Source organism: Haliotis cracherodii, unplaced genomic scaffold (genome assembly GCF_022045235.1).
Source record: "Haliotis cracherodii isolate W230 unplaced genomic scaffold, xgHalCrac1.p SCAF_14, whole genome shotgun sequence".
NCBI classification, from domain to species: domain Eukaryota; kingdom Metazoa; phylum Mollusca; class Gastropoda; order Lepetellida; family Haliotidae; genus Haliotis; species Haliotis cracherodii.
Window position 1 is genome coordinate 31,954,752 of NW_027266269.1, and position 106,009 is coordinate 32,060,760.

General features: G+C 42.3%; 4 protein-coding genes across 4 annotated transcripts; 1 reads left to right on the top strand and 3 right to left on the bottom strand.

Moving 5' to 3' along the window:
• Positions 1–4,620: 4,620 nt before the first annotated feature.
• On the bottom strand, positions 4,621–27,478 carry LOC139460725 (scavenger receptor cysteine-rich domain-containing protein DMBT1-like). Its single transcript, XM_071242202.1, has 16 exons — positions 27,435–27,478; positions 26,335–26,440; positions 25,325–25,481; positions 24,071–24,252; positions 23,666–23,810; positions 22,251–22,429; positions 21,532–21,682; positions 20,480–20,652; positions 19,763–19,907; positions 18,291–18,454; positions 17,141–17,310; positions 15,719–15,860; positions 14,430–14,632; positions 12,881–13,003; positions 5,469–5,728; positions 4,621–4,914 (listed from the first exon to the last, which is right to left on the bottom strand). The coding sequence occupies exons 1-16, from the start codon at positions 27,459–27,461 to the stop codon at positions 4,668–4,670; spliced, it is 2,574 nt and encodes an 857-aa protein (XP_071098303.1). The 5' UTR covers positions 27,462–27,478; the 3' UTR covers positions 4,621–4,667.
• Positions 27,479–30,318: 2,840 nt separating this feature from the next.
• On the bottom strand, positions 30,319–44,527 carry LOC139461195 (MAM and LDL-receptor class A domain-containing protein 1-like). Its single transcript, XM_071242789.1, has 15 exons — positions 44,304–44,527; positions 42,380–42,475; positions 42,226–42,277; positions 41,963–41,998; positions 39,508–39,906; positions 38,239–38,502; positions 36,734–36,862; positions 36,469–36,626; positions 35,423–35,618; positions 34,835–34,975; positions 33,931–34,088; positions 32,414–32,609; positions 31,678–31,818; positions 30,942–31,096; positions 30,319–30,565 (listed from the first exon to the last, which is right to left on the bottom strand). Exons 1-15 carry the CDS (start codon positions 44,496–44,498, stop codon positions 30,374–30,376), a joined length of 2,508 nt encoding a protein of 835 aa, XP_071098890.1. The 5' UTR covers positions 44,499–44,527; the 3' UTR covers positions 30,319–30,373.
• Positions 44,528–50,472: 5,945 nt separating this feature from the next.
• LOC139460726 (methyltransferase-like protein 25B) lies at positions 50,473–65,420 on the bottom strand. Its single transcript, XM_071242203.1, has 11 exons — positions 65,385–65,420; positions 64,637–64,756; positions 63,408–63,479; positions 62,939–63,160; positions 60,500–60,605; positions 58,306–58,908; positions 56,578–56,704; positions 55,046–55,137; positions 52,848–52,937; positions 51,452–51,546; positions 50,473–50,628 (listed from the first exon to the last, which is right to left on the bottom strand). Exons 1-11 carry the CDS (start codon positions 65,418–65,420, stop codon positions 50,473–50,475), a joined length of 1,719 nt encoding a protein of 572 aa, XP_071098304.1.
• Positions 65,421–65,614: 194 nt separating this feature from the next.
• LOC139461197 (dipeptidyl peptidase 9-like) lies at positions 65,615–92,336 on the top strand. The gene is made up of 20 exons (XM_071242790.1): positions 65,615–65,688; positions 69,324–69,860; positions 71,969–72,149; positions 72,709–72,825; positions 73,198–73,320; positions 73,660–73,721; positions 75,823–75,926; positions 76,695–76,863; positions 77,177–77,342; positions 78,510–78,580; positions 80,169–80,239; positions 81,047–81,128; positions 83,769–83,904; positions 84,911–85,088; positions 85,838–85,949; positions 86,749–86,851; positions 88,674–88,723; positions 89,457–89,599; positions 90,282–90,393; positions 91,737–92,336. The coding sequence occupies exons 2-20, from the start codon at positions 69,381–69,383 to the stop codon at positions 91,827–91,829; spliced, it is 2,553 nt and encodes an 850-aa protein (XP_071098891.1). The 5' UTR covers positions 65,615–65,688; positions 69,324–69,380; the 3' UTR covers positions 91,830–92,336.
• The last annotated feature ends 13,673 nt before the right edge of the window (positions 92,337–106,009 follow it).

The following is a 106,009-nucleotide window of genomic DNA, read 5'->3' on the forward strand; positions in this document are numbered from 1 at the left end:
AACATCAAGATTTCGGTATTGGACGGTGCCGTTTTAGCCTTCAGCCGATGGCACGTCATGACATTTCAGCTTCCATTCGCAGAAGAGAGTCACGAGTCACATGGTTGACAGGGCTCCGACAACTTTCTTCGTTTCATGCATAACGAACTGATGAAAGGAACACCAAGTGCCACGACAGAGTTGGGAGTATCTCCTGATATTGAATATGGCCGCAGTGGGAGTATATTCATTTACTGAAAGACAGATTGCCACGAACAGAAACTTTCAGATGGATACAGATTAATGTGGGATGTCAGTTGGTACAACATTTTGTTGTTACCAAGCATGAAGTTTTGTGATTCAAATCTTGGTGGATACGTGTAATAGTGAAGGTTGACCAGATTCCCCCAGCATGCTTTTCAAAGGATTTCTACCGGCTTTTGAGGAATTGTGTTATAATATGTGTACTCATACGGACGGATGAATTTCATGGAAATTCAGTGTTTCGCAGGAAGGAAGTTTTACCACCGCAAGACACCGCACCACAGTACATGGGTAAGTGTTACATTTCTTCAACCGAAATCGGAAATAGTATTTATTAGTCATACCTGGATCCAGAGCGGGGAGCACCGTCGCACCCCTCCCTTTCTTTTATGGAACATTCTATTCATGTTTACCCATAACAGGTTTTGGTGTGGTTTGTTTGTTGTTTAACGCCGCACTCAGCAATAAACAACAAACAAACCAAACCAAAACCTGTTATGGGTAAACATGAATAGAATGTTCCACAAAGAAAGGGAGGGGTGCAACGGTAACCCATAACAGGACTAATACCTAAATCAGTTGGTGACATATTTTCAACAAGGTTAACAAGGTAAATGGTTCCACGAATGATTTGCAATCACGTGGCATTATGCTTTGCACTCTTACTATTTATTTATTTTTTTACAAACACTACCCTTGTTTCGAAAAAACCGCTGTATCCGCTGTAGAAATAGTTAATAACCTTCTCAAATATTTTAACTGCAACATGAACATCTTTTCGGTTTGTAAAGCCAGTTAGGCCTGTTGAATTCCAGTTGGCATAGTTAACATTGTTGCAGAATGTTGGTAAGTGCGACCCAGTTTAGGCTTGATATCCCTCATGAGGTCGAGCCAGAATCTTGTCATCAACCTGTTACTGCAGTAGTTTCGTCAGTTCTTGGAAACATTCCATATATGGAAGTGTTTACTATGCTGGATCACTGCATATGAGCATGACAGAAAGTCGATTTTCATGCTCAATCGAAATTCAGAGTATTGTGTACATATAGTTAGCATCTTGGGGCTTATTTTAGGCCAAAAGGCCTATATGTCACAAATATAATTTATGTTTCGTTGTTTGAAATTGTGTACTGTACGAGTGCTTCACTTGCATTTCCTGGAAACTGCGGTCTTGTGGCTGACCTCACATCAATTCCCTGAATTGGCGATCGTTTTGCCCTTTGCAATCTGTCCAGGTACGACAATTACAAACAGTGACAGGTATCGGTAAGGCCTAACAAAACTAGATTTGTGATTTCGATTACCCTACCGACCCTATAAAATACTTCCAACCCTAATGCTTTTTCACAAAAATAGTAACTTAAATGACATTTGCTCCACATTTTTACTTATAAATGCAAACACTGCAAGTATTGAGGGTATTATAACTGCATTTAACTTACCCTCCTTGTAAATATCATATACTTGCTTTCACATGACGTTCTGTACTAAATGCGGTCACGAATGGAAATTTGCAAAGTGTGAACATATAACATCAAATGTGACACAGTTTCCGAAAATATTCCAAACCCTGGAAATTGCACTGGTCACATACAGCTGTCATTAAGGATATAATTGTGTATTTCGTAAGACTTGAGTGATGTTATGTGGAATGGGTGTACGGACATCTCGTATGGACAGAAGGGACAACATACCTAATATCATGGCAGCGCGTCAAAACTCTTGAAATAAGCTTGAAAGTCCAGAAAAAAAATAGCCTAACAAAAGCCATACATTTGGTGACTTACGCAAAACATATTTAAAAGTCAATCTCAATCAATCACACCCACACGCCCTCCTGTTTACACACAACTTCACATCATTAATTGTGTAATATGATTAATTAATGTAAGTAAAATCTGAAGTTTGTAGTAAGCAGAAGAAATTACCCTATTTTCATGCATGAAATCATTATTTCCCATTAAAAGTCAAGATTAAATTTTTTTCAAAAGTACATTTTCGCAAATAAATCAAAGTATTATGAATGTGTGTTATTATGTATGTCTTCTTCATGCAAGTATATGCTTCTTTTAATGACCAATGGGATAAAATGTGTAAAAATAGGCCTAATTGAATTCCTACACAGAGTTATGGAAATTGAAAAGCCGCATAAACAAGAGGTGACACTGACTGGTAATATTAATCACACGCCATCAAATAACATAATTTGCACATGTTTAAAAAGCAAGAAATACCATAGAAGCTCGAAAACTGAGTACAATGATTGGTGACATAGATTAGACAATGTTCAGTTTAGTATACTGTGGATGGTGATGTTATTTCATGTGGAATCAGTACATAGCCACTGAACAATCGAATCTGCTGAGTTGTGGTAACACATATACTCAATAGGAACACATCAATAATACCGTATCAAATTAAAAAAATCTTGTTTGTTTACTTTCTCAATGGTAAGACAATCCTTCTTCTACACATTCCCTTCCAATCATCTTGTTCGGACAACCTTTCATGGCTTCATGTTGTATTATAGGTCGTGCACACAGGCCCCTGAAGCAGGATATACAAAAATCTCCGCGCTCAATGGCCTCGTGCGCTCTGATTGGTAAATATCCCCATGTGCGTTTGTTATGGTTGGAGCGCGGACCAATCAGAGCGCTCGAGGCCATTGAGCGCGGATATTTTTGTATACTTCCGTGACCCACAGCCGCGACTGAGCCAATATGTCGATAAAATCGCCCGATATAGGTAATAAATTGCCAAAAATAAAGTTTTGTCGCATGCAGGTCGTATTTGGAGGGAGGTGTGGAGGTATTGTGAACATGACATGCACACATTTCCATTTAATTTAAACGATTTCAACTTCGGCCAAGATGGCGAGTGACGTACCTTGTCTATTTATATATATGGGTCCAGTGTTTCAGTTATATCACTATCCTGCTTCAGGGGCCTGTGGTCGTGCACACTCCATCCGACAACATGTTACCAGTCCCGACACAAACACGTGCTTGGATACATGTCTGGCGTTAACGTCCGTTAGGTCAAGGGGACATAACTCTTAGTGTCTTGTGTCCTATTACCTATTACTCAATGTACATTTCCATCATGTTTGTTTATGAGTTCGAACCCCTTTCAAAACATATACAACACATACTTTTTTGTCTGGGATACTAAACATGTCATTGACTTATCACGCGCCCACGTTCTACACGACAGCGTTCATCTAATCTTGTCGAACACTGCCGCGTGAAGTAACTACACAAAGATTGTTTCTCTTGTTTTAGCAGTGACCTGTCTGTGTATGTTTGTTAATCTGTGTTGTGTCATTACTAACCCTACGTTCTTGTAGTATCATCACAATTCCGTGCGATAAACAACCTGGTTTATCCCTATAATGTCGAGCTCCAGGTAGGATAACATCTTTTAGAGTACTTGGTATGACACGGCCGGGTATCAAACCACCTACCTGCCTCTCTCCGGTCAGACGCACTGTCCACTAGACCACGGAGGCTGCCCCGTAGTAATGTATGTGCATTTCATGTAACTGCAGTCGCATTAAACCTCAAACATGAAAGGTAGTTATTGAGTGCTCATTTCAAACGCTGCTTAATCCGAAACGTCATACCAAAAGACGTTTACAAAACAAATGACACTTGTCGTTTCCTGTTTGGCGCTCGGCATTAAGCGGCTAGAACAAGAACTGGTCGGCTCGGAGTCAGTATACTGTGTCCCAGTGGAGTACCCACGTTAATCGGCAGCATGGTATCACAACGTGTCAGTTTAATGTTGGAGGAAAGCCCGAAGTGATGCAGGTCTCAGACGTTTACCAATTTGACAAAACACTGAGCACGGGTGTGGTGCTGACAAACATAGAAACATAATTGGGATTAGTTATCTAAACTATGAGTCAAGACTCTCCAGGACCTTACCCCTGCAGACGAGAGGGGGGGGGGGGGGGGGGGGGGAACCGTCAGCACCAGATCCGTGTCCGTGTGTATCACCAAACGTCAGTACAAATTCCCCGAAATGAAAAATAAAAAAGTCCCAATTTATTTGACTTATTTTATGGTGTCGCTTGTCAGTGGTGATTTTTAATTTGCTGATAACAGGACCAATAATGTGGGTGAGTGAGTGGTTTCTACGTTGCTTTTTGCAGCATTCCAACAATATCCAATCCGGTGACACCAGGAATTGGTTTCACACATTGTTCCCACTGGGAAATCGAACCCGGACCTCATGCGTGACTAGCAAATGCTTTAAACACTAGGCTCATGTAAGTTTCATGTCCCGGGTACTTATTTTGGAATTGTAAATATATCCCGTATTGAACTTTCAAACGTGCACCAGAAAAAAGCTGAAACATTTTTGACTACGGGATAACTTTCATGCTATCTTTATTTCATATGTTGACATAATGACAGCTAACTTCATACAATCTGAAGACGTTTTGTTACAGTGTAGTCTGTACCCCTCAGGTTGGAGATGTGGCGTTTCCCGAGCAGAGTGTTGCACTTCCAGTTGCACGCGGTCGTGGCGTCACCTGGAGTACAGAACTTGACGTCACAGGAGAGATAGACCGTGCTGTACCCTGCGTAGAACTCGAATGCCTTGAAGTGGAACAGTGTGGTGGTAGGGTTCTCGTACACTACGTGGGTTTCCTTGTCAGACGAGCACCTGCAATGTTCAACAACTAGTAGCGTTATGTCTGGCAGATTCAGCCTTCAGGTGGCAGGCAGAGTTGCGTCCCTTGGGCACGCCAGAAACCTATGATTGTGGGTTCGAATCCCGGTTCGCCCCGATTATGTTTCTAGGTTTGTCAGCACCATACCCGTGCTGGTGGGTTTCACCGAAGTGGTAAACGTCTGAAACCTGCATCACTTCTGGCTTTCCTCCCACATTAAGCTGACACGCCGCGATATGTCTGGAATACTGTTAAAAGCGGCGTTAAACCCAACTCACTCACTCACTCACTCACTCAGATGGCAGGGTTTGTTAAGGGAACTTTTAGAACAGAATATGAATCACTTAAGAAATCATTTTAACCTTACAGATCATAATCAAAATAAACGGACGTGTTCATGATAACACTAAACGTACAGTTAAGGCTAAAATGTTTCAAAAAAGCTGATTGTAGAGCTTTCAGGTATTCTACCGAGTTTACTTTCGACATATCTGACCAAATATTAGGTCTTCAACGTCAAAAATAGGGTAAATATTATCCAACTTACCCGTTTCGCACCAAGGCGTAGGATATGGTGGAGTTGGGATCTGGCTTGCCAACACAGCTCTGTATCCTCATCGAGACGTTCCAGTTGCCCTTTAGGTTGACCTTGACATAAAGGTCATCTCCGAGCTTTGCTCTGATTGGATCAAAGCTCATCTCGTTGCGAAGCGTGGAGTCGTTGTACAGGTGGATTTCGGCTGAGTAGTCGGATGACAGATTCCGGAAGTAGTTGAACTCGTTTTTGACACTGTACTGCTGGTTTATCTGAAGAAATGGGAGAGAAGGGAGCACTTTGAGAAGTCAATACTACAGCTCTTCGTGTCAAAGTCGCATTTCATTGAGACAAGTATCCAGTTCTTGTGAGAATCCGTCAGCCGGATAATGATCTCGACAGCCTCTACTATTGTTAGGGGCAGTCGGGTAGCCTAGTGGTTTAAGCGTTCACTCGTCACGCCGAAGACCCGGGTTCGATTCCAGACATGGGTACAATGTGTGAAGCCCATTTCTGGTGTCCCCCGCCGTGATATTGCTTGGATATTGCTAAAAGCGGCGTTAAACCATACTCACTCACTCTACTATTGTTAAAACAGTGCATATCCTCCAAGTCATGCGTAGATTCTTTTATTTGCATGTTATTGCGTCACGCACATTTTTTAAGGCACGACTGTGTTTGGCAGAAATCGTAGAGTTCCGTACGTAATGTACTAAATCCCGAGTAAGGTATGTGCCGACATAGCGCCTACGTCACAGCGTCAGACATTGTATTCAGAGCGCAAGGACAGGGGATTCGTTGAGGATTTTGTGACATTAATGTGTTGGAAGAAACATCGTAAGGATCACGTGGATCATATTGAGGAACGGGGAAGGCCTCGACATTGCCAGTGACTCCCCGAATGATAGTCGACTTTTCAAGTTTTTAAAATTTAGTGCTTTGAAAAGAGAAACATAAGAAATTCAATATATTTTCACAAACATGTTTATGTTATAAAAAACACCAACACACACACACACACACACACACACACACACATAAACACGCACATACTCATATATATATATATATATATATATACACACACACACACACACACACAAACATATACACACTTACATATACACAAACACATTTATACACACATATACACATACACACACAGACCACCGGCACTCGTGAAGAGCAACCTCCTCGTGGTGAGTGCTGGGTAGCGCTAATAGCTCTTCCTCCGTGTGGACTCGGGGTAGAATTTGTCCACAGCACCCCATTGCTGGTCGTAAAAGGCGACCAAATTGGGCAACCTGTTTGCCGTGGGTTGCGCCCCTGTGTCGGCGGAGGAAGGGAGTCTGGTGGTTGAGGGCATTGGAGCCAGGAACCGGTGTTCCTTTTGCCCAACACACCACTTCGACCCTTACTTCGCCTAGACGGGTGGTAGAATAGGCCCGATTCTATCAATCGGCTGGTCACGCCATGCCCTGTGTATGCAACACGTTCAAATTATAATTTTTCGATTGATATGAATGTTGGGTGTGAATATTATACATATAAATTCTTTGTTATCAACTTGCCTAGAGTCCCATGCCAGAAGGCGGTGGCTCATGGGCCAATCTGGTACTTTCGACCTCTGAGTTCTGTATGTCTTCAATTTCTTGTCATGGGCCGAACCAGCCTGGCAATTTATTTGATAGACAAATACAGCTATTCATGTTGTTCTTACTGGAGTATACCACCTCTGTATCCCTGATGTTTGCATGTTGGAGATCCGGTGCAATAAAACATCGCTCTTTATAGCACTCCATGGTGGGTGGGGAGCAGGGGTGCTGAATAAATTCCTTTCATCATGGCTCACAATCACTCTGGTTCGAACCGTAATGACAAGAAGGGGCGTTTGGAAGCTGAGATTTTCTCATCTGATGATGATGTTTCGACTCCACAAAATTCAAATTCTTGGGCACGTTTTATAGTAGTTGAATCACAAAATCAACTACCGTTGAAAATTAATCCTTTCGCCATATGTAAAGCCATTGAAGGTATATGTGGTGAAGTGAAGAATGTTTCCCGGCTCCGGGGCGGCTCTCTTTTGGTAGAGTGTGCACGGAGACAGCAAGCTATCAATCTTTTAAACTGTACCACCTTTGCAAACACTGAAGTTGCTGTCTCCGAACACAGGACATTAAACTCGAGTAGGGGGATCATTCGCGACAGAGCACGTTGTCTTGCAGAAATGTCTGAAGAAGACATTCTTGAAGAATTGAGAGGACAATGCGTCACGTCGGTGAAACGTTTCACCAGGAAAGATGGTGAGAATATTGTGCCAACAAATACCTATTTGTTCACCTTCTCTCTCTCAACCATTCTCAATCTATTAAGGCAGGTTATTTTAACATCGGAGTGGAGGTGTATGTCCCCAATCCACTCCGGTGTTACAAATGTCAGAAGTTTGGACACGGCTCCAAAACATGCAATCGTCCGATTATTTGTCACCGTTGTGGTTGCAACCATGACGGTTCAGACTGCACAGCAGACCTCAAATGTGCGAATTGTATGGGCCAACATCCGGCGTCGTCCAAGTCCTGTCCTTTTTGGCAACGTGAAAAGGATATTTTGACCATCAAATGTCAAAGTAACATTTCCTACTTGGATGCGAAAAAACTCTTTGACAGCCGGACACCTTCAACAAAACATTCCTATGCTGCTGCTGTTTCTCGCCCTAATCCCTCTAGATCTGTTGAATGTCTGACTGACCTGACATGGACACACACTGACCACCCGCTGCCTCTGACTACAACATCTGACAGTCAGACAAATCATTCAGACAATCCTTGTGCAATGTCTTCAACTACTGAAACTGTGACTAAGACTCAGGACCACTCTAAACCTACTTCTGCAATACCAGCTACTGTCACTCCACCAACAGAAAAAAAACAAAAACAAAAGAAAAAACAAAACAGGAAAATTACAACACAGATCCCCACTCTTACTGAAACATCTGTTCATAACTCCTTTGGTCCTTTAGAGATGGATGTTACCCCATCTTCACATCACGACAACAGTTGTGATTCCTCTTCACGATCACGTGAGCGATCTCCCGTAGAACCACCATGAACCACTCTAATATACTTCAATGGAATTGCAGAGGGCTTAGACACAATTTTAATGAACTACAGTTATTAACATCAGATTTTGTTCCATCAGCAATTTGTTTACAAGAGACATTCCTAAAAAATACAGATAAATTTGATTTAAGGCAGTATAGTTCCTATCACTCCTTCTCTCCTCCGGGAGATAAAGCTACTGGAGGTGCTTCTATTTTGGTGCGGCGGGGCGTTGTTCACAGTCCTGTTCCGCTTGACACGAATCTGCAGGCTGTTGCAGTTAGACTTACACTGCATATTGCCTTTACACTTTGCTCCTTATATCTCCCTCCTTCCTCGAGTCTTCAGCGGAATGACCTTCAAAAACTATATGACCAACTCCCAAAGCCCTGTATCATCATGGGTGATCTAAATGGGCATAATCCTCTATGGGGAAGTTCAACCATTAATCAAAAGGGACAAGTGATCGAGGATTTTGTTTCCGACAACGATCTTTGCATTTTTAATGATGACTCCGACACTTACTTACACCCTGCTACTGGTACCTATTCATCTTTAGATCTGTCTTTGACGGATTCAGTTTTGTTAAATGAATTCTCATGGTCCGTCCATGATGACCTATGTGGGAGTGACCACTTCCCCACGGTGCTTAAGCCCATTAATCCCGTTGCTGATCCTCCTTCACCTCGATGGAATTTTTTGAAGGCTGATTGGCCTTTATTTCAATCTTTATGCAAAGATAAATTAAAACCTACGTCTTTTCAGAAAGTTACTGACCCGATTCAGTTGTTTTCAGATCAACTGAATGAAATTGCTAATGAATCAATACCTAAGTCCTCTGTCAACCCACGTGTTCGTAAACCATGGTTTGATGCTAATTGCAAACAAGCTAGGAAATGTCGTAAGAAGGCGGAGAAGTACTTCCGTAAACATCCCACTGTCCATAATTTAAATACTGTTAAAATTTCAAATGCCAAGGCAAGACGTCTATTTAAGCAAAATAAACGTCAATCCTGGCAGACTTATGTCTCCAAAATTAACTCTCGTACCCCTATGTCCAAGGTATGGAAAATGATCAAAAAGATCAAAGGCAAGGGATCAAATTCTACAGTTAACCATCTGAAGGATGGCGATACTTTGTTAACTGATAAATCTGCTATTGCCAATAACATTGGTAAAACTTTATCTCATCATTCTTCTTCATCTAATTACGCTCCTGAATTTCAAAAATATCAGCTCCAACAAGAAAAGAAAAAAGTAAATTTTACATCTGATAATGGTGAAGATTACAATGAGGTATTTTCACTACATGAGCTATATACTGCCTTAGGGCAAGCTCATGATACAGCAGCAGGCGCTGATAATATTCATTATCAGCTGCTGAAACACTTGCCCGAATCATGCCTTGAAACTATGTTAACTATATTCGATGATATTTGGACATCTGGGATGTTTCCAGCTTCATGGCATAATGCCATTGTTATCCCCATTCCCAAACCTGGGCGGGATCATTCTGATCCATCAAATTACCGACCTATATCTCTCACTAGCTGCGTTTGTAAAACTATGGAACGCATGGTAAATAATCGATTAGTGTGGTACTTGGAAACGAATAATCTTCTTACCAATATACAATGTGGTTTCCGTAAAAACAGAAGTACTATCGATCATTTAGTGCGTTTAGAATCGTTTATTAAAAATTCCATTGTAAATAGACAACATGCTGTATCGATCTTTTTCGATTTAGAAAAAGCATACGATACAACCTGGAAACATGGTATTTTAAAAGATCTTCATGATTTTGGATTAAGAGGCCGTTTGCCTCATTTTATATCACAGTTTTTAACAGACAGGCAATTTCAAGTCCGAGTGGGTACAACCCTGTCTGATCATTATAATCAGGATCAGGGTGTCCCACAGGGCAGTATTTTGTCTGTCACTTTATTCAGTATCAAACTTAACAGTTTGTCAAAAGTTTTAAATGATTCAGTTGATGGATCACTTTTTGTGGATGATTTTAATCTATCTTGCCGGGGTAAAAATATGCATACAATTGAAAGGCAATTACAATTATGTCTTAATAAAATTAACAAGTGGTGTCTAGAAAACGGGTTTAAATTTTCCAAATCAAAAACTAATTGCATACATTTCTGCCGAAAATATCAACCGCATAAGGACCCTGAACTATTTCTGAATGGCACCCCTATCAAAGTTGTTAAGGAAGCCAAGTTCTTGGGACTTATTTTTGATCATCACTTAACTTTCCTCCCGCATATTAAATACCTAAAAGCTAAATGCCTGAAGGCACTCGATCTATTGAAAGTAGTTTCTAATTCAAAGTGGGGAGGGGATCAAATAACCCTCTTACACTTATACAGGTCACTCATCCGTTCAAAACTTGATTATGGCTCCATCGTCTATGGTGGAGCCTGCAAAAGTAATTTACAAAAACTAGATACCATCCATCATCAGGGTCTGAGGCTTTGCCTTGGAGCCTTCAGAACGTCTCCCATTCACAGTCTCTATATAGAAGCAGATGAGCCTTCTCTTAAACAACGCCGTTTAAAATTATCTTTACAATATGTCACTAAATTATATTCTAATCAGTCCAATCCAGCTTTTAATTGCGTCTTTAATCCTCTTTACCAAGATATTTACAATAAAAAGTCATCTCTTGTTCCACCACTCGGAATCAGAATCCAGTCTGCCATGTTTGCTACCAATATTAAACTGCAAGATATAGCTCCCACTCAACTGTTTTCAACACCTCCTTGGCAAATGGTACGGCCAGAGGTAGACCTTACATTAACAAAATTAAAGAAATCTGATACTAACCAATTAATTTACCAACAAGAATACCATCAACTAAGAAACAATTATGACACTTATAAATCTATCTTTACAGATGGATCCAAGGATGGTGGTGCAGTTGCTAGTGCCACCGTCATTGGATCAAGAACAATATCTTCCCGTTTACCTGATAACAGTTCCATATTCACTGCAGAAGCAAACGCTATTTTTACAGCACTTAAATATATCAGTAATCAAGCTAAACATAAACAATTCATACTGTTTTCAGATTCTCTTTCATGCCTTCAGGCGATTAAAAATATGTCACCTAAACATCCACTTTTAATCGAAATTCTCGAATTATTTAATGATCTTGCTACTGGCCAATATGACATCGTCTTTTGTTGGTTACCAAGCCATGTTGGTATCATTGGTAACACAATGGCCGATGCTGCTGCAAAAGCAGCCCTCAACAAATCTGTGACACCACTTCTGATCCCATACACTGATTTTAAACCCTTGATTCGATCTTACATCCGAGATCTTATGCAACAGAAGTGGGACTCCCAAGTAGGTATCAATAAATTACATGAAATTAAACCAAATATCGGATATACCTTCTTGGGATGTCAGTCCAGATTTGAAGAGGTCATTATGCGACGATGTCGTATTGGCCACAGCAGATACACAAATGAATATTTATTAAAAGGTGAGGATCCTCCATTTTGTATCCCTTGTGATGAAAGAATCACAGTCAAGCATGTCCTGCTTGACTGTATTGATTTTTCCATCACAAGGGATAAATATTTCAGTGTCAAAACAGTTAAGGACCTTTTTAATGATGTAAATTCTCATTTAATATTAAGTTTTTTAAAAGAAATAGAACTTGTCCATAAATTTTGATGTGCTTAATGTATTATTTTATAAATTGGTAGTGCTAATAAATAACTTAGATTGTGAGTGGCTGTACCCTCGAGGGGGGTTGAAGTAGCGTAAAATTATTGTCCCCCTAAGAGGGTATGTAAGTCCCACACCATTCGTAGTATTTTTCTGCATACCAGACTTTTAAATCGTAGTATCTTTGTTAGTTTTATTCCATGGCTAAACTTGCATATAATCGCCAGCGACTGAAGGGGTGGTGTAAATCCTGCCGGGGTCCATGCAGGAAGCAAAGGTACTGTAAGTCCCCATGGTCCCTGGTGTGGTGATCTCCCTTTAGTTACTGACGATCTCTAGCCCATTTTTATATTGTGTTGTTCCTTAATACTTAATGCTTTTAAATGTTCCGCAACTAGTTTTAAATCTTTTCTGTGATATTCTAGTTCTCATAATGTCCTTCGATGACAGATTTTTATAAAGTTTAAATATATGTATATTTCATGTCTAATTTCTCGTCACGATATGGCTGAAATATTGCCGATGTGACGTAAAGCATTACCTCACTCACTCACTCACAGACCACCAACACACACACACACACACACACACACACACACACACACACACACACACACCACAAGACTGTACGACACTGACCTTCCTCTCCCTGATAAAGGCACACTCCATATCCACCCTCCAGCGGTGCTCCCTGACGATTGGACCGCTACCAATTTCCTTGTAGATCAGGGCGTTGCGGTACGTCACGTACGTCGGGTCGATCTGCAGAAATACTCATGCTCATCTACGTCTCATATCTTATTCACTTTCTGATCTCAAGTGTTCAGCGAAATATAAACGCTGCGTGAAGTCAAATGGCCAGACATAAACACATTTTAATGCTTACAGACAGCAGAGAGACGGGTGACGGACAACGCGCAAGCATAATCATATTTGAATTCACCCAGTTGAGCCCAGACACGTGTCTTTATCTCATTGGTCAACGTACAGCGGAGGCATACGTGGAGCTTATTCTCACTTTGCTGAGCGTACTTGCTGGACGCTGCAGCTTTCATTGCCGTTAAAACACATCTGTGACGTCATTCTATTGTTTGAACGCTCCATTATTTTTAAGGAATGGAGAGTTGCTTGTCAACTGTACATTATCTTGAAGCAGCATTTGAATTTTTCAGATATTTTCAACTACAGAATATGTTGTCAAAGTGTAAAAGTAGGGATGAGTTTTAAGTAGGGGAATATCCTCGTAACTCTCCATTCCTTAAAAATAAGGGGCCTCTGCTCCATTATTTTTAAGGAATGGAGAGTTACTCGGACATTCCCCTCTACGTAATATGACCGTTGTCTATATATGGCATTGCACCTTTCTCTGTAAGATTACCTCTAATGGGAGAAAAACCGCGTGTTATAACTTGAATATATTTACACATGTGCATTTTAGCGATTCTCATTGTTCAAACGTGACTGATCATTTGAACCCATATGACGTCACATTCCTTCATTGTTGCGATGAATATGATACTACATGATCCATTGTTCATGACGTCACGTATTGATAACATTTCATCATTTAAACAACAGGTTGACGCCAATGACGTTTCTCTGCAGGGATTATAGTCTGAACGGTTTTCTTCGTTTTTTTTTCTTGAAAAGAGTGAGTGAGTGAGTGAGTTGGGTTTAACGCCGCTTTTAACAGTATTCCAGTCATATCACGGCGTGTCAGCTTAATGTGGGAGGAAAGCCCGAAGTGATGCAGGTCTCAGACGTTTACCACTTTGGTGAAACCCACGAGCACGTGTATGGTGCTGACAAACCTAGAAACATAATCAGGGCGAACCGGGATTCGAACCCACAATCATAGGTTTCTTTCGAGTCCAAGGGACGCAACTCTGCACAGCGAATCGCGGCGCCTAAGACGACTGGGCCACCCGTGCCCCCTTTTCTTGAAAAGACGAGGGGCAATATACAGAATAGCCTACTCTATACACTGAAATTAGGATTATCTCTCCCTCGTGAATGATTGATGAATGATGATTACGCCCCTTGCCTTGGGTGTCCCCATTCCCTCTTTTTTACGACAGATTCTTTGTAATTGCTCATAGCTCGTTGATTATTCTGTAAATAGTTTTGCATGAACATTGCTAAAAAAGTATCTAACATTTCAAACAAGTTTAACTAATTCACCACTTACCGCCCTGTTAGTGTAGCACTGAGAGTGGGGGTTATTGATGCTCCACGTGTCTCCAGCATAAGATCCCGTGCAACCCTCGTTAACCAGCGAGATGTAGGCGGGATTTGTGTCCGGGTACAGCCATCTTAGCTGCGTGATGTTGACCTTGATGTCCATGGCGGCGTCGGTGCAGGTCAAGGACACCGTACTCTCTATGGTGACAGCTGCAGTAGCCAGTGGATCAAATGGCTTGGGTTATTATTATTTTTTTATTTTTTTTATTATTATTATTGTTATTATTATTATTATTATTATTATTATTAGCTATGGTGCCTTTGTCCCCTCCACACCTTTGCCTCTCCCCACGCAGCCCAGACAGTAAACGAACTTGTCGAACCCACTAAGAACTGTCCTAAAGATACGTAGATTACCTAACACTGCATCCTCCTGTATTGCCTGTATTGTCAGAAAGTCTGTATTCTCAGTGGAAAGCCGGTCATTCTCCCGATCTGTGCTTACTTATGATTGACTCTCCAACACCCCAGCCTCCTGCACTACCCAGAATGTCAGAAGGTTTGTATTCCTGATGGCAAACCCAGGTTCTCTTCCAATGTCAGTCAACAGATTGGGAGGCGCCAAACCTAAGGCACCGAGACCAATGGGGAGAAGGACAACTTGGTACTTGGGATGCAAGCGTGACATTTCGATAGCGAGGTCCGCATATTTGCCATGTTTTTCCTGAATCTTGTCAATCACATTTGTGTCAATGACTCTTCCCCCAAGTAAACTGATTGATCTTCTACCTTGCCACATTTCAGATGAAGAATGTTGCATTTTTCGAGTCCAAAGGACATGCCGATAAGGACTCGACAAGAAGAATTTTCTTTTTAAGCGTGTCGGCAATAAATTCAAGTTCATCTATATAAAGGAGGTGAGTAAGGAGTGTTTGGGATAAGTCCTGAGGAGATCCAGGATCATAACCTCCCTCCTTGCAAAGGAAAATGCTTAAAGGATTTAGTGACAAACAGAAAAGCAAAGGACTGAATGAATCGCCCTGAAATATTCCTCTACTAATAACAATGGGTACCAAAGTCACCGCCTGCTCCCGCGAATACATCACAAGTTGAGTTGACCAGCAATTCGTTAAAGACTTGAGTGAAACGAGTAGTCACTCGGGGAGGTCAATACATTGCAGTGACTTCAAAATCCATTCATAAGATACTAAGTCACATCGGCAGTATTTCAGCCATATCGTGACTACATCTCAGACGTGCACGATGATCCTCGAGAACACAAAGATTTACCATTACCTTCCCATCTTACGTAAAACATCCTTGAGCCACAACACTGCGATCTGAACCTAATGTAAACGTCCTTGTTGAAGAGGTGTTCTCCTGGCGTGGCGCCGCCTTTGTAGACGGCAAGAGGCGCTGACAGTGGGTCCTCCTTGATCTGAGGAACATGAAAACAGTATTACTATTGTAGAATCTAGCTAGAAACGGGACCCGTGAACATCCGGGGAAGGAAAGGTCTTCAGGAACCCATTCTTGCGGTAAAGGGCTTCTATGCTTGTCGTAAGAGGCGACTAACGGGATCGGGTGGCCAGGCTCACTGACTTGGTTGATGCAACTGCGTGGATCGATGCTCATGATGTCCATCACTGGATTGTCTGGTCCAGACTCAATTATGTACAGGCCGCCGTCATATTGCTGGAATATTGTTGAATTATACCTTGGCAGAGACATGTTATGTTAGTACTGTTATACCTTGGCAGAGACGTGTTATATCACTACTGTTATACCTTGGCAGAGACGTGTTATGTTACCACTGTTATACCTTTGCAGAGACGTGTTATTGTGTTTGTTTATTTCTTAAAGCTGCACTCGGCAATATCCAGCTATTTTGTTGTTTGTTTATTGCTTGAAGCCACACTCAGCAATACCCCAGCTAGTGTTTTGTTTGTTTGTTGCTGAAAGCCACACTCAGCAATATTCCAACTATTTGTTTGTTAGCCTGCCTGCTGCTTGACGCCACACTTAGCAATATTCCAACTATATGTTTGTTTGCTTGCTGCTTAAAGCCGCACTCAGCAATATTCCAACTATATGTTTGTTTGCTTGCTGCTTAAAGCCGCACTCAGCAATATTCCAACTATTTGTTTGTTTGCTTCCTGCTTAAAGCCACACTCAGCAATATTCCAACCATATGTTTGTTTGCTTTCTGCTTAAAGCCACACTCAGCAATATTCCAACTATTTGTTTGTTCGCGTGTTGCTTAAAGCCGCACTCAGCAATATTGCAGCCATTTGTTTGTTTGCTTGCTTGCTGCTTAAAGCCACACTCAGCAATATTCCAGCAATTTGTTTTTTTCCTAGTTGCGTTAAGCCGCACTCAGCAATATTCCTCATGACATCATGAACATCGATCTACGCAATTGTAATTTATAGGCGGACTGTTCCAGGGGACCGACTATTTGATCTTTGGGGGTATGTGGATGGGTGGGTGGGTGTGTTTAATGGGCTATACTATTGTGTCAAGAATATATTCTTTTATTTAAAACTATGATCTCTTATTTATAGAAAAACAACTTGCAACAATATAATTTTTGTCAGTATGAAGCATAATCATTTTTTTTCAAGAATTACTTTTTGCGTTAATCGTGTAATAGTGCTGAGTGCTGCGTTAAACAACAAACAATGTCCACCTGGAGCATCTAGGTCGTCTGTACTGTACCTCAACCAGGTCATTAGCCGACAGTCTGAAATTAGTAAACCACAGCTTGTAGCGCTTGGCGGAACCCTGTGGGCTGATGTGGTACAGACAGTCAATGTTGTTAGAGGCGCTGCCTGGGTACTCGGGAGAGGGAATGCTGCCGGAGTCCGATGTGTAGGTGTCGCCACAAGCTGGGGAGAAAAGACCACAGTATAATCAATATTGATATGAGTGTGTGGGGTGGATGTACGTGGCTACATACGTGAGACCGGTGCATCACTCAGCACCAGTGAAGATCCGGGTTGGAATAGGTCTTCAGCAACCCATGCTTGCCGTTAGAAGAGACTATGCTTGTCGTAAGAGGCGACTTACGAGATCGGATGGTCAGCCAATAAGTCATTTCTTACAAGACTAATTGTAAGCTGACATGATGACATATGCGGGTTACTATCTTGACCTCATGTGCTATCACCTTTGGAGATAACGGGAATCTAACGGGACCCCAGTACCAAACAGAATTGGGCTAAAGAGAAGCACGGGTTTTAGACGTTTCCCTCTTTGGGGATACCTGTGAACGCACTTAGAAACATAATCGGTGTGGTTGTTGGATTCGAACCCGAGATTATAGGTTTCTGGTACGCATTATGGCGTAGTTCTACACAACGAAGTAAGGGTGCCTAAGAGGGCTGAGCCAACCATGCAATCTAAGCATCAGTACAAGCACATAACACAGTTGGGGCATGGGTCGCCTAGTCGTCTAAAGCACCGCGAGTTGCGTCCCTTGGGCACACCAGAAACCTATGATTGTGGGTTCGAATCCCGGTTCGCCCCGATTATGTTTCTAGGTTTGGCAGCACCATGCCGAAGTGGTAAACGTCTGAGACCTGCATCACTTCGGACTTTCCTCCCACATTAAGCTGACACGCTGCGATATAACTGGAATAATGTTAAAAGCGGCGTTAAACCCAACTCATTAACACATAACGCAGTGAGGTAGCGAGTAAGGTTTTACTCCGCTTTTAGCAATATTCCAGCAGTATCACGGCGGTATCACACATTGTAACCATGTGGGGAACCGAACCCGGGTCTAAGGTGTGACGAGAAACGCTTTAACCACTCGGCTGCCCTACCTCCACACACAACACGGTCTCCTAAAACCATAGCGACTCACTGAAACATCGGATAGCAGCATGAATGGACTTAGTGTTGACGACCGGGGCAGAGATGGTGCACTGGGATATGTGTTGCCTGGCACCCGAGCACACTAAAGTCGAGATGGTACTGTTGGTGCCCCTCCCGAACGTATTGCCAGGTAACACCTGCGGCCTGGTGTTCCTGACAAAATATCATTCACAGCACATGGTTATCTTGTCTTTGATAAGAATCTATCATGTATTTGTTTCAAGTAGGATATCTATGAACCCCCCAGGGCTGAAAATGAAACGTTCCATGTTTGATTCCTGCAATGGTTCTCTTAAAGATGACCGACCGCCTCCGTGGTCTAATGGTAGAGCGTCCGCCCGGTGAGCGGAAGGTCCGAAGTTCGATCCCCGACCGCGTCTTACCAAAAGACGTTAAAAGGTGGTACTTGTTGTTACCCTGCCTGGCGCTCGTCATTAAGGGGCTAAAACAAGGACTGGTCGGCTCGGAGTCAGTATACTGTGTCTGAGTTGGGTATTCATGTTAAACTGTGGCATGGTATCTCAGTGAGCTAGCACTATAAATCGGCATCAGTCTGGACTAGTACAAGCACACACACACACACACACACACACACACACTCACACGTGCATGCACGTCGCTATATAAGTGCAATAATCTTGGACGCGACGTTAAACCCCATTTCACCTCACCTAAAGATGACCGTGGAATTCGTTTGATTTCTGTCCATTACACGAATAAAATAATATGACTATTTTTTAGATAAGTAAACTGTTTTAAAATGTCAAAGCTTACTTTTACATATTCTGGGCTGGGCTGTTTTTCTAGAAAAAAAATAATATTGTTCCAAAAAATTTTTTTATTTTATTATCGGTTGACTGAACGTGCTGGCGGTACCAAAGAAGGGTGTTGCAAGGCAGGACATGCTTACTCATGTCAACACCTGTTGTCATCACGTATTTTCATTGATCTATTAATTTAATTTTCAGCACCATTTGGCCTTTAAGCCCAGTGGAATATGTTTCGGTAGATAATCGAGACTGATTATTCTCTGGCGTTGAGGGGGCACGGGTGGCCCAGTCGTCTAAGGCGCCGCGATTCGCTGTGCAGAGTTGCGTCCCCTGGACATGCCAGAAACCTATGATTGTGGGTTCGAATCCCGGTTCACCCCGATTATGTTTCTAGGTCTGTCAGCACCATACCCGTGCTCGTGGGTTTCACCGAAGTGGTAAACGTCCGAGACCTGCATTACTTCGGGCTTTCCTCCCACATTAAGCTGACACGCCGCGATATAACTGGAATAATGTTAAAAGCGGCGTTAAACCCAACTCACTCACTCACTCACTCTGGCGTTGAATTTTACATTTGTGAAAAATAGTGTTCTGCTCCTGCTTGAAGAGAGAAAAATGAATGTCGGTAATAAGTTATCGAAATACTATTGTTTCTAAAGAAATTGCCGATCCCCCAATGATGTGTCCTCACTGATATCCAACAGAAGCACAGAGGGCCGAGGCTTCTTCAGTCTGCACGGTCTTGTTGTCAACAGTCGCCCAGGTTCCAGACTGAAGGACCTCCACAAGACCCTCCAGAGGCTTCGTGCCACCAGTCAGCTGGACTTTGATGCCTCCTGGAACCAACACAGAAATGCATGGATGGATGGATAGTTGACGACGAATACATGCAGTAAGCAATGAGGTTCCATGCAGGAACTAAATGTACTGTGCCTATTGCCAGTATCCTGGGCCTATGGCCTACACCCTTGAAGAAGAAGACTTTATAAATAAGCTGCGTACATCGATTTAATGCCTACTAGTTCTATTTACTAATACTTGAGGGGCGTTCGTCATTATCAGTGTATTAAACGCACAGCTTTATGGATAACAACTTCTGGTATATAACGACGTATCAGGGAGCCAAGCAAACCAGTTGTCGATAGCGTGATCACCACTGATTGAACACCATTATGTTTCGACTAAAAGTGACAAAAAATTGCCATTTAGTTGAATAAAAGTGACAAAAGTCGACGATTTTAGGCAACTCTTGCGATCTATATGAGACGCTGAGTATGTCTTCCTATATTAAGAGACTTAATCTCACTTTCTAGGACTGATTATCCTAGTTCCTCTGCAGGGTTAAAGTGAGCTGAACTTTCATTAGCTAACAAGGCCTAAATGTACTGTTGGCGGGTATCCTGGTTACCTGAGCAGTCTAGAGCAGCAGTGGTGGGAGGGAACACGCCACAGTCATAACTGTGTCTCATCCAGTACCCCAGGCACTGGGCCAGGTTCGTCTCGTTGCCGTGACACGTCAGGCGGTTCAAGAGAACACGTGTACTTCTCTCGGGCATCGCACTCATCACCGCGCCGCCGTACCTGACACATGGGAACATACTCATGGGAAGAAATTACGGAACATCAGACCAGACACGTCTACCTCCCTTGGGCATCGCTCTCATCACCACTCCGCCGTACCTGACACATGGGAACATACTCATGGGAAGAAATAACGGAACATCGGACCAGACACGTGTACCTCCCTCGGGCATCGCTCTCATCACCACTCCGCCGTACCTGACACATGGGAACATACTCATGGGAAGAAATAACGGAACATCGGACCAGACACGTCTACCTCCCTCGGGCACCGCTCTCATCACCACTCCGCCAAAAACATTATGTTTTGTTTGTTTGTTGTTTTAACGCCGCAATGGTCCAGCTCTTTGGCTACCAGACAATCTGATGATTAATATTACGAGCAATGACGCACGCTAGCAGAGATAATAACACCAATCGACCAAGTCGTCCATCCGATCGATCTGATCGACTAGTCGCCTTGTGCAATGAGCGCATGTTGTCGGGGATCTATTCTATCCATGAATCCCCACTTGAGTAAAAGAGCTGATGAGGATGAACGTGATAATGTTAACAATATGCACAACTCCCGACTATATTCTGTGACATGTATACACCGAAACCCTTCTACCCCGACCGGCCTCTAGAACGTCAGAACTATGCTCTTGTAGTTACAACATCTCGCGACCGTATGGAAATTCCGAGTGTGGACTTTTCCAAAGCCAGCTAATACTTGTCGTGAGAGGCGAAATTGATGGATCGGGTTTTAGGCTCTCTCGGGGTGTCATCGTACCCCAGCGTTGACAGTTGCTCATAACATCAATCACTGGAGTGTCTGGTTCCGACTCGAGGCCGCCGGAAATTGCTAAGAATGGCGTTAAACAATGCAATTTGACGTACTTGTATCCAAGGTTGGTACATGTGACTTTCGAGTTGGTGGTTGTCCAGCTGTTGCTGCAGACCGGGGTCCAGGCCTGACGGAAGACACTGTACAGCTCCACCCGTCCCTGCCATGGCTGTACCCCGTCCGTCAGACGCACGTACCCGGCAGCTATACAAGTTACAACAAACTATTTTCAACGTTAGACTTTCCAAAGTCATGTCGTTCAAGGTAGATCACAAATATAATGAATAACTGAAACTTGAACCTTGTTTGCAAAGTACCATATGATTGGCATCAACTGGGTTTCAGATGTCGGGATTGGGTAAGCTAGTGGGTTAAGCGTTCACACGAGTTCGATTCCCCGCATGGGAATAATGTGTGAATCCAAAAGTACTCACTCACTCACTCACTCACTCACACTCACAGCAGTTACAGCTGCTCATTTCTTTTGCAGTGTTTATCATTTATTTTGTATATGTCAATACCTGGGGCATTTATTTGACCTTTAAGAAAGGTCTGCCAATGTGATTTTCTGCCCAGATCTTCTCGGGATCTTCCCATAAGAGCCGACTAATAGGATTGTGATGTTGCTCATTATATCGACCACCGGTTTGTCAGGTCCCGATTCGATATTTAACAACAGCCGATAGAAAGATGGAATACTGCTCATAATACGAACGGCTGGTTTTCCTCGAGTAGTTACAGACAGCTGACTGCGGCGCAAAACAACACTCACGCAACAGTGCGGGCTGACAGCTGATGGCGACGTCTGTTGTGTGGTTGCAGGTCGTGTCGTCGTCAAAGGAGCAGAACGCCAGGTCCGGCTCAGTCCCCCTGCACGTCACGTTCTCCATGTGTACTGGTCCTGTCCCCGTCCCATACGACGCTGCCGATGACACAACAGCACCGGAATGCCTTTAAACAGACAGAAGCCCTACAATATGGTGTATTTTATAACGGACATCAATCCCGTCCAACGATATTTTGGTGTAAATTATTCCTATTCCTAACTGGTCCCAATTATTTCCTAAAAAAAATTATTATTTGTTAAAAAAATACAAAACAAGCTAAACCTGTTGAACTGTAAAGACACGACTGACATTATATTAGTGGTAAAGTGGATTATTTATACAGTAAACTACGGTTATATCGAACACGCTTATAACGAACTGACGGATATAACGAACCTATTTTTTTGGTCCAGACTATTTGCTGTAGTTATGCCGTATATATGCTTATAACGAACTGACGGATATAACGAACTAAAATTAGTAGTCCCTTTGAGTTCGTTATAACCGTACTTTACTGTATTCTGAAACACTTTTGTGAACGCAATCTCAACAACAAACCCTCTGCAAGAAGTAAAAATGAAATTTACCTGGCTTTGAATTTTCTGTGGCCTATTGTTATAGTGAAATGTTTTCAGCGAAGCATGCTGTGTGTTGTATTGATCACGGAACACCGTATTAACTCAAGCGACACTATCAAAAAATTTCGAACAAAAAGATGGTTATCGAAAGCATAAACGTTTTGAACACTTTGGGGTGTCGATAAAACGTAGACAATAACTCGCTGTTTGTTTATTTGCTTGTTTGTTGTTTAACGCTGCTTTCGGGAATATTTCAGCTGCATTCCAGCTGCAAAAATCGAGTCTGTGCGAGACAAGCCAGTGACTGACGTCATGCGATTCGATCTATGCAACCATCAACTAAGTCAGCGAATAAACAGTGTATTATATCTCGATCCTGTTATGCTTACTCATGACAGTGACGTCAAGAACTTACATTTATATTTTAATTTCTTATTCTGTAATAAATTATAAACATTTTTACATCAGCGAAAAAATGTTGCTTCTTTTTTTAAAACAACAGCGGATAGCAAGTATGAGGTATATATACCTGAACATATTGAACAACCAAGTATTTAATTGACTCGATTCATCATTTCCTTCATCCACATCTAGGCCCACCGGACATATGTGGCGCCGGAATTCTCTGTGCGAATATCAGATTCTCTCTGATTGTGTTTCTATACTTGTCAGCACAAGACCTGCATCACTCTGGGCTTTCCTCCCACATCAACCCTTGATATAGCTGAGCTATGCCTCAATCCGGCGCCACACCCAACTCACTCACTCACTCACTCACTCACCAGTATCCCAGCTTGTCACAAACGACTCGCGCATCCTGACTGGTGAAGCCGACATTACACACGGAGCCCCACGTGGAGTTGGAGAACACCTCAAGTCTCCCCGCGTAGATTGAGGTGCCACCCGTCAGCCGCATGGGGGTGTTGGCTGGGTAATATCAGAAACAAGTCAAAACTATTCACTCTAAATAAGACATTACTGATAAAGGTTCAAGCATCACTTATAAAAATGGTGTAATAAAAAGATTAGCTGAATAATTAAAAGTTTATTGTTAACAAACGTGATATTTTTTTCACTTTTTGGTGGTTGTTAAAGTGTGTTCACAAATTGAAGTGGGGCCCTCTTTTTCGAGCTGAATTTGCTTTTGGTTAAGATTTACGGAAACTGTGACCTTGACCTCTACTGACCTTGGCAGTTTACGGCAGCCTGCCCCCGGACGCAGACAGATTTATCAACCCAGGTGATAACACCCCCTGGACATTGCAGGATGTCAGTCTCGGTACCATAGCAACGGGGAGAGTTAGCCATGACGTTATTTTCTAAATTCCCACCAAAAGCCGTCACTGGGCTGCTGTAACCCTTGACTTCCCTGAAGACAGATTACACATTGCATAGAGACAGAATGAAACTATTTTCAGATATATTGTGTTAATTTGTATGAGATAGAAAGGAGCTTGTACAATCTGTTCATATTCAAAATGAAGAAATATAGACTTACTAAACTACCGTAGACTTGCTTGGGAATCTCGGGTGATATTGTTTCAAGGTCTGTATGAAAGACTTGTGAACCATGAACCTCTCGGTCTAGTCATGCATTTATAATCAACTTGATTTCGTGTAGCTTAAACCATGCGGTAAACAACTGAAACTTGAAATCTAGATTTGCTAATGTGCTGTAGAGGTGCTTGGGGCTATCGGATAGTTTTATTTCAGGATCTGTTGCTGGACTACGACATATCTGCATAGTGTTGCCAATGCATTGTTCTTTCACTTTAAGTATTGCTGGTACAGAGAGACGCAAGGTGAGGTTTAATGGGGTTGAACGTCACGTCCAAGATTATTGCACTTATGTAGCGTCGTGCATGGACGTGTGTTGTGGCTGCTTTTACTAGTCGGGACCGATATATAGTCCTAGCCCACTGAGATTCCATGCCACAGTTTAACATGAATACCACACTCAGAGACATAATCCTGACTCCGAGCCGACCAGTCTTTGTTTTATCCCCCTAATGCCGAGCGCCATGCAGGGTAACAACAAGTACCATTTTTTCACATCTTTTGGTATGACGCTGCCGGGGGCCATTATGTTTATAGTCAAAACTCACTCATTGTATTCAATTTTAATCGTAATGAAGCCCTTGTGTTCACAGTCAACACTCACTGATTGTATTCAATTCTAATCATGATGAAGCCCTTGTGTTCAGAGTCAACACTCACTGATTGTATTCAGTTCTAATCACGATGAAGCCCTTGTGTTCACAGTCAACACTCACTGATTGTATTCAATTCTAATCACGATGAAGCCCTTGTGTTCACAGTCAACACTCACTGATTGCATTCAATTTTAATCACGATGAAGCCCTTATGTTCACAGTCAACACTTATACATTTTATTCAATTTTAGTCACGATAAAGCCATAATGTTCACAGTCAACACTCACTCATTAGGAAAGATGCTCCTGCAGACCACGTCGAGATCCTTTGAGGTGACGTAAGAACTGCACAGGGCGCCATATCTACCACTGGGACCCCTGATGAAAACCCGACCTTCCCAAGGGTAGGAACCGCTCACCAGCTCAGCTGACGGGCCTGACGGGCCTGACGGGCCTGACGGAAGGGTACACATGACACACATTATTATCATTATCATTTACAGATTAAAATATAAAATGCAGCAAAGAGGGTTTGGCGATCCTGGCACAGTCAGGCTGGTTAGGCTCATCAGCAGCTCAGGGCCCTTGCCCCCTCTACACGCTGCCCAGACAGCGAATTGGACTTCTCCCAGGAAGCGCTGCCTTGTCAAACCCACCCATACCTTTTTCGGAGAATATGAAGACTCCCCAACACTGCAGCCTTCTGCATTACCCAGATTGTCAGAAGGGCTGAATTCCTGGTAGCAAACCCGGGTACTCTCCCGATGTCAGTCAACAGATCGGGAGGTACCAAACCTAAGGCACCGAGAACAATGGGGAGTGGAACAACTTGGTACTTTTGTATATAATTAGTAGTAGTAGTAGTAGTAGTAGTAGTAGTAGTAGTAGTAGTAATAGTAGTAGTAGTAGTGGAAGTAGAAATAGTAGTATTGTTGTTGCTGCTGTTACTGTTATAATTATTCAACAAAATCTAAATATTCCATCAAATGCGCATGTTCCATATGAAACCATGACAGCTTGTTAGTTGTTGCATCTTTTCCTACCGGGTACCCATACACTGCTGAATTATCTGGAACATATTCCCCGTCTCAGTGGCCCATTTTGCTCCACCTGACGCTATGGAATTTAAATAACAATTGTATCTTTAACCTCTCTGTGATGCTATTAACACGCCTGGAAAGAACTAGAGAGGGCAGCCCAGGACCGAGGACTATGTTTCGGGAGGAGCGATGGGCATAACTGAACTGACTGATGCTATGAACTGTAACACTGTACATTTGTTACCAAAAAGCTCTTACTTCCAAGTACAGCACCTGTCTGTCTTGAGGCTCTATTGAGGCTCTGTTCCCTGCTCTGCCGTACTGCCAGAAACACAAGCAGGCTGCCTGCCCAGAGACATCCCACCTGGAGTGAGTGAGTGAGTTTGATGAAACGCCGTTTTATTTTGTTTGTTTGTTGTTTAACGCCGCACTCAGCAATATTCCTGCTATATGACGGCGGTCTGTAAATAATCGAGTCTGGACCAGACAATCCAGTGAATAATATCATGAGCATCGATACACGCAATTGGGATCAATGACATGCATCAACCAAGTCAGCGAGCCTGACCACCCGATCCCGTTAGTCGCCTTTTACGACTAGGAGAGTCGCCTTTTACGGCAAGCATGGGTTGCTGAAGACCTTTTCTACCCCGGAATCTTCACGGGTCTAAACGCCGTTTTAAAAAATATTCTAGTTACATCACGGCATATCAGCTTCATGAGGGAGTAAAGCCCGAAGTGATGAAGGTCTGATACGTTTCCGACCTTTGGATGAAACATATGAGGCACGTAAGGTGCTGACAAACTCACCGACAAACACAGGTACTGAGCCGACCATCGCAATAAAGCTGAAATAATTCCGATACGACGTTAAATTTTAAATTTTAACCCATTACTGGGCCGACCGTCGCGATATGGCTGAAATAATTCCGATACGACGTCAAATTATAAATTTTAACCCACTACTGGGTCGACCAACCTAGAATCATTATCAAGGCGAGTCTGGGGCTAACATCCATGGTTATAGGTTTCTGGCACACCTAAGGGACGCAACTCTGCAAAGTGAATTCCGGCGGCTCAGACGGATATATGTAAATAAATATACGTCAAGGCCAGAGAACAGCCAATCCGGAAGCAGAAGGCAAAACAACGGTGACAATTATATGAACGAATCATTGAATATCAGTCCATGTTTAGGAACAAGGATCGCATGGAAATAGGTGCTATGCATCTGACACTGACCATATATGGTAATGGTCCCTGAAATAATTAAACGACTTGTCGTGGTTATACGACAGTAGCAGTACCGAATATGCTTTTCGTTTCAAAATAAAGTGTTACTAGTTGAAAACACTCACCAAACCGAGGCAAAACTTTCGAATCATTATTAAATTGTCCTTATAATCTTTATCATTATCGCCTAGGAAGGTTTAGTCTTATCTATGGTTTTGTTCGCGAAAAGTGCCATCGACGTCAACAGTCATAATAAGACAGCAGGACGTTTAATATACACAACTAGGGCTTTGTACAGACTATGGACCCATGTACGGCAGAGTTTGAGGGATCCTGGGGAAATAACCAGTCGATCTCATTAACATCAGATGTTATAGTCTGATACCTCAAACACACACTCCACAGTTCTAATCAATCAGGGGGCGGTCGGGTAGCTTAGTGATTAAAACGTTCGCTCGTCACGCCAAAGACCCGGGTTCGAATCTCGACATGGGTACAATGTGTGAAGCCCATTTCTGGTGTCCCCCGCCGTGATATTGATGGAATATTGCTAAAAGCGGCGTAAAACCAAACTCACTCACTCTAATCAACCAGTCAGCTTCTAAAGTCTCGGTACCAGGGAGTGATGAATTCGTGGGAGCATATCTAATATGTACATTGAAACCGTAAACAGGCAGTTCCAAATGCAATTAATAAAGGATTCGCTGTCACAGTGTTGTGGATATGTCCTTTTAAGCGCCATGGCATGAACACAAACTATCGGTTTACAATTCTGTCATCCGATCATCCCACCAAACCTTTATTTAGAGTTGTTGTCTACCCAGGGTTCACCCTGTCCCTTAGAGGGTTTGTCAGATTTCACGCATTTATAAGAAACAAACTATTATATTTATCTGGAGTATGTGACATCGTTGGGAGATCTGCCATCTGTGGCCACCAGATAAGGCGGCGAGCCTACACCAAGATCATTCTGATCATACCGGCAACTGTGGCGTGCTTTTGTTGCCACAGATGCAGTCAAATGTTCTCAGTGTTCACATTTACTTTCGAATGTTTTGGACCAGCAAACTCATAACTTGGAATTAGTCGTAAGGAAAAAAGGCTTTATCATTTCCGACTCAGATAAAGGCACCTTCTGCCATCGCCCAGGAGCTTTATACAGCTGTTGAAATGCTTCACTTTCCTGCAAATGATGTTTGTGTGTATTTTTGAACAAAAAGTTGAGATAATAGCAAAGCTCACTTTTTGCAGTCAGGGTAAAAGTCACTCAATCATATTAAATTCATCGGACCCGTGAAGATCCGGGGTGTAATAGGTCTTCAGCAACCCATGCTTGACCCGTGAAGATCCGGGGTATAATAGGTCTTCAGCAACCCATGCTTGACCCGTGAAGATCCGGGGTATAATAGGTCTTCAGCAACCCATGCTTGACGTTAAAGAAGACTATGCTTGTCGGGTGGTCAGGCACGCTGACTTGGTTAAAGCATGTCATCGATCCCAATTGCGTGGATCGATGCTCATGATATTAATCACTGGATTGTCTAGCCAATACACGATTATTTACAGACCTCCGTCATATAGCTGGAATATTTCTGAGAGCGGCGTTAAACAACAAACCAACCAACCAACCAATCATGTGCGTGTATTTAATATGTCTTGCGTACTTGGCCTTGTTCTGAATAGTGTGTAGTGGTTATGTGTGTAATGTGTGTCTCAGGAGTACTTGGCCTTGTTCTGAATAGTGTGTAGTGGTTATGTGTGTAATGTGTGTCTCGGGAGTACTTGGTCTTGTTCTGAATAGCGTGTGGAGGTTGTGAGTGTAATGTGTGTCTCGGGAGTACTTGGCCTTGTTCTGAATAGTGTGTAGTGGTTATGTGTGTAATGTGTGTCTCGGGAGTACTTGGCCTTGTTCTGAATAGCGTCTGGAGGTTGTGTGTGTAATGTGTGTCTCGGGAGTACTTGGTCTTGTTCTGAATAGCGTGTGGAGGTTGTGTGTGTAATGTGTGTCTCGGGAGTACTTGGCCTTGTTCTGAATTGTGTGTAGTGGTTATGTGTGTAATGTGTGTCTCGGGAGTACTTGGTCTTGTTCTGAATAGTGTAAAGTGGTTGTGTGTGTAATGTGTGTCTCGGGAGTACTTGGCCTTGTTCTGAATAGTGTGTAGTGGTTATCTGTGTTATGTGTGTCTCGGGAGTACTTGGCCTTGTTCTGAATAGCGTGTGGAGGTTATGTGTGTTATGTGTGTCTCGGGAGTACTTGGCCTTGTTCTGAATAGCGTGTGGAGGTTATGTGTGTTATGTGTGTCTCGGGAGTACTTGGCCTTGTTCTGAATAGCGTGTGGAGGTTGTGTGTGTAATGTGTGTCTCGGGAGTACTTGGTCTTGTTCTGAATAGCGTGTGGAGGTTGTGTGTGTAATGTGTGTCTCGGGAGTACTTGGCCTTGTTCTGAATAGTGTGTAGTGGTTATGTGTGTCTCGGGAGTACTTGGCCTTGTTCTGAATAGTGTGTAGTGGTTATGTGTGTAATGTGTGTCTCGGGAGTACTTGGCCTTGTTCTGAATAGCGTGTGGAGGTTGTGTGTGTAATGTGTGTCTCGGGAGGACTTGGTCTTGTTCTGAATAGTGTGTAGTGGTTATGTGTGTAATGTGTGTCTCGGGAGTACTTGGCCTTGTTCTGAATAGCGTGTGGAGGTTGTGTGTGTAATGTGTGTCTCGGGAGTACTTGGCCTTGTTCTGAATAGTGTGTAGTGGTTATGTGTGTAATGTGTGTCTCGGGAGTACTTGGCCTTGTTCTGAATAGCGTGTGGAGGTTATGTGTGTTATGTGTGTCTCGGGAGTACTTGGCCTTGTTCTGAATAGCGTGTGGAGGTTGTGTGTGATGTGTTTGTCTCTGTGTCCTTGGAACTGACCAGTTCCACTGAGGAGAAATATCAGCTAATACATTTTGCGCTGACTTTACCTTTGCTCTCATCACATCCTGAAGGGAGACCTTCAAATAAATAAACAACACACGATTTTGCATAGTTGGTATATTTTGGTTTTTGACGTGAGAATCACAGTTTGGAAGATTTATTTGCAGTTCCCCTGTGAGACTGTAACGTCGTCGATGGCGATGTAGGAGTTGGAGACCGTTCCCCTGATCCCCACGATGTCGAGGTTGAACTGCCTCCAGTAGCTGTCGATTTTCACTGTGGCGTGGTGCCAACCAGTTCCAGCATCGGCGTCCAGCAAGGACAGAGTCTCCACTGGATTGCCGTATACCTGCAGAGTGAGTTATATGATGTGATATAATAGGGCAAGCTGTTATGCTATTATTATTTAGATATGAAAGGTTCAGAGCCATGGTAGGAATGCTAACTGGCCGTCTAACATCTACACTCTGTTTACTACAGGTAACTAGACATAGCTTTAAAAATCCCAACACGGTTCAGATGTATTGTCTGAAAATCCATATCTGTTTGATGATAATATTTGAGATTTTACGAGCGCTTCTGGTAGGACAGAGTTCGCACATGTAACTATTTGCGTTGAAGGTTATATCCATATGTGTGTTCTCTAAGTATAACGTGTATTGGTTAATGTGGACCCCTGTACCCTCGTGAAGCTATCAAAGCAATAATATCCAACATGCCAATACCATTCTGCGGATTAGAAGACTGCCGATGTTTTGGCCCTCCATGTAGTACCAGAAGTCGAGACAGAAGATGGTGTTGGCTGTCAGAAGCGGCGATACCAACCCCGCGGTTTCTTCAATGGCGAACATGGGATCCTGGTAGATGTAATGACCACTGCCTGTGTGTGGAATGTGACACCTCAATGTGATGCCATCATCGATATAAAAGATATATTTTTGGCAGATTGATTTCATAACGCTTTGTGCATACATGAGTTCTGCCCTGCAGCTGGTTGGTGCTTTAATCACAGATTTACGACGACCCGCCTATAAAAGATACCGTGGTAGGCTATATATGAACCATTACATCCATTTGAATTGAGTGAGTGAATGTATTTGTACGCCGAAGTCCGGATCATTCACGACCAACTCGCGTTATTCCGGGACAAGCCGAACAGCGACTCGTGCCCCTCTTGTGGCCATTAAATATATTTGCCTCGATTTCACCAAAAAATGGTTGCTCGGCATCCAGCATTTCCTGTTGGAAATAAATGTTCTTCTCCTTGTCTTGAAGTGAGTGTGTGAGTGAGCATATTTTCATTAATATCACAGCGGTGGACACCAGCAATGGTCTTCACACATTGTACCCATGTGGGAAATCGAACCCTTTACCCACTGGACTAATACTAACCCAGTCTGCTAGGTCGTAAATGTGGATTGTTGTTCGTAGTAAAGTGTGTTTTGGGAGTTAATAATCTACCTGTTTGAAGAGTGTGGTCTGTCGGTGGACCCACATAGCCTCTGCTTGGTGGTCCGGATTTAATCGACCAATCAAAATCGTCCTGTTTTCCTTGAGTCCAGCTGCACAACTGACTCTCGAAGTCACAGTCAAGGGAATTGGCTGAAACATGAAATAATGACTCACTAATTCATTTTCAGAACGTGGGCGCCCAGTCGTCAAAGGCGCGGCAATTCACTGTGCAGAGTTGGGTCCCTTGGCCACGCCATAAAACTATGATTGAAGTTTGGACTCCCGGTGCGCCTTGATTATGTTTCTTAGGTTGTCGTGCTCGTGGTGGTAATTCACCAAAGTGGTAAACGTCTGAGACATGCGTCACTTCCGGCTTTACTCCCACATCAAGCTATACTTGGAATACTGTTTAAAGCCGCGTTAATCACTCTCTCATTTACAGAAGTATGAGGATGTTGGTTACATGGATGTTATCGCACATCGCCAAAGTCTTTTGTGTTTTGTGTAACACTCCCGGTACAACCCAGCTGTAAAATCAACAAAGTCACCGAGACTGACCACCCGATCCATTTAGTTGTGAGTGGGTCATCGGTGGAGCAGGACTCGCTTACCCTTTCCACAAATTGACTATTCTCTGGCGTTGGCGTTTTATATTACCTATTTAATGAAACGATTTCAATGTAAACTTTTTATTGGAAGCAATAGTTGACAATACTCCCAAACGTTCCGTTATAAAAATACCGACCTGGTGGTGGACATGACTTTGCTGTACCCGTGATGTCGTCAATGGCAATGTCGCCGTAGGAGTTGGCGCCTTTGGTCATTTCTATGATGATGTTGTATTGTTTGGCAGACGCTGGAACGGTGAACCTCGCCAGCTTCCACTCGTTGCCTTGACTACCCTTGTGCGTCCACATCATTTGCCTTGCTTCCCCATGTTTCTGTTACAGATTAGAACAGGACTTGTTAAGCGTCAACAGTATGTAAGCGAAGTCGCTTGTCTACATTCAGAGAAATTAACTTCATACTTTAGATGGTATAAAAAACTGTCAATGCTGATTTTGATTGTTAATTCGATTCTTAGCGGGTCTGTAGCTGAAGCCGAAAACGTGTAAGGAGATGAAAAGGAAACAAAAGGGCTCCCAGCGCATCCAATTAGGGTAGGCAGCACTTATTATGAATAATTTGTATGTACAACGAGACATAACGGGAATCCCTCGCCTTGTTAACAGAATCGGTTAAAGGTAACTGTGTTTCACTTTAACATGTTCTGACCACATATGTTTAAACGTTAGATGAAACTGAATATTATGTTAATGTGCTAATGTTTGATCAAATTAACAAAATCATTTATACTCAATTTCATTTGATGACGCCATTGCATGCAGTGTATGGTGGCGCTTCTCTCATTCTAAATCACCTCAGTCGTTAGCGATACCCAACTCGTAGATTCGGAATAAACTCGCATATTGTTTCATGTGTAACGCTGTCTAGCTGACGAGTGGAGTCTTAGTTTTGTCAAAAAACGTGGCTGTATCTCTACATATGTTCGATGGAAAAACTTATATGTCGTAAAGAATTCCCGATTCACACATATATATACGAGCAGTCATTGGAATATCTTTGTGTGGAATTTCTGATGTGTCATTCTATATGATCTTAATTAATACTTATAGCTGGAGCATAGACCTAGAGCTGTATAGGGGTCAAATATACTGTGTTTGAAACATTTGTTGTGGGTTTGTGCCTTGGTCCTGGGTTGGTCAGCATCATGGTCAGTATCATGTCCGTGCGCGTGGGTTTCACCAGCGTGATGATACAGGTATAGGACCTCAATAGCGTTTGTGGGTTATTCCCACATGAACGTGTCAAGCAATGGTTTAACTGAAATACAGAGCGGCGTTAAACCCAACTCTCACTCACACAAGGACTCACTCTCACCTTTACATGTGTGTTCTTATCCGCTGCCACAGTTTGTGTCTCAAACAAATACCCAGTGCTACAGCTTATCGTTTGTGGGTCCGCATTCTTTCTTCCCACACATTGAACTGACGCGTCAATGGAAATGACTCGCTTAAAATACCTGGAATATGTTGTCTCTGGACCAAGAAAACACTACTAAAGCCATATGTATTTATCGTTTACCGATTGGTTGAATTCCACATGTGTCTACAATGCCATACCCTACCTGGACATACACGTTGAGAGATTCCACCCCCGAGCCACTCATGTGGCATGTGTGTCTACAATGCCATACCCTACCTGGACATACATGTTGAGAGATCCCACCCCCGAGCCACTCATGTGGTACCAGACACTGAAGCACATCGCCCCCTTGTTGGTGAGCAAGGGGGAGACAATCCTGGCCGTATCACCTGCATACCCAGTGGACGTCTCCAGGTAAAGATAGTGTCCTCGTGCTGTTCTCGAAGATAACATACATGTTTTATCACATAATGAAAGTGTTTCAGAAACCAATACAATAAACCTGATATCACACTACAACAGATGAGACCACTTAGCAGAAACTAGTTCTAAGTTCCATACATTGATGATTGCTCCATAAACTATTGCCAATATTTTTAGATTTTGGGTTTCCCAAAGTGTGGGTGATTCTGAAACATCAATTATGTTTAAGAATGACATCATCCAATGTGATAACGGGAATATTAATATTACCCTCGGGTGTTTCTGTATCATAAATATCACATATTTGGAATAAAAAAAAACAAACTTAATGTCATCTCCGATGGCTCGCACAATAAATACAATAATCATATCCAAACTATATGATATTGATGATATAACAGACTCTAGTTCATCTTGTTTAGGGGTCAACCATTTAATATGATGGATGGAGGCTGGATGGCTTGGTTTTTTTGTTTGTTAAAGACAGGATAGTATTTTTTCTTCTTGGATTCAGAAGCTGAACATATAACATATTTTTCAGGACACACAAGCGTGTCCAGTGAAACAAAATGATTATTTCCAAGAATATCAGGTGGTTGGTCCTTAAGAACTAGCTGTTCTAGTTCGTTAGGTGGACGGGTGGAAGGGTGGCAGGGTAGAAGGGTGGAAGGGTGGCAGGGAGTGATTTCCACTGAACAGATGTATAATGCTAGTGCTTTAGTCGCATGGGGGAAATGTGATGATGTGATCACCTTACCATCTTTCAGGGTGTGATCAGCCGACGGTCCAGTCATCATGCTTGGAGTGGCGCCATTGTTTATGATCAGATCTTTCTCGTCATCTGTTGCTTGTTTCCAAAGGCACGTGCCAGACTCAAAGTCACAATTCAGGTCAAGGGCTACAATCACGGAAGCAAGTTATGTTTGTACAAAGTTAACATATATGCAACATGGCACATACAAGTGACAAATCCGGCATGGTGCATGTTTAAATGGTGTTAACTAAAATACATTGTGGACATGTACATCTTTACAGAAGGAATTTGACAATCAAAATATGCCTCCACTCAGGAGAGTGCATTAAGAGCCAGCAGGTTACCACCATGTCAACTTTGAAGTGAGTGAGTGAGTGAGTCTGGTTTGACTTCGTCGTGAAAAGTATTGCACAGGAGAAGCAGTATATAATTCATCCACATACAAGCGTATTAGTGACACATTCTACGCCGATGGTACTTTCAAAATCTACGTCGACGATATTTGCTTTAGAATGTGGCATTAATACGCTTCCCTGCATCCGTATATACCAAGAAGACCCGAGGACGTGTACATTGGTCAGTGACACCCACCGGTCATTGTGCAAACCCCGTCTGTAACTTCAATATCATCCAGGGCGATGTCCCCCTCGATGGACTTTCCTCGCTGAGCCTCCAGCACCACCCTGTAAGACTGTGAGGTGGCGGGGATAGTCACTGCCATGTGCTTCCACTGGTTACCCTGGTCGCCATCTTCGTGCCATATGGAAGTTCGGGAACCGTTTTGATACTGAGAAGAAAATTTCAAATAGAGTTCATCGATGAGAGTGTGCGCTACAATCTGTTTGGTTGATGACGTGATTAAATGGGATTAGATGCCCGGAAATGTCATTGACTATTACCTGTGTGCATGAATATTTTCTGAATAAGCATCATTTTTGTGAATCTCAAATTTGAAAAGAATGTAACACATTGTATCATAACGTACTCTCATTCGAAGGTGACCTCATAGTATTCCAGAAGTACACCATGTGTGTCTGACACAGAGAAAGAAAAAAGACAGACAGAGAGAGACAGAAAGACAGAGACACAGAGAGAGGGGGTCTGGGGTAAGCGAGAGAGATTCGGAAAATAACTTTCGTATTTTACATTGTCGATAAACAAATCTGAAAATACATATTTTTTGGTCTCCTAATTATGTACCCAACTCTGATAACGTGAACCTGCATGTCGTTTTGTCACGAGGTTTTAATATAAAAACAACTCAGAGAGAAATAACAAATAAATTCAAGCAAGATGTGAACACACAATACCTGGGATTAGAGACAGTTATAGACTTGCCTACAATCTGCAATCTCAATCCCCATGACACCATTGCGATTCCAAACAATTATAGGCCCCTACAGCGTATGCTTGTCAGAGACGTCATAATGTATCGGGTGGTAAGACTAGGTGACCTGGATGTTAACGTGTCATCGAACCCGACGGCGTGCATCGTTGCTCATAGTATCAATCGCGGGATTGTCTAGTTCAGATTTGATTATTTACAGGCCGATGTCCTAAAAGTGGAATGTTGCTGAGAGCAGCGTTAAACAAGAAACAAAGACGTAAACTTCTGATGACAGTATTGAGACATGTACCTCTTTAAACACTGTCAGTGAGTTGACGTCTGTGCCAAACATGTGGTACCAAATCCGGAAACACGTGACTGTATTTCCTCCCAAGACCGGGGACACTAGGTCTGCCTTGTCGTTGATATTGCCTAGGCTGGTCTCCATATAGACGTAGTAACCATGACCTACAATGGAAAATACATCGACCTTGACCTTCTGGATGGCAGTTTGACCTTGAAGTGATTAAGATATGGAGTGATCAATCTGAGTTTATATGACAAGTGTTACATACCGGTGGTATGATCTGAGCTTGGTCCCGTGGATCCTGTCGGAGTGCCCCCTGTGTGATACATCCAGTCCGTGTTGTCTGTCTGACTCTGGGTCCAAGAACAGAAGTCCCTTTCAAAGTCACAGCTCAGAGCTACCACAAACAGAGTTTTAAAACTATACCAAACTATATACCATGCTTGGCACAAAAGACAGGAATATATTCCAAATGGGGTTTTGTAATCACGAAAAAGGCAACCAGGCAGCTAGACAGCACTACAATACATGCTCCACGAGGACTACAAGAACGTGGGGAATGTGTTTAAACAAGGTCCGCTAGTTCTATTGTAGGAAGGTTAACTCAACTTGACGCAATACCTCGACGACTGTGCCATGATGATTTGCAACGACGATGATTCTACGCTCTACTCTTAGACAACATGACCTTGCCAGTTCCTGTTCTGCCATTGGTGTACTGTGTGAATGCGTGTGTGTGGCTTTACGTTCCTTTCAGGGAACATTCCAGCAACATTACGACTGGGGACAACAGAAATGGGCTTCACACATTGTACTCGTGTGGGGTATCGAACTTGGCTTTCTGCCTTTTTCGACCTCACTTGTTTGTAATCTACAAACCAAGGGCGGTTTGGTCGAAACACCGAAATCCTGCCAGGTTCCAACACTATTCTTGATTCAAGAACAGGACAGGCCTCTTTCATGTCACATTTAACAGTATTCTGAAGCCTATCCTGAACATTGTCCCGAGTGCACTAACATCAATTCAACCTGCTATGAATTTGGCCTATTATATTGCCTTTTTGGGTTGTAATCCTAAACGTGTGTGGTTAAATATAATTGATTCATTATTTTTTATCTTGTGTAGTCATTTACTGATCACACAATATATTTCTGTGGAAGACCCGTGAAGATCCGGGGTAGAATAGATCTTCAGCAACCCATGCTTGCCGTAAAAGGCGACTATGCTTGTCGTAAAAGGCGACTAACAGGATCGGGGGGTCAGGCTCGCTGACATGGTTGATGCATGTCATCGATCCCAACTGCGTGCATCGATGCTCATGATATTAATCACTGATTATTTACAGACCGCCGTCATATAGCTGGATTATTGCTGAGTGCGGCGTTAAACAACAAACCAACCAACCAACCAATATTTCTGTGCAAACCCATTTTTGGCGAGCATCTGCGTATTTATTTTGCGAATCACATCGTGACAATATTGTACAATGTATAGGACTCTCACAGTTAATTAAAACCCTAATGACACAGAGACACAGCGCCTTGATCTAGACTGGGAACAAAAAACATTAAAGGGGCAGCATGTACACAGAGCGTAATTAGGACAATCATTAACTGTTAGATTGATATCAATGGTGAATTCGAGTAAGACGACAAACGATTTGGGATTCGGGAGACTTGAACCAATCTTGCTTGATTTGCCAATTTAATTTGCCCTATCGCAGGCCACCTGTAAAGTTTCAGTTAAGGTGAGATGAAACCTCGATGACGTACCGATTAACATAACGTTGAATGTTTTCTCCACATGCCCCATTCCATTGTCTGCCAGGCACTTATACTCCCCCGCATCTGTTGACCTGGAGCCAGGGATGATGAGCAGGGGCCCTTGTTGGATGGCGTCAAGCGGTAGAGTTGATCCAGTTTTCATCCAAGTTACCTTCGACGGTGGGTCTCCCCCAACGGTGCAGTTTAATGTAACCCCACCATTGCGTTTGCCTACAATCGTCTCTTTGGTGGGGCCGATTATATATGGCTTTACTGCAATCAAATTCAGGGAATAAAGAGTGAGGGAGTTGACCTGAGAAAGTAATTTCTGTGAGTGGGTTGACTTTGTGACACTTTGAACAGTAAGTCAGTCACATCACAGACTTTTGTGGAAGTATGTGGGTTGTGTTTGTGATACTTTAAACAGTAAGTCTGTCACAACACAAACTTTTGTGGAAGTGTATAGGTTGAGTTAATGTCACTTTGAACAGTATGTCCGTCATATCAGAGACTTTTGTGGAAGTGAGTGGTTGCCTTTCTGATTCTTTGAACAGTATGTCCGTCATATCAGAGACTTTTGTGGAAGTGAGTGGTTGCCTTTCTGATTCTTTGAACAGTATGTCCGTCATATCAAAGACTTTTGTGGAAGTGAGTGGTTGCCTTTCTGATTCTTTGAACAGTATGTCCGTCATATCAGAGACTTTTGTGGAAGTGAATTGGTTGACTTTGTGATACTTTGAACAGTATGTCCGTCATATCAAAGACTTTTGTGGAAGTGAATTGGTTGACTTTGTGATACTTTGAACAGTATGTCCGTCATATCAAAGACTTTTGTGGAAGTGAATTGGTTGACTTTGTGATACTTTGAACAGTATGTCCGTCATATCAAAGACTTTTGAGAGGGTGGAGTGGGTGGGTTCAATGTCGTTATATCATGGCGTGTCCTCGTCGAAGGCATATCACACCTTGATGTTGGAAGAAGACCGGAAGAAATGCAGGTTCCCATCGTTTACAAGGCAGGGTATGGTGTACGGATCATGACGTAAATATATATATTGATCAAATGTAATGAAATTATGTTTATAGCATAATCAATGAAACGGTACACGTTCACATTAATATACAAGTTCTGCTTAAAGTTTTGTGTTAAATGTTCAAGAAGTTTGAATATTAGATTACAAAATTAATTTAGAATCATTGTCTCAACAGAAAAATGTGCTTTTGCAAATAAACACAATAAAAGCATTGCTGTTGAAAATGTGTAAGTTTGATACTTACCAACGCATGTGCAGTTCGAATCAACATACGGGGTATGTCCATCTATTCCTTGTTCTCCTTTGGAACCCTTGACCCCTGGCAAACCAGCGTCACCTTTGACCCCTACACCTCCTGGTTCACCTTTGGCCCCGGGGTCACCGATCACGCCTGCATCACCTTTCATACCTTTGGCTCCCTGAAGCCCGGACGTTCCGTTGATGCCCTGCTCCCCTTCAATGCCCTGTTGCCCGGAGAGACCTTTGCCACCCTGGACACCATCCATCCCTTGTTCCCCTTTCAAGCCTGGCTCCCCGGTCTGTCCAGCTTGACCTTTGATTCCTGGAGGCCCTTGAATCCCCCGAGTGCCATTACCCCCCATTTCACCATTTTGACCAACTGTTCCCAAAAGTCCCTTGGGACCTGGTTTGGAAATACGATTTGACTGTGAGCAACGATCCCCGCAGGTTATAATAACAGGCTGTCAACCTATTCATCAAATCTGACCACCTATCCATTAAGTCACCGCTTACGACCAGCATAGTTTGCTGGGGATCTATATTTACCTGGAACCCCATTGAATGGAAGTATGTTTCTTGGTCCTAAAACTTATGGGAGGTTTAATGGTCATTGCACAATGACAGTCATGATTCAGTTACCTTATCGCATGTTTAATATACATATACTTGTTATAAACTGACGTCCAAAAGAAACTTTACCAGAGTTTGAAATCACTCTTGCTCAAAAACAACAAAACATACATGCATGAAGTAAAGTGTATTGAGAAGATCAATATATCAACATAATCAACACTGAAAATGACAATCATACCGCGACCGAGAATGACGTCAGAACCCCCCAAAGTTGGGTGTGGTACAAAACTCGAGCTTTCAGAATCGTGGACAATAGGCAGGGTACATAAACAATCGCTCACGTTCAATAACAAGTCATTAGTAGCGTGTGTGACCACCAAATGCCTCAATACACGCAAAAACTCTTCGACGCACAGGAAAAGTCAGTCGTCTGATGAGGTCACGTGGGATTTGACGCCATTCTTCTTGGAGGGCCAAGATCAGTTCTTGCCGGTTGGCTGGAGTGTGTCATCAAGTCCAAGAGGTGTTTTATGGGGGACATGTCGGGTGAGCGTGAAGGCCACGGCAGGGCGTTGACGTTGTTGGCTGCGAGGAAGTTAGTGACAAGTCTTGCTGTATGGGCTCTAGTGTTGTCATACTGATAAATGACACCACGTTGGTGCTGTTGGAGAAATGGTAGGACAAATGGACGAAGAATGTTATCCATGTAATGCTGAGCTGTCAAGTTTCCGTCAACGATGACCAGCGGTGTCCTCTCCTGCCCACAGATCCCTCCACACAAAATGACACTCCCTCCACCATATGGTACGACCTCCTGCACGCAACACGCCGCCGTTCGTTCACCGCGGTAAACACGTTGTCTTCCATCCGCCCTAAACATACAGAATCGACTTTCGTCAATGAAGACAACCCTCTGCCAGTCACGTCGTTGCCAACGTCGTACAGTCCGGGCCCATCTCAATCGCAGACGACGATGTTGCGCTGCCAATAGCTGTCCTCTGTATGGTCTAAAAGCCCTGATTCCATGAGCCCTGAGTCTCCTGGCCACTGTCTGTCGACTAACCCTTGTTATATATAATTATACAGACAGTCAAGTCGGACACCCTCCTGCACAGAGAATGTGGCATCGTCAGAAAATGCTTTAGAATTTTGAAAAAGAGTTCCGGCGCGTTTGATTACAGGGTTAAAATTCTCACAAGGGTTTTGTCAGAAATGGTTGCCAGAGAATGTCTGGTATCAGTATGGTAGTGTAGTGTCATAATTGTGACCGCTGTACTGATGAAGGTTGATATAAACTAAGTGTAAGTGTTGCTGAATGTGTGACGTCACAGTCACCATTCTTCCAGCTATACCACGGCTGTCTAACACTAGTCCAGGCGATCCACTTACAACCTGGTCGTCCGATCCATTTAATCGCCTCTCACGAACAGAATGGGTCATTGGGGAACCATTCTAACCAGGATCCAGGATCCACAAGAGGGACAAACCTTAGCTGGAAAACCATTTATTAGTGATTGGCTGGGTAAGTTTGCTTTAACGCCGCCTTGAGCAATATTTCAGTTATACCACGGCGTGTCAGTTTGATTTCTGAGGACATATCGGAGTGATGCAGGTCTCAGATGTTTACCACTTTAGTGATTCTAATGAGTCCTATGTAGCTGTAAAACGAGGGAGTCGGGGATTCGATCCGAGGTTCATAGGTTTCTGGCACGCCTAAGGGACGCAACTCTGCGTATGTATGGTAATAGTTTTATAAAATGTTTAACCTTCATTAGACAGTCCTCGTCCGACCAATGGGAACGGAGTCTTCATTAACCAGTTATTTTACTGTTATATCACACTTGGATTGATATACATGTGAAAGCATATATTGTAAACTGTCTTACCTGTATCGCCTAATGGCCCAGTGTCTCCCTTCTCGCCTGCATACAAGGATGATTGTCAGTACTATGGAATGGTGATTAGTCAGGGGGTTAAAAGCATCAAACATTTCAAGGAGAAATCAGTTGGGAGAGTACAGTCAGTCAGGTGGGATACAAACATAGAAATAGAATATTTTTGTTTAAAAAGACGACTACGGAAATAATTTTCCTCAAAACTCTCAAATCCCTCTCTTCAGTGACATTATTATCCTCATTCTGGAGTTTACCTTGTACACAAAGTCCTGTTCCGTTACTGCAGTGCTTCTCCAGAATCAGCTCCTAGAACACAAGAAATAGCAGTGGGAGTTGTTGGTTATCATACACCGAAGAATGTGATTATATTTTGACATACGATATAAATTTATGAAAGTTTCAACACACCTGTTCTGTAATTAGCCTTTCCAAAAGTGCTTGCGTCTGTCGTTTGTTGGAGTGGTCTTCCTCCGGCGTATCCAGGATGTCCACCAGCGCCTCCCTCTTGTGCAAGTGAAGCAGAACAAACATGTACACATATGGGCAGGACATGCTTACCCTTTTCAGGAACACCTGGTGTCATCACTGATTTTCAGTAATCTATTCATATACTTTTTACCGCTATTTTGGATCTGTTTCGGAGGATAATCGAGACTGGTTGTTCTCGGGCGTTGACGTTGAATAATTTACATCTTGAGTGTTCATATTGCATATGATACACCAAGGGAGGTAACTATTGCTAGAATTGGATTTCTGTCTAATCCAGAAAGATCTCGCAACCGGATTTAAATCTCATTCCCACGCAAGTCCAACTTAGACAGATTCCACTAAAAGTACATGACCTATATGACTGACTGACCTGTTTTCAATATGGAAACAAATATATATAGGTCATTCGTGCGGATCTGGCAGCTGGGACCTACGTTATTTCGAATATTTTGGGGGTTTCTGAGCCATCAGATATTTTCTCTGAAAGTAAAAGATGATCAATTTATATATTCCCTTGTACAGGATCTCCAGCATATCCAGAGTACACTAACCTATTCTGTAAAATCGGAGGAAAAATAAGCTTTTTTTCGAAAACGTTGCTAAAAACTCCAGTCCAACCCACTAGGGTAAGCCAACGCGTTGACAAGTAGGCTACCATCATTTTAATAATATTACTGGGGAAAATGCATGTTTTTACTTTTCGACTCATCGCCTTCGTAATGTTCAGGTCATTCGTGCGGATCTTAAGAGTACGGGCTGGGACCTTCGTTATTTCGAATAGTTTTCGGGTTCCTGAACCATCATATGTTTTCTCTGAAAGTAAAAGATGATCAATTCATATATTCACAACGCCCTCACGGTCAACGGCTGTAAGAATACTGATAAGGTTATAGAAAATATTCACTCGCACATTAATTCTCTAACTTTCTTGTCATGTAAGGCGGTATTAGTCTGATAGCCCCAGGTTCCCTTTGAAACGGTCCCTTAGATGAAATGAAACACCTCTCCTCTGTGAAATGATCGATTTCTTCCCTAAATCTGTATGTTTAAAAAAGTAACAGCAGCCAAAGCAGGGAGCTCGACTCGTTTGAGCTTTGTGTTCATAATACCATAAAATTCGATTGACTATTTACAAAAGCAAAGTATTTGGTGTGTCGAAAGGTTAATGATTTGAGATCTGGGAGTATAATACAAACGTCACCGCCAGAGAATAATCAGTTTGAATTGTCTGTAGAAAAAAAAACAAAGGGAAAATAGTGAAAATGATATGAATGGATCACTGAAATCAGTGCTGAAACCAAATGTTCGCGAAATAGGTAGTACTAAACCAATAATATTTCATAATTAGTGTTTGCATGTTACCTAACGTCTCACCCAGCAACACTCGTGCCATAACACGGCGGCATCTTATAGCATCTGGGGCGGTCGGGTAGCCTAGTGGTTAAAGCGTTCGCTCGCCACGCCGAAGACCCGGGTTCGATTCCCGACATGGGTACAATGTGTGAAGCCCATTTATGGTGTCACCCGCCGTGATATTGCTGGAATATTGCTAAAAGCGGCGTAATACCATACTCACTCACTCACTCTTATAGCATCTTGACCAGACAGACCAGTGAACTATGTCGTGAGCCATTCCGCTTCGTCGGGGTACAACACCATCAAAGAAAATGCCATGATATATTAATGTGCATTCTTAAGCTTTTGAAGATCGGTGCAAAAATCAGCATTACTATGGGAGAGTTATGTAACGATAAGCAACCAGCAGATGTCGGAGAGTGACCGCGGACTGTACATGGCCACTACGTCACAGATAACAAGCACTCATTCCTATCACCACGTCTACCTTGGTTTGGAGACTGGGGCACCTTGACTTCAGGAGTCGTATTCTCTCCTGCTGGTCCTGGTACTGCTGTCTGAGTTGCTCCTCCTCATTGAACTGCCGGACAGTGAACACAACAAACACTACATTGTGAACCACGAACAGCACAGCCGCGAGGAGAAATAATGCCCGAGACGTTCCCCCCGTGGACTCCATCATTGCCGTGCCTTTCTTATCAACCGCCGTTGATTAGTAGGTCACCGTTTTGTGAGATTAGACAACAAACATTAATGTCCAAACATTAATGGTTTTTTTGTGCGTACACTATGGGACCAGATGATAAGATATGTGGAGAATATCTATGTTTCCTTCTACGAAGTGCTGCAAGTGTTTACAGGTCGATGGTCAAATGTGATATGATTATAATTGCACACATGCTATGTCAGTACATATGAACATGTTACAATTTTGTCACTTACTTACATGATGAAATTTATGCCTGTGGTATAATGACATTCGTGGGTATTATTGAGCATGTGAACGGGGTCTTTGGGTGGTACTACAATCAGCAATCAGAACCTTAAGCCACAAAGCCCCATAGTTCTTGCTCAGTTCATAACAAAATTGTTACTTCTTCCTGTTTTTGTGTTATGTCATTCGCGGTTTCGGAAACAGGGTCTTATTATAAAGCTGAAAGTTTCATAAAGTAATAGCTCGTTTTACAATAAAGCCATTTGTATTTGAATTGTCTGACTTCCGATTTGACAAAACACTTTCTTACTCCAATGAAACCCTAATTCTGAGTGAGTGAGTGAGTGAGTTGGGTTTAAAGCCGCTTTTAACAGTATTCCAGTTACATCACGGCGTGTCAGCTTAATGTGGGAGGAAAGCCTGAAGTGATGTAGGTCTCAGACGTTTACCACTTCGGTGAAACCCACGATCACGGTATGGTGCTGACAACCTAGAAACATAATCGGGACGAACCGGGATAGGAACCCACAACCATAGGTTTCTGGTGTGCCCAAGGGACGCAACTCTGCACAGCGAATCGCGGCGCCTCAGACGACTGGGCCACCCGTGCCCCCAACTACAAACAGGAAATATAATTCTGAGCGTCCCATGGATCTGTCTCAGTTTATTGGCACTTTAAGTTTGGATTATGTCACTTCCGGTGTAGGGAAACACTTCCTCACTCGATTCGGATTGAAAATGGAATTCTCATGGTTCTAGCTTAGTTCGTTACAAAGTGTTGAGTACTTCCGGTTTGGATTATGTCACTTGTGGTTTCAGAAAACAGATGCTCATTATATTATAACTCCAAAGGTGAAAGGATTATGGCTGTGCCTTACCTTGTGACCCGTGAAGATCCGGGATAGAACAGGTCTTCAGCAACCTATGCTTGTCGTAAAAGAGGAGCCTAATGGGATCGGGTGGTCAGGCTCGCTGACTTGGCTGATGTATCCCATCGTATCCATTTGCTTTGATCGATGCTCATGGTGTCAATCACTGGATTGTCTGGTCCAGACTCGATTATTTACAGACCGGCGTCATATGGCTGGGATATTGCTGAGTGCGTCCTTAAACAAACCTTACCGTGTAACTAAGATATTTGTGCTTCCTTTTTGGATTATGTCACTTTCGCTTTTGAACTAAAGAATGCCTGCCGGACACTTTTCAACTGAAAGTCCAATAACTTCACCTCAAGTGATTGCAAAGCTCATATTTAAGGATTTAACTTTTTCACTCGGTGTTTTCGGGAAACATATATACCTCAGATAAAAAGAACCCATCACTCAAGTTCAGTCAACAACATTGAAAAGTCTGTGGTGCAAGGTGAACAAGGCACAAAGTTCATTGTAATCCCCGTCATATGTAATTAAGTATCACACTACCTTTAACAAGAAAACGTTCACAATAATGGGCTTGCGAGAATAAATAAACAAATTGCCATGGTTTTGTTTTACTTTACACCAGATCCTCCGTCGATGTGAAGGCTGTTAATGGGATTCTTTGCCAAATTTTATTGACGCCTCGTCTTTGTGTCAAAAGAAATGTCAATAAAATACTTTGAAAACCCTGGTTAGTGCCTTTACACTGACGGAGGAACTGGCGTAAAGTCAAACACAAACGTTCATGCAGTATTATTAGAAGCTTCACTACCGTAGCACTAGAGTTGAAATTGATCAGTGTTACATGCCAATCTGGAAGGCGTTTTCCAATAGCATCCGAGATATAAAATGTTTTATGCTGCTTTTATTATGAATTAATCCAATATGGCGGCCAAACGAAGAGACAACTAAGAACGCGGAATGTTCAGCGTCAATTGATGATGCGTCTTCTATGAGGAGCCTTTGCAGACACATCAAGTTTAAGTAGTTTAAGTAGAATCCAAAATGGCCGCTTATCTGTGGAAAACCAGTAAAGATACGAATTTTAAAAGCACACTTTTAAGTAAAATCTGAAATGGCGCCGACCCATCTCTGCAAATTATGATATTACTGCCACTGCTCAATTCTGAGGAAACGATTGCAGAAGATTACTACCCTACAAAAAGTCAAATAAGCTCTGAACATGTTGAAACCAATATGGCCGCCACATCACGTGATTTTCTACATATCACCCAGACCCTACATTCGCCCAGAAGTATAGCGGCCATTGAAGATATATCTCAACATGTTTTCTGACAATTTACACAAAGTATGTAGAGTTTGGAAAGGTATGATAGGAAAGTTCGACGGATCAGATTTGGGCAGACAAGCTCTGAGAAAAATGGCAAAATGCATGGTCAAGACTTTTAAATCTAACATGCCTGCCAAACGATGCCATTTAGCGACATGAGACGATGCCTGTATCCTCTATATCTCTAGTAGTCCCATTTTGGCAAACCTACGCAAAACAAACTACACACGGCTAGTTTAGGTTTACCGAAATGCCAGTCCTGGGGATATACAGGATGCAGCATCTGATGTCACTGCTGCATGGAGAATTTCGAAGCCATCAGAACAATTGGTTTACGGTAAAGTTGCTGGTAAAAGTGAAATATTTTTCAATTATCTGCTCTTAGTCATTGAGCCTAGAGCTTTAGGAATTTTGTGTTTTGGTCCCGATGCTGCTGATTTGTTTGGTGTGCTCTCTTGCAGCGCAAAACTACACAGGATATGACCCAGTCTTAGGGTATGACCCAGTCTTAGAACATTCTGAAAAGGGGTCACATGTAGTAATATATGTAACAAATATTACTAAAGTTAACATTAAAATACCCATAGTTTTGAGTGGTTCAAAATAAGTCTTCAAAACACATAGTTTTTCAAAAAGAATTTGACAAATAACCCTCAAAACGAAGTCCAAAGATACATGTTTAAATTTCGTGGTAACCTGTTGTGCACTGTTTGGACTCACCAAGTCATTTCTTGGAAATCGAATATGCCATTTCCATTGTGGGGATGACAGGTTGTAGAAATAGTTTTAAAAATGCTAAACGAATATGTTTCTCCAGCAAACTTTATGAATTAACATTCTACTAATTATTTAATGTGTGTAAGTCTTATTACAGTAAACTACGGTTATAACGAACTCAAAGGGACTACTGATGTTAGTTCGTTATAACCGTAATTCGTTATAAGCATATATACAGCATAACTACAGCATACAGTCGGGACTAAAAAGTTAGTTCGTTATATCCGTTAGTTCGTTATAAGCGTGTTCGTTATAACCGTAGTTTACTGTAGTTAGTTAGCAATTACCCCAAGTGAATAATATAAATCATAAAAAATGCCTCTCCATCCCGAACTTGGATGTGGCAGAACTTGACCTACATCACGGTTACCCACACCTCACAACTGTAAATGGTTGCCAATGTTGTTCTTTACATTCCTCTTGCCTCAGACAATTAACACCAAGCAAGATGACAACCCCGATCTATGACGTGGTTCAACATTAACCTGTAGATTTAGTGGGAATGCGCCTGCTGGTACAATGTGATTACCAATGAACTGGAGTATGACTGAACAGTCGCTTTTTAGGCTGCAAAGGAGCCGGCTGATTTGACAGTAGGGGTCTCATTTCACCAGTCAATTTCAAGATTTCACGGATTTAACGCCAGGGTGTGAAAGAAAATTAAAATGATAGTAGGTGGCCCAGAAACAGTGGATCGTGTATGATTTTCTAAATTGTGCGTGTTCTGAAATGGTGAGGTGAGGTGAAAAGGGGTTTAACGTCGCGTCCAAGATTATTGCACTTATATAGCGACGTGCATGCACGTGTATGTGTGTGTGTGGCTGCTTGTACTAGTCCGGGCTGATGCCGATTTATAGTGCTAGCTCACTGAGATACCATGCCACAGTTTAACATGAATACCCCACTCAGACACAGTATACTGACTCCGAGCCAACCAGTCCTTGTTTTAGCCCCTTAATGCCGAGCGCCAGACAGGGTAACGACAAGTACCATCTTTTATCGCCTTTGGGTGTTCTGAAATGAATTTCATCAAGTCTGATAAGTTGCTATGATCAAGTGTGCCGTGACTTCAATGTTTTCACCTTTCTATGGGAAGACTGTTTTCTGATGGACTTTCAAATACCCTCCTGCCAAATCCTAACGATGGTGGTTGATGGAGATGGCAATGGACAGCGATCCCAAAAAATTCTGTAAACAATTTAGTGGATCGCAATCATGCGGTTCGCTTAGGACCGGAAGTGCCTGTTTAGAACGTTCGTCCGTGGCAACAGCAACATTGGTCCCGTGGGTTCCCCACATTAGTTTTCAGCATTGCATGCTATATCAGGTCGAATTTCAGCCATCCATGGTCTAAGTTTATTAATTATATCGTTAAGAACCTTTTAAATATGTTTTGGATGTAGCTTATGCTATATTTTGTGTTTATTCGGTATGTTAAAATTCTAGTGTACAATGTAGCATCAGAAACAACGTGTAAATCTTATGATGCGCACTTAAAATCTCCACGTAGTGTGTTTTTAGATGTTTGCTGTTTTGGGATATGCTTAATGATTGCTCTGACGCTTCTTTCAGTATATATGCTATGCTGGGGTGATTCGGATTTATATAAAGTTATAGTCTACCACACGGCGGTAAAAGTACCAACGTACATGTATGTTTTCCTTCTTGCATGAGGAGTAATTCCTTTGTTTTGTTTTGTTGTAGCCTTTAACCAAATACATCCATGCACACTAACGTGCGCAGAAGTAATAAACTTTGAATCTTGGATCTCAATTTTGTCCAGTATTTTACAAGACTGTGCCTTAGTGTTGGATCGGTAAACTGATGACTGCTAGAATCTAAATCACGTTTGGGAAGACAATACAATGTTCTCATGAATAAAGTTCTTCTTCTAACATTTTTTTTAAATAATTATATGTGCTACTTTCATTGTCGGTTGTTTCATTGAGGAAATAGCCTGTTCTGATTCTGGTCGGCATAGAAAATGTCCCTAACAGTTTCATAAACATTTCATTTGTATGCAAAAGATATGCCTTCGTAAAGTCTCTTTATGTCTTTATCGAAGCATTTAGTGTTACAGCCAAGAACATCATATCCGATGTCAAACTACCGTATTTCCTCTAGGCCCCTATTAGGTGGTCTATTAATTTCGCCTGGCTTGTATTATTAGAGACCTATCGTGTAATAGGAAAAATATTGATGTTTTACAGTTTCTGTTGGGTGATCGATTGGCAGCCATTTTTTATGAATCGATATGTAGGCCATCGAAGCAATCATGCACACGGTTTTTTTGTGTGAGGCATATATTTCAAAGGGGTCTCCGTAGCCAAAAGGAAACCTCTTTTAAACCAATCAGAATCAAGCATTCTTCAGTGTCATGGTAGAGTAGTGATATAATAAATATTTACGCTGTGTTGTATCCATGTCCAAAGCAGTATCCTGGAACTAAACAGTTGTTGAGCCCGCCAATAATTCAGTGTGCACTCAAATTACATGTTCAACCAAAGTTCCTTAATTGCTAGAAGTGCACAGAGCTCATAAACCAAGGGCCCATTCACTGCTGCGATGCTACACACATTGTTTCTATTTCATACAAAGACTGGATTGAGGTAAAACAAATGATTCCTAGGGAGTTAGTTGGGTTTAATTCTGATTTGAACAGTATTGCTGAAATTCCGAACTACAGCCGCTTCAGTGGGAGTCCATGTGAGGTTTAATGATGGAAACTCAATGATTTTTATTGTTTATTAGCTATGAGTGCAATGTTCCTGGGAGATACATTCTCCTGGAATATGGGCACGAGTTGAGCAGTGACGCCGTGGTCCGTGAGGTATGTGTGTCTGTCTAGTTGAAGCAGCGTCTCCAGGACCGGCTGAACAAGCACCTGCAGACACTGACAGAACAGAACATAGTCAGTACAAGCACCTGCAGGCACTGACAAACAACATGGTAGTAGAACCTGCAGACATTGACAGAACAGAACATAGTCAGTACAAGCACCTGTAGACACTTACAGAACATAGTAGCAGCATCTGCAGACACTGACAAGCCATAGTCTCACAGAACACAATAAGGAGTCAGTACAAGTGGCATCTGGCAAACCACAAACCATCTTCCCGAGGCAAGAGAGTTAACTGACTTTAAAAGTCCAGTTTCCACCCTTGCCGAACTTGGATGGAATTCCTGGACTCGATCCTAGCGCCACCAGTGGCTATTACGAGTAATGTCCTTTCTATGCCTCTCCTATTGACCAATCAGATTCAACCTCTCGTATCACTAGCATTTGCTTCAAACAAAACGGTGGCGCCCAGTCAAGACAACCTGATCGATAATCAAGATCTATATTGTGATCAAACGAGTATTACATCGCGAAGTGCATCAAATCACATGAGCACCTTGATTAAAAACATGAAAAGATATAGAAAATATTTGTTGACATCGAGTTAGCGGTGCACATGCCTTGCAAATCCTGCAGTTGACCGAACTATGCATGACACTTTACGAAACGGATTTCGATTTCGGTGTGTGATTTTGTAACTCCATAATACCAGCCTAGTTCAGCAAGGGTGGAAACTGGACTTTTATAGTCAGTTAACTCACTTGCCTCGGGAAAATGACCACAAACTGGAGTAGCACGGAGCTGTTACATCTGCAGCCACCTAGAGGTGCTGGTTAAACTGTTTATCTGGCTTCAACTTTAATCAGCAGCTACTCACAGTGATGACCTCCACATAGCAGAAGTGTTGAACGTGTCTCGTGTGCAGCTCTTGAAGGTGACGCAAATATTCAGCCCTGACCTCATTGCTGACATCTGAAAAGCAAGAGCAGTCACAGACACATGGTGAGTGAGTGAGTGAGTTAGGTTTTTAATGCCGCTTTGAACAGTATTCCAGTTACATCACGGAGTGTCAGCTAAATATGGGTGGAAAACCCCAAGTGATACAGGTCTCAGACATTTACCACTTCGGTGAAACCCATGAGCATGGGTATGGTGCTGACAAACCTAGAAACATAATCGGTTTTCAGTTTATATAATACTCATGACAACCCTAAATTTCTTTGTTTTTAGCTGAACGCCGCACTCAGCAATATTCCAGCTATATGGCGGCGGTCTGTAAGTAATTGAGTCTGGACCACATGACAACATGAGCATCAATCCAGGCAATTGGGATCAATGACATACATCAACCAAGTCAGCGAGCCTAACCACCCAATCCCATTGGTCGCCTTTTACGACAAGCATAGTCACCTTTTACGGCAAGCATGTGTTGCTGAAGACCTATTCTACCCTGTATCTTAACGGGCCGACAACCCTAAGATTCCCTTTAAGCCACAAATGGCTGATGGTCCTACAAATGTGAGTGGAGGTTGTACATCGCGGTGAGTACTAATCTAGACACGGAGAGATTGCATACCAATGGAAAAAGTCACATCATCAAACTGAGGAACAAATTCACCAACTACAACTACTACAACTATCTCATGTAAAACTTCCTTTGGGCAGCACACCTTTTCTGTCTTGTGCTTGGAACAGTTAGTTGTTGCCAAGTGCATATCAAAGAATGCTACAGCACTGGTAATGAAGGACTGGGAGACCTACCTAGACCTGTGACGATGGACTGGAAGACCTACCTAGACCTGTGACAATAGACTGAGAGACATACATACACCTGTGACGATGGACTGAGAGACCTACCTCGACCTGTGACGATTTATGTTGAGACCTACCAAGACCTGTGACGATGGACTGGGAAACCTACTTAGACCTGTGACGATGGACTGGGAGACCTACCTCGACCTGTGACGATTTATGTTGAGACCTACCAAGACCTGTGACGATGGACTGGGAGACCTACCTCGACCTGTGACGATTTATGTTGAGACCTACATACACCTGTGACGATGGACTGAGAGACCTACCTCGACCTGTGACGATTTATGTTGAGACCTACCAAGACCTGTGACGATGGACTGGGAGACCTACCTCGACCTGTGACGATTTATGTTGAGACCTACCTAGACCTGTGACGATGGACTGGGAGACCTACCTAGACCTGTGACGATGGACTGGGAGACCTACCTAGACCTGTGACGATGGACTTGGAGACCTACCTAGACCTGTGACGATTGATGTGGAGAAAGCATCAAAGCTGGAGAAGTCTGCCTTCCTGATGACTTTTCTGTCCAGTTGGCCGACCTCAGCTGACACAAGAGTAAATGGGTGAGTGAGTGAGTTGGGATTAACTCTGACTTGAACTGTACAAGGAACGTTTGGAGACTGGCTTGTGTAGGTAAATGTTAGCTTACATGTGACATATAATAATATTGATCTGTGTTCATTGAGTCCTATGTCACAATCTGGCATGCTGCAGTCCAATGACTTGTTGATAACTTCATCAATAATTGATTACAGTCATCAAATACCCTAGAAGTTCAATCACTAAAAAATATTGATGAATGCTTGCATGCAGTTTCATGTGCCACAATAAAGCATTGGTTGAAGGAATTTCAGCATGGGAGCAGTGTTTGAAATAATTATTAAACCCCAAAAGACAGTTGGGCAGGTGACCCATAAATGTTGCCTGCCAATCTTCAAAGTTGCCTGGCCACATTTACACATTATAAATATTGAAAAATCGCAAAAAATAAGACAAATCAGATCTTGATTCAGTTGAAATAATGCAAACAATTACTTCAGAATCTACAAGGAGTGATAATAAAACCAAATACATAAGTAGTCTTAAAATTATCGGCAAGACAGTCAGGCAGCTGGAGGAAAACTTCATGCAGCCCAACAGAAATGTTGCCAGCCACGGGCAGGTGGGCAGGCAGTTATTTCGAACACTACATGGGAGAGAGAGTTTGGAAGATGATCAACCACCACTACCAGAAAAGAAAACATTGACGCCATCCACAGCCTGGTTCTATTCTCATATGGGTGAGGGGCGGTCAGGTAGCCTACTGGTTAAAGCGTTCGCTCTTCACACCTAAGACCCGGGTTTAATTCCTGACATGGGTACAATGTGTGACGCCCATTTCTGGTGTCCTCTGCCGTGATATTGCTGGAATATTGCTAAAAGCGGCGTAAAACCATACTCACTCACTCTACACACCCACACCCGGGGTACGATGACCCGTCATCATCCAAGTCACCAAGGCTGATCACCAGATGCATTTAGTCGCCTCTTACGACCAACATAGGCTGCTAAATCAGCATCATCAAAGAGGCATAAGTTTTAGATACCCCTTCGTATTTGACTCATATCACCCATCTTCCCGAGGCAAGGGAGTTAACTGACTTTAAAAGTCCAGTTTCCACCCTTGCCGAACTTGGCTGAAATTCCTGGGCTCGATCGTAGCGCCACCAGTGGTTATCATGAGTTATGTCCCTTCTAAGCCTCTCCTATGGACCAATCAGATTCCATCACTTGCATTTGTTTCAAACAAAACGGTGGCGCCCAGTCAAGAATATATGGCCGATCATCAAGGTCTATATTGTCATAAAACGGGTCTTACATTGCGAGGTGCATCAAATCACTCGAGGACCTTGATTAAAAACATGAAAAGATTTGGAAAATATCTGCTGACAACGAGTTGACGGTGCACATGCTTTGCAAATCCTGCAATCGACTGAAATCTTCATGACAGTTCACGAACCAGATTTCGATTTCATTGCGCGATTTTGTTTGGACTATGCATAGACTCGTTAGTCCAGCCAAAATGTAACTCCATAATTCCAGCCTAGTTCGGCAAGGTTGGAAACTGGACTTTATATAGTCAGTTAACTCTCTTGCCTCGGGAAGATGCATATCACCTTGTGTCAGCTTCACGTGGGAGGAAATCCTGAATGATGCATGTCTTAGACCTTACCACTTTGGTGAAACCCACAGACACAGGTTGGTGCTGACAAACCTGGATTCAAGGCGGATCTGGGCTTCAAACCCATAAACTCATGCTCTACACTAGGGATGAAAGCCCAAAGCGATGCAAGTCTTAGATGTGTAGACATTTGGTAAACCATTGGTATTTAGCTACCAAACCAAATTCATAATGTGGGATTTAAACCCATGGTCATTGGATCCTGATTTGTCAAAGGGATGTAACTCGAAGGAGGAATAAATATATTTAACCTGGATAGCAATTTTGCCTCTGATCAACACAGTGGGTAAAATCAGTTTTAACAGTATTAACAATTAATTGTTTACACAATATGAGATATGAGTATTCGAACTGATTGGCTTTGCCCAAATTACAGGTAATTCCTCATCTTCGGGCTACAATAGGTGATTAAATATTTACCGTCCACTCACCTTCCATAAAGAATGCCTCTAGAATGCCTCTATAAGCAACATGTCTAACATGGGTGTCGTGGTCTGTCTTGGTCTGAGCCCTCCATCGAGACCTGCCATACAGTCAACAATATCAGACAGTCAACAACATCAGGCAGTCAACAACATCAGACAGCCAACAATATCAGAGAGGTAACAACATCAGACAGTCAACAATATCAGAGAGGTAACAACATCAGACAGTCAACAATATCAGACAGTCAACAATATCAGAGAGGTAACAACATCAGACAGTCAACAATATCAGACAGTCAACAATATCAGAGAGGTAACAACATCAGACAGTCAACAATATCAGACAGTCAACAATATCAGAGAGGTAACAACATCAGACAGCCAACAATATCAGACAGTCAACAATATCAGAGAGGTAACAACATCAGACAGTCAACAATATCAGACAGTCAACAATATCAGAGAGGTAACAACATCAGACAGTCAACAATATGTTTCCTGAGCTGCTGGTCTCAAGGCCATATACCTAGTTTCCTGGCTGCTAGTCTCAAGGAGGCCACATACCTAGTTTCCTGGGCTGCTAGTCTGAAGGAGGCCACATACCTAGTTTCCTGGGCTGCTAGTCTGAAGGAGGCCACATACCTAGTTTCCTGGGCTGCTAGTCTCAATGAGGTGACATACCTAGTTTCCTGGGCTGCTAGTCTCAATGAGGTGACATACCTAGTTTCCTGGGCTGCTAGTCTCAAGGAGGCCACATACCTAGATTCCTGGGCTGCTAGTCTCAAGGAGGCCACATACCTAGTTTCCTGGGCTGCAAGTCTCAAGGAGAGCACATACCTAGTTTCCTGGGCTGCTAGTCTCAATGAGGCCACATACCTAGTTTCCTGGCTGCTAGTCTCAAGGAGGCCACATACCTAGTTTCCTGGGCTGCTAGTCTCAAGGAGGCCACATACCTAGTTTCCTGGGCTGCTAGTCTGAAGGAGGCCACATACCTAGTTTCCTGGGCTGCTAGTCTCAATGAGGTGACATACCTAGTTTCCTGGGCTGCTAGTCTCAATGAGGTGACATACCTAGTTTCCTGGGCTGCTAGTCTCAATGAGGTGACATACCTAGTTTCCTGGGCTGCTAGTCTCAAGGAGGCCACATACCTAGATTCCTGGGCTGCTAGTCTCAAGGAGGCCACATACCTAGTTTCCTGGGCTGCAAGTCTCAAGGAGAGCACATACCTAGTTTCCTGGGCTGCTAGTCTCAATGAGGTGACATACCTAGTTTCCTGGGCTACTAGTCTCAAGGAGGCCACATACCTAGTTTCCTGGGCTGCTAGTCTCAAGGAGGCCACATACATAGTTTCCTGGGCTGCTAGTCTCAAGGAGACCACATACCTAGTTTCCTGGGCTGCTAGTCTCAAGGAGACCACATACCTAGTTTCCTGGGCTGCTGGTCTCAAGGAGACCACATACCTAGTTTCCTGGGCTGCTAGTCTCAAGGAGACCACATACCTAGTTTCCTGGGCTGCTAGTCTCAAGGAGACCACATACCTAGTTTCCTGGGCTGCTAGTCTCAAGCTGACAGGGCGAAGGCTCCAGCCAGGGTGTTGCCGTTTCATGTCAGCGTAGGCTATCCGACAACCCTCACTCAGAGGAAAGCTGTTGAACTCGCTGGTCTCTGAAGAGAAATACAAGGTATTGAAGGATCAGTCATATCATAGTAAATCATGAAGTTCATCAGCCTTGTGTCTAGGTGTGGGGATGCTATTCTGTTGGTTGCTGGGATTCGTTAATTTCTAATTTGTTATTTTCTAGAAAATAGTGAGTGAGTGAGTATGGTTTTACGCCGCTTTTTTTCAGCAATATTCCTGCAATATCACGTCGGGGGACACCAGAAATGGGCTTCATACATTGTACCCATGTCGGGAATCGAACCTGGGTCCTCAGCGTGCGAGAGAATGCTTTAACCACTAGGCTACCCTAACTTCCCTGTGCTTGTGTTAACTTTACAAGCCATTTATTACTGGGTTAGTTATTAATGATGGACTGACAGACAGACAGTTGGACAGTCAACAAACAACATGTGACAATATGAGCTCACCTGAGTTCAGTCAGGTGAGCTAAATATATAGGAGGGGCGGTCGGGTAGCCTAGTGGTTAAAGCGTTCGCTTGTCACACCGAAGACCCGGGTTCGATTCCCGAAATGGGCACAATGTGTGAAAAACATTTCTGGTGTCCCCCGACATGATATTGCTGGAATTTTGCTAAAAGCGGCTTAAAACCATACTCACTCGCTCACTAAATATATAGGATGGATATCTAAGCATTTAAATGTATTATTAACCTTAAAGTTAGAAATAATCAAGTTCATAATAACTGTATGTGCACTTGCGCACATATCACTTCTCCTGCACCAGTATATTGTTTCAGTTACAGTCACCTGAACAACATTCAAATCTTACTGTGAGGAAAGGTCGGAATGACCATGATGACGTCACACTAGATATGACATCTGTAGTGTATATGTGTAGCAGGGCGTTGAGTCATCCCACAGATGACATCCTTATCTTGTCAGCTTGCTGACGGGGTTAACCTCTTTGGTCATGTGGACAAGGCGTCCGACCTCTGATCAGAAGGTCCGTGGTTCGAATCCCATCACGGGACTCGGAAATTTTATGGCCGCTACATTGGCGCCCAACGTGGGGCTGAGCACGTTCATATTAAACTTGAGCACAATAAGCCTCAGTACCCTACTATGCGGCCCGGGATGAGCCCTCTGTTGACGGGGGAAGGTGTAGCAGGGCGTTGAGTCATCCCACAGATGACATCCTTATCTTGTCAGCTTGCTGACGGGGTTAACCTCTTTTGTTATGTGGACAAGGCGTCCGACCTCTGATCAGAAGGTCCGTGGTTCGAATCCCATCACGGGACTCGGAAATTTTATGGCCGCTACATATGCAATCAAGGTTTGTAATTATATGCATATGTATGGGTCAGAGGTCAGGGTCTCGTTTTGGGGATTGACTATGTGCAAGCCAGTATCAATGGCGGCGCCCTGTATTCATTACATTGACGACAAATAAAAGTCTTCGTTTCACTCCTTCAAGGATCATATCATTTATCAACAGAGCAAGGATCATTCAAGAACATTATAACGTCCTTCGATAAATTGTGGTTTCCCAGGACAGCGGTGGTGATCAGTGTATTTTCCTAAAGGGGAGCTCAAAAGGATAAGTATGACACACATGCTCATATTGTAATCCCTATTTGTGACCTACCTTCATCAAAGGACATCTTGTGGTAACAGCAGCTCACTAGACACAGTGCCCGGACACTGGACATGTGCAGGAAGTACCAAAGCATTGTGGGAGTTAGGTCCCCACAGCAGTGAAGGCCGATCATACACACACGTCTCTCTTCAGAAAGTGCATCCACATGCACATGACTGGTCTCTGCTTCACCTCCAGGATATTCTTGCCGGATGTCATTTTTAGGCAGGTTCGGTGATGTTTGAGTTGATTCATTTCCACCAGGACACATTCCAGAGGCATTAACAACAGTCCTGGCTGTGTTATCAGACACATCATTGCATAAACAGATATTCCTTCCACGATACATCTTTTCACATAATTGCATCCCAGAATATTTATTGTCCAAATTTGGGTTCTCATCTTGAGGACTAACACCAGCCTGGCATCGTGTGTCCCTTTCAGATTTCAGTTTTGAATCAACTTGACATGGATCCTGAACTGCTGTCTGTGAGTGAACACATGGCTTTAGATATCTCAGAGCCTTGGATACTTTGTCATGAAACATGTGGAGATGTTCCCCTGTCTGCTGTAGGTTGAAGGTGACATTGTGAATGCAGCCATCTTGGAGATCTGAAATAATTATTCAGTAGGAGCTAAACAATAGGGATTGACATTTTTAACTTTCTGGGGGTTGAAGGCGTCCTCAGTATCTCCAGGGCTCGCATTTTGGTAAACCTTCACTACCCCATGGATCACTACCCCCAATCACGAGGTTTTAGCGATCTTAAATTACCTGCCCCTCATTTTCATGAACATTTTACCGACCCATTCGTCACCACTCGCCCCTTTCCATAACCAATCAGAATGCGTGTATGATTTCAAGTTCTTTGTCAAAGAATCCCACAGAAATATTTTTTGATTTTATACATGTCTTGCATCTAAAAATATACCCAATACACAGTTAAATGTGTTCAATCATACTGTTTAGTTCCGCACGTCCCGGTGTGCTTTAAATTGCATCTGAAATATATATAATATATGAGGAAAGATATGTGAGCCATTACGTAACGAGTTGACAATTGTTTTAGGTATGCCCGTTCGTGCTAAGACGGTACCCGGTCGCAAAAATGGCCATGAGAGGGACACGAGTCGCTATTCGGCTTGTCCTGGAATAACACGAGTTGGCTACGAATGTTTACCGACCAAACGAATCAAACGTCAAGATAAGGAAAAAGAAAATGAGTAAGGGAGGTAACCCGTATTGCCTAGAAACCAAAGCCACTGCCAGATTTAATGGACATGAGGACATCCTATACATCAAAAAGTTGAAATTCTCGCAAACTCTGTCATAATCAATAGGACTGGCCATCATGCTGCTGACATCGCCCACCCAACGTGGAGGCTGGTTTGTAACTGGCAATTCTGATTGGTACGTTAGACTTAGTAGCATAGCCAATGAAATTGGCTAATGGAAATCAAGATTGGGTAATTTGAGATTGTGTTTGTTTGTTTGGGTTAACGCCGCACTCAGCAATATTCCAGCTATATGACGGCGGTCTGTAAATAATCGAGTCTGGACCAGACAATCCACTGATTAGTATCATGAGCATCGATCCACGCAATCGGGATTGATGACATGCATCAACCAAGTCAGCGAGCCTGACCACCCGATCCCGTTAGTCGCCTCTTACGACAAGCATAGTCGCCTTTTACGGCAAGCATGGGTTGCTGAAGACCTATTCTACCCCGGATCTTCACGGGCCTTGAGATTGTGAGAACCATGGGAATGAATCCGGGGGTTAGTGTGGGTTTTCGGAAATGTGACCCCTGAAGATATAGAGGATGAGGTGGAGGTGGCTGTGATTTGTGAGAGAGACAAATATTCTTTCGATCACAGCTTCAAGACATACCATTTTTTTCTCATGAATATATAGAGAGTCGGCAGAGGGCGTCAGCAACTGGCAATTAATGACATAACCATTTTTCACAACAACGATAAATTCTCCTTTTGACACAAAAACAAATATTCCAGCTGTAAATGACCAGGCAATCCAGTGATTGACATCATGAGCATCAATCCATGTGAATGAGATACAATGATATGCATCAACCAAGTCAGCAAGCCTGACCACCCATTAATCGCATCTTACAACAAACATGGGTTGCTGAAGACCTATTCTTCCCTTGGGACATCCTGGTTGACGCCACGTGGACATGATACCTTGTTTAGCGGATCTCTTCTCAGCCCGCTCCACATGTCCGTCACAACCCTCCACTCCAACCACCGAGTACCCATAGCACTTGTGTAGCACCTGGCCCAGGTAACCCTGCATGGTCAGTTCAAAATAATAATAACAAGCGTATAGTTGACAAAGTCAGTATGTGCCTGGTAGACATGCAAAGTTTTGTAAGAAAGTATTTAACGGTTTTTTAGTTACTCTCTGGAAACGAACACCACCCTTATAGAACTTAGGTCCAACTGGTTGCCATGGAAACATAAAAAATAAAAATTTATAAAACTCCTAAATAGCAAAAGGCACCAGTTCAGTATGTGCCTAGTAAACATGCAAAGTTTTGTAAGAAATCATTTAACGGTTTTTGAGTTACGCTCTGGAAACAAACAGCACCCTTATAGAACTTAGGTCCAACTTGTTGCCATGGAAACGTAAAAAATAAAAATTTATAAAACTCCTAAATAGCAAAAGGCACCAGTTCAGTATGTGCCTAGTAGACATGCAAAGTTTTGTAAGAAAGTATTTAATGGTTTTTGAGTTACGGTCCGGAAATGAACACCACCCTTATAGAACCTAAGTCCAACTTGTTGCCATGGAAGCGTAAAAAATAAAAATTTATAAAACTCCTAATAGCAAAAGGCACCAGTTCAGTATGTGTCTGGGAAACATGCAAAGTTTTGTACGAAATCATTTAAGGGTTTTTGAGTTACGCTCCGGAAACAAACAGCACCCTTATAGAACTTAGGTCCAACTTGTTGCCATGGAAACGTAAAGAATAAAAATTTATAAAACTCCTAAATAGCAAAAGGCACCAGTTCAGTATGTGCCTAGTAGACATGCAAAGTTTTGTAAGAAAGGATTTAATGGTTTTTGAGTTACGGTCCGGAAACGAACACTACCCTTATAGAACCTAAGTCCAACTTGTTGCCATGGAAACGTAAAAAATAAAAATTTATAAAATTCCTAAATAGCAAAAGGTACCAGTTCAGCATGAGTATGATAGACATGCAAAGTTTCGTAGAGAAATATTTAACGGCTTCTGAGTTACAACAACAATAATAATAATAGCTTAGACAAGGCTGCCAACTGTTATTTTCAAGGCTTTTTTTAATTCGGTTATCAGTCTTAGTCTGTCAAGTATATTTTTTAAATCCGGCACACCATATATTAGTCATAAGACCTGAGGAGCCGTATCACATATTTGCCAATAAGATGTATTTTCACAACCAACAGATAATAAAAACTAAGCCATACAGTAAACTAGGTTTATAACGAACACGCTTATAATAAACAGTCTTAGTCTGACAAGTATATTTTTAAATCCGGCACACCATATATTAGTCGTAAAGACCTGAGGAGCCGTATCACAAATTTTCCAATAATATGTATTTTCGCAACCAACAGATAATATAAACTAAGCCATACATGTATACAGTAAACTTGTTATAACGAACACACTTATAATGAACTGACAGATGTAACAACTGTTTTGGGGTCCCGTCCATTTGCTGTTTATATGCTGCATATATGCATATAACTAAATATGGTTAGAAGAATTTTTCAAGGAATTTTCAATGTTGACATTAAAAATCAAGACATTTCAAGAGGGAGCTTAAAATTCAAGGCGTTTTAAAGCCTCCACGAACCTTGTCTTTACATAACACAGACCATCTTCACAAGGCAAGTGAGTTAACTGGCTATAAAAGTCCAGTTTCCACACTTGCCGAACTAGCCTGGTAATATGGAGTTACATTTTGGCTGGACTAACGAGTCTATGCATAGTCCAATCATAATCACGCACCGAAATCGAAATCCGGTTCATGAACTGTCATGCAGATTTCGGTCGATTGCAGGATTTGCAAAGCATGTGCACCACCAACTCGTTGTAAGCAGATATTTTCCAAATCTTTTCATGTTTTTTATCAAGGTGCTCATGTGATTTGATGCATTTCGCGATGTAAGACTCGTTTTATCACAATATTGATCTTGATTATTGATCAGATCGTCCTGACTGGGCGCCACCATTTTGTGTGAAGCAAACGCAAGTGATACGAGGGGTTGAATCTGATTGGTCCATAGGAGAGGCATAGAAAGGACATAACTCGTAATAGTCACTGGTGGCGCTACGATCGAGCCCAGGAATTCCAGCCTAGTTCGGCAAGGGTGGAAACTGGACTTATTAAGTCAGTTAACTCTCTTGCCTCAGGAAGATGAACACAGACACAACAGACACAACACAGACACAACAGAGACAAAACAGACACAACAGACACAACACAGACACAACAGACACAACACAGACACAACAGACACAACATAAGTGAGACAATGGTACCCCACCTTATGGGTGCACAGTTTGGCTATTTCTTTTTCCACCATAAAATATGGATAAACATATTTTCTAAAAACTACAATAGATGTCTTACCAATCCTGATCCTATATCTACAATGACATCACAGCCAGCTTTGGATGAAGTTTCCATGACAACAGCAGACATATTAGTAACTTCATGAAGTTTTTTTGGAGACATTCCACGTTTCAGATTTGGGTCTACAGCCTTCTTGCCCAAGATGTTGACTTGATCCCTGAGCAGAGACAGTTTGTGTGACATCTGCAGGAACCTCTTCAGTGAAGGAGGGAAGTGAGCCTGTATGACAGGAAGAGTGAGTGAGTGAGTGAGTGTGTGGGAGGATGTCTGGTTGAGTGAGTGACTTAAATGGCAGCCATATTGAGAATCAGATAAGGACAGTTTTAAAATGTTAAACAAACTGGGCTGACGTCCTTCTGGGATGCATGAAGCTTCATATAACAAGTTATTTTATGTGAGGAGTTTCCAACAACATCAGCACAGACAATCAACGACCATGTAAGATGTAAACAGAGAGTTTATTTACCCTTTCCTTATGGAATTCAAAAGGCAGGTGGTTCAACTCCTCTGCAGTCAAGGCCAGCAGAACATCACGCCACTGTCAACATTCAACAAAATGGCAACATTCAACACAATGTCAGAATATCACGCCACTGTCAACATTCAACAAAATGTCAACATTCAACACAATGTCAGAACATCACGCCACTGTCAACATTCAACAAAATGTCAACATCACGCCATTTTCAACATTCAACAAAATGTCAACATCATGCCACTGACAACATTCATGGTCAACATTCAACACAATGTCAGAACATCACGCCACTGTCAACATTCAACAAAATGTCAACATCAAGCCACTGTCAACATTCATGGTCAACATTCAACACAATGTCAGAACATCACGCCACTGTCAACATTCAACACAATGTCAGAACATCACACCACTGTCAACATTCAACAAAATGTCAACATCAAGCCACTGTCAACGTTCATGGTCAACATTCAACACAATGTCAGAACACCACGCCACTGTCAACATTCAACACAATGTCAGAACATCACACCACTGTCAACATTCAACAAAATGTCAACATCACGCCACTGTCAATATTCAACACAATGTCAGAATATCACGCCACTGTCAACATTCAACACAATGTCAGAATATCATGCCACTGTCAACATTCAACACAACGTCTGAACATCATGCCACTGTCAACATTCAACACAATGTCAGAACATCACGCCACTGTCAACATTCAACACAATGTGAGAATGTTATGCCACTGTCAACATTCAACACAATGTCTGAACATTATGCCACTGTCAACATTCAACACAATGTCAGAACATCACACCACTGTCAACATTCAACAAAATGTCAACATCACGCCACTGTCAATATTCAACACAATGTCAGAATATCACGCCACTGTCAACATTCAACACAATGTCAGAATATCATGCCACTGTCAACATTCAACACAACGTCTGAACATCATGCCACTGTCAACATTCAACACAATGTCAGAACATCACGCCACTGTCAAAATTCAAAACAATGTGAGAATGTTATGCCACTGTCAACATTCAACACAATGTCTGAACATTATGCCACTGTCAACATTCAACAATGTCAGAACATCACGCCACTGTCAACAGAATAGTCTAGACTCAATTTTTACAGACCTCAGTCATATAGCTGGAATATTGCGAGGTGCGGCATTAAACAACTAACAAACATTTTACCTCTTGAGGCATATGTCGCCACACTTCGTCTACAAAAAAACGTGTCGTCACAAAGTTGTGTATCCAGTCAAACTCATACAGAAATCTTAGCAGGTCCTGGAACATTGGTTGTTCTCTAGTCTGGAAAGAAAGAATGAGTGAGTGAATTAACATTTAATGTCACATCAGCATTTTTTCAGCCATATAGCGACAGAAAGAAAAAAGAAAGAATAAAGCCAAAGCATTGCAGTTCACTTCTTTCATTCAAAGTGAGTTGAAAAGTTTACGAAGTGAAATGTTCAGCTGTCAAGTACAGTAAATTCCTCATAGCTTGTTGTTTATCCTCCAATTGACATGATTGAGTTTGTTGTTTGGTCGATATATAATTCCTCTAACTAATTCCCAATTCTACACTGCATAGTTGGGGCACATCATCATGTTGATTAATGAAACGGTCCAGTGAATGCAATCATAAACGAAATTGAAAACATAACATTAATATTCTCAACACTCATGTTTCGATCAAGTGATCACACTCATGTTTCGATTAAGTGCTCAAGACACTTGTATAATCACAGTTATCTCCCCTCCTCTGAAAAAGCTCCCTATCTGTTAATCAGCTGTTAAGATCGATTTCCTTATCTTAATCACCATACACCTTTGTGTTTTAATACTGTACTCGTTTGAAGCCTAATATATTATTCTGTTCGTCCAAATTCGAAATAATGTTGATTCAATGAAGTTATCAGGGCTTTTTTCCAATGTTTACCTTTTCAAGCAAATCATGATACGTGGGCGCCGCCATCTTGTTATTTACCCTATGTTTCGTTGAATATCTCTGGAAAATATTAACCTTTCCCCACATGTACAATACATGAAATCAGTAAACGAATTTACATTTGTATTCAACAGAAAATCTAAACATTTTAAGAATATCTTGACACATTTCACCACCGGAAGTATATCACAAACTGGGGTAAGTTGACCTCTGACAAAGGGCACTAGTGATGTCGTTGCTCGATTGCGTTGAATATAACGTACGGAATGTCACGTAATACGCATTTCTCACACTCGTAAGGATATCTACAACAGTTTCAATGCCTAATTAGAACAAACACATTATGATTATGTTGTCATATATATTCAGATGACTGCAAAAGCATCACATGATATAGTAATCGCACTTGTGACACAAAATCCTATCTTTCGAAGAGTTTGAGGGATTGTAAACATATCGGTGACGTCTTACAAATTAATTTCTATGATCCACTGTATCCGTTTATGGGATACGGTTATTGGCGAGTGTTGGCAATATGTTTTATCAAGTACTTTATCTAAGTAAAGTATACTTTTTATCGTCATAGTAAATAATAACATGTTGACAGGTTGATCGAATGGCTTCACACCACATTAATGGCAGATTATTTGGCAAACTAGAAATCATACTTAAATCAATTCATTCAGGTTTATTATAATGACATGAAATGTATAGATTATTATTGTATACATGTTTGTTTGCAATATGTGGATACCTTTACCTCCCATTCATTCATCTGTAGAAATGATCTACTAGACTACAGAGCTGAAAGCAATGAGAAAAGTGGGAGTCCCCCAAGAACATCTCGCCGCTGAATTCTGCTAGTCTCGGATTAGTGAACTTATGTTAATTTGTGGCACTAATAACCATGTAAGGATCAGCAGTAGGGATGTTATTGTTTATCACGATAATGTATCGATAACTGTTTTATGTTGAATACTGTATCAATACAATTTTTTTAATATCAATATTAAATTAATAATTCACTGACTCAGAAACTTTACATTTAGGATTACCATGTTTTTTGATGGCAATGCGAAGGCAGAAATTCAATTTTAAACATTTTTTGGACCAGCTTAGTTCATACTAGCATCAAGTTGATAAATTGCAGGTCTAGATAGGAAACATTTCATCTTTAAACATATAGAATTACTAATTTTCGATACTCGATTTTCCTACCAGTGACACCCCAAATAAGCAGGGAGATTAGGACCCCTGTATCAAATGAACAGCGGATTAGTTGGTTGCGAGGTGCAGTCACAATCTTTATCCACTTGTCCTCTAGAGTCTATTCAAATTTGTTAAGTTGAATCAGCTTGGATGAGTATGTTCACAAGATCATATGTTTCAAGTAAGGCCAACTGAAAATTATGTTTTGGCTAATAGACTCAAACAAATGTTTGCGCAAACTGAATTCAAATGTTTGATTGTACAATACTTTTGTTCCTCTAATCAATCTTGTAATCTTGCAATCACAGGTTTATCCCCTCAATTTCAGACAGGCCACCATGTTCTCTTTCATATGTTATATAAAACATCCTCTAACCCCAGCAACGAACCCGTGAAGATCCGGGGTAGAATAGGTCTTCAGCAACCATGCTTGCCATAAATGGCGACTATGCTTGTCGTGAGAGGCTACTAACGGGATCGGGTGGTCAGGCTCGCTGACTTGGTTGATGCATGTCATTGTATCCCAATTGCGTGGATCGATGCTCATGATGTCAATCACTGGATTGTCTGGTCCAGACTCAATTATTTACAGACTGCCATCATATAGTTGGAATATTGCTTGGGCACGCCAGAAACCTATGATTGTGGGTTCGAATCCCGGTTCGCCCTGATTATGTTTCTAGGTTTGTCAGCACCATACCCGTGCTCGTGGGTTTCACCGAAGTGGTAAACGTCTGACACCTTCATCACTTTGGGCTTTCCTCCCACATTAAGCTGACACGCCGCGATGTAACTGTAATTCTTTTGAACGCGGTGTTAAACCCAAGTCACTCACTCGTATTCCTATACAGTACTTTTGTTTCATAACTTGATATTTTTTCTTTTAACAGGTGAATCACAAATTTAATAATTTGGTTTTAAATTTCCGGGTTGAGGTTGGATGTTGTAGAGCCAAAGTATATAGGCTGTGAATTAGTGTTCAACTCCAACACTGGTTGAGTCTAGTATATTTTCTTAAGGACCAGTAAAATTAAGTAAATTGTGCTCTACTTTTCACTGACCCACTGACAAATTTTGGTCAGTGTCAAAAACTTGATTGTAATATGTTATTTATAGCCAACCAGGAAATATATATACTAGAGAATCTGTGTAAGCTGATTGTTGAACAGTTTCGTTTAGCATTGTGTCGGGATACACAACTGCATTGCTGTATCATTAGATCACTACTTAACACCCTTCCGTCCTGCCGAAGATTGTGGAGGCACCTGGTAAACAATCAAATCTGGACCAGAAAAATCAGTGACAAATGAGATATGTCGAATTATGCATAGATTCACAGATTTCAGCTAACTGCCTAGCCAACATATTGATACCATTAAAACACAGTCTGTTGAAATACTTTTGAATCTAGCTAGTCCAAATGGCAGACTTAATTATCTTAAATTAAAGTAACTTCCGAAAAGTGCCACAGACTGTAACCATGGTAACATACCCCCAAAACTTTTATTATTCTACAGCCCCTGAAAACACCTTGACAGTCTGTAACATAAGCTATGTGTCCGAAATCTGTGTCAAGTAAAATTTCTTTTGGTCTGTTAAGATCTGTTCATACGGGTACAAATATTAGTGCTAAAATATAATGAAAATAATTCTAAGATACATGATTAGGAGACAAAAAAGTCTTTTTCACAGACCGCCTAAAACATCAGGCAAACTTGTGCTCAAGCCATCCCAGGCTGTTATGGCATACAGCATTTGCCATATTAATCACCCCTCACCCAACTTCTAGACCAGACCAGCTTAGCTTTAATATTTATGAGTGCCCCCCAAAACCAAAATTAACATGACTGTCCTTATTTTTGTGTGTATATTATTACACATTTTTTACACAAAACAAGCATAATAGCCTAGTTTAGGTTTTATAGACATTTGAACTGAGGTTTTCCCAACCACTGATCTCCGAAAACATTATTACCTCATTTGGATGACCATAATGATGTTTGTTTCTCTGATATTTTGATGCTTTTGTCTGTCAGGGGTCGATTTAATTGCTGGCCCGTTGGCCTGAGGCCAGTTAGAGCTACGAAGGGCTTGCTGAAACGTAAAGTAGATGGCCCACCTGGCTTGTCAATGCATCACCCCTTGTCCGTGTACCTTATTTTCCTGAGTAATGTGTAATTGATGTATTTTTTTGCTGCGCAGAATACTTAAAAAATTCTTTTCTGGGTGTATTTTTTTTTATTGGAACTACTTGTAAATCCGGTTTATTCAATGAGAAAATATTTGGGGGGAGTAGGTCATGTGAATAGGGGGTCGGGACCATGTTAATCATTTGGTAGTCGGCAGATAAGATTGGAGAAGGGCCAGGAGCTTTTAAATGGTTTTGTTTGGTTTGTTTGTTGTTTAACGCCGCACTCAGCAATATTCCAGCTATATGGCGGCGGCCTGTAAATAATCGAGTCTGGACCAGACAATCCAGTGATTGATATCATGAGCATCGATCCACGCAATTGGGATCGATGACATGTATCAACCAAGTCAGCGAGCCTGACCACCCGATCCCGTTAGTCGCCTTTTACGACAAGCATAGTCACCTTTTACGGCAAGCATGGGTTGCTTAAGACCTATTCTACCCCGGAATCTTCACGGTTCTGGCTACATAAAAGCTTGTTAAATCTACCTGTCAGTGTTCTTTACATCTCATGTCTATTCTTCTTGCAGATTTTAAAGCAATACTATGACCGTGGCTTAGTGGGAGAAGAGTATCAGTAAAGTACAATGGCCTCTGAAGTTGGAGTTGATCCTTACGACCATGTGTCCGGATCTCCGCCACAAACCAACACGACTGGGAAAAAGTCCTGGGACGAACTAAGGAAGTGCGTGCGGGATACACGCAAACTTTTGACTGCTCTAGTTAGCAGTGTGCCGACATCTTTCACATTCAGGAATATCTCTACAGACAATGGAACTGTGACGAGACTTTACTTTTTAGGAGTGCCAATCAAGGGTCGGGAAAACACATTGCTCTATGTAGACCTACCATCTGATTTTCAGGATTATGTGTTACCATGGCAATCATTACTAGACTCTTTCCAGCCATCGTCAGGGCAACTGTCCCGAGAAGAGCAGTTGATGAGGGAGAGGAAGAGGCTTGGGATATATGGAATTACGTCGTACGATGTTGTGGAGAATGAAGGGAAGTTTGTGTTTCCTGCATGTAGCAGTCTGTTTACGTGTGTGGACAACACCATGGATTGTGTGAGTAAACATGTCACATTATTAACTTGGTACAGAGCTCCAGATAAGCTTTTGGTGTTGTGGGTATTTTACCCATGCATTTAAAAATCATTGGGTTTCAGTAATTCTATCTGGGCATTCAAATTTCTGTTACCCACTAGTTTTTACACATGAGGATATTTAAGTTAAATATTTAAAAACATTATTCATCTAGGCCCTGCAAACTGGTTACGTGTGGGTTCGAGAGCTTTATAGGACTAAAAAATACCACGATACTTCCACAAGAAAGTGTGGTGGCAAATGATCATGATGTAACTGTCAACGTTGAGTTTGGCAAGGTTGACGGAATGCCCGTTTATAATTTCAAAATAGGTTGCTGATTTGCTTATCGAATACGCAGGGTTACTTCACAATATTTTGATGATACGCACAAGTTTTATTTTTGTAGCGTATCTGTAATGCTCGTTGCGTATTTGATACACTTGGATTTTATTTTACTGCATATTTCTGCATTTCTGATGCATATTTTACGCAGATACGCAGCTTATCTGGAGCTCTGTTCGTAAACCCTGCACAATACCCCGGTTGGAATACGGGTTCGAGTGTATCCCCCTTCATCCCATTGGTAGTTGTAAGAGGCGACTGAACTGGGGACCATAGTGACTCCGGGTTGGAATGGCTCCCTAACATATGCAGGTTGTAAGAGGCACTTAATCATGTTCCAGGGGGCACGGGTCGCCCAGTCGTCTAAGGCACCACGATTCGCTGTGCAGAGTTGCGTCCCTTGGGCACGCCAGAAAACTTTGATTATGGGATCGAATCCAGGTTCGCCCCGTTTATGTTTCTAGGTCTGTCATCACCATACCCGTGCTTGTGGGTTTCACCGAAGTGGTAAACATCTGAGACCTGCATCACTTCGGGCTTTCCTCCCACATTAAGTTGACACGCCGCAATTTAACTGGAATACTGTTAAAAGCGGCGTTAAACCCAACTCACTCACTAATCATGTTCCGTGGGGACTTGGTTGATGGCGTCGATCATTTCTCACACTGTCAATCACTGGATTGTCTGGTCTAGTTTTTGATTATATGCATGTCGCCTTTTTAAGAGGCCACTCTGACTTAGTGGTGAGACGATACACCGATGCATTGGGGTGGATCATGATATTTTACTTCTCGATGCAAGTATCGATCACAGTTGCACACTAAGTAATAAATATCGATTCATACATTAAATGTTTACTTTAATGGCTGTTACACTAAACACTATTTGTAGTGAAAATTAGAAGTGAAAAAGTAAATATTTTCATCCATTGCACCATCTTTGACACTGCCAACTGTAAATCATCAGTGTGCCAGGTGTTTGACTATCCTGTCTGAAAAATATGGGTTACTCACTACAGACACGAGCACATACAAGTATTATGATACATATCTGGTCGTGAGCAAGGTATCATGATACATATCTGGTCGTGAGCAAGGTATCGTGATACGTATCTGGTCGTGAGCAAGGTATCGTGATACATATCTGGTCGTGAGCAAGGTATCGTGATACGTATCTGGTCGTGAGCAAGGTATCGTGATACGTATCTGGTCGTGAGCAAGGTATCGTGATACGTATCGGATTGTGAGCAAGGTATCGTGATATGTATCAGAGGGCACAGTTGGTGTATCATCCTAGCCCTACCCTGACAGGTAGGCAAATTGGGAAAAACACATTTTCATTAAAAATGGAAATGTTTTTGAAGTCCTTATGTTCTTACTTTCAGCATTTACAGAGGTATTTCTACATTGTATTTCATTCAATGCAGCAGTATAAAATATAGAGAAATGTTAGGACACAAAGAATGTGGAGTCTAATGGTCTGAATTAATGTTAGAGCTCTATCACTGTCAAAGGCGGAGATTGTATTCCATTGGTAACAAGAATCCAGACCAATAAAGAGAAAGATTATCATTTCATCGAATGCAGTGTTAAAATACAAATTTAATATACCACTGAATTTAGGCAACTTGGAACTTTTGTTCGTTCGTGTATTGTGTTTGGTTAAAAAATTGGTCTGCAGAGGGCACTGCGCTTGGAGTCTAAGATAAATCCCTCCACTAACTGCTCTCACTTCTGTTTCGGCAGCATGTTGAAGATGACCGAGTGATTCTCCCTACGGCTATCAGCACAAGTTGTTTAGGGGCTCGTCTGGATCCAAAGATCTGTCCCCTGGATACAAACCTGGTGTCTTTCATTCATAATGGCGATCTGTGGATCACGCATCTCATTAGCGGGCAGGAGAAGAGACTCACGTTTGTTCATAAAGGTAACCCTGTTGGCACTTTCCCACCTGCGGACAAAGCAGGTTTTACCATGAGAATGTGAAATTCTGATATTGCAATAATGAAACTTCAGTCGTAACACCACTCTATGTGTAGCATCCAAGGGGAAGTGTTATCTCTCTCTCTCTCTCTCTCTCTCTCTCTCTCTCTCTCTCTCTCTCTCTCTCTCTCTCTCTCTCTCTCTCTTACGCACTTGTACACACCACACACACACACACACACACACACACACACACACTTAAACAACATTTATCAAAAACTTTTCAAACATTCTTTCCATGAAGCTAAGGAAGTGTGTGTAAAATATCTCTTAGTGATGTACGTGGACTTGAAAGAGAGATTCTTAGAGTTGCCTTATTGTCCATCTCAACTGTAAGTCTCCCGTGATGTCTCAGGATGTTTTCGTCTATGTTACTGCTACAAACCCAATCCCTACATCCTATCTTGTAATGCAGGTACTATAAGTCACCCGTGATGTCTCAGGATGTTTTCGTCTATGTTACTGCTACAAACCCAATCACTACATCCTATCTTGTAATGCAGGTGAGGGGGGACTCGCAGCAGACCCCTGTGTGGCGGGGGTACCGTCATTCGTGGTTCAGGAGGAGTTTGACCGATACACGGGGTACTGGTGGATGCCTAAAGTCACACAGTCTACAGGTAAGTCTGGGACAAGAATATTGATGACACCTCAATCCGTTCAAGATTCAACCTGTCTGTACACCGTTTGGCTCCCATTCTCTGTCAGGAACTCATTGAGATATCAACCTGTGAAATCCGGGGTAGAATATGTCTTCAGCAACCCATGCTTGCTGTAAAAGGCGACTATGCTTGTAAGAGGCAATTGATGGGATCGGGTGGTCAGGCTCGCTGACTTGGATGATGCACGTCATCGTATCCCAGTTGCGTGGATGGATGCTCATGATGTCAATCACTGGATTATCTGGTCCAGACTCAATTATTTACAGACCACAATCTTTGCATTTTAACATTAGGACTCTTTGACTTACATCAAAATGTGATATTTTCTAGATGAAGCAAGCACCTTCAGGATCCTGTACGAGGAAGTGGATGAGTCGGATGTGGAGATTCTTCACGTGTTTGCTCCTGTGACGGACGACCAGGGTATCGACGAGTACAGGTACCCTCGTGCAGGTAGGCCCACTGTCCACTTACTGGTCAGCTACTCAGAGACTCAGGGGATTCAGGGTTAGAATAGGTCCCAGAAACCTCTGCTGGTTGTAAGAGGTGACGTGGAATGGATGACCAGTCTCGATGACTTTGATAGTGTGTCTTCCTTCTTCCCGAGGCAAGGGAGTTAACTGAGTCACTTGCAGTGTGGAACCTAACTCCATTGTTTGGGTTCAAATTCCTCAAGGGCTCGATCATGAAACTCATTCGAAACATTCACCATTTTGTCATTATAAGCTGATATGCTGCATTTTCATTTTCCGGTACCATTTGATTCATCTTATAATAACATTAATGTTTCAGGTACAACAAACGCCAGGAGTACTCTTAAGATTATAGAGTTTGAAGTCGGGGAAGATGGTTCGGTAATTACACACAGTATTATTTTTCTTGTAAGGCTTAGAATTGTCTGAAGAGGCGACTAACGGGATCGAGTGGTCACACTCACTGATTTGCTGATTGCATCTCATTGTATGTCATCATAACATAGATCGATGCTCAGACCCGTGAAGATCCGGGGTAGAATAGGTCTTCAGCAACCCATGCTTGCTGTAAAAGGTGACTATGCTTGTCGTAAAAGGCGACTAACGGTATCGGGTGGTCAGACTCGCTGACTTGGTTGATGCATGTCATCGTATCCCAATTACGTGGATCGATGCTCATGATATTAATCACTGGATTGTCTGGTCCAGACTCTATTATTTACAGACCGCCGTCAGATAGCTGGAATATTGCTGAGTTCGGCGTTAAACAACAAACCAATCATGATGTCAATCACTGGATTGTCTGGTCCAGGCTTGATTATTTTCAGGCCGCCATCATATAGCTGGAATATTGCAGTGCAATCCTCGTTCAATTTTTGTAAAATCATTGCCATCATTAGGCAATTTTTTCAGAAGATGGTATTTTCCAGGGCTGTGTATTGTCTAAAACATTGTATTGCAGTATTTTGTGAAATAGGTATCTGTAATGCAGTATGTATTGCAATATATAAGATAGCTACGCAATAAATCGCAAAGAACAATAAAAAACGAAGCGTGGTTTATTTCACGATTATTTCATGACATCATTTCTGGAGATTTGAGCATGTGCTTGATGATGTCGTAAACTGGACACCGTTATTTTCACGAGTTTAATGTCCAGTGAGTTGTTCCCCATAGCTGTAACTGGGCTACCCATATATATATACAATGGCCAAGCGATCACATTCAAACGTGGGAGGGGCTGTCGGGTAGCCTAGTGGTTAAAGCGTTCTCTCGTCACGCCGAAGACCCGAGTTCGAATCCCGACATGGGAACAGTGTGTGAAGCCAATTTCTGGTGTCCCCCGCCGTGATATTGCTGGAATGTTGCTAAAAGCGGCGTAAAACCAAACTCACTCACTCACTCAAACGTGGGAGAGATATGACAATCGGTAATGGGTGAAATGATACAGATTATCGACATGAAAATTGTGAGAATATCTGTGAAATACCAAATGTACCCCCCCCCCCCCGTACTTAAACAGGACTTGTTGGACATTGCCAGGGTCAGATTGTATACAGGGAGTTATTATCATTATTTAAATACATGGAAATGTTTGAAAGCTTGAACATTTTCTCGCCATCCTTAAAAATAATGTACCAGATGTTGAAATCTTATATAAGAAATAAAGGAATAAAACACTCCAGGGAGCTGTGATGTTTGGCAGTTATTGACACTGAGTGTGCATGCAGATCCTTTTATTCAGTTTCTAGGGAAACATCATTTGTGAATGCCTTTCTGTGTAGATTTTACATATACAAATAATATCGAAATTGGTTATATATTTTTACCCACCATACCCATGATACCGGAACACAAAACATTGCAATACATATCGTAAAAAACGTATTACAGCATACCGGTATACCAGTTATTCTGTGCAGTCCTAGTAATTTTTCCGGAATAATTTCCGGGATTTATCTAGACCTGACTGAGGCCAAGTTTCCCAGTTCCTGTTAACAAAGATACTACTCTTGTTAGTCTTTGGAGAGAGGACTTGTATTTCACTGAGAGCAGCAATCAGGAACAATAAAGAGGAAAAGTCTTTACTGTACATCGTCGCATTGAATGCAGTGTTAAAATACTTCTCAACATAAAAAAATAACAACATTAATAAATTCCAATTTGCCTCCCAAGGACACTTAGTTTGGAAACGGGGTGGTCGGGTAGCCTAGTGGTTAAAGCGTTCGCTCGTCAGACGAAGTCCCGGGTTCGAATCCCGACATGGGTACAATGTGTGAAGCCAATTTCTGGTGTCCCCCGCCGTGATATTGCTGCAATATTGCTAAGAGCGGCGTAAAACCTCATTCACTCACTCACTCACTAGTTTGGAAACCCAAATAAATCTCCGATTTTATAGGGGCATAAAACATCCCTATCCCTATACTACGACATGTTTGTTGACAAAGTCGCCCCCTGTGACCCCGTGTTGTGTCTCCCCCAGCTGCTGGAGGGGGCGGTGGAGCGCCACATGATGGAGCCACTGTCAAGCTTCTGCCCCTGGATGGAGTACATCGTGAGAGCTGGCTGGACTCCAGACTCCAAGTAGTAAGTATATAGTCACAAGAGCAAGCTGACTTGTTGCTTACCAGGATCAGGCCTTTCACATACTGGGGTGACCGCCTCCTTGGTCTAGTGGTAGAGCATCTGCCCGGAGAGCAGAAGGTCCAGGGTTCGATCCCCGGCCGCGTCATACCAAAAGACGTTTAAAGATGGTACTTGTTGTTACCCTGTCTGGCGCTCGGCATTAAGGGGCTAAACCAAGGACTGGTCGGCTCGGAGTCAGTATACTGTGTCTGAGTGGGATATTCATGTTGAACTGCGGCAAGGTATCTCACTGAGCTAGCACTATAAATCGGCATCAGTCCGGACTAGTACAAGCAGCCACACAAACACATGCACGTCGCTATATAAGTGCAATAATCTAGGACGCGACGTTAAACCCCATTTCACCTCACCTCGCACACTGGGGTCTTCAGCAGCCCATCCTTGCCGCCAAAGGCGACTTGGTTGATGCATGTCATCGTATCCAAATTGTGTAGATCAATCACTGGTTTGTGTGGTCCTGACTCAATTATTTACAGACCGTCGTCGAGCAGGCCAAGAATGTAATTGATTGATATCTTGGGCTCAGCAGTATTTGTGTAATGGTGATTCTTTTTTCTTTCTTTTTTTCGCAAATACACAGCTTATCTGGAGCTCTGTTTCAGCATGTATGCCCAGGTGTAAGATCAAGAGTACGCCCAGGTGTTAGATCAAGTGATCTCTGTTTCAGCGTGTACGCCCACATGTTATATTGAGAGATCTCTGTTTCAGCGTGTACGCCCAGGTGTTAGATCGAGAGCAGCAGCAGCTTGCTGTCATCCTCATCCCCTTCGAGTACTTTATGCCGATATCCTCCGACATCGAGATGAGCAGCTTTGACACCAGCAGTTATCCCCCTTTGCAGTTCATCTACAGGGAGACATCCAATATCTGGATTAATGTGAGTTGGTTTGTTAGATTGTTGTTGTTTTGGCCTTTGTGTTGGCTAGAATAAGGTGGTCCGTCAGTCATTGGAAGGAATAAAGTGGTCCGTCTGTCATTGGAATATAGCTGTCCTGGTAGTCATGTTTTTAAAAAATCTTTAGAGCTTTTACTTTTTCACCGAAGATATATGTGGTAGTAGTATTCAGAGTCATCTTCGATTTTCTGTGTTATTGAGCTTGATGTGAATTTTGACCTTGATTTGACCTTTGCACTTTGACCTTGCGCTTCATTCTCTCAAACTTGATTTGACACTTCTAATGATGTTTCAGGTTCATGACATCCTGCATTTCTTCCCACAATCCTCCCCCGACGAGATAAGTTTCCTGTGGTCCAGTGAGAAGAGTGGATACAGGCATCTGTATCATGTGACTTCCAAACTCCAAACACCTCCACCTGACTCAAACCATGCCATGGAGCTGGAAGACAGGTCTCAAGGTTGGACTTGAGGCTGTTGTGTTTGTTTGTTTGTTTGTTTGTTTGTTTGTTTGTTTGTTTGTTTGTTTGTTGTTTAACGCCACACTCAGCAATATTCCAGTTAATTGATGGCGATCTGTAAATAATCTGGACCAGACAATACAGTGATTGACCAAGTCAGTGAGCCTGACCACCCAATCCCGTTAGTCACCTCTTACGACCAGCATAGTCGTTTTTTACGGCGAGCATGGGTTCTGCAGACCTATTCTACCCCGATCTTCATGGGTACCATCAACCCTGAATACATTGGGCTCATATGAGGTGTTGTTGCTATTCTACCTACGGGTCAGTTGACTGAGGTCGTGTCGTTCTCAAACCAAAATGGCGGCAGAGTTCGACAACATATCAAGAAATTCTTGACTGTATCAACTGGGAAATGAGCAAAGGTAGTCTGCTCCACATCTTCAAAGTAGGCACAAATTTCATCAGTTCATTCTCGAGCCTCTTCTACTACGTTCTTCATTTGGGCAAGGCAACCAAGCGGTAGTTGCGCCACCATTTTAGAAGAGTGCACAAGCACTTCAAACTGTTGAAGACCCTGGGATGAGCTATTAATTTGCTTACTCTAAGCAATTCATGGCTTGCTACGTGCCCCTGGTATTTGGATCTTGTGGGATCTAACAGATATGTTTCATTTATTTCTACAAATGCTGACCATGCTGTAAACAAGACTGAAAGAGTGTGTGAGTGAGTATGGTTTTACGCTGCTTTTTTAGCAATATTCCAGCAATATCACAGTGGGGGACACCAGAAATAGGCTTCACACATTGTACCCATGTCGGGAATCGAACCCGGGTCTTCGGCGTGACGAGCAAACGCTTTATCCACTTGGCTGCCCGACTGCCCAAGACTGAAAGAGCTCAACTTTGAAACATGTTTCTACTTTTTATTACGACATCATATTTTGTTCAAATCAGAGTTTAGTATTTATGCAGAAATTATTTGAATATCAACGCGGACCATTGCTGACAGGAACTTTGGCCGAGTGTCTGTCTTTGTTGATGTTTCAAACTGTTGACTGCATATTCAGGTGAGCTACAGTGTCGTGGCACAACTTTTATGTTCTCCAACAGACAAATCTGTGGTGAGTGAACTTCGTCACAGGGTTCTTCTTCTGTCTTCTTCCAGACTTCCTCCAGAGCCAGATGGTGAGAGAGGTAGCAGTAACCCAGGGCGATTGGGAGGTGAACGGGAAGCAGGTACACAGTTTTAGTATCATCCATTAGTGTTGGCCATCCCAGGCTAGAAGTAGTCCCCAGATCATTAGTGTTGGCAATACCAGGCTAGAATTGGTCCCCAGATCATTAGTGTTGGCAATACCAGGCTAGAATTGGTCCCCAGATCATGAGTGTTGGCAATCCCAGACTACAAGTGGTCCCCAGATCATAGTGTTGGCAATACCAGGCTAGAAGTGGTCCCAAGATCATAAATGTTGGCAGTCCCAGGCTAGAATTGGTCCCCAGATAATTAGTGTTGGCAATCCCAGGCTAAAATTGGTCCCCAGATCATTAGTGTTGGCAATCCCAGGCTAGAAGTAGTCCCAAGATCATTAGTGTTGGCAATACCAGGCTAGAAGTGGTCCCCAGATCATTAGTGTTGGCAATCCCAGGCTACAATTGGTCCCCAGATCATTAGTGTTGGCAATCCCAGGCTAGAAGTGGTCCCAAGATCATTAGTGTTGGCAATCCCAGGCTAGAAGTGGTCCCCAGATCATTTGTGTTGGCAATCCCAGGCTAGAATTGGTCCCCAGATCATTAGTGTTGGCAATCCCAGGCAAGAAGTGGTCCCAAGATCATTAGTGTTGGCAATACCAGGCTAAAAGTGGTCCCCAGATCATTAGTGTTGGCAATCCCAGGCTAGAAGTGGTCTCCAGATCATTAGTGTTGGCAATCCCAGGCTAGAAGTGGTCCCCAGATCATTAGTGTTGGCAATCCCAGGCTAGAAGTGGTCCCCAGATCATTAGTGTTGGCCATCCCAGGCTAGAAGTGGTCTCCAGATCATTAGTGTTGGCCATCCCAGGCTAGAAGTGGTCTCCAGATCATTAGTGTTGGCCATCCCAGGCTAGAATTGGTCCCCAGATCATTAGTGTTGGCAATCCCAGGATAGAAGTGGTCCCAAGATCATAAATGTTGGCAATCCCAGGCTAGAAGTGATCCCCAGATCATTAATGTTGGCAATACCAGGCTAGAATTGGTCCCTAAATCATTAGTGTTGGCAATCCCAGGCTAGAAGTGGTCCCAAGATCATTTGTGTTGGCCATCCCAGGCTAGAATTGGTCCCCATATCATTAGTGTTGGATATACCAGAAACCTGTCTGGTGCTCGGCATTAGGGGGCTAAAACAAGGACTGGTCAGCTCGGAGTCAGTGTACTGTGTGTGAGTGGTGTATTCATGTTAAAATGCGTCATGGTATCTGGATGGGCTAGCACTGTAGGGAGCTGAGAATGAAAATCTAGTGCATACTGATCCATTGATTGAGGTAATAATATTGCTAGAGCATACTGAACTACAGCACATTGCAAATATCCGTTAATTATTATTATTGTTGTTGTTGTTATTAGTGTTATTATTATTAACACACCATAAACTGTAGACTAATCAGTGATATTCTTCAGCGCAGTCATGCATCACATGCCCCACCCATTTCATTTTCAGCCAATTAGGAAACACTTGTCCTACATGACCATATTTTCTTTCGGTTTTTTGTTTTGTTTTTTGAAACATAGACATAGATAAATTGCTATGGAATAACTTGCAATTTACTTATATAATCTTATCTTGTTTCAGATATGGGTGGACGAGCTGCGTAAGCTGGTGTACTTCAACGGGCTGAAAGACTCCCCCCTTGAAACACACTTGTGAGTATAAGGAACATGCCCGTGGGAATTCCTGGGCAGAATATGGATGAGTGTAGCGGCCTTGCAATCCACATACCTGTGCTCGTGAACTGAAGTGTTATCCCCATGAAGACCAGGGTTAGAACCGGTCTTCAGCAGCCCAGGCCTGCCGTAAAAGGCTACTCTGCTTGTCGAAAGAGGCGACTAACGGGATTGGGTAGACAGGCTTGCTGACTTGGTTAATGCATATCATCAAATCCCAATTGTGCAGTTCAATGTTCATGATGTCAATCGTTGGATTGTTTAGTCCAGATTATTTACATACCACCGTCATGTAGTTGGAATATTGCTGAGTGCAGTGTTAAACAACAAACAAAAGTGTTAAACCTTTAATTTGTGTCACTTTAGTCTTTCCTCCAACATTAAGCCGACGGTGAAGAACCTGACTCACTCACCCACTGTTATTCTGTTCCTCTGTGGGGGAGGTCGGGTAGCCTAGTGGTTAAAGCGTTCGCTCGTCACGCCGAAGACCCGGGTTCGATTCCCGACATGGGTACATTGCGTGAAGCCCATTTCTGGTGTCCCCCGCCGTGATATTGCTGGAATATTGCTACTCACTCACTCACTCACTGTTCCTCTTTGGTCTAGTGGTTGAGTGTCTGCCTGGAGAGAGGAAGGTGGTGGGTTAGATCCCCGGCCGCGTCATACCAAAAGACGTTAAAAGATGGTACTTGTTGTCACCCTGTCTGATGCTCGGCATTAAGGGGTTCAAACAAGGACTGGTCGGCTTGGAGTCTGTAGCTCACCTCTCCTGTTGGTCTGTTACAGGTACTGTGTGTCGTATAACTCACCCGGTGAACCGGTCAGACTCACCCAGTCTGGCTTCAGCCACACAGTCTCCTTAGATAAGGTGAGTCGACAATCAAAATGTGACAGGTATCATTGAAAGGCGTTTTATTATCCCTGCTCACAAAGTGAAAGGGGATATAGGAATGGGTGCTGTCCGGACATCCTTCAGAGCTCACAAACCATAAGAGATAACCAAACTTGGCGCATAGATAGGACTAGTTGTGAACTGGTGTCTTTTGATAGTTTGGGATTTTTGTAAAATTTATTTTCGAGTTTCCATAGCAGCAACTTTGGCTTAGATTGAAAATGGCGGTATTGCTCAAAACGTACAGTATTTCTTGCCTCGCACACAACCGGAAATGTCATTTTGATGGGGGATATGAGCAGTTCATGTTTCTTTAGATCTCTTTCGGTGAACGCTGAGTCTATTTGATAATCATGATTATGATGGAAATATACAACTAAAAGAGTTTTTTTTCGGCTTACTATAGTTTTTCTGTCATGGCTAATGGGTATTGAGACACACGGCCTTCCTATTGTTTGTGTTCTTAACATGTTTTGAGTAGTATATCACAATTTTGTTTCCCAGTCTGACTACAACTGCTCATGTTAACTGACTGCAAGGGCTGGGTGCCATTGTACAAAACAACCATAGTGCTACGACTGTCATAAGCCTATGTTCCGGTATGGGAGTTATGATCACCTTAGCGCTACGACTGTCGTAAGTCTATGTTCAGGTATAGGAGTTATGATCACCTTAGCGCTACGACTGTCGTAAGTCTATGTTCAGGTATGGGAGTTATGATCACCTTAGCGCTACGACTGTGGTAAGTCTATGTTCAGGTATGGGAGTTATGATCACCTTAGCCCTACAATTGTCGTAAGAGTATGTTAAGGTACGGGAGTCATGACCACCTTAGCGCTACGACTGTCGTAAGTCTATGTTAAGGTATGGGAGTCATGACCACCTTAGTGCTATGACTGTCGTAAGTCTATGTTAAGGTATGGGAGTCATGACCACCTTAGCGCTACGACTGTGGTAAGTCTATGTTAAGGTATGGGAGTCATGACCACCTTAGTGCTATGACTGTCGTAAGTCTATGTTAAGGTATGGGAGTCATGACCACCTTAGCGCTACGACTGTGGTAAGTCTATGTTAAGGTATGGGAGTTATGATCACCTTAGCGCTACGACTGTCGTAAGTCTATGTTCAGGTATCGAAGTTATGATCACCTTAGCGCTGAGATCACCTTGTACAACGACACCCTGGTGTTGCCCCAGACAAAATGGGGCTGACTGCCTTATGCTTGAAGCTGTGGCATGTCATACTGACCCTGGTAAGATTCCCCCACATGTGTGCACCATATACAGAATCTCACCCAAGTGTTATTTGATATCAAATATACTGAAAAAGAACTGTTAGGGTTCAAGAATAATTTTTTAGATATTTTTAATGACATTATGGGCTTAATCTTCACTACAAAAAAATATCTTCAAAAATATTCATGATTCCCCCTTTTTCTTTGGTTGAGAATCAACGTGTATCTATAAAAGTTTAGAACTCTGAGGCTTGGAGTTTATGACTTTATCGACAAATGTTGTTTATTACTTGCCCGTGAAGAGATCACCCGTTTAATAAACATACAGCTGTATTACACATTGTGTAATACCAAAACGCGTGCTTATGTACTCTCGGAACACGTTTCACGAACAAATATTGAAAGCTCTCAACATCCCTTGGCGTATTCAACGACATTGTGTGTGGAGATGATAGATCACTGGGAGGAGCTTATGTACACTCGACGACCCCAGCAACCTTGTTGCTAGGCTGACGTCACATGGCATTGTTTCGTCGATGGATCTTGCAAAAAAATTCAAGAAATTATGTCATCGGGTATTGTGACGTCATTGTAAACTTTGAGCTGCAAGGCCCCGTTCCACAAGGCGATCGTACTCTAGCGCAACGACAGTCGTTAGTCTAAGTTAAATTATGTGAGTTTTGATAGCCTTAGATAATTTTGTGGGACGAACGCCTGAAATCTAAAGGTGGACCATTGTATGATATTAAATTCATACGGTTCAACTTTTGACGTGTTTGAAGTATTATTCTGTTAAACTCAATTGGATTATGCCATGCATGGATCGTGTAGGTGTCAGCCTATTTACACTCAACAGTATAATTCTAAAAACATTATAAATGACAAGTAATAAATAAAATACTAAACTCGCTCTCGTGTAAAACCAATTTTATGAAACTCGTGAATAGTTGTGGTATCTGACTCGCTTTCGCTCGTCAGATACCAGAACTATTCACTCGTTTCATAAAATTGGTATGAGATTCTATTTATTAACCAAAATCATTCTAGCTTTTTCAGTTTGTAAACAGTAACAACCAGTGATTTGAGTATAAAAAGTAGAGGTAACCAGCTTCAGCAGCAGAGGCACATGATGTCATTTGATTGTGATGTCATGGTAACCTATGACGTCACAATGGTCTGCAAAGCATTGTGATGCAATTCATTGTAGCAATATCTCCCAGGAAATATTTCCTGGATCTCACCCAAGCCATATCTCCTGTGGAAGCCAGTTTTGTATTTAAGCTCATTTCTGATGGCCAAACAGCATACAAGGCTGGAGTTTTGAATATGGCATGAAATATATGTCCCTGTCGCTGTTTGTCTGACTGTTTGTTTGTTTGCAGGCCTGTTCTCTGTTTGTGTCTGTGTACAGCTCGGTCCAGCACACACCTCGATGTAAGGTTTACCGTATCTCCCATGGAGACCATCCCTCTCAACACACACAGGCTGAGCCTTGTGGAACTGTGATAAGCTCTACGTGTAAGTACTGTCTATGTACAGCTCCGTCTATCACACAACCCTCTCAACACACACAGGCTGAGCCTTGTGGAACTGTGATAAGCTCTACGTGTAAGTACTGTATGTGTACAGCTCTGTCCATCACACAACCCTCTCAACACACACAGGCTGAGCCTTGTGGAACTGTGATAAGCTCCACGTGTAAGTACTGTCTATGTACAGCTCTGTCCATCACACAACCCTCTCAACACACAGAGGCTGAGCCTTGTGGAACTGTGATAAGCTCTACGTGTAAGTACTGTCTGTGTACAGCTCCGTCCATCACACAACCCTCTCAACACACAGAGGCTGAGCCTTGTGGAACTGTGATAAGCTCTACGTGTAAGTACTGTCTGTGTACAGCTCCGTCCATCACACAACCCTCTCAACACACAGAGGCTGAGCCTTGTGGAACTGTGATAAGCTCTACGTGTAAGTACTGTCTGTGTACAGCTCCGTCCATCACACAACCCTCTCAACACACACAGGCTGAGCCTTGTGGAACTGTGATAAGCTCTACGTGTAAGTACTGTCAGTGTCTGTAGAAGTCCTGGAATCCTGGATAAATCCCTGTGTTAGTCTTTGAATCATGACCCATGAAGACCTGGTGTAGATTAGGTCTTCAGCAACCCATGCTAAGACGCAACTATGCTTGTCGAAAGAGGCGACTAATGGGATCGGGTGGTCTGGCTCGGTGATTTGATTGATGTATAACATCGTATCCCAATTGCGTGGATCAATGCTCATGATGTCAATCACTGGATTGTCTGATCCAGACTTGATTGTTTACAGACTGCTGTCATATAGCTGGAATATTGATGAGTCTGGCATTAAATAACAAATAAACAAACAAACCTACAAACATGGAATCCTAGATCACTTCCTGTGTTAGTCATGGAATCCTGGATGAGTCCCCCCTATGTACCCATGACAACCCTGATGAAATAAAGTATATTATAACAAAAAACCTTTTTATTTGTCCTATCAGCCTGTCCCGAGTACCGAGCCCCAGAGCTGTTCAGCTATCCTAGTAAGAGCGGCTACACCATGCACGGGATGTACTACCACCCCCACAACTACGACCCCGGCGCCCGCTACCCGACTGTCCTCTTCGTGTACGGGGGACCCCAGGTACAGCTGGTCACCAACGCCTTCAAGGGACTCAAGTGAGTTGAACTCTCTATCATAGTTCTGTTGTATTAGGACCGCCACCGTGCTCCCGCCTTCGAGTGTCCGCCCGGAGAGTGGAAGGTCCAGGGTTCAATCCAGAGAGTGGAAGGTCCTGGGTTCGATCCAGAGAGTGGAAGGTCCTGGGTTCGATCCAGAGAGTGGAAGGTCCAGGGTTTGATCCCCGGCCACGTCTTGCCAAAAGATGTTAAAAGATTGTACATGTTGTAACCTTGTCTGACGCTCGGCATTAAGGGGCTATACAAGGACTGGTTGGTTAGAGTCAGTATACTGTGTCTGAGTGGGGTATTCATGTTAAACTGCGGCAAGGTATCTCAGTGGGATAGCACTATAAAATCTTAATATCTTAGACACGACGTTATACCCCATTTCTTCTCACCTATTGTACTGGGTACAGCAAACTACAGTTATAACGACCAGGGACCACTAAATTTGCTTCGTTATATCCATAGTTCGTTATAAGCATTTCGACTGTCAGACGCTTGGATCAAGCCATATGTCTGTAGTCGCATTTTACACACAGACTATATCCACTTCAAAGGCTATAGCCTAGTCACTGTGTTCAAGAGGCGTTTTGATTGGATGTTTATACCACACTAATGAGCGGGATGTAGTAAGATAGCGATGGAAGAGATGGTGACATGATGAAGGTATCAAGTAGGTCCAGTGTATATAGCATGGAGGTGTGGTAGAGTAGTGTGTGATGTGTGTGTGTTTGTTCCGTCAGATTCCTGCGTCTACACACGCTGGCCTCTCAGGGCTACGCTGTCGTTACGATAGACGGTCGTGGTTCTTGTAACAGGGGCCTCCAGTTTGAAAGTCATATCAAGGGGAAACTGGTAAGTACAATTTCCTTGAATCTACTCCTCACTCACTCACTCACTCACTCACTCACCCATTCACTCGATCTGCACCCACTCACTCACTCTGCACCCACCCAATTACTCACTCACTCACTCACCCACTACCCACCCACTACCCACCCACCACTCACTCACTCCTCACCCATCCAATCACACACTCATCCACTCACTCACCCACCCACCACTCACTCACTCACCCAAACCACTCACTGACCAAAACCACTCCCTCACTCACTCAAATCCACCCACTCACTCACTCACTCACTCATCCACTCACTCACTCACTCACTCATCCACTCACTCATCCACACACTCACTCACTCACTCACACACTCACCCAAACCACTCACTCATCCACTCACTCACTCACTCACTCATCCACTCACTCATCCACACACTCACTCACTCACTCACACACTCACCCAAACCACTCACTCACCAAAACCACTCCCTCACTCACCCAAATCACTCACTCACCAAAACCACTCCCTCACTCACTCAAATCCACCCACTCACTCACTCACTCACTCATCCACTCACTCATCCACACACTCACTCACTCACTCACTCACACACTCACCCAAACCACTCACTCTCATATATACCCACTCACTCACCCAAACCAATCTCACTCACCAAAACCACTCACTCACTCAAATCCACTCACTACCCCTTCCCCAGGTGGACACTGAATAGCGTATGTGAGTAAATACTTCTGTGATATTGCTACAGTAATAAAACTCATTAAACTCACCTCACTCTCCTCCCATTTCAGGGCACTGTAGAGATAGAAGAACAGGTCGAGGGTCTGCTCTGGCTGGCTTCCAAAGTAGACTTCATTGACCTGACGAGAATAGCTATACATGGCTGGTCTTATGGTGAGTACAAGTATAACTGTTTCATTGACCTGACGAGAATAGCTATACATGGCTGGTCTTACGGTGAGTACAAGTATAACTGTTTCATTGACCTGACGAGAATAGCTATACACGGCTGGTCTTACGGTGAGTACATGTATAACGGTTTCATTGACCTGACGAGAATAGCTATACACGGCTGGTCTTACGGTGAGTACAAGTATAACTGTTTCATTGACCTGATGAGAATTGCTATACACGGCTGGTCTTACGGTGAGTACATGTATAACGGTTTCATTGACCTGACGAGAATAGCTATACATGGCTGGTCTTATGGTCAGTACAAGTATAACTCTTTCATTTACCTGACGAGAATAGCTATACACCCCTGGTCTTACGGTGAGTACAAGTATAACTGTTTCATTGACCCCACGAGAATAGCTATACACGGCTGGTCTTACGGTGAGTACAAGTATAACTGTTTCATTGACCCCACGAGAATAGCTATACATGGCTGGTCTTACGGTGAGTACAAGTATAACTGTTTCATTGACCTGACGAGAATAGCTATACACGGCTGGTCTTACGGTGAGTACATGTATAACTGTTTCATTGACCTGACGAGAATAGCTATACTGGCTGGTCTTACGGTGAGTACAAGTATAACTGTTTCATTGACCTGACAAGAATAGCTATACATGGCTGGTCTTACGGTGAGTACAAGTGTAACTGTTTCATTGACCTGACGAGAATAGCTATACATGGCTGGTCTTACGGTGAGTACAAGTATAACTGTTTCATTGACCTGACGAGAATAGCTATACATGGCTGGTCTTATTGTGAGTACAAGTGTAACTGTTTCATTGACCTGACGAGAATAGCTATACATGGCTGGTCTTACGGTGAGTACATGACAGACTTGATTTACCTGATGAGGCTGTAGATGACAGCTCCCGTCTTGAATACAGAGATGCAAATTGGCTCTAGCCCACTTTCCAGTCTTTTGCATTTTGGGGCCTCTTGGGTTCATCCTTATATGTGTTATCATGTTTGAGGCTAGTATGGTCAAGAATTATCCCTGTGGGTACATGACAGACTTCACTGAACTGATTAGGGGTCAGAATAGCCTACATTGCTGGTCTTATGGCAGGGTCAATAATCAACTTCATGGATCTTGTAATTTCATGGACACTTTAGAAAATTCTCCCACTCTCTGCCATTACAGAATCCCCTCGTTCTGCAGGGACTGTGATGCAGGGATTATTATTATAGTTTATATTTATATATCGCTCTTATCCAGATACTAGTAACGGACCAAATGTGGTTTATTTGTTCACCGACCAGTGGATCCGTATGCATTCCAGTTACCATTCTCAACTCCCTGGGGAGTATGCAACCCAAGCTGCCAATGAGGCACACATCGGTACCCATTCCATGCTGGGGGAACAGGCACATTTGAACAAAGTGACTTGCCAAGGGTGACTTCACACGTTTCGACTCTTGTGTCTCGGGGTGTATGAGTGTATACCTGTTTCCACCATCTGGTCATCTGTCGTTGGATGAGTGGGTTCTTTTGAGTGCACAGGGTGTATGTACTGTACACTAGGGGTAGTAGAGACTGTAGAGACCTGTAACCATTTTTGGTATCAAGGCTGAATAACAACCCGGTCACTAGCGGGATACGATCTCGGCATCTGGCGCTGTAGCCGCTTGCCCTATCAGTGTGAAAGAATCATCCTATTGGGAAGAACAAACTTGCAATTTTCTGTTTTTATCTTTTTATGTTTTTATTGAGCTGCCTGATGAAGGTTTGTGTGACTAACATGTGTCTGTGTCATTCCAGGTGGGTACTTGGCGCTCATGGGGCTGGCTCAGAGACCAGATATCTTCAAGGTAACATCACATTCTACTTGCAGCTGACACGCCGTGATATAACTGGAATACTGTTTAAAGAGGCATTAGGGGCGGTCGGGTAGCCTAGTGGTTAAAGCGTTCGCTCGTCATGCCGAAGACCCGGATTCGATTCCCGACATGGGTACAATATGTGAAGCCCATTTCTGGTGTCCCCCGACGTGATATTGCTGGAATATTGCTAAAAGCGGCGTAAAACCATACTCACTCACTCACTAAAGAGGCATTAAACCAAACTGACCTCAAATTTCGAATTTGTACTGACGAAGTTTCTCATCACCCGTTCGTTTGCCGGACTTCGCTAAAAGGGTATGGTGTAATTTTTTTCTGCGCATAATATTCAAATTTCTTTTTTTCCAAAATATTAAACCTGCTAGAGGCGGGTGCGCATTATACATGGGTGCGCACTATACTCAAGAAAATACGGTACTCACTCCTTCAACAATATTAAACCAATTCACTCACTTAAGATTATAGATGAACTTTACCAGTATAGTCATCACCTTGTGTCAGCAGTTTCTAATAAATTCTTATGAACAAGATTTGCAAATTTTTTTTGTTTCAAATCAATTTAATTAAATTTAGTGGATGTGTTTTGAACTATATTCCTTACAAAACATTGGCTACCATAGATTATAGTTTCTTGTGACTATCACATGAGGATATATGTATGTGTGACAATGATTATTACTGCTGACGTGTGTGGTGTGTACAGGCGGCTATAGCAGGTGCCCCCGTGGTCAACTGGATCCTGTACGACACAGGCTACACAGAGCGCTACCTGGACGTCCCACAGGCCAACAAGGACGGCTACACGAACGGCTCCGTCCTCAGCTACATAGACAGGTTCCCTGACGAGTGAGTATGGAGTCTGTGTAGAACTTTGTGTGAAGGTTTCTCTTCTCCAGTTGCCTCCCCTTACCAGCAAGGATCCGCTGGTCATGTGCCTTTTTTTTTTACTTGATTGAATATGTCATTTACATAGTCCAACCAAACATTTATGCATACTGTGCATCAGACGACATTTAATATTTACTGCTGCCTTGAACAGTTTGGGTTTTTTTAAAAATAGAATCCACCTCATAATTATGAACATTTTTTATGCCAATATTCTGTCTGATGTTGTCTGTATATTGGCGACCGCCTCTGTGGTCTAGTGGTAGAGCGTCTGCCCGGAGAGCGGAAGGTCAGGCGTAAAAGATGGTACTTGTTGTTACCCTGTCTGGCGCTTGGCATTAAGGGGCTAAAACAAGGATTGGTCGGCTCGGAGTCAGTATACTGTGTCTGAGTGGGATATTCATGTTAAACTGCGACATGGTATCTCAGTGAGCTAGCACTATAAATCGGCATCAGTCCGGTCTAGTACAAGCAGCCACACAAACACACACACGTGCATGCACGTCGCTATATAAGCGCAATAATCTTGGATGCGACGTTAAACCCAATTTCACCTCACCTCACCTGTATATTGGCAGTGATAGTAACCTAGTGGTTGCCGGGATGTAGATCGATGTAGCTGACTTAGTGATGTGTTTTTCAGAGAGAATCGCCTCCTCATCATACATGGCCTGATCGACGAGAACGTCCACTTCCACCACACCAGTCACCTGGTCAACGCACTGGTCAAGGCCTGCAAACCCTACCAGCTCCAGGTCAGTTGGCTTTAGAACCTAACGTATTCGACGTAATAAGGGCCCAGGGCACTTTCAAAATTGGAAATAGGGGGCTCTTATTAGAATATTATTTTGGTGAAAAAGTTTTAAACGATATCGTGGTTTATTCTGACAGCCTGAAATGCTTATATGCTGCAGATATATTTTTCCAGAATTTAATTGCCCGTAATCAAGGGTGCATATAACACTCCAGTGCGTATTATACGTGAATAAAAAAGTCTTGTGTACATTGATCAATCAGAAGGGGTGCTAATTGGGAACGTTCACTTGCCAATATATTAGCAAATATTGCCGTGGGCGCTTATTACATAGAATACGGTATGTTAGAATTCTGGGTTCGATGGCGTGGATCATTTTGGTCATAAAATTACTTACTTAATTGTCTGGACAGACTCAATTATAAAGCTGGAATATTTTTTTAATATTTGCTTAGTGGGTAGATAAACTTGTTTGTTGTTTAATGCTGCACTCAGCAATATTCCAGCTAGGTGACGTCAATCTGTAGATAATCAAGTAAATAACTGATTGAGATCATGAGCATCGATCCACGCAATTGGGATACGATGACATGCATCAAGCAAGTCGGTGAGTCTGACCACCCGATCCCTCTTTGAATTTTACAACAAGCATGGGTTGCTACAGGACTTTCTGTTTCAAGGTTGCCTTGCTTTAGACATGGGTGAGTGAGTGAGTTGGGTTTAACGCCGCTTTTAACAGTATTCCAGTTATATCACGGCGTGTCAGCATAATGTGGGAGGAAAGCCCGAAGTGATGCAGGTCTCAGACGTTTACCACTTCGGTGAAACCCATGAGCACAGGTATGGTGCTGACAAACCTAGAAACATAATTGGGGCGAACCGGGATTCGAACCCACAATCATAGGTTTCTGGCATGTCCATTGGACGCAACTCTGCACAGCGAATCGCGGCGCCTTAGACAACTGGGCCACCCGTGCACCCCATTAGACATGTGTTTATGCAAATTGGAAGAGATGTCGTTAAACCACAAGTGCATCTGACTTCCTTATTAAGGTCACTGGGGCGGTCAGGTAGCCTAGTTAAAGCGTATGCTCGTCATGCCGAAGACCCGGGTTCGATTCCCGACATGGGTACAATGTGTGAAGCCCATTTCTGGTGTCCCCCGCCGTGATATTGCAGGAATATTGCTAAAAGCGGCGTAAATCCGTACTCACTCACTATTAAGGTCACTACAAGCATAGGAATGTCCGTATCCAAGTTGCCTTGTCGTGAGACATGTGTTTCCCATGCTGGAAGTGTAGTCATAACTCTAGGAGTTCATGTAACTTTCTTGAACCCTTTCAGGTGTACCCCAACGAGCGACATGGAATACGTAGTCATGAATCCAGTGAACACTACAAGACAATGGTTCTCAGCTTCCTGCAGAACCACCTGTGAAGAACACAGCGCCACAGCCAGGAATCTAGTGACATTAGCCACAGTCAGCCTGTCTGTGTACAGAGATCCCCATGGGGACTATAAACACCTTGGAGAAAATTGTCTTTTCCTTTAAATTTGACGGTTGTATTTGTCACTAATTTATATAATAGTTGTGCCAACTGCATGGGAAATTTCTTGTTGACTGTTTTATATAACCTACCTTTATGTTCTTGCTAGGTACCAAGAACCGTTCTTAACATGTTTGCACTGAAGAGGATGAACGAATATTCATATCACATTGTCTGAAGAGTCGATCAAGTGCCATTGAGTACCATCTGTGCATGTTTTAAAATGCCAGAAAAGCCATATCGTTTGTTTTATATCCTAAACTGTAATTTAATTGCCTTTTCCAGATTTTCTTGAAACTATTTTCACAATCTTTACGAATTAAGTCAGATGATTCTGTGTGAAGGACGTACGCAAGAGTAGAAGGATTTTATTTTTTTAAATCTTTCATTGGTAATTGGAAGTATTCATTGGAATACCGTATTCGACGCAATAAGCGCCCAGGGCGCTCTCAAAATTTGAAATAGGGGGTTGTTATCAGAATAAAATTTTGGTGAAAAAAAACAGAGTTGAAAGATTGTAAATTTCGTGGTTTATGCTGACAGCCTGAAATGATACAAAAGAAAAGTCTGTGTGTATTATACGCGACAGATATATTTTCCAGAATTTAATGGCCCATAATTAAGAGTGCATGTAACACACGAGTGCGTATTATACGCGAATAAATAAGTCTTGTGTACATTGATCTTTTGGAAGGGGTGCTAATTGGGATTGTTCACTAGCCAATACATTAGCAAAGATATATGGATGAACAACTTCTTTATTACAAGTAGGAGTGATGTTTTGGTGAAGGTTCCAACACCGTTGTCATGTCAACCTCACAGCATGAAAGTTTTTGTAGAATATCTTTGAAAATACTTACTCATGATGTTATAAGTCTCACAATGTAGATTGGATTTGTTTCACGTTTGAAAAGTTTATGTCACTGTGAGATCAATGCTTAGGCGATGTGAGTTAGGATGTTAAAAGTTACAACTATAGAGGGTCACTAGATTCATATACAGGTGACTTAATGGAGTAGGTGGTCCGACTCGGTGACTTAATTGGTGGCATGTCAACATACCCTGCTTCTTGAAACATTGCTCAGGGGCGGTCGGGTAGCCTAGTGGTTAACGCGTTCGCTCGTCACGCCGAAGACCCGGGTTCGATTCCCGACATGGGTACAATGTGTGAAGCCCATTTCTGTTGTCCCCTGCCGTGATGTCGCTGGAATATTGCTAAAAGCGGCGTAAAATCAAACTCACTGACTCACTGGAACATTGCTCATTATATTAACTGACTGGATAGCCAGATTCAAATATTAAAGGGGGCCCTACGACACCTTGATTGCCTTTAATTATAAGCACTGATCATGTGATTGGGTGGGATCGCATCGGACCTTTGCACCATCTCTACAGTTTCAAGTCATGGTTGTAGTTATTAGGCATCCACATGCTTGCCGTTAAAAGGCGACTATGCTTGCCGTAAGAGCGACTAACGGGATCGGTTTGTCAGGCTCGCTGACTTGGTTGATGCATGTCATCGGTCCCAATTGCGTGGTTGGATGCTCATGATGTCAGTCACTGGATTGTCTGGTCCAGACTTGATTATTTACAGACCGCCGTCATATAGCTGGAATATTGCTGAGTGCGACGTTAAACACCAAACAAACAACACATGAATCTGTCAGCATGTTCAAGAGCACATGAGCACGTTCAGCTGCATGCTGTACACTTGTGAACCGCACCAGACCACCGTCATATAGCTGGCATATTGCTGACAGCAAACAAAATTAAAAAAATACAACGCATATGAGATAACGGTTACTGGTTCCAAGGGTCATGTTTTGTTCCAACAGATGCGGTGTTTGTTGATGCAATCTGTGTTTGACAATCAAGTCTACCTTTCAAGATCGATGCTCATGATATCAATCACTGGATTGTCCTGTCCAGACTCGCTTGTTCACAGACCACCGTCATATAGCAGGAATACTGCTGAGTGCGGTGTTAAACTACAAACAAACAAACACAACCAACAAGCATTGAATATTTTATGCACACTTGTTAGTCCGAGATGGGAGACTGGAGTTACCTCCCTTAGTGTTAAGTCGACATTTCTCCATGCAGAGCGAACAGTTATGGATCATTGGGAATCAGATGGGGTCTCTTGTTTATTACTTGAAATATATTTGGAAGTTAAGGTTGATTCCTGTTCTTTGGGGTTGACTGAAAATGAAAGATAACTGACAAAAAATTCGTCATATTGTACTGTCAGTTTTCAATTACAATCTGTCCTCTGAGATATTTATGTAAATTTTTCTGTTTGAAAAAAACAGCCCATGCTAAGCTGTAATTCATTTTTTTAATAGTTGTCATATATACAGTAACAAGAAAGTAACAATTTCATATTTTGAAATTAGTTTTTTGTTCGTGTAAAAATTCATTTTCATCATGTTTGATCTTTGAAATAGGTGGATAGTGATACGAGTAGGTTTTAACAAATTGCTCCAAACATCGGAAAGATGGTTGTCTCTTGTGTTCACTTTAATGGTTTGCCATGCATTTTAAGGTTAAAGTTGCAAGCGTTTTAACATGATTGTCGTTAGACTTAATTGTGATACACCATCCTGTTATCATAATTTTAACATTACTATTATTTTATGTTTGTGTTGATTAGTTGTGAGGTGAATAGCACATGTTGACAGCTGTGGGGGCAGCTAGGTCTAGTTGGCATAGCAACCAGTCAGGTGGATGGGTAGGACCAATGGTCTCAAACATCACATTGATGACCATACCAATAAAATTTGATATTTGTTTTATGAAGAAAATGAGCATTTGATGCACAGCTATAATATTAGAAATAACCAAATTGTGTGTGTATGGGGTTGTTGGAATACGTAGTTGTGAGTTCAGGTGAGGAGGATTTATTTGGGGATGGTCCTGACGAGGAATTTTTTTTCCCTCATCTTCCATCCTCTCGTCATCAGCCTGTGTTAAAGTATAGAGTTACTATCATCTTAGTACTACAGTCTGGTTTTGGGGATGGTCCTTTGAAGTAGGCTTGAAACAGACATAATACCGTCTTCGACGTAATAAGCGCCCAGGGCGCTCTCAAAATTAGGAACAGGGGGCTCTTATTAGAATATTATTTTGGTGAAAAAAACATAATTGAAAGATAAATTTCGTGGTTTATTCTGACAGACGGAAATGTTTATGTACGACAGATATATTTTTTCAGAATTTAATTCCCCATAATTAAGGGTACATGTAACACATGAGTGCATATTATACGCAAAAACAATAAGTCTTGTGTACATTGATCAATCGGAAGGGTGCCAATTGGGATTGTTCACTAGCCAATATATTAGCAAATATCGCCGTGGGCGCTTATTAGAGCGGGGCACTTATTACGTCAAATACGGTATGCTGCTCACGTTAGCACTGTAGTGACTGTTTCTAAGCCATCTTGGTTGGTGGTAATTTTGTTTAATCCTCCAGGCCCCCCACTCCACAAAGTGATCGTAGTGTACGTCTGTCGTAAATCTATGTTAAAGTATGGCACTTATGATCATCTTAGCGCTACGACAGTAGTAAATTTATGTTAAAGAATGGGAGTTATGATCGCCTTAACTCAGCAACTATCATAAGTCTATGTGGACGTATTAGAGTTACGATTCCCTTAGCACTACAACAGTCGTAAACTTCTGTTAAAGTATGGGAGTTACGATCAACTTAGCGCTACAGTTGATTTGCATAATGGGACCTTGACCATTTCTGTCCTTGTGCTAAGTCTTGTCAAACTAACTTTCTTCCTTCTCACACCCAAATGGCATTGTATATGTTAAAGTACTATTACAAAATGACTTGTTCAGCTGAATACATTATTCCAAATCATTGCACATACCATGCCTTTTTATAATGTGACAGGGCCCCGTTCCATAACGCTACCTTAGCACTACAACTACTGTAAGGTATCCTATGTTAAAGTATTGGAGTTCAGATCAACCTATTGCCCCAGTCACTTTGCGGAATGCTGCCCAGATCCGCAGGGGATCGTAACATGGTCAATATGCCCCCAGGGATCACGTTGTACATTGGTCTAGCTTTCATTTATGAATTTGTAACATGCAAAGGAATGGAACAGAAAATCCACCTCCCTACCCAGTCCGATTTGAAAAGAGATATTTCTTTACGTGGCCTAATGAGCATGGAGATGACATGGCCAACCCTTGTTATAGTCTGTCAATTTGATGTATTCAGCTAATAAGTATGTCATACAGACATTTCAAATGTGGCGAAACTGAAATATCTGTTTCTAGTTGAATTGATATTATATGAATTCTTTTATTGGCATTGCTAAGAAATTGACGGATGACAAAGTAACCAAAGACTTCTGGTTAACAACTTCTGTATCATACTGTTCCTGTAATAGCGGCGTTTGACACAGGATAATATAGAAGTTGTTATCTATTCTACCCCGGAATTTTCATGAGTCGATAATAATATAGATGTTGTTATCGACCCTTGAAGATTCCGGGGTAGAATAGGTCTTCAGCAACCCATGCCTGCCGTAAAAGGCAACTATGCTTGTCGTAAAAGGCGACTAACGGGAGCGGGTGGTCAGGCTCACTGACTTGGTTGATACATGTCATCGATCCCAATTGTGCGGATCAATGCTCATGATGTCAATCACTGGATTGTCTGGTCCAGACTAGATTATTTACAGACCGCCGTCATATAGCTGGAATATTGCTGAGTGCGGCGTAAAACAACAAACAAAACAACATCAAAAAGAAGTTGTTATCCAAAAATGTTTGGCTGCTTTGCGATTCATGTTATGCTTGTTGAGTGTTCACAGTTCACAGAAGTGTCAGGGCATTGTGCAAGAGTTGACACCCCGATATGAGATATGATACACCCATGTGTCGTTTCATGTTGTAGTTTTTGTAGATTTGGAAAAAGTATCTATTACAAAGTGTTTTCAATAACGGAGCCTGAGTACTAAGTTAAAGGAACCAAATCACTGATGACAAACACAAGATGCTAAGTCTGATTGGGTGATCCTGGTATAATCCAAACAATCTTGCACTCGTGACGATGTGGGTTAGAACAGGTCTTCAGCAACCCATGCTTGTCATAAGAGGCAACTAACGGGATCGGGTGGTCAGGCTCACTGACTTGCTTGATGCATGTCATTGTATTCCAATTGCGTGGATGGATGCTCATGATGTCAATCACATGATTGTCAGATCCAGACTTGATTATTTATAGACTGCTGTCATATAGCTGGAATATTGATGAGTGCGGTGTAAAAACAACAAAGAATCAAAGAATACGATCGTAGTGATGTTGGTTATGGTTCCTGTTTGAATACAATAAGAGGGGGAGAACAGCAAAATGGATGCTGGTCATCAGAGGTGACAGTGGTTTGGGCTGTCTGGCTAAGTGACTTGTGGCTGATTGTGTGTCATCGTACCCTCATGGCTTGGAACATTTTGCTCATGACATCAATCACTGGTTTTCTCTAGTCCAGACTTGATTATTTACAGGCCGACATAATATAGTTGGAATATTGCTGAGTGCACGTTCAATAACAAAAACAAGCCATGCAGAACTATAAATTTGTAAGTAAGAATTCTTAAAAAAAGTAATAATCACAATACGTATCTTTTTGTGTCTCAAGTGTAAGATATGTATTGTTTTGTGAGGCAGGCGTATCTTGCCATCCCTAAGGGTACTTATGATCTGAAGTTTATTAATACTGGTGTTGTTCTGTATTCTCCTTTGAACTTATTCAAGTGTTGAAACCATCCTCGTTTGTGACAAGGAATGGTTAACCTGCGGTGCAGACGAGTGGCATGACACACTAAATAATTGTATATTTTCTTATACGACTGAGTGGATGCCATGCTCTGTTTTATGTGCTTGTTGGGATCACTCACATGTTGATTGAATCAAGTGTGTAGTGCCTCTGTGGTGTTTTAGGAAGGACATGCCATGCCTTGTATATTCACACATTGTATTGTTAGACTCTGTACATAGGATGGATGCATGGGCTGGCTGGTAGAGTATTGTGGAGCGACATAAATATTTAGATCTTTATTTCCAATTTGTACATTTCCGAAGATCTCACAACCCTGACTGAACAAGGAACTCCCGAATTAAATGACGAATCCATTGTTTTGAGGAAATCAGATGCCAGCTTTCTAAAACGATTCAGCTTCATTTCTGTACCACCTTAATTTGGAAATTTATGAAAACAATAGAAACCAGAACACAAATATACACTGATGGTACACCAGTGGCGCTCAGAAATGACAGGGTGTATTTGAAGGTATGTCATAATAGAACAGCCTTTGTTATTACCTTTTGGAACTGCCCATTTAAGTTCGTTTTTTGAGATGCTGCTCTGAATGCTTGCGCTCTTGTACCAAGTGCATGATACTGATAATTGTAGTAGACCCCCTGGGAATGTTTTTGGTAGTTCTATAGAATCCAATCTTCATGTAATTACTGTAATCTTGTTGCAGAAATCACAGCCTTTATTATTTCCTTTCGGAACTGCCCATTTATGTTCATATGGTTTGAGAAGTCAGATATGTTGCTCTGAATTCTTGTTCAGATGAGTCAGTGCTGTTGGTAGCCAAAAGAAGCATTCAGAGGCACCACAATATCCTACCAGCCACTTTGACCTGTGTCTCCATATGTTTTGCACGAGGGAATGAGAGAGAGAGAGAACGAGACTGCGGGTATTTAACACCTCAATGATTACATCAGCTGATATTTTGGATCAGTAAATTTATATGCCTTTCTATATGGACACCGACGTTAAGGATACAGAAGTGTCAGTGACGTTTGACGTTGACAGATTTTCTGCAGCTGACAGCTATTTAATAGGAGCTATGTATGTGTAATACTTTGATGGGCCAGCCTACCGGTACCTTTCTTGGAGGGGGGACAGGGAGCAAATAAAAGAGATTTTAGGGTGGAATTTTATCTTGAACATTTACAGTTTTGCATCAGTGGGGCTACCCAATAAGGTAGATGGTTGCGTCTTTGGTCTGTGCTGTGAGGAAGACAATTTGTCAAGTGTGTTCCCTGACGCCTCATGAAGATGTATGTGTGTGATGAGTGCTTGCATTGCTGGGCCCCGTTCCACAAAGCGATCATAGCGCTACGACTGTCATAAGCCTATGATCAAGTATGGGAGCTACGATCATCTTAGCACTACGATCGCTTTGTGGAACAGGGCCCTGCATTTAAACCATCTGATCGGCTGTCTTGAGTTCTCTCCTTTTCAAACTGATTTTGATTGAGATTTTTCATCAAATCATAGAGGACTAAAATTGTTTGATAAGTTAGTTACGTTCACAAGAATTTACTCGAAGGATGAAAAAGATCTTCTTGGTTCTCTTTCAGCTTTCATAAAAGACCTGGGGGCACGGGTGGCCCAGTTGTCTAAGGCGCAATTCGCTGTGCAGAGTTGCGTTGCTTGGACACGCCAGAAACCTATAATTATGTTTCTAGGTTTGTCAGCACCATACCCGTGCTCATGGGTTTCACCGAAGTGGTAAACGTCTGAGACCTGCATCACTTCGGACTTGACACACATGAAGCTGACACGCTGTGATATAACTGGAATACTGTTAAAAGCAGCGTTAAACCCAACTCACTCACTCACTCACTCACTCATAAATAACCTTGACACTGAGTATTTGTGCCTGAGTTCTACAGATAAAAAGCATTATCTTTTTACATTCAGAGAATACCAACAAGATTCATTTAATTTTGAAACGTGTAGCGTTTTTTGTGGGAAAGTGTTTTGAGTTACTAAGTTATTTTGGGTCTAATTGTGATGCTTGCCTCGTACAGGAATTAAGTCTCTTGATAAAAGCATCAGTCCCTCTCAGATAAATGTAACATGTAACAGTTTAAACTACGCTTGAACCTATCAACAAGTCCTCTTTTTTTATTTGTGAAAATTGTGTCCAAAATGAAAAAGAACAACTCTCTGAGAGAAACATTTTATGAGTGAGGTAATAGCAAAATGTCACATCAGCAATTTTTAAGCCTGATGTATTACATCGGAAAGTGACACTCTGAAGTCATCTTAATAGGTCTTCAGCAACCCATGCTTGCCAAAAAGGGTGAATATGCTTGTCGTAAGATCGGGATCGGGTGGCAAAACGTTCAACATTCATGAGCCTGGGATTTTTTTCAAAATGAGATCCTGAAAATGCTTTGTCTTGTAGGTTATCAATCAAACTCTATTAATAGTCACTGGATATGCTGGATTTTTTGGTATAAAATGCTTTGTTGGTCCAAAACTGTTGTTTAGCTCCACCGGTTAGAGAGAACAAATCTCTCCCCCCTCCCCCCTCCAATATTAATGGTTGGTACCTCTGGTAGTCTACAAGAGAATGAAGGTAGAGGGGCTTATTGCTGCAGAGTGGCACTTGACTCTCGGATGGTGTGAATGTGTGAGAGAGGGGATGTGTGTGTTATGATAACATTTTTCAACTGTGATTCTTAATTGACGCCAATATATTTACCACATCAAAAACGGGATTGCAACAATAAAATAAGCAACTACTCCTTTCCGTGTTTGTCGTATTTTTGTCTGCCTAGAATATCACATGCTGCCACATTGGGTGTTCAGCACGATTAGGCTGGTTTTGTACTGACAGTGATAAAACCAGAAGCACCATTACTGACTTTATGTGGTGATTATTGTATATATCTACAAGTTATCATGCTGTGAATATTGCACTACCAGTATATCATTTGGGCTACATCACATGGTGAATAGCGCTAATGTTGTTATTCCACCCTGTATATCACATGGTGAATAGCTCTAATGCTGTTATTCCACCCTGTATATCACATGGTGAATAGCTCTAATGTTGTTATTCCACCCTGTATATCACATGGTGAATAGCGCTAATGTTGTTATTCCACCCTGTATATCACATGGTGAATAGCGCTAATGTTGTTATTCCACCCTGTATATCACATGGTGAATAGCTCTAATGCTGTTATTCCACCCTGTATATCACATGGTGAATAGCTCTAATGTTGTTATTCCACCCTGTATATCACATGGTGAATAGCGCTTATGTTGTTATTCCAAGCTGTATATCAAATGGTGAATAGTGCCAATGCTATTCCTCCCTTATGAAATGGTGAATAGTGCTACTGTTATTCCTCCCTGTATATCAAATGGTGAATAGTGCAACTGTTATTCCACCCTGTATATCAAATGGTGAATAGTGCAACTGTTATTCCACCCTGTATATCAAATAATGAATAGTGCTTCTGTTATTCCTCCCTGTATATCAAATGGTGAATAGTGCTACAGTTATTCCACCCTATAAATCAAATGGTGAATAGTGCTACAGTTATTCCACCCTATAAATCAAATGGTGAATAGTGCTACAGTTATTCCACCCTATAAATCAAATGGTGAAAAGTGCTACAGTTATTCCACCCTTTAAATCAAATAGTGACTAGTGCAACTGTTATCCCACCCTGTAAATCAAATGGTGAATAGTGCTACTGTTATTCTACCTTGCATATCAAATGGTGAATAGTGCAACTGTTATTCCTCCCTGTATATCAAATGGTGAATAGTGCTACTGTTATTCCTCCCTGTATATCAAATGGTGATATACAGTTATTCCGACCTATAAATCAAATGGTGAATAGTGCTACTGTTATTCCACCCTTTAAATCAAATAGTGACTAGTGCAACTGTTATCCCACCCTGTAAATCAAATGGTGAATAGTGCTACTTTTATTCCTCCCTGTATGTCAAATGGTCAGTGGTGCTAATGCTGTTATTCCAACCTATAAATCGAATGGTGAATAGTGCTACTTTTATTCCTCCCTGTATGTCAAATGGTGAATAGTGCTACAGTTATTCCACCCTATAAATCAAATGGTGAATAATGCTACTGTTATTCCACCCTATAAATCAAATGGTGAATAATGCTACAGTTATTCCACCCTATAAATCAAATGGTGAATAGTGCTACTGTTATTCCACCCTTTAAATCAAATGGTGACTAGTGCAACTGTTATCCCACCCTGTAAATCAAATGGTGAATAGTGCTACTGTTATTCTACCTTGTATATCAAATGGTGAGTAGTGCTAATGCTGTTATTCCATCCTGTAAATCAAATGATGAATAGCGCTTCTTTGATTCCAACCTGTAAATCAAATGGTGAATAGTGCTACTTTTATTCCAGCCTGTAATTCAAATGGTAAATAGTGCTACTGTTATTCAACCCTGTAAATCAAATGGTGAATAGTGCTACTGTTATTCCTCCCTGTATATCAAATGGTGAATAGTGCTACTGTTATTCCACCTTATAAATCAAATGATGAATAGTGCTACTGTTATTCCACCCTATAAATCAAATGGTGAATAATGCTACTGTTATTCCACCCTATAAATCAAATGGTGAATAATGCTACAGTTATTCCACCCTATAAATCAAATGGTGAATAGCGCTACTGTTATTCCACCCTATAAATCAAATGGTGAATGTTATTCCACTCACTTTGTCCATCCATCCACTTTGTGGCTATTGTGAATTTTATCGACGCTTCCGAGAACGTACAGTTCAATCTCATAGCCCACACAATTTTTGTTGCAGTGTTAACGGTAAGTGGATTAAACTTGGTACTTGTTTTATAAAATAACAAGGCAAATACAGACCTTTATGAAATAGTTTATTCACCTCAACAAATTACAAAGTATCAGAAGTTTATCACAGGTCAGCAGATACAATGACAATATTGGCTTCAACAGGTAATCACAGCATGTCTTTAGAGATCAGCATTATGAATCATGAAACAAAACAATTCTTTTGCAATTCCAGGTGCCAAAACGGACCAGCGCCAAACCGTACAAGTCTGATTGGCTTAAACGTCAAATATTAAATATCAAACTTAAAAACTTGTCTTTTGTCTTTTCAATCTGAAATGCTACTGGTCCACTAAAACTAAAACTTTATCAGAAAAAGGGACTTCCTTGACCAAATGGCCAGTCCATTTTGGTGCTGGACCTTTTTGATAGAACACAAGTAAAACATCAGTTATTTTTGTCAAAAGCTTCAAATAATGTATGTTTATTAATATGTTCTCTTCTATTCATCGCGAGTACTTCTATGTAAACAGATGGCATATTCTACTTTAGTTTGCATTTTTCAACTACTGTTAAAACGGTGATCGTGCCTTACGGGAAATATTCCTTCAACATTTGTCTGTTTCTGTAAACATTCGTCTCTTTCCGTAACAATTCCGGAAATAACCAAAAATGTCACATACGTCACCACGCGCCCCTTTCCGTATGTTTTTTCCGGAATAACACGAGTTGGTCACGAATGAGAATGTCACCGTCTTCAAAATTCGTTTATGAGGAACCTGTGGCATACGGTTGATTTCAATTGGTATGACCGTAAAACCCTAAACCAGAATAACGACACTTAAGCCAGACTAAAGAGGAGTGTCATAAATTTAACCAGAATGACACCACCAAAACCGGAATGACTACTCTCAAACCGGAATTGCTTAACCTAAACCGGAATTACTTTACCTAATTACTTAACCTAAAGCGGAGTGACACCACCATGGTCGAAAATGACAAATGGTTATTTACAAATATAAAATGTGCTACAGTGGTCCTATTTAAATTTAAATTTTGTGAACCATTTGGAATAATAGGACCACTATAACAAATGTGTGAACCTTATGTCAGAAAATATCTTTTTCGGGTAAATGTATATTTAGAACATAAGTCAGTAGATCACACAATTAACTATTTTTTAATATTCAAAATTCAGAGGTTATTTACACATTCAAAATCTGCGAATTTTATGTTAAAAAATATTTTCTTCTGCTAGGTCTATATTTTGGAACATATATGTGATTGTTCACAGACGCGTGACCAATAACAGTGAGTTAATAGTGAGTTGGTTTTAATGCCTCTTGGAACAGCTGCTTCAATTCAAGCATCCAGCGATGCAGGTCGTACACGTACAATCAAACCAAGGGTCATGTCTGGTATTCGAACCCAGACCCATTGGAGTTGGGTTTAACGCCGCTTTTAACAGTATTCCAGTTATATCACGGCGTGTCAGCTTAATGTGGGAGGAAAGCCCGAAGTGATGCAGGTCTTAGACGTTTACCACTTCGGTGAAACCCACGAGCACGGGTATGGTGCTGACAAACCTAGAAACATAACTGGGGCGAACCGGGATTCGAACCCACAATCATAGGTTTCTAGCGTGCCCAAGGGACGCAACTCTGCACAGCGAATCGCGGCGCCTTAGACGACTGGGCCACCCGTGCCCCCCAGACCCATCGGATTAGGATAGATTGGGATCACAACAACACCAAACTTGACTACCAATGGCCCTTGACCGATACAGAGTATAGAGTTTAACTATTGCTGAAACGACCGCCTCAGTAATGTTGCGTCTATCCGGAGAGCGGTAGGTCGATGGTTCGATCCCCTGGCCGCGTCATATCAAACAACGTTAAGACCGCCTCCGTGGTCTAATGGTAGAGCGTCCGCCCGGAGAGCGGGAGGTCCGGGGTTCGATTCCCAGCCAAAAAGACATTAAAAGATGGTACTTGTTGTTACCCTGTCTGGCGCTCGGTATTAAGGGGCTAAAACAAGGACTGGTCGGCTCGGAGTCAGTATACTGTGTCTGAGTGGGGTATTCATGTTAAACTGCGGCATGCCTAGCACTATAAATCGGCATCAGTCCGGACTAGTCCAAGCAGCCACACACACACACACATACACGTGCATGCACGTCGCTATATAAGTGCAATAATCTTGGACGCGACGTTAAACCCCATTTTACCTCACTTCACCTCAAACAGCGTGAAAAGATGGTACTTGTTGTAACCCGCTCGACATAAGGGGCTAAAACAAGTACCGGTTGGCTAGGAGTCAGTATACTGTGTCCGAGCGAGGTATTCATGTTTAGCTAGGCATGGTATCTCAGTCGGCTAGCACTATATTTCCCGAGTAAGTACAAGCAGTCACACACACATATAACACATGTCGCTATTTAAGTGAAATTATCTTGAACGCGACGATAAACCTTATTCCAACCCACATGTTACTGAAACATAAGAGTTGTAAAAACATGGAATCATAATGTAATACAGATGCTATGAAAGGAAAAGGGACCGGTGCCTTTTGTCCCAGACAGAATATCTTATCGGCCAAGACCTATGGGGTTTTTTCTGTGAAAAGATAAGGAGGCAAATTTTTCAGCAGTATTTTCTGGAACGAATTTCCCAGAGTGTCAAATGGTCGGCGCCTACCCGTAACCACGGCAACGGTAAATATCCCCATGTATATATTATGCACTTGTGGTTTGTTAAACATAACAGTACAGTAAACTACGGTTATAACGAACTCAAAGAGACTACTAATTTTAGTTCGTTATAACCGTAATTCGTTATAAGCATATATACAGCATAACTACAGCATATAGTCGGGACTAAAAAGTTAGTTCGTTATATCCATTAGTTCGTTATAAGCGTGTTCGTTATAACCGTAGTTTACTGTATATCTCATGGACGGAGTGAGGAGCGGGATTCAAAACAGTCCCAGATCTTGTACAATGCATAAGTTCATGCACAGTCAACGCGACTGTTGACAGCAGCCTGGGTGGTTTGATATTTGATCACATTAAGGCTTTCAGCGAGCTCACATTTAATGCCTCATCAGCAATTTCTTCATTTATAATTATAAGGACCTTTGTAAGGTGCTGGTGGTGATCTAGAAACATTTAAGGTGAATCTGAACCCATGATCTTCGGTTTCTGGTACATCTAAGGTACGCAACTCTTCACAGCGAATTGCGTCGTATTGCCACTCCACCACTACGTTTGCCACAGCATGAGACAACACTGCCGGTAGGGTTAGCAAAACCATTCAAGGTGAACACGAGCAGAGAATCTCATGGCTGGCACACAGTCGTGCCCACTTGTCCCGGGACATCTTCCCGAGGCAAGGGAGTTAACTGACTATAAAAGTCCAGTTTCCACCCTTGACGAACTGGGCTGGAA

Coding starts and splice junctions, on each gene's coding strand:
- LOC139460725 (XM_071242202.1), bottom strand. CDS start 27,461: ATGATTCGAAAGTTTTGCCTCGGTTTG. Junction 23,811..24,070: donor GGCTGCCGTAAACTGCCAAG/GTCAGTAGAGGT, acceptor GATATTACCCAG/CCAACACCCCCATGCGGCTG. Junction 14,633..15,718: donor GTTTTACGTAAGATGGGAAG/GTAATGGTAAAT, acceptor TGGCTACTGCAG/CTGTCACCATAGAGAGTACG.
- LOC139461195 (XM_071242789.1), bottom strand. CDS start 44,498: ATGATGGAGTCCACGGGGGGAACGTCTCGGGCATTATTTCTCCTCGCG. Junction 42,476..44,303: donor GCCCCAGTCTCCAAACCAAG/GTAGACGTGGTG, acceptor CACTTGCACAAG/AGGGAGGCGCTGGTGGACAT. Junction 39,907..41,962: donor TGGGCCATTAGGCGATACAG/GTAAGACAGTTT, acceptor TTTCCAAACCAG/GTCCCAAGGGACTTTTGGGA.
- LOC139460726 (XM_071242203.1), bottom strand. CDS start 65,420: ATGGCGGCGCCCACGTATCATGATTTGCTTGAAAAG. Junction 63,161..63,407: donor TTGAATTCCATAAGGAAAGG/GTAAATAAACTC, acceptor CCTGTCATACAG/GCTCACTTCCCTCCTTCACT. Junction 60,606..62,938: donor TAGATATAGGATCAGGATTG/GTAAGACATCTA, acceptor CTGACCATGCAG/GGTTACCTGGGCCAGGTGCT.
- LOC139461197 (XM_071242790.1), top strand. CDS start 69,381: ATGGCCTCTGAAGTTGGAGTTGATCCTTACGACCATGTGTCCGGATCT. Junction 78,581..80,168: donor GGGAGGTGAACGGGAAGCAG/GTACACAGTTTT, acceptor ATCTTGTTTCAG/ATATGGGTGGACGAGCTGCG. Junction 85,089..85,837: donor AACGCCTTCAAGGGACTCAA/GTGAGTTGAACT, acceptor TTGTTCCGTCAG/ATTCCTGCGTCTACACACGC.